Raw genomic sequence first — 144,179 nt, forward strand, 5'->3', positions numbered from 1 at the left:
CACAATTATCAATTTATGTCACTGAAAGATTGGATCAGAAGATGTCTCTCTCTCTCTCTCTCTCTCTCTCTCTCTCTCTCTCTCTCTCTCTCTCTCTCTCACACACACACACACACACACACACACACACACACACACATACACACACACACACACGCAGGGAGTAAAACATCCCATAACCAAGTCAAGCCTTTAAAAATTGAGAAATGTATGGCATATTAGTAATGTCACCTTTTTGAAAAACCTTTATATAGACCTGACTTTTTCCGTCTTCTTTGAGTTTTCTAATACTCATTGAGTGTTGTTTCATAACATAATGTCGTCTCGAGCAATATCTGAAAGACCATGCTTTTAAAGAGATGTTAGTTAGGCTTAATGCACTCATAATTGCAGATAATATAGGCTATCCTACATTTCGTCTCTGTCTGTAGCAGTCTAATAGAGTAGACTAACCAGTTTTAGGCTACATTATTTGAAAAAAAAGGCCATTTAATCAATCAACGATTTATTGACTTGTTCTCACAAAGATTCATCACAAACCGAACTTGATTGTTTGCTGGGAAAAACTCGACAAACGCTCAAGACTTGAAGTTTTCATATTTGAAAATGTTTCATAGCATTACGAGTTACTGTATATTAAAATATTCTCAGTTGGAATTGAAGGGGCAATCAGCAGTTGCTGCATCCATTTTTGGACTTATAAATTAATTAAATGTGCCCATTGATTCTTGGAGAATATAATTTATAAATGCATCATGAGTTTAGTTCATTTGTCCTACCCCATCAGACGCCAAATATACGCTTGTTGTCTTCAATGTTTGTAAACAAAGTAAGTGTAAACAAACACTATGGAGAGCTTGAAGTTCCTAAATGTCCACACCACTAAGGAATTATCATGTTCCACACACACCAACACAGTCATGAAGAAGGCACAACAACGCCACTTCCTTCTCAGGAGGCTGAAAATATTTGGCATGGTCCCTCAGATCGTCAAAAAGCTCTACAGCTGCATCATTGGGAGCATCTTGACTGGTATGGCAACTGATTGGCTTCCAACCGCAAGGCGCTACAGAGGGTAGTGCGTATGACCCAGTACATCACTGGGCCGACCTCTCTGCCATCCAGGACCTCTATACCAGACAGTGTCAGAGGAATGCCCTGAATATTTTCAAAGACTCCAACCACCCAAGTCATAGACTCTTCTCTCTGTTACCGCACAGCAAGTGGTACCAATGCACCAAGTCTGGAACCAAAAGGCTTCTGAACAGCTTCTACCCACAAGCTATAATGGGAATGTGATTTAAGAAATTAAAGCTGAAATAAATCATTCTCTATTATTCTGACATTTCACATTCTTAAAATGAAGTGGTGATCCTAACTGACCTAAGACAGGGCATTTTTACTAGGATTCAATGTCAGGAATTGTGAAAAACTGAGTTTTAATGTATTTGGCCCCACCTGGGGCGGCAGGTAGCCTAGTGGTTAGAGCATTGGGCCAGTAACCGAAAGGTTGCCAGGTCAAATCCCCGAGCTGACAAGGTAAAAATATGTTGTTCTGCCTGTGAACAAGGCAGTTAACCCACTGTTCCCCGGTAGGCCGTCATTGTAAATAAGAATTTGTTCTTAACTGACTTGCCTTGTGAAATAAAGGTTAAAAAAACAATGTAAACTTTCAACTTCAACTGTATGTATCTATAGGTAGGTATTATGTGACTAGGCAACAGGATAAATCATGAACAGTAGCAGCAACACCCAGTATGTGATGAGTTACAAATGTTCTATAGGATTGAGGTCAGGGCTTTGTGATGGCCACTCCAATATCTTGACTTTGTTGTACTTAAGCCATAACTTTGGAAGTATGCTTGAGGTTATTGTCCATTTGGAAGACCCATTTGCGACCAAGCTTTAACTTCCTGACTGATGTCTTGAGATGTTGCTTCAATATATCCACATAATTTTCCTCCCTCATGATACCATCTATTTTGTGAAGTGCACCAGTCCCTCCTGCAGCAAAGCACCCCCACAACATGATGCTGCCACCCCAGTGCATCACGGGTGGGATGGTGTTCTTTGGCTTACAAGCATTTTTCCTCCAAACATAACGATGGTCATTATGGCCAAACAGTTGTATTTTTGTTTCATCAGACCAGAGGACATTTCTCCAAAAAGTACAATCTTTGTCCCAATGTGCAGTTGCAAACCGTAGTCTGGCTTTTTTATGGCGGTTTTGGAGCAGTGTTTTCTTCCTTGCTGAGCGGCCTTCCAGGTTATGTCGATATAGGACTCGTTTTACTTGTATCTTCACAAGATCCTTTGCTGTTGTTCTGGGAACGATTTGCACTTTTCGCACCAAAGTATGTTCATCTCTAGGAGACAGAACGCTTCTCCTTCCTGAGCGGTATGACGGCTGCTTGATCCAATGGTGTTTATACTTGCGTACTATTGTTTGTACAGGTGAACGTGGTACCTTCAGGCGTTTGGAAATTGTTCCCAAGGATGAACCAGACTTGTGGAGGTCTACAATTTTTTTCTGAAGTCTTGGCTGATTTATTTTGATTTTCCCATGATGTCAAGCAAAGAGGCACTGAGTTTGAAGGTAGGCCTTGAAATACATCAACAGGTACACCTCCAATTGACTCAAATTATGTCAATTAAGCTATCAGAAGCTTCTAAAGCCATGATGGAATTTTCTGGAATTTTCTAAGCTTTTTAAGGCACAGTGTCACGCCCTGACCTTAGAGAGCCGTTTTATTTCTCTATTTGGTTAAGTCAGGGTGTAATTTAGGGTGGGAATTCTATGTTGTCTATTTCTTTTGTTTTTGGCCAGTGTGGTCCCCAATCAGAGGCAGCTGTCTATCGTTGTCTCTGATTGGGAATCATACTTAGGCAGCCCTTTCTCCCACTTTCTGTTGTGGGATCTTGTTTTTGTTAGTTGCTGGTTTAGCTCTACAATACTTTACGTGTCGTTTATCTTGTTTATTTGGTGTTCATTTAATACATTAAAAATGCACACCGACCACGCTGCACCTTGGTCTCATTCCGACGACAGCCGTAACATACAGTCAACTTAGGGTATGAAACCTCTGACCCACTGGAGTTGTGATACAGTGAATTATAAGTGAAATATTCTTTCTGTAAACAATTGTTGGAAAAATGACTTGTGTCATGCACAAAGTAGATTTCCTAACCGACTTGCCAAAACTATAGTTTGTCAACAAGACATTTGTGGAGGGGTTGAACAACGAGTTTTAATGACTCCAACCTAAGTGTATGTAAACTTCCAACTTCAACTGTATCTCCTTCAATTACCTCGTACCCCTGCACATTGGCTCGCTACTGGTAACCCGTGTATATGAAGTTATCATTGCCTATTGTGTATTTATTCCTTGTGTTATTATTTTTCTATAATGTTTTTTTCTCTCTCTGAATTGTTTGGAAGGGCCCATAAGTAAGCATTTCACTGTTAGTCTACATCTGTTTTGCGAAGCAAGTTACAAATAACATTTTATTTCATTTGAGCCTCAAAACATGGTTTAAATGATGATGTTGATATCACGGATGGTCAGTCCTTGCATCCATAGCTCTGTCTATGAAAGTGAGTGGTTCCATTTTTACAGCCCCATCCCTCAGCTGTTTACTGAAACAGGGGCAGAGAGTGCCCTTTGTTGTTGTTTCTACTGCTGATTGCTGCTTTAAGAATGAAGAGTTATAAAATATAATCTCAGTTGATAAAGTGAAGGCAAGATATAGGGCCTAAATGATTTCACACTAGTAGGCATGTTCTCTACTCTCCAACGGGGAGAGGATAGAAGCTGAAAAACCAAACAATCTTTACCTCCGGCTCCATTTTAGAACTAACTTCAAGAAGCCGAGAGACAGAAACAGGTGAAAGATGTCTTTTTGTGGCCATGGTTGCACTACACACTGTCCCATCCTTACTTCTACAGTCCATCCTTACTTATACAGTTCATCCTTATTTATACAGTTCATCCTTATTTATACAGTTCATCCTTACTTCTACAGTCCATCCTTATTTATACAGTCCATCCTTATTTATACAGTTCATCCTTATTTATACAGTTCATCCTTACTTCTACAGTTCATCCTTACTTATACAGTCCATCCTTATTTATACAGTTCATCCTTATTTATACAGTCCATCCTTACTTCTACAGTCCATCCTTATTTATACAGTTCATCCTTATTTATACAGTCCATCCTTACTTATACAGTTCATCCTTATTTATACAGTTCATCCTTATTTATACAGTTCATCCTTACTTCTACAGTTCATCCTTACTTCTACAGTCCATCCTTACTTCTACAGTCCATCATTACTTCTACAGTCCATCCTTATTTATACAGTTCATCCTTATTTATACAGTCCATCCTTACTTCTACAGTCCATCCTTATTTATACAGTTCATCCTTACTTCTACAGTTCATCCTTATTTATACAGTTCATCCTTATTTATACAGTTCATCCTTACTTCTACAGTTCATCCTTACTTATACAGTTCATCCTTATTTATACAGTCCATCCTTACTTCTACAGTCCATCCTTATTTATACAGTTCATCCTTATTTATACAGTTCATCCTTACTTCTACAGTTCATCCTTACTTCTACAGTCCATCCTTACTTCTACAGTCCATCCTTACTTCTACAGTCCATCATTACTTCTACAGTCCATCCTTATTTATACAGTTCATCCTTATTTATACAGTCCATCCTTACTTCTACAGTCCATCCTTATTTATACAGTTCATCCTTACTTCTACAGTTCATCCTTATTTATACAGTTCCTCCTTATTTATACAGTTCATCCTTACTTCTACAGTTCATCCTTACTTATACAGTTCATCCTTATTTATACAGTCCATCCTTACTTCTACAGTCCATCCTTATTTATACAGTTCATCCTTATTTATACAGTCCATCCTTACTTATACAGTTCATCCTTATTTATACAGTTCATCCTTATTTATACAGTTCATCCTTACTTCTACAGTTCATCCTTACTTCTACAGTCCATCATTACTTCTACAGTCCATCCTTATTTATACAGTTCATCCTTATTTATACAGTCCATCCTTACTTCTACAGTCCATCCTTATTTATACAGTTCATCCTTACTTCTACAGTCCATCCTTATTTATACAGTCCATCCTTACTTCTACAGTCCATCCTTATTTATACAGTCCATCCTTACTTCTACAGTCCATCCTTATTTATACAGTCCATCCTTATTTATACAGTCCATCCTTATTTATACAGTTCATCCTTATTTATACAGTCCATCCTTATTTATACAGTCCATCCTTATTTATACAGTCCATCCTTATTTATACAGTTCATCCTTATTTATACAGTCCATCCTTACTTCTACAGTCCATCCTTATTTATACAGTTCATCCTTACTTCTACAGTCCATCCTTATTTATACAGTCCATCCTTACTTCTACAGTCCATCCTTATTTATACAGTCCATCCTTACTTCTACAGTCCATCCTTATTTATACAGTCCATCCTTATTTATACAGTCCATCCTTATTTATACAGTTCATCCTTATTTATACAGTCCATCCTTATTTATACAGTCCATCCTTATTTATACAGTCCATCCTTACTTCTACAGTCCATCCTTATTTATACAGTCCATCCTTATTTATACAGTCCATCCTTATTTATACAGTTCATCCTTATTTATACAGTCCATCCTTATTTATACAGTCCATCCTTACTTCTACAGTCCATCCTTACTTCTACAGTCCATCCTTATTTATACAGTCCATCCTTATTTATACAGTCCATCCTTACTTCTACAGTTCATCCTTATTTATACAGTTCATCCTTACTTCTACAGTCCATCCTTATTTATACAGTCCATCCTTATTTATACAGTTCATCCTTATTTATACAGTTCATCCTTACTTCTACAGTCCATCCTTATTTATACAGTCCATCCTTATTTATACAGTTCATCCTTATTTACAGTCCATCCTTACTTCTACAGTCCATCCTTATTTATACAGTCCATCCTTATTTATACAGTTCATCCTTATTTATACAGTTCATCCTTACTTCTACAGTCCATCCTTATTTATACAGTCCATCCTTATTTATACAGTTCATCCTTATTTATACAGTTCATCCTTATTTACAGTCCATCCTTACTTCTACAGTCCATCCTTATTTATACAGTCCATCCTTATTTATACAGTTCATCCTTATTTATACAGTTCATCCTTATTTATACAGTTCATCCTTACTTCTACAGTTCATCCTTACTTCTACAGTCCATCCTTACTTCTACAGTCCATCATTACTTCTACAGTCCATCCTTATTTATACAGTTCATCCTTATTTATACAGTTCATCCTTATTTATACAGTCCATCCTTACTTCTACAGTCCATCCTTATTTATACAGTTCATCCTTACTTCTACAGTCCATCCTTATTTATACAGTCCATCCTTACTTCTACAGTCCATCCTTATTTATACAGTCCATCCTTACTTCTACAGTCCATCCTTATTTATACAGTCCATCCTTATTTATACAGTTCATCCTTATTTATACAGTCCATCCTTATTTATACAGTCCATCCTTACTTCTACAGTCCATCCTTATTTATACAATCCATCCTTATTTATACAGTTCATCCTTATTTATACAGTCCATCCTTATTTATACAGTTCATCCTTACTTCTACAGTCCATCCTTATTTATACAGTTCATCCTTATTTATACAGTTCATCCTTATTTATACAGTTCATCCTTACTTCTACAGTCCATCCTTATTTATACAGTTCATCCTTACTTCTACAGTCCATCCTTATTTATACAGTTCATCCTTATTTATACAGTTCATCCTTATTTATACAGTCCATCCTTACTTCTACAGTCCATCCTTATTTATACAGTCCATCCTTATTTATACAGTTCATCCTTACTTCTACAGTCCATCCTTATTTATACAGTTCATCCTTATTTATACAGTTCATCCTTATTTATACAGTTCATCCTTACTTCTACAGTTCATCCTTACTTCTACAGTCCATCCTTATTTATACAGTCCATCCTTATTTATACAGTTCATCCTTACTTCTACAGTTCATCCTTACTTCTACAGTCCATCCTTACTTCTACAGTCCATCCTTATTTATACAGTTCATCCTTACTTCTACAGTCCATCCTTACTTCTACAGTCCATCCTTATTTATACAGTTCATCCTTACTTCTACAGTCCATCCTTATTTATACAGTTCATCCTTATTTATACAGTCCATCCTTATTTATACAGTTCATCCTTATTTATACAGTTCATCCTTATTTATACAGTTCATCCTTATTTATACAGTTCATCCTTACTTCTACAGTCCATCCTTACTTCTACAGTCCATTCTTATTTATACAGTCCATCCTTACTTCTACAGTCCATCCTTACTTCTACAGTCCATCCTTACTTCTACAGTCCATCCTTATTTATACAGTCCATCCTTATTTATACAGTTCATCCTTACTTCTACAGTTCATCCTTATTTATACAGTCCATCCTTATTTATACAGTTCATGTCACGGCTGTTGTAGGAAGTTGACCAAGGTGCAGCGTGGTGAGTGTATATTTTATTTTATTATAAAAAAATGACGCCAACAAAACAACCGTGAAGCTACAGGCTATGTGCCATAAACAAAAGTCGACCTCCCACAAAGACAGGTGGGAAAAGGGCTACCTAAGTATGGTTCTCAATCAGAGACAACGATAGACAGCTGTCCCTGATTGAGAACCCTAAAACATAGAAATACAAATAATAGAACATAGAATACCCACCCCAAATCACACCCTAACCAAACCAAATAGAGACATAAAAAGGATCTCTAAGGTCAGGGCGTGACAGTTCATCCTTACTTCTACAGTCCTTCCTTACTTTTACAGTTCATCCTTACTTCTACAGGCCATCCTTACTTCTACAGGCCATCCTTACTTCTACAGTTCCTCTTTCAACTCCCTCAGGTCTGATAGTAGTAGTTCCCAGAGCTCCAGCACTCAGCAGCCTTGTCCCACACACCTACAGCCAGGCCAGAGGGAGTGTGTGTGTCTGTCTGTGTGTAGGTGCATGTATGTGCATGCCTGTATGTGTGTGTCTGTGTGTGTGCGTGGCAGCAAGGGGTAAGGTCAACCAATTTCTCTGTAAACAATCACATCACACAGGGTTAGTCACATTCCTACCCCCCCCTTTCTCCCTCTCTCCACCCCCACCCCCTTTAGTCAGGTGGTCTCAGGTCCTGTTGTGTGGAAAAGAGACGGCTGTCCACAGACTACATAAAGAATGATTGTAGGTTGTCCTGGTTGGATCCCGTTGAGACGCCGAAAGGCACAGAGAATCAAGGAAGGTTGTTTCACTTTGTTGCTACTTTATTTTTTAGTTTGATTGCAGGACTTACAGTAGCTTTCTAGCACCAGATTGCAGGTTGCAATACACACTCTGTTAGCACACTCTACTGTCTAGTAACCCACACTACACACAAAGGCAACATGACTGTTGTTCACCATCACTACCATCACCAGTAGGCTAACTAGGTACTTGGCAATGTCTGCAGCAGTAAAACAACATCACTACTGTAAATGCCAGAGGGAGCGCCACTCTCCGACGGTGTCTTAGGGCGATTGAGATTTCTATTTCACACCACACACACTTGTAAGGGTTCCACGAGACAAATACAAGCACCCCCTATTTGACCTTTTTGTGTGCGTGTTCCCCAGACAGGGCTGGTCTCTTCTAGGGTCGCCGTCTTGATGGGGAGTGGTGCTTGGCCTTCATTCCCATCTAGTGTTTTCCCTCTGTTCTGACAGACACACAGCAACAGAGAAACCCTGAGCTAAATTCTCTGAGGAGCTGCTAACCTGTCATGTCACACACTCCAGAACTCTTCTTAACACGTGCCTATACACAGACGGCAGTGTTCCTAACACACAGACGGCAGTGTTCCTAACACACAGACGGCAGTGTTCCTAACACACAGACGGCAGTGTTCCTAACACACAGACGGCAGTGTTCCTAACACACAGACGGCAGTGTTCATCTGCAGAAACGTGCCCATTATTCTATCCGCCGGCATTTGACCAATGAAGTCGCAGGTTCAGATTTTGAGTGCACAGGGGACAGAGAGGGTGTGGGGTTAGGGTGAGAGGGGCAGAGGGGGCACAGAGGTGTCCATGTGGGAACATTAACATTTGGGGGACCAGCATCACCCACAAGCATCACCCCGGTGTTAATAAACACAGGCCTCACTCCGGTGTTAATAAACACAGGTGACCTTCTTTACGCACTGGTTGCCATTCACACACACGTGAGGGAGAGAGAGCGCGCGAGAGAAAGTGTGGCTTAGAACTGCATCAGAACAGGGTTATCTCAAGTTGAACTACTTTTCACCTCCTCACCTAGACATCATCACCTCCTCACCTAGACATCATCACCTCTCCACTCCTCCTCACCTAAACATTCTCACCTCCTGACCTAGACATCACCTCCTCTCCACATCACCACCACCACTCCTCCTCACCTAGACATCACCTGCTCTAGAAATCCCCTCCTCACCTAGACATCATCACCTCCGCACCTAGAAATCAACTCCTCACCTAGGCATCATCACCTCCTCTCCTAGACGTCATTATAACCTCCTCACCCTAACTTATTTTCAACCTTCCTCTTCCTCCTCCTTCCTTAGTCAGTCCTGTTTGAGTGCTGCCTTTCCAGTTGGATACCTTATCACCTCAGGGATGTCAGTCTTTAAAGGCTGAAAACTCACGTCAACACAGCTGACATTTGTGATGCTCGGAGAACCTTTACTGTGGCCTTTACTGTGGCTCACACCTTTCACCATGGTACAGAGCTCAGGAGGCCTGGCCCCAGGTGGGGTGGCCTGTGTTAGTGTTGGGTCACAGGTTTCAGCGCTGGATGTGTTAAACACTTCACTTAACACAGCCTCTGGCTGGGCCGGCCAGGGTGGCGGTTCTGATGTCACTTCATCTCACCTCCAGGAGAGAGAGGAGAGAGGAATAAGAGAGAGAAGAGGAGATACAATAGGAGAGAGACAAAGAGTAGGTCGGTCTGTCTGTCTGTTTGTCTCTTTCTGAGACTGTCTGTTCAGTTCTTTGTGTTGCTTGTATCTAGCACTACAGTGACACTACCAGATCACAGGATGACAAACAGTTACTACTACAGCAGGACTATGTGGGTCATACACTCACTTCACATCAAAGTACGGACCAATATGAGATGGGTTTCAAATCAGATACCTTTACAACAGAACTAAAAAGCTTCCCTTGTTATTTAATGTGCTTGCTTACAAGTAAAAAAACAACACCATTTCATCAGGAAGGTGAGTGGACACCAGGTACCCAGGTAAAATACATATGCAAAACAGGAATGAATCAGAAAACACTAACCAGAAGAGAAAAATACATTAATCGCACATTAGCATTTAACCATTCTCTTTTCTGGAATGACAGTACTTAATGTTGAAAATATGCTTACCTTTAAAAACAAACATTAGGTGTATGTTTGTACTTGGTGTAAAGTAGAAAATAGACAAATACATCATCTTGTTTCTAAAATGTTTGGCCAGCCAGTCAACCATGATGAGAATACACACACACACACGTTTGTGATGAATAACAGGAGTCTATACATAGAATCATAAACATGACATGTTTGGTTTTGAAGAGAAGGAGAAAAGCACACCTGGAACAGGTTGGTGAGGTGCAGGCAGGCAAAACATAAGACATAACACAATACCATCGGCGATTCCACGCCAGCTGAAAATAGTTTTGATATCTCAGGTTGTTCTGGCATTTCTCACATATTAATATCATTGGAAAGAAGGATGTTTGAAATGGGTTTTACATTTGTATCACAAACTATTTTTGAGAAAATCATGATGAAAGTGGGCATTTTTGGCCCTTTTAAGACTTATACAGTGCCTTGCAAAAGTAACACCCCTTGGTGTTTTTCCTATTTTGTTGCATTACAACCTGTAATTTAAATATATTTTTATTTTGATTTCCTTTAATGGACATACACAAAATAGTCAAAATTGGTGAAAAAAAAAATACTTGTAAAAAAAAGTGGAAAGTGGTGCGTGTGTATGTATTCACACCCTTTGCTATGAAGCCCCTAAATAAGATATGGTGCATCCAATTACCTTCAGAAGTCACATAATTAGTTCAATAAAGTCCACCTGTGTGTAATCTAAGTGTCACATGATCTCATTATATATAGAGCTGTTCTGAAAGGCCCCAGAGTCTGCAACACCACTAAGCAAGCAGCACCACCAAGCAAGCAGCACCAAGACAAAGGAGCTCTCCAAACAGGTCAGGGACAAAGTTGTGGAGGAGTAAAGATCAGGGTTGAGTTGTAAAAAAATATCTGAAACTTTGATCATCCCACAGAGCACCATTAAACTCATAATTTAAAAAAAGACTATGGCACCAAAACAAACCTGCCAAGAGAGGGCCGCCCACCAAAACTCACAGACCAGGCAAGGAGGGCATTAATCAGAGAGGCAACAAAGAGACCAAAGATAACCCTGAAGGAGCTGCAAAGCTCCACAGCGGAGATTGGGGTATCTGTCCATAAGGACCACTTTAAGCCGTACACTCCACAGAGCTGGTCTTTACGGAAGAGTGACCAGAAAAAAGCCATTGCTTAAAGAAAAAAATAAGAAAACATGATTGGTGTTCACCAAAAGGCATGTGGGAGACTCCCCAAACATATGGAAGAAGATACACTGGTCAGATGAGACTAAAATTTAGCATTTTGGCCATCAAGGAAAATGCTATGTCTGGCGCAAACCCAACACCTCTCATCACCCCGAGAACACCACCACACCATTTTTTTTTTTTTTTTTAAATCGGCAGGGACTGGGAAACTGGTCAGAATTGAGGGAATGATGGATGGCGCTAAATACAGGGAAATTCTTGAGGGAAGCCTGTTTCAGTCTACCAGAGATTTGAGACTGGGTCGGAGGTTAACCTTCCAGCAGGACAATGACCCTAAGTATACTGCTAAAGCAACACTCGAGTGGTTTAAGGGGAAACATTTAAAGGTCTTGGAATGGCCTAGTCAAAGCCCAGACCTCAATCCAATTGACAATCTGTGGTATGACTTAAAGATTGCTGTACACCAGCGGAACCCATCCAACTTGAGGGAGCTGGAGCAGTTTTGCCTTGAATAATGGGCAAACATCCCAGTGGCTAGATGTGCCAAGCTTATAGAGACATACCCAAAGACACTTGCAACTGTAATTGCTGCAAAAGGTGGCTCTACAAAGTATTGATTTGGGAGGGGGGTGAACAGATACGCTCAAGTTCTGTTTTTTTGTCTTATTTCTTGTTTGTTTCCCCAAAATATTTTGCATTTTCAAAGAGGAAGGCATGTTGTGTAAATCAAATGATCCCCCCCCCCCCCCCCCAAAAAAAACTATTTTAATTCCAGGTTGTAAGACAACAAAAGGAAAAATGTGAAGGGGGGGTGAATACTTTCACAAGTCACATGCCTCCTGTAAGACCCTATGATCTGTGAACCATTCATGATTCAGATAACATCTGGGTGTCATCACACTCTGTATAGTGTTCTCTAAAATATGGAGTATGTCTAGATTCTGAAATAAAAAGTTTACATTCATTTATTTAACATAAAATATGAATATCCCATAACGACTCTTAGATTTTGTTCATTTTAAACACATTGTGTGGAACAATATACTTTACATCAGGGGTTCCCAACCTGTTTCCCCCAGGGCCCCCCTTTTCATATTTGAGAAATGCCCCCCCCACTCCGGGAAAAATGTGTTGTTTCGAAGTTAATTTCCTTCAATTCTTCTAGTTTAGCAGGACTCATGACATATTTTACGTAGGCTATTTAATGATAATAATAATACATTAAAAGGAATATAAAGTCTAGACCTGATTTATCCTAAATGTTATTCCACTACCAAATGTTTTATGATAATTTATATAAACCCTCAAAAGTAATTATACACTGAGTATACAAAACATTAAGAACACCTGCTCTTTCCATGACATACTGACCAGGTGAATCCAGGTGAAAGCTATGATCCCTTATTGATGTTTTTCATGCACAACAGTTTCCTGTGTGTATCAAGAATGGTCCACCAAGGACCATCCAGCCTACTTGACACAACTGTGGGAAGTATTGGAGTCTACATGGGCCAGCATTCCTGTGGAACGCTCTCGACAACATGTAGAGTCCATGCCCTGACGAATTAAGGCTGTATCAATAATCAATATTAGGAAGGTGTTCCTAATGTTTGGTATACTCAGAGTCAAACATTGTATTGGATTACCTCCCATGCGAAGTCCAATTTCTTTGACTCCTCGACTTTAGAATGTCTCAGCTCATGTGCATCAGAATCGTATTGTCCTCTGGCATTTTACCGCTTGTCTCTAGCCTAAAGCATTGCGGATATATGAGTTGTTTTAGATTGGTTTAAACAATTGTGAATTGTAAAGAAGAAAAAAACAATAAGAATGAGCCCTTTAATCAAGTAAGGTCCCGTACACCCCCACAAAATGTTGGTGCGCCCCCTAGTTTGGAAACAGCTGCTCTGCAAGTAAATCAAAATTCCATTGTGGGCTCTTTGATAACATTTTATGGGAAAATCGATTCAAACGGAACTTCCTCTGCTGGCGACTTGCTGAATATGCATCCTACAGTAGGGCTGTGATTGATTAATGATCTATAATGTCAATTTCTATGTATAAAATGGGTCATATGGTGAAAAGTACTAGAGAGAGCCCAATCTGGAAATTTTTACTTGTTTGAAGAGCGTCATAAACTATATGTAAAAAAAGAAAGAAAGCTAAATCAAAGGGTAGTTTTTGAGATATGAATGTGAAAATGAGTATTTCAGAATCTAGACATACTCCATATGTTAGAGGACACTATAAGGAGTATAATGGCACCCAGATGTTGTCTGTATCATGTATGGTTCACAGATCATAGGGCAGTATTGTGATAATCTGTCGATGGCAAAACACAAAGTAGACCAAACTCTTCGGTCCTTTAAAAACCTGCTGTATGTAAAATAATGTGCTTCAGCTTGGAAAATGAATAAATGTGACTCTGGATGACAACCTGATGTTTGTTTCCAACATTATTGCTGTTTTCCTAAAGAAGTTAAATCTGCTTCGTGCTTTGTTTCCTCGCGATACTGGTATCATCCCAGTCATAATGTATAGGTCTAAAAATGGCCACATTTATCAAAAGAATTGTTTGTGATACAAATGTAAAAAGCATGTCAAACATCGTTCCTCCTAATGAAGTTACAATGTGAGAATTGCTAGAACAATCTGAGACACCCAAAATATTTCCACTCCCTCTGGAGTAGTAAATCCTTTGCATTCGAGCAAGAGAACGAGGCTAGCGGAAAAGTGTGCAGAAATACCATAAAATGCGCTGCTGATGTACCGATTTAATGCAATTGGATTTAGTCTAACAAGGGAACAACATTGTCTAGAGAAAAGCAGAGCCACAGACACGAACATCGTCACTATTCTATGACCAGGTGATGGATTGAATGGGACTCTTGGGTTGCGTCCCAATTGGCAGTGGCACCACATTCATTATATAGTGTACTACCTTTGACTAGGGCCCATAAGGCTCTGGTAAAAAAAGTACTGCATGATATAGTGAATTAGGGTGCCAATTGGGACATACTTTAGATTTGGTTAATACAGGTAAAAGACCAGCTGACTAATACTATTAGAGGGTATTTGGTAGACAGACCAGGCTCCAACACAATACAAACCTTCCTTCATCTCAGTACATGGGAGAACTACATTCAGGTTTTAAGAAGAAATCGTACAACACATAACTTAACCCTTCGCAGTCTACCAGACACTCCAACACTGATAACCCCTCCCAGTCTCTCCGAATAACCCTTTATACCAGAAGCCCACAGCCACTACTAACACACCCCTCACTGAGAGAACACATCCAGGAACCGCAATTTGCATCACTACCCTCCCCCACCAATAGGGGGCCACAGGCCTCCAGAGAGAGAGTTGGATGGGGGGCTACTTTAGCAAACAGCCCACAGCAGCCGCAGCCAAAGCAGCAGGCCTATGGAACTCTCAAAGGAGAGTGGCTGGGGGAGGGAAGGTTTAGTCTTTCAAAGGGAAAGGCACTCAATCAAGTGTCATTGTTGCTCTAGATGTTGGTGGTTCCACATATTGTTGGATCCAGAGTTCTGTTGGTCTAGTCGTGGTTGGTTCTAGACGTCGGTGGTGCGGATGCCATCATGGTCCAGGCTGAAAGGGAAGCTGCGGTCTGTGGTGGGCTGAGGCTGAGAGCGGTGTCTCCTCCGGCTGCTGGAGGGGCCTGGGGCTATGGGGCCTGGGCAGACTGGGACCCCCACACCACTGGCTGGAGCTGAGACCCCCTGTGGGGTGGGAGTGGGGAGGGAGGATAAAGATGAGGAGGTGGAAAGAGAGAGAGAGGAGAGGCTGGGCAGCAGAGAGCTAAAGGGACCGTCCTTATCTAGTATGCCCAGTGCGGGAGCCTCTCTTTGGGGTACGGGGGTCCAGGGCTGCCACCCCGGGGCCACGGAACATGACTTCACTAAAGGGGGTCTCTTGTCATCTCCCTGACGACCACGGACAACAGAGGGTTGGTGGGAGGAGTTACCATGGCAATACAGAGAGGAGGAGGCACGTGTGAATGCAGAGCTCTGAGAGGGAAAGAAAAAAAGAGACACCATTTTGTGATTCCCCCACTGAATCAGAATTCCTCATCTCCCTGTTGTGCAATGACACTTGTATGGGCGCGCCATCAGGACCACTAATAGTACTGGTCAGAACTGTAAGTGGAATTTAAATCCACCTTTACCTTGCCCGGGCCTCTGAAGTCCTGTATCTTCCCCTCAATGTCTCTGATCCAGCCCTGCATGTCCTCTGGAGTGTCTGTCTGCAACAAAACCAGCACACGCTGACACATTATGCTTATACAACAAAGTAAGCACACACACAGTTACCTCTCTCTGATCTAAGGCCCCTGCCCCTAGTCAGCTGTTCTCCCATGGGGGGACAAGAGATGTTGTTTTATGGTTAGTGTTTGTACAAGCCTTCCGTACAAGGCCACACATGAGCAACAGAGCATCAAACACAGAGGGAAGACCATCTGACGCACACACACACACACCTTTATTTGAGAAATGTCAGGACTTGTTTGACCATTAAAAATCATATTTCCTTTAACCCCAGGCAGGTAGCCTAGCAGTTAGAGCGTTGGACCAGTAACCAAAAGGTTGCTGGTTCAAATACCAGAGTTGACCAGGTGAAAAATCTGTCAATGTGCCCTTGAGCAAAGCACCTAACCCTAATTTGCTCCAGGAGTGCAGTACTACTATGGCTGACCCTGTAAAACAACACTTTTTCTTTTTTTAAACTCTAACCCTAAACCTTAAAGTTCTTGTTTTCCTACTTTGTATGGACATTTGGGTGAATTGTTAGGACATTGGGGTCCTGATAAGGTAGGAAAACAAGTACACACTTACCTGGATGTAGAAAACCCTAGAGCTGGTGATAATCTCAAACAGGTTATCCCTCATCAGCAGGTCCCTGACAGAGAGATGACTAGGTAAGACAGCGAGCTTGTGTGTGCGTGTATTAGATTAGATAGATGAAATAGATATGTGTGACTCTCACCCAGATTTGACCAGACATTCATGGACCTTCTGAATGTCTCTCAGAAGAACCGCTCTTAGCGGCTCCTTATGCTGAAATACATATCAAATGCAGGTTACACACACACACCATCGTGCATCAGAGAAACACCAAACTTTACTCTGTTCCACTGACAGAAACACATCTGTCACACAGGACACTGAAACATACACCACACCAAAGCAGAAACAAAGACTTAAACATGGAGGACACATGTTTTTCCGACAATGTATTGTCTTGGTTTGAATTTACTCCCCAAAGCCATTTGAGGACATCTGTAATTACAACCCACTGTGGTTTAAACAGCAACAGTTACCACCCAGAGTCACTCACAGAGGAGAGAGGAGAGACAGGATATGACCTCACCGTCTCACACTTGTAGTAACTGACAGAATTGTTGTCCAGCATGAAGAAACGCCTTTTCCAGCTTTTCCTCTGAAACATACAACTGATTAGTTCAAAAGTGTATGTGTAGGAATGTGGTGGTCAGGACATTTCGTCAGCCGGTGATTGTCAAGCAAATAACTGGTTGGTCTCTCTGTAATTGACCGTTAATTAACATAAACACATTTAGCATCTCCTGGCTTCCACACAAAGCCTACAAGCCATTTTAAAAAGTCTAATAAAACCATGTAATATAGCCTACACCTTCGCAATAAATCCATTATTTTAGACAGGTCTAAAGAAGCATGATATGGAGAAAATGTATTCTATTACAGAAGAAAATAATAGCATACTCTGAGTGGTCCTTATGTGGCTATGCCAAATGGCTGTGTGCTACACTAGTTCATTTAGCAGACAAGATTTGTTTATAATTCTGTGGCATTATTTTAGTATGAAGAATACAATTGAACAAAGCTGAATAAAATATAAATATTTTCTCCAAACGATTTGAGGGAGTGTTGCACATGCGGCTATTCTAGGTTGAGCGGTCCTATATGTTTCATGTAGAGTTATTCATCTAACTTTAATGTTCTACAAATGTTGGGCTATATGTTCTGAATACATTGTAAGGCTGCATGATGAGACTAAAGATGATTTGAAAAAAGCTTGAAAGTCATGAGCTCTTTCTTTTTTGGCAGATTGTACACACTCCAACAGTCTCTCATTTACAATTTGAAAAGTATTTGATAATGCCTCGAACTTCGCGCCGGCTTCCCCTTTGTGTCCGTAATGCACTTTAAAAAAAATCCATGCCTTTTGCAACCCGGAGTGCTGCGTTGTGCCCTTCTCCCTGAGTGTGCTGACCAATCCGAAGCCTCTCTGTCATGTGATCGGGTCTTTCTCACAAGTAAAGACAGACACATCAGGGACGCAACTGTGTGTGTCCTTATCCAATCCCGAGGTGAATATTGAAGATATTGGATGGACTGTCCACATGTACTTTTCGTCAGCCAACAAGATGAGTAGGCCTAATGAACAGCAAAAGCACTAGTCTATGTCAATCTACTATCCCCCATAGTACAAAAGTCCACCTATTCTGTTTGAGAAATAAATATTCCAAACATAGTCTGGAACAGTTGTGGGATGCGATAGATCCCAAATGAATACCACTAGCATCAAAAATACTTATTTTATGCAATGTGGCTGACACAATATCAGAACATTTAGCTTGAAATGTTGATAAACTATTAGGCTATTTCTTCACATTAGAAGCGCAGCAATGCGCACATGGTAGTAGGCTATTAAGCACAAATGTTCCATTAGCGGAAAACACCATTACCAAAAGTGACCGCAAATGCAATTATGCATATAATGCTTTTATTATAAAGGTGCATTTTTATGTTGAAAATTAACTTTCCCAAACTTGAAACTCACATGCTGCTAATATACAGTGGGGAGAACAAGTATTTGATAACCTGCTAAATCAGCAGTGTTTCCTACTTACAAAGCATGTAGAGGTCTGTAATTTTTATCATAAGTACACTTCAACTGTGAGAGACGGAATCTAAAACAAAAATCCAGAAAATCACATTGGATGATTTTTAAGTAATTAATTTGCATTTTATTGCATGACATAAGTATTTGACACATTAGAAAAGCAGAACTTAATATTTGGTACAGAAACCTTTCTTTGCAATTACAGAGATCATACGTTTCCTGTCGTTCTTGACGAGGTTTGCATAAACTGCAGCAGGGATTTTGGCCTACTCCTCCATACAGACCTTCTCCAGATCCTTCAGGTTTCGGGGCTGTCGCTGGGCAATATGGACTTTCAGCTCCCTTCAAAGTTTTTCTATTGGGTTCAGGTCTGGAGACTGGCGAGGCCACTCCAGGACCTTGAGATGCTTCTTACGGAGCCACTCCTTAGTTGCCTGGCTGTGTGTTTCAGGTCGTTGTCATGCTGGAAGACCCAGCCACGACCCATCTTCAATGCTCTTACTGAGGGAAGGAGGTTGTTGGCCAAGATCTCGCGATACATGGCCCCATCCATCCTCCCCTCAATACGGTGCAGTCGTCCTGTCCCCTTTGCAGAAAAGCATCCCCAAAGAATGATGTTATATCATTATATGTTACATCCATAATTTGCAAATAAATCATTAAAAATCCTACAATGTGATTTTCTGGATTTTTTTTCTAATTTTGTCTGTCATAGTTGAAGTGTACCTATGATGAAAATTACAGGCCTCTCATCTTTTTAAGTGGGAGAACTTGCACAATTGGTGGCTGACTAAATACTTTTTTGCCCCACTGTATATACAACGCAGGACACGCTAGATAAACTAGTAATATCATCAACCATGTGTAGTTAACTAGTGATTATGATTGATTGATTGTTTTTTATAAGATACATTTAATGCTAGCTAGCAACTTACCTTGGCTTACTGCATTCGCGTAACAGGCAGGCTCCTCGTGAGGCAGGTGGTTAGAGCGTTGGAATAGTTAACTGTAAGGTTGCAAGATTGAATCCCGAGCTAAAAATCTGTCATTCTGCCCCTGAACAAGGCAGTTAACCCACCGTTCCTAGGCAGTCATTGAAAATAAGAATGTGTTCTTAACTGACTTGCCTAGTTAAATAAAGATTAAATAATGGTGTAAATTTAAAAAAAAAAAAATTAAAATCGGCCAAATCGGTGTACAAAAATACCAATTTCCGATTATTATGAAAACTTGAAATCGGCCCTAATTAATCGGCCATTCCGATTAATCAGTTGACCTCTAGCTCCAACATCTAGTGGAAAGTCTTCCCAGAAGAGTGGAGTCTATTTTCGCAGCAAAGGGGGGACCAACTCCATATTAATGCCCATAATTTTGGAATGAGAGGATTGTCGAGCAGGTAGGCCTACACAGAGCAAGTTGTGGTTACAGCCCTATGCCACCCGTTTATGTTAATCTATTAAAATACACACAGTGTATTTATGCAAATGCGGCACAAAATATTTTTACAAATACCTGATACCATTATAAAATGTATATGAGTGAATAAAAGTGTAATTTGACGTTAAATTGAATACCAGAATTCCCACCAAAATTGCTTAATAACTTCATTATTTGTCCATGGCAGTAAAATGTTTTGTGCTATAATTCGGTCAATATCTGATGGATTATAAAAATTCCAAAAGGTTTGGAGTATCTTCCTCCATTGTCCAACTGTTGCATTTATTTAAACCTTTTAACAATTTTGATGACCATTGCTAGTGTGTGTTTGTACTCACCATGTTACCCTGTTTGACACAGTAGCCACACCTCAGCACGCCTGGTCTACTGCCTACAGCGTTGACCTTCCTGTCCCCTACCTCCATCTCCTCCCCCTCATTCTGCAACACACACACAATCATCATTATTATCACCATCACTGTACATCATCATCATCCTCCCCCTCCATTGTCATCACCACCATCATCACAATCACCAACACGGTCACCATGGCAGTGTTGCGTTTGGACTAGAACATAGTACCTGGTACATGGGGGTGTGCACCACCACTCCTCCGATGATCTCAGTCTTATAGGCCTGCCTCTTACCCCCTGCCTCACCGGTTACCATAGAAACCTCTGTCCTTGGCTGGAGAGGTCTAGCTTTCGGGACCTACAGAAAACAACAGTTTGAGCATCAAGTCAAACCCATAGCTAGCATTTAGCATTTAGCCAACAATACATTATCATTAACTTTCACTTATTGATAAACCATGAAACTATAATATAACATATTTCTGGAGTGATAAACAAGACATTTGATATAAACATGGCACACATGTAGGCCTACAGGGTTTCTTCAGGGGGAGCCAAAGAGGAAGTGGAATAGAGAGAGCATCTGTGTTTCCTGTGTGAGGGCAGGTGACAATACAGAAGAAACAGAGCAGCACCACACTCTAGCCTCACAGAGCCAAACACAGTGTTGACTATTGGGTCACAGGTCCCAATAATTTCTCCTTTCTCCCGAAGTGTGCACTTGTTCACCTCCTTTCATGGATTGAAAACAAAATGACTGTTATATGGAAACTCCCTCTAGGCCATGCCTATACCAATCCAATGCTTAAACATTTGTGTGAAGTGGTGAGGAGAAAAAGAGAGAGAGAAAAGAGATTATTGGGATGTAATCACTAACTGCTGTTCTCAGCCTTCTGTAGTGGTGTGGAGGGGAGGAGTTACAGGCCTTATGACCTCCATGACTCAGCATTAAACTCTCTGACCCCCCCCCCCCCAAGAAAAATGTGTGGTCGAGAAGATTGCATGTGTGTGTGCTCTATAGTGCAGCTCCACAGCCCAAACATCAGCAGTTAACATCAGTCTGTTAAAACAGTGTGTGTGGAAAGCCCCCCACAGGCTGGATAGAAGTTAGCACACACAATGTTCTTACCTAAATGTAAATATAACCCTGTACATTGGCTCAGTACTCCCTGTATATAGCCTTATTATTTTATTGTGTTACTTTTTTTACTTTAGTTTATTTAGCAAATATTTTCTTATTATGCATTGTTGGTTAAGGGCTTGTAAAGTAAGAATTTCACGCTAAGGTCTGTTGTGTTCGACGCATGTGACAAATAACATTTGATTTGATATGAATCTGCTATGTGAAACCTCAAAACCACTCCCACTGTCCTGTTTCACCATTTCCTCATATTTTAGATGTGTGTGTGTGTGTGTGTGTGTGTGTACACCCTGGCCAAACAGTTGAATGTGAGACCACAGACTTCTTCCTCTTGAGTGCTATATACAGGTAACTACCAAAATAAAGGAAACACCAATATACAGTGTCTTAATAGGGCTTTGGGCAACCAAAAGCCAGAACAGATTGAATGTGTCACGTGTGTCACCTTAGTTCCTTTGTTATGTCTCTGTTTAAGTTTGGTCAGGGCGTGAGTTGGGGTGGGCATTCTATGTTGTGTTTTCTGTTGTGTGTCTGCACCAGCCAGAACTGTTTCGGTCATTCGCTTTGTTATTTTTGTGATTTCAGGGTTCATTAAATAAATATGGACACATACCACACTGCACCTTGGTCCTCTACTTTCAACAGCCGTTACAGAATGCAGAGATTTTACAAGTGTCTGGAACTCTACAGGAGGGATGCGACACCATTCTTTCACGAAAATATTCTATAATTTGGTGATTGTTTTGATGGTGGTGGAAAACACGGTCTCAGGCGCCGTTCCATAATCTCTCATAAGTGTTCTATTGGGTTGAGATCTGGTGACTGAGATGGCCATGGCATATGGTTTACATTATTTTCATGCTCATCAAACCATTAAGTGACCAATCATGCCTTGTGGATGGGGACAATGTCATCCCATGGGGGCATAGCTTGCCTATTATTTTTATGCATGACCCTAAGCATGATGGGATGTTAATTGCTTAATTAAGTCAGGAACCACAACTGTGTGAAAGCACCTGCTTTCAAAATAGTTTGTATCCCTCATTTACTCAAGTGCTTCCATTATGTTTGCAGTTACATGTATCTATGGCTCTGTGTAACATCACTTCTTGTCAGTGTGACTCAGGTGATTGTAGTTTCAGCTGCACCTAGCCTACAGGTTTACTGAAATCAAACATGAACATATTACGTGTAGTGTTCGAGTCAAGTTATAAATGCAATATCAAAAAGGTAGAGTCAGACACAGTTACACTAATATATAATTAGTGTAACTGTGCACATCAAAAAAATAAATATTAAATCACTATTTCTTCTAAAATAAGTTGAAACTGAAATAACTTTTGGGGTTCATATATTTTTTTGTTTGATATACAACTGTACAGGACCCCCAAAAATAATAATGGCCTAGACTAAACCATTACGAATTCAGAAGAATTCAAAATAATTTGGTTGGAGGCAGGTGATTCTCATTTACAGTGTAATTTCTCACACCTGTGGGAAGTTGCGGGTCAAATCAAATCAAATTTTATTGGTCGCAGACACATATTTAGCAGATGTTATTGCGGGTGTAGCGAAATACTTGGGTTCCTACAGTAGCTCCAACAGTGCAGTAATATATAATACACAGCAACAGTTGCAGGTGCGCACAAGGTAAAAATAACAATTCAGCCAGTTTTGAGAAGAGAAAATGGAACATTCCCGCTCCATACCACTTCACTGTAAAGTGCATGGATGCCAATATATTACAGTACAACTGTATGCACGAAGTAAACAGCAATGTTGGGCCCATTGCCACAATAACCAAAAGTAGTGAAACGCAAACCTAAACTTCTCCGGTCTTTCTGATTCGCAGCAATCAGGTTGTAGCTATGGAAGCGCATCCGTGCAGACGCCCTGTGATACTCTGAGTGCTAAAGGTGACACCATTGGTTCTAAAGTGGTTTGGCAAAATGTGTTACGTGTCTTTTCTGGGGCCTTTCACATCTCAAAATAGGATGCTGCCCCTTTAAGACAAACGTTCCAAAAGAGACATTGACTGGCAACAGTAGACGAGCCTAGACCAATGCTAAGTGTCTTTTTGTATCTTTCTTTATACAGACTATCAACAGTAGCCAGCATATTGCTAATATGTTCACTAGTGAAAGTTTACTTTTGTAAATCACTTTCCCTAAAACTAAATAACTCAGTGAGTAGATTGATGGGCGCTTATTTTTGCTCAGGCCAGCTCGCATCTGCAATGTGAACGTAGCCATCAACTTCTGTACTGCTCAAGAAGTGGTGACTCGCGGGAGTGTAGTGGTGCTTGAATGAACGGCCTATGATATTGCTCAAATAAAAACAGCACAACTTTTCTGTGTGTAGTCTTCAATGGTTTGTCAATGGTAGACGGCAACCGAGCAGGTAGATGCTGAACTGGAACGCAAAAATTTGAGAAGTTACTGGCCCGGTTGGTGCTGCTGCTTTGAAAGTGGTGCGCGATTGAAAAGTACTGGGGCAGATGCTGTCTCGCCACATGTTTTCCAGCGGCTCTGGGGAGTGCATTGTCTTGCATCACGCTCATCTGCAACATATGCAGTGCTGTTTGTAGCAACTTAATATCGCTAAGTCTCAGTTTGATGGAACGTTATACGTGTATTGATTAGATGGCTGAAAGTAAAAGTTGATTTGAAGCTACATGAGTTGGGGTACTCACAGTGATCTTGGTGGCTTTGTTGAGAGCAATGACCCAGTCTCTGAGGTCTGCAGCATCGTTGGCTTGGAGGAAATACCGCCGAGATACTGCATTGATCACTGCAGACATAGTGATATACAGTACCACACCTACTCAGTCAAGGGTTTCTCTTTATTTTTACTATTTTCTACATTGTAGAATAATAGTAAAGACATCAAAACTATGAAAACACACACACACACACACACATTAACCAAAAAGTGTTAAACAAATCAACATATATTTGAGATAATTCAATGTAGCCACCCTTTGCCTTGATGACAGCTTTGCACACTTGGCATTCTCTCAACCAACTTAATCTGGAATGCTTTTTCAACAGCCTTGAAGGAGTTCTCACATATGATGAGCACTTGTTGGCTGATTTTCCTCCACTCTGCATTCCAGGTGAAGCTGCAGTCCAACTCAGGTTGGGTGATTGTGGAGGCCAGGTCATCTGAGACAGCACTCCATCACTCTCTTTCTTGGTCAAATAGCCCTTACACAGCCTGGAGGAGTGTTGGATCATTGTCCTGTTGAAAAACAAATGAGGGTTCCACTAACTAGATGGGATGGCGTATTGCTGCAAAATGCTATACCCATGCTGGTTAAGTGTGACTTGAATTCAAAATAAATCACTGACAGTGTCACCAGCAAAGTACCCCCACACCTCCTCCTCCATGCTTCACGGTGGGAACCACACAGGCAGAGATAATCCATTCACATACGCTGCATCTCACAAAGACACGGCGGTTGGAACCACCATCTAAAATTTGGACTCAGTCATCTTTCTAGGCCCAAGCAAGTCTCTTCTGCTTATTGGCGTCCTTTAGTAGTTCTTGCAACAATTCAACCATGAAGACCTGACTCACACAGTCTCCTCTGAACAGTTGATGTTACTTGAACTCTGTGACATAGCGAATTTCTTTATTTTGATAGCTTATTCGCCATTAGTCAGCACCTCCACACAAACTTTTATTCTGGGTGTGCGCCAGCTCATGTTTTTTGTGAAGCATTTAAACTCAGCAAAAAAAGAAACATCCTCTCACTGTCAACTGTGTTTATTTTCAGCAAACTTAACATGTGTAAATATTTGTATGAACATAACAAGATTCAACAACTGAGACATAAACTGAACAAGTTCCACAGACATGTGACTAACAGAAATTGATTCATGTATCAAAAGTAATAGTCAGTATCTGGTGTGGCAACCAGCTGCATTAAGTACTGCAGTGCATCTCCTCCTCATGGACTGCACCAGATTTGCCAGTTCTTCCTGTTAGATGTTACCCCACTCTTCCACCAAGGCACCTGAAAGTTCCCAGACATTTCTGGGGGGAATGGCCCTAGCCCTCACCCTCCGATCCAACAGGTCCCAGAAGTGCTCAATGGGATTGAGATGTTTTTTTTTGTTCAACTTTATTTAACCAGGTAAGCTAGTTGAGAACAAGATCTCATTTACAACTGCGACCTGGCCAAGATAAAGCAAAGCAGTGCGACACAAACAACACAGAGTTACACATGGAATTAACAAGTCAATAACACAATAGGAAAAAAAGTTTAAATACAGTGTGTGCAAATGGAGTGAGGAGGTAGGCAATAAATAGGCCATAGTAGCAAAGTAATTACAATTTAGCAGAATAACACTGGAGTGATAAACAAGCAGATGATGATGTGAAAGTAGAGATACTGGTGTGCAAAAGAGCAGAAAAGTAAATAAAAACAATATGGGGATGAGGTAGGTAGATTGGGTGGGCTATTTACAGATGGACTATGTACAGCTGCTGCGATCGGTTAGCTGCTCAGATAGCTGACGTTTAAAGTTAGTGAGGGAAATATAAGTCTCCAGCTTCAGCGATTTTTGCAAATCGTTCCAGTTACTGGCAGCAGAGAACCGGGAGGAAAGGCGGCAAAAGGAGGTGTTGGCTTTGGGGATGACCAGTGAGATATACCTGCTGGAGCGCGTGCTACGGGTGGGTGTTGTTATCATGACCAGTGAGCTGAGATAAGGCGGAGCTTTACCTAGCATAGACGTATAGATGACCTAGAGCAGTGCGTCTGGCGACGAATATGTAGCGAAGGACAACCGACTAAGGCATACAGGTTGCAGTGGTGGGTGGTATAAGGGGCTTTGGTAACAAAACAGATGGCACTGTAATAGACTGCATCCAGTTTGCTGAGTAGAGTATTGGAAGCTATTTTGTAGAGGATATTGCCGAAGTCGAGGATCGGTAGGATAGTCAGTTTTAATAGGGTAAGTTTGGCGGCGTGAGTGAAGGAGGCTTTGTTGCGAAATAGAAAGCTGATTATAGATTTGATTTTGGATTGGAGATGTTTAATATGAGTCTGGAAGAAGAGTTTACAGTCTAGCCAGACACCTAGGTATTTGTAGTTGTCCACATATTCTAGGTCAGAACAGTCCAGGGTAGTGATGCTAGTCGGGCGGGCGGGTGTGGGCAGCGAACAGTTGAAAAGCATGCATTTGGTTTTACTAGCGTTTAAGAGCAGTTGGAGACCACGGAAGGAGTGTTGTATGGCATTGAAGCTCGTTTGGAGGTTAGTTACCACAGTGTCCAAAGAAGGGCCAGATGACACCATTCTGTATACGTCTGCGTAGAGGTGGATCAGGGAATCACCCGCAGCAAGAGCGACATCATTGATATGTACAATGTACAGAGAAAAGAGTCGGCCCGAGAATTGAACCCTGTGGCACGCCCATTAGAGACTGCCAGAGGTCCGACAACAGGCCCTCCGATTTGACACACTGAAATCTGTCTGCAAAGTAGTTGGTGAACCAGGCGATGCAGTCATTTGAGAAACCAAAGCTATTGAGTCTGCCGATAAGAATACAGTGATTGACAGAGTCGATGAAGACGGCTGCAGAGTACTGTTTTTTATCGATGGCGGTTATGATATCGTTTAGTACCTTGAGCGTGGCTGAGGAAACCGGATTGCACAGCGGAGAAGGTACGGTGGGATTCGAAATCGTCAGTGATCTGTTTATTAACTTGGCTTTCGAAGACTTTAGAGAGGTTCGGCAGGATGGATATAGGTCTATAACAGTTTGGGTCTAGAGTGTCACCCTCTTTGAAGAGGGGGATGACCGCAGATTGTCTAGCCCAGCTGATTTGTACGGGTCCAGGTTTGGCAGCTATCTGGATTTGGGTGAAGGAGAAGCTGGGGAAGCTCGGGCAAGTAGCTGCGGGGTGGGGTGGGGGGAGCGGGGTGCGGAGCTGTTGGCCGGGGTAGCCAGGAGGAAAGCATGGCCAGCCATAGAGAAATGCTTATAGAAATGTTCGATTATCATGGATTTATCGGTGGTGACCGTGTTACCTAGCCTCAGAGCAGTGGGCAGCTGGGAGGAGGTGCTCTTGTTCTCCATGGACTTTACAGTGTCCCAAAACATATTGGAGTTAGAGCGACAGGATGCAAATGTGTTTGAAAAAGCTAGCCTTTGCTTTCCTGGCTGACTGCGTGTATTGGTTCCTGACTTCCCTGAACAGTTGCATATCGCGGGGACTATCCGATGCTATTGCAGTCCGCCACAGGATGTTTTTGTGCTGGTCAAGGGCAGTCAGGTTTGGCGTGAACCAAGGGCTATATCTGTTCTTTTAATTTTACCTTTATTTAACCAGGCAAGTCAGTTAAGAACATAAGAACAAATTCTTATTTTCAATGACGGCCTAGGAACAGTGGGTTAACTGCCTGTTCAGGGGCAGAACGACAGATTTGTACCTCGTCAGCTCTGGGATTTGAATAACCTTCTGGTTACTAGTCCAATGCTCTAACCACTAGGCTACCCTGCCGCCCCTAGTTCTACATTTTTTGAAAGGGGCATGCTTATTTAAGATTGTGAGGAAATTACTTTTAAAGAACGACCAGGCATCCTTGACTGACGGGATGAGGTCAATATCCTTACAGGATGCCCGGGCCAGGTCGATTAGAAAGGCCTGCTCGCAGAAGTGTTTTAGGGAGCGTTTGACAGTGATGAGGGGAGGGGTGGTCGTTTGACCGCGGACCCATAGTGGATGCAGGCAATGAGGCAGTGATAGCGGAGATCCTGATTGAAAACAACAGAGGTGTATTTGGAGGGCAAGTTGGTCAGGATAATATCTATGAGGGTGCCCATGTTTACAGATTTAGGGTTGTACCTGATGGGTTCCTTGATTATTTGTGTGAGATTGAGGGCATCTAGCTTAGATTGTAGGACGGCCAGGGTATTAAGCATATCCCAGTTTAGGTCACCTAACAGAACGAACTCTGAAGATAGATGCAATCAATTCACATATGTTGTCCAGGGCACTGATGGGAGCTGAGGGGGGTCTATAACAGGCGGCAACAAATTCTTTCTGGAGAGATTCATTTTTTAAATTAGAAGTTAGAACGGTTTGGGCATAAACCTGGAAAGTAAGCCTGCAAAGTTCTGTCAATCGCTGCAGTAGATTGCAACTCCTCCCCCTTTGGCAGTTCTATCTTTACGGAAAATGTTGTAGTTGGGTATGGTAGCCTAAGCCAGGATTCAGACACGGCAAGGACATCAGGGTTGGCGGAGTGTGCTAAAGCAGTGAGTAAAACAAACTTAGGGAGGAGGCTTCTGATGTTGACATGCATGAAACCAAAGCTTTTTCGATTAAAGAAGTTAACAAATGAGAGAGCCTGGGGACACGCAGGGCCTGGGTTAACCTCCACATCACCCTGGGAACAGAGGAGGAGTAGGACGATGGTACGGCTAAAGGCTATCAAAACTGGTTGTCTAGTGCGTTGGGGACAGAGAATAAAAGGAGCAGATTTCTGGGAGTGGTAGAATAGATTCAGGGCATAATGTGCAGACAGGGGTATGGTGGGGTGCGGGTACAGTGGTGGTAAGCCCAGGCACTGAGTGATGATAAGAGAGGTTGCATCTCTGGACGTGCTGGTTATACTGGGTGAGGTCACCGCATGTGTGAGGGGTGAGACAAAGGAGGAATCTGAGGCATGTAGAATGGGACTAGGGGCTCCATGGTAAACTAAAACAACAGTATACAAGACATATTGACATTTGAGAGAGACATAAAGCGAGGCATAAAGCAATCACAGTGTCACGCCCTGACCTTAGAGAGCCTGGTTTATTCTCTATTTGGTTAGGTCAGGGTGTGACTTGGGTGGTCAAATCTATGTGTACTATTTCTTTGTTGGCCGGGTCTGGTTCCCAATCAGAGGCAGCTGTCTATTGTTGTCTCTGATTGGGAATCTTACTTAGGCAGCCTGTTTTCCACCCTAGTTTGTGGGATCTTGTCTTTGTATAGATACTGTTTAGCGCTACAAAGCTTTACGTTCGTATCGTGTTTTGTTGTAATTTGAATATGAAGTAAAATATACGCCTACCACGCTGCACCTTGGTCTCCTTTGAACAATGGACGTAACACAGGTGTTGATTGGGAGAGCTAGCTAAGACAACAACGGTTAAGACAACAGCTAATCAAGTAAGACAACAACAGGTAAAATGGCGATGAATGGGCAGAGGGTCGGTTAACTACACATAGGGCCTGAGTTCAGGGCTAAGGCCGACATTTTAAAAAAATAAACAAAATGGAGTACCGTGATAAATGAACAGTCCAGCAGACATCAGCTATGTAGCCAAGTGATCATATGGTCCAATGAACAGCAATAGATGTAGCAGGGAAGCCGCAGTGTAATCGTTACCACACTAGCACGCGGGAGACACGGCTTTTAAAGTTAGCAGGCCGGGGTAGGTAGAAGCGTCTGCTCCGACGTCGGCAACAGCCTGTTGAGGACACAGCGGATGGTATTAAGATCCGGGCTCCTCGCTGGCCATGGCAGAATACTGACATTCCTGTCTTGCAGGAAATCACACACGGAACGAGCAGAATGGCTGGTGGCATTGTCATGCTGGAGGGTCATGTCAGGATGAGCCTGCAGGAAGGGTACCACATGAGGGAAGAGGATGTTTCCCTGTAACGCACAGCGTTGAGATTGCCTGACAACAAGCAATGACAACAAGCTCAGTCCAATGATGCTGTGACACACCGCCCCAGACCCTCCACCTCCAAAGCGATCCCGTTCCAGAGTACAGGCCTCTGTGTAATGCTCATTTCTTTGACGATAAATGCAAATCCGACCATCACCCCTGGTGAGACAAAACCGCGACTCCTCAGTGAAGAGTACTTTTTGCCAGTCCCGTCTGGTCCAGCGACGGTGGGTTTGTGCCCATAGGCGACGTTGTTGTCGGTGATGTCTGGTGAGGACCTGCCTTACAACAGGCCTACAAGCCCTTAGTCCAGGCTCTCTCAGCCTATTGCGGACAGTCTGAGCACTGATGGAGGGATTGTGCAATCCTGGTGTAACTCGGGCAGTTGTTGTTGCCATCCTGTACCTGTCCCGCAGGTGTGATGTTCGGATGTACCGATCCTGTACAGGTGTTGTTACACGTGGTCTGCCACTGCGAGGACGATCAGCTGTCCGTCCTGTCTCCCTGTAGTGCTGTCTTAGGCGTCTCACACTACAGACATTGCAATTTATTTCCCTGGCCACATCTGCAGTCCTCATGCCGCCTTGCAGCATGCCTAAGACACGTTCACGCAGATGAGCAGGGACCCTGGGCATCTTTTTTTGTGTGTTTTTCAGAGTCAGTAGAAAGGCCTCTTTAGTGTCTTAAGTTTTCACAACTGTGACCTTATTTGTCTACCGTCTATAAGCTGTTAGTGTCTTAATGACCATTCCACTGGTGCAGGTTCATTAATTGTTTATGGTCCATTGAACAAGCATGGGAAACAGTGTTTAACCCCTTTAGAATGAAGATCTGTGAAGTTATTTGGATTTTTATGAATTCTTTAAAGACAGGGTCCTGAAAAAGGGACATTTCTTTTTTCCCCAGAGTTTATTTGGGCTGCAATTTCTGAGGCTGGTAATTCTAATGAACGTATCCTCTGCAGTAGAAGTGACTCTGGGTCTTCCTTTCCTGTGGCGGTCCTCATGAGAGCCAGTTTCATCATCGCGCTTGATGGTTTTTGCGACTGCACTTGAAGAAACTTTCAGATTGACTGACCATGTCTTAAAGTAATGATGGACTGTTGTTTCTCTTTGCTTATTTGAGCTGTTCTTGTCCTAATATGGACTTGGTCTTTTACCAAATAGGGCTATCTTCTGTATACCAACCCTACCTTGTCACAACACAACTGATTGGCTCAAACGCATGAAGAAGGAAAGAAATGACAAATTAACTTAAGGCACACCTGTTAATTGAAATGCATTGCAGGTGACTACCTCATGAAGCTGGTTGAGAGAATGTCAAGAGTGTGCAAAGCTGTCATCAAGGCAAAGGGTGGCTACTTTGAAGAACCTCAAATATAAAATATATTTTGAATTTGTTTAACAATTTGTTTTAGTTTTTAGTTACTACATGATTCTATATGTGTTATTTCATAGTTTTGATGTCTTCAATATTATTCTACAATGTAGAAAATAGTAAAAACCCTTGAATGAGTAGGTGTGTCCAAACTCTTGACTGGTACTGTACGTAGAAATATATAATATTATATAGCAATGCAGAACATAAATACAGCGGCTATAATAGCATTGATCACAGCAAAGAGGACAGAACAGGTATGATAAAAATAGGAACACATTTTACTGTACGTGTTTCACCAGGGCCATGAGAACACCCTACACACACTAACACACACGTTGACTCACCAAAGCAGAACTCAGTCTTGGGCTTCTGTTTCCCCGTGGCCTCGCTCACCTAACCCCCAAACAGAGGAGGAGAAGGCAAGAGAGAGAAGATGAGAGCCTGGAATTAGTCAAAAACATTGCCCTTAATAAGTCAAGTCGCTCTGGATAAGAGCGTCTGCTAAATGACTTAAATGTAAATGTAAATGTTTTAGGGTGTTGTTACCTTGGAGATATATGTCAGCTGCAGACTCCCGACTGCGTTCGCTCCACTGGGCAGGTTCTACAGGCAGTGATACAACACACCAATGTAATAGACACAGTAACACAACACTCAATATAACAAACACTTCTGCAGGCAGAGATCGTTAAAGACACAGAGAAGCCTTCTACACCTAGTCTCACTTCCTCTATAGGAGGTGTGTTTCTACTCTGCTAGTGGCGGAACACAACCACTATCTGACCACACTCTGCCTCAGACACATCAGAGATCATGTGTGTTTGTACAGGCAGTATGATGTGCGTGTTTGTGTGTACCTGGGGGTTGTCCATGTACCACAGCAGTGTGTTGCCCTGTGTGTCCAGTATAAAATAGCGTCTCTGGAAGCGGTTGCTGCCCTCTTTCTCCTCGATGTCTAGAAAGCCACAGACACGGTTCTGTCTGTCCACGTACGGCATACTGCTGCCTGCTACCACATCACTGAGAGATGGGGGGGGGGGCATGTCACACACACACTCAGCAGTTTTTCATGTGACGTTATTGAGGCCGCCTAGCTAAGCCTAAGGCCCGAGGCTGTGCTGCTAACCAGAGGATTCACCACAGCTGGAAATTATAGACTACTGAACAGATCTGCATACAGGCACATTTCATCTGGCCAGATAGAGCGAGAGAACGGCGGGGGTGTGGGGGTGGGGGGCAGAGAGAGAGAGTGACAAGGGAATGAACATCAGAGGACAACCTAACCTAACTGTCAGAGAGACTGACATGCTGAGGACATAACATCCTCATGACATCATCTGTGCAGTTATTCCACCTACCTGGTCACATGAGCATACAAAGACAACTTCCCCTCTGGAACAGGCAATATGAACAACATTTTGTTTTAGGAAATAAAGAAAGAAAAACAGACACATGCAGACACACAGCCAATGCTTGGTATAAAACAAATCATATATTTTTGGCATTAAGCATAGCAGCAGTAACCAGTGGTGGAAAAAGTTCTCAATTGTTATACTTGAATAAAAGTAAAGATACCTTAATAGAAAATGACTCAAGTAAAAGTCCCCCAAAAGTATCTGGTTTTAAATGTACTTAAGTACAGTGGTGGAAAAAGTACCCAATTGTCATACTTGAGTAAAAGTAAAAAGTTAATCCTGTACATCAAACCACTTACATTAAGTAAACCTGACTGCATGATTTTCAGACAGCCAGGGCACACTCCAACACAATTGACAAAAGCAGTATTTGTGTTTAGTATGTCCGCCAGATCAGAGACAGTAGGGATGACAATGCATTATATTGATAAGTGTGTGTGAATTGGACCATATTGCTGTCCTGTCTGAGCATTTGAAGTGTAAGTGTAGTACTTCTGGGTGTCAAGGTAAATGTATGGGAGTAAAATGTACATATTTTCTTTAGGAATGTAGTGGAGAAAAAGTAAAAGTTATCCAAATTATAAACAGTAAAGCACAGATACCCCACTTTACACCACCAGCAGTAACCAAGTCTGAAATTAGGCTACATGTTGGCATAGATGGAAAACTTAAAGTAGTTATCCATCTTTACAATACATGGTGATTTGTGTGTGATTCCATGCTGATTGTTCTATATAGGCCTGATTCCTGTAAGTATTTCGTTTTGTTTAAATGCACAGTTATTCTCCAAACCAATGAGGATATAGATACTTATACTATATTGATACTATCTATCTATCTATCTATCTATCTATCTATCTATCTATCTATAGGATCAGATACAGACGGAACCCATCCTGTATCATATATACATTATTTCGTCAGGTGCTCAGTGGGCTTTGTTCCATAGATAAACTGTCTGTCAGTTATTTCACTAGTTGTCGACCCGTATGGATAACTTCGTCAGCCAATAAAGCATGATTTAGCATCAGGTTGAGATGACATGAAAGTTTCATGATTCAATTATCTGCCGACCACAACCTCCCCATCCCAACAAGACGCGCGCGCGCACACATACACACGCAGACATAAATTCCGCGAAAACTTACCAGTTTTAACTGGTCAGTGTGCGCCAGTGCGTCTGAAGTGGAAGAGTAAAACGCGTCTCACCAGGGTAAAATGGAAGTTTAAATCCGCTGTTACTCTGAGTTTACATGACATAGTCTGACATCTGAAATGTATGTGTGCAGCACCCGAACACCGCTGTGGCTTCTTTCCGGGTAGAGCTCGCAATTATAATATATTTTCGATCTAGAACCAACCCCGGAAATGATCTAGTCTCTTGCTCGTTGTTACTGGACAAAAACGTCATCTATATACCTCTCTGGCATTAAAGTACTGCGTTGACTTGAACTCTTGACTGGCTCTGATCTCTCGGTTGTTGCTTCGTGTTTGAATTGTCCTCATGACTGTCATTGTGCTCTGCGCTACAATGTAACTTTCTGCAGCAGCTGTCAATTTAGCCAGCAGATCCGACCCGCTTGCTTACAGCTGCACTAGGGTCGGACAGGCTTCCTGTGTAGATTGACACATTGGAGCAGGTGAGAGATATGGCTCAGAAAACATACCTCAATCGAGGCATGAGAAATGAGTTTGTACTCAATTGTCCCATTATCCCAACTGTTTGAACCACTGCTATTAAACCTTGGATAATCTTCTTGGTGTAACAGTTGGGATAAAGGGACAATTTTGAGTAACTGTTTGGATAATGGGAAAATTCTCATCCCTGGATTGAGGTACATTTCTGAGCCATGACCCTACTGCAGCTGTATAGCAGTGGTTAGGATCTGCTGGGAACCTTCAACTACTGTAGGGTACAGCAGGGGTGTATTCAATAGTCAGAATCTGTTGCTAAGCATTTTTCTGTTGCAAAACGTTTTGCAACAGAAACCCTTTACTCCAAATGTAAAATGTTATTCAACAAAAACAATAGTTTCTTTTGGACAAATTCAGGTAAGTCCCTTCCTGTTTTGTTCCTAGAGTAAACAATCAATGGTTTCCATTGCAAAACGTTTTGCAGCAGACAAAAACGTTTTGCAGTGGAATTGGACTAATGAATACACTCCTGGCTAGCCTGGAGGCCGAATGTAACTCACAGGAGAAAGCATCAGAGCAAGCAAAACAGCACCCCTCTGTCTCTCTACGTGTAGGCCATCTATCTGATACTGGCTGCTCCAAACGAGTATGACATTGTTGCTGGCTGTAGCATTGAATGAAAGGGAAGCCAGAGAGCATTTGGTATTTTTTAAAAAAATGTACCAATCAACGTTGAGCCAAACTGAGTGAGCTCCACTGTGAATGGTCCTAGCTTAGGTAAAAAAAGAAGTGTCCTGGGAAGCCAGCTTGGATTTGGTGTCTCTCCTATCAAATTGCTTTGAGAGCATACGTCATTAACAGAAACAACTTGAATTGTTGCATCTTGTTGTGTTGTCCGCTGGTGGCTAGCTAGCTAAAATGGGCCCTTTCCTAAATTAGCCATGGATGGAGATAGGGATTTGGACTTCTGGTTTTACTTAATTCTCCGTACTGGCCAATGATTATAACTGTGATTCTGATCCAACCATTAATTCATACATTGTTGTGCCCCTGGCCTGAGAGGGTCGAAGTTCAATATGTACAGTAGCTGGATGTAGAAGGCTGTTAACTAGCTAATGTTGCCCATGAGTGAAAGGTAGGCTAGCGAGCACGCATTTTATAGCGAGCAAGCATTTTAGCCAGGTAGTCTAGGAGAACAAACAATAAGAGTGTACTGTATGACAGAGTGATAGACCGTTTCGTCAACATGAAAGAGAGCAGGATGGCATTGGTGTTTCTCTACAAGTAGGTTGAGTCAACATGTTTTTCTACTTCCACGGACAAGCGTGTAAACGGATTAGAACCATGGATAGCCACATATTTAGCTTCCATTGATTGGACTAAATTGTTTTTGGTATCTTTTAGTTGTCACTGTATTAGACTAAGCAGAGGTGATTTGATGAATTAAAAATGGTGCTGGTATAGTGGAGGCAGCTCCTGTTTTCTTTGTAACTTGTGGTAACTCTCCGTGGTTCTAAATCAATAGTTGTTTAGTGGTCCGAAAATGTCAGAAACATTAACTTGCTTAATCATGCTGTAGGTCATGCCTGTTACATGCAATATGTGTCGTGGACTTCACTGGGCAGAGGTTGCTATCCGGTATTGTGATGAAACAAAGGTGTGGGTGAATTTATTCTGCCACTGTCTTATTTTCCCGGCCTTTATTAGCCTAAACATCACAGTCGTGGTTAAATGATCTATGCTACAGAGCGGAAAAGTTGGGCATCTTGATTGTTGACCAATAGTGCCCCACAGTGTCATAATACCCATAACCTAGCAGTCAAACAGGGAAATAGTTCCAATTGTTTTTCAAACATATATATATATATATATTTTTTTTTATTCCCTTATGGAATTTTAGAAACACTTAAAATAAAAGCTGTGTTTCTTGTAGGCATACCTTAGCGTGATGTTTTGATAAACGTGTAAATCTATCCTAGACAAGGTGACTTTTATCAATATATTCAGCTCTATTTACTCTCAGATCTGAAAATACTAATTAGCATCAAAGTAGACATCATACAAGACTACAAATCCCTGCAAACTCTTGCACGTCATCTCTAGCTGACACCTTTGCTAAAAGGTATTGTGTCAATTTAGAACTTGCACAAAACAGTTCACAGAATTGTCAATTTACAGAAATGAAGCCATTTTATTCATTACTACATTAGATAGTTAATCCAGATATTCTTAACTTTCCCTCGATTCGGCAGACTCGTCCAGATCATGGCATTTGTAGTTCTTTATGTTAGCCCCATTAGCAGCTAATTAGCGTTTCATTTTGGGGGGGATACAGGCAAATATATTGATAAAAGTCACCTTGTCCTAGAGAGATGTATATGGTTCTCTAAACGTCACGCAGGGTAAACCTACATGATACACAGCCCTTATCTGAAGTGTTTCTAAAATCCCTTATGGGAAAAATGAATGGTGGAAAACTATTAGAACCATTTCCTTGTTTGACCGCTAGGTTTTATGGGTATTATGACTCTTACTGTGGTACTGTCAATGATCAGCATTGAAAAGGGGATACCTAGTCAGTTGTCCAACTGAATGTATTCAACTGAAATGTGTCTTCCGCATTTAACCCAACCCCTCTGATCATTGGCACAACGGCTGGTTCAAATATCCAAATTAGTGACCAGAAAGAACTTGTTTGGAGGAAATGAGTAGGCCTATGTTTATCATCCATATAAAATACAGTTTAGCAATCTACTAGTGACTTATTATTGCCTGAACAATAGGCTACCTGGTGATTTCATTGATCATTTTGCAGATAGCCAGTAGCCAACCAAACAAGTCCTATGTGTCTAAATCAGCAGCTTTTCCATCGCACTGCGTTCTATATTACGAGATGAAGATAACATATTTTGGTGAATTTATTATGATTTGTTAGGAAGAACAGGGCTAACCCTCAAGTGTTGGTGCAGTGCAGACCAACCTGGTCTCAGAGCATTTCATATTATTCTGTAAATACATCGGAGACCTCCATTTTAGTATGGTATGTATTAATTTCTGGATGTCATCCCCCATTTCGTATGATATATTACAATTTGTATTATATGTTACGAATTTGAAAAACGTATCATATGTTACAAATTGTAGCTAGGTGGCTAACGTTAGCGGGGTTAGAGTTAAGTTTAGGAGTTAGGAGTTAGGTTAAAGGGTTAGGGGAAGGGTTAGCTAACAAGTAGTTTACACCACCATCAGTAACCAAGCAGTAACCAAGCAGTAACCAACAAGTAGTTGCAAAGTATTTAAAAAGTAGTTGAAAAGTTGCAAAAGTTGTCAGTGATCAAATTCGAACTTGCAACCTTTGGGTTTATACGCCCACCCAACCAACCACCCTACTTTCGTTTTTTCCTTAAGTAACAAGCTGTCCTATGTAAGCATACCAAATGTAACATACAGTGGGGCAAAAAAGTATTTAGTCAGCCACCAATTGTGCAAGTTCTCCCACTTAAAAAGATGAGAGGCCTGTAATTTTCATCATAGGTAGACTTCAACTATGAGAGACAAAATTAGAAAAAAAAATCCAGAAAATCACATTGGAGGATTTTTAATGAATTTATTTGCAAATTATGGTGGAAAATAAGTATTTGGTCAATAACAAAAGTTTATCTCAATACTTTGTTATATACCCTTTGTTGGCAATGACAGAGGTCAAATGTTTTCTGTAAGTCTTCACAAGGTTTTCACACACTGTTGCTGGTATTTTGGTCCATTCCTCCATGCAGATCTCCTCTAGAGCAGTGATGTTTTGGGGCTGTTGCTGGGCAACACAAACTTTCAACTCCCTCCAAAGATTTTCTATGGGGTTGAGATCTGGAGACTGGCTAGGCCACTCCAGGACCTTGAAATGCTTCTTACGAAGCCACTCCTTCGTTGCCCGGGCGGTGTGTTTGGGATCATTGTCATGCTGAAAGACCCAACCACGTTTCATCTTCAATGCCCTTGCTGATGGAAGGAGGTTTTCACTCAAAATCTCACGATACATGGCCCCATTCATTCTTTCCTTTACACGGATCAGTCGTCCTGGTCCCTTTGCAGAAAAAACAGCCCCAAAGCATGATGTTTCCACCCCCATGCTTCATAGTAGGCATGGTGTTCTTTGGATGCAACTCAGCATTCTTTGTCCTCCACACACGACAAGTTGAGTTTTTACCAAAAAGTTATATTTTCGTTTCATCTGACCATATGCCATTCTCCCAATCTTCTTCTGGATCACCAAATGCTCTCTAGCAAACTTCAGACGAGCCTGGACATGTACTGGCTTAAGCAGGAGGACACGTCTGGCACTGCAGGATTTGAGTCCCTGGCGGCGTAGTGTGTTACTGATGGTAGGCTTTGTTACTTTGGTCCCAGCACTCTGCAGGTTATTCACTAGGTCCCCCTGTGTGGTTCTGGGATTTTTGCTCACCGTTCTTGTGATCATTTTGACCCCACGGGGTGAGATCTTGCGTGGAGCCCCAAATCGAGGGAGATTATCAGTGGTCTTGTATGTCTTCCATTTCCTAATAATTGCTCCCACAGTTGATTTCTTCAAACCAAGCTGCTTACCTATTGCAGATTCAGTCTTCCCAGCCTGGTGCAGGTCTCAAATGTTGTTTCTGGTGTACTTTGACAGCTCTTTGGTCTTGGCCATAGTGGAGTTTGAAGTGTGACTGTTTGAGGTTGTGGACAGGTGTCTTTTATACTGATAACAAGTTCAAACAGGTGCCATTAATACAGGTAATGAGTGGAAGACAGAGGAGCCTCTTAAAGAAGAAGTTACAGGTCTGTGAGAGCCAGAAATCTTGCTTGTTTGTAGGTGACCAAATACTTATTTTCCACCATAATTTGCAAATAAATTCATTAAAAATCCTACAATGTGCATTTTCTGGATTTTTTTCCTCATTTCCTCATTCCTCATTTCCTAATTTTTCCTCATTCCTCATTTCCTCATGTCTGTCATTGTTGAAGTGTACCTATGATAAATTACAGGCCTCTCATCTTTTTAAGTGGGAGAACTTGCACAATTGGTGGCTGACTAAATACTTTTCCCCCCACTGTATCATATTAATTTGAATGTCCTGAATATACATTAACAATGTTACGTCTAGTCTTGGAGACCAAGCTGCGCAGACAGAACATGCTTTCCATCTACCAATCCTGCAACCTCTGCTACAAGCAGACCATATGATTTTGCCTGCTCTGGACTCTAGAGAATTGACATGATATATCCCTAGTTGATATTGGCTGCTAACATGAATGACTTTCAGTTCCAAATGCAGGTCTAAAATGCAATTTATTTCTGTGTTTTGAAAATGTATCAGCGTTTATGGGTATAATGACAGGCAACATTTATGCTCCAGAGTGACGGATCGGTCTAAGGCACTGCATCTCCGTGCTAGAGGTATCACTACAGATCCTGGTTTGATTCCAGGCTGTATCACAACAGGCCATGATTGGGAGTCCCATAGGGTGGTGCACAATTGGCCCAGCATCATCCAGGTTAGTTTGACCTGGGTATGCCGTCCATTGTAAACAAGATTGTGTTCTTAACTGACTTTCCTAGTTAAATAAAATGTAAATAAATACACATCAGATGTGCGCGTGGGGGTCACACGTTTTGTACCACTTCTTTTTGGGTGTTGTGGGTCAAAAAGTGTGAACCACTGGGATACATGATAGAGGCAACACATGGAGAGGGGTTGGATATAGTAATGGTTGGCCAGTATTTCTTAATCTTCTATTTTTAATGGAATTGTATTGGTAGTTCTTAATACGTTCAAAATAGTTTTGTAAAATAGGAAAATTTACTCATCAGATTGTGCTGCTTTCCCTTGTACTAATTGCTCAATCCGTGACCATGGTTGCGGAAAAAACATTTTTTGTTTTGTGTAAGTACATACCCCCCAAAAGGTTGGTGTATGGCCTTGAGCCAGACTAACAGCAGACACTGTCTCAAACATTAATTGGTCTACCACTCACTAGGCTTCATGTATATCGGAAACAGTCTAATTGATTGTGGACCTATGCTTTATTTATTGTAGGTTATAGGGCCTACCTAGGCTATTAAATATGCTAGTTCCCTGCATTTATGATACATTCTCATAAACAGAGCAAGATATTCTAACCATTTATCTCTTCCCTTCTTTCCTTGTTGTCTTCTATCATTCTTTCCTCCCTCTCTCAGCTGGCAGCATCGCTATGGGAACTGGGTCAAAGTCACATCATATGATTCAGGATTTCACCCCCCACCCCCTCTGTCTGTGTGTCTCTCTCTCTCTCCCCCTGTGTCTCATTCTGTGTTTGTCCCCCCCCCTCAGATGGCGACTAGGCTGACAGGAAATAGAAGTTAAATTTGCTATGGTGCACAGAGCTACTGTGATTAGCCTGTATGGGGTAGATATTCTGTCTGAATTGAATAATCAGGAGACGCGATCTGTATCCTTGTCTAGACCAGTTGTTTTCTCTGCCTCATATCCAACTGTCCTTACCTGAGCCTGCCATACATAGAGTTATTATATAGTCTGAGACAGAGACAGAAAGGAAGCCAGTGTTCAGTAGAAACAACATGGACCTGTGTGCTCTCTCTATGGAGAAGACTGGAGGTCGGAGGAGGAAGTAAGTGGGGTCTGTTAACCACAAGCGAGCAAAATGCTACCTGAATGACCTCACGTCCTGTGGGCTGTAACTAGGTCAGAGGTCACAAACAGCGGAGAGAGTCTAAATCTATGGACTCAACATTTCCAGTGATGCCACCCACTGACAGTCTCATGCTGCACAGGGGTGGATTGGCTGGACCATTATTTAGTTGGATGGGCTGGTTGAAATTGACATACAGAAATAAAACAATTAAAAAAAGAAAAAGGTGACATGGGCCTATTAAGATTTTTCTCTGTTATACTAATCTATAATGAGCCTTTGGCTGTTCAGTGGGCAAAGACTGGCCCCCCTACCAAGACAGACCAGCCTGGTTTTCTAATACCGGAGGTCACGCAAATTCAAAGTCAAACACGGCATCAGCAAAGAAACCTGCTCCTATTTTATGGGTGGCTTAGACCATGATTTGGTCAAACAGTGAAGAGCATTATTCTCATGATTCCTGTAACGAAAGTGTCTGCCCTGTGCCCTCGCTGAGGCCTCTGCTACTGTGATGAGCGAGCCACTTTCCTCTCGCACATGTGCTCAAGAAAAAAATGCATTTAAAAATAAAATTGTGGGAAAAACACCTCTTTCGAAGATTAGTCCTGACTGTAAGCAACAATTTGTTTATCTTCATTAGACCACTTTGTTCCAATATTTCTGCAATTCAGTGATATTTATTCCCATAGTAATTCGTTATGGATCCATAAGTAAATAAACATTGGTATTTTGAAAGAGTTTTTATCATTCTTTTATTAACGAAAGCATAAAGATGTTATCATTATTTACATTGCACGTTCAAACTAAAACAGACTGGCACGAAGAACAGTAGGAATGTTTCCCTAGTCAGCGCCATTATTAGTGCAATGCCCCTTAAAGTGTTGCTCTGTGCTACCCAGTGTGGGGGGGTGCGGGTCCCCCCCCCCCCCTTTCCCATGGGCTAGGTCTGTCTTCTGTGCACGGCTCTGTAGGCCCATCCAGTGCCCACTGCCCTCATGCCTTGAGCCTTGTGCGCTTTCAGTGGATACAGCTGGAGAACTGCAAGCCAATCCCATTGTGCGCCACTCGGGAGCCATGACCAATATATATTGTCCTGCTAATGATAGGGTTGATAATATATCTGTGAGAATATCCAAGGGGCTTTTATATAATTCTAAATTAATAATATTTGCTTTGTTTAAAAAAATAACAATATTTTGGGGATTTTGTTTTTTCAAATAACATACAATGAGAGAGGGAAAAGGCCATTGAAGAGGGGGTGAGACATTATTACTAATTTGTAAATAAAGCCAGTTTGTTATTTTGAATGATTTCTTTCTGTTTTTAGAGGGGGAGAAACCAAAAACCTACAGTCATCTCATGGGTCTCCCAGTTGAGGCCAGTACAGGTATTGAACCAGCATCTGTAGCAACACAGCTTGCACTGCTACTCAGTGTCTTAGACCGTTGTGCCACTTAGGTGCTGTACAACGTGACCAGTCGGGAGTGGGCTACACTACAGTAAGAGCAAAATAATCCGGACAAAATAAAATAATAACCTTAGTGTAACAACAGTTTTAGTAAGTAATACTGAAGTCGTGCACAATTATCAGTTTCTATGTAGGTTTGTCGCCCGTTCATTGTCAGTTAGAGACACAGTAGGACCCAAAAGCATAATCAGTGCTCTAACTCCCCCTTGCGCTGGTCTGGAGCAATGAAGTGGTGACGCAGGGTACCGTACTAAACCACAAATTACCTCTAAATCCCGCAGCATAATCGTAAAACTTTTAGTGGAGTAAACACTGTACCGATGTAGATAATGTGTTGAAAAAAATACCAGCATATTCTGGAGTAATATATAGCAACTATAGCCTAATTGTCAACCCAAAATTCATGTCAATCACTGGATTAGGTTGCACATCCAAAATATCTTGACTCATTCATTCCTGCTCAGATGTGATAAATGAAACAACTTCGCAGCATGTTGGCGGCACGCACCGTGATGTGGGGCGGAATTCTTGTCCCACACACACACACACACACACAACAAAACCAACTGCAGAGCGATAGAAGGAAAAAGTAAGGGTGCAATAGCATGTTTATTTCTAAATAAGTATTCAAGCATAACAATATGAAGAAACATGTTGTCTGTGTTTTAGTTTCTGTTTCATTCGTGATGTTTGAAAGCTGAAGAGTGCCGTAACAGACAGTAGGGGGTAACTATGGGAACAAGCCCAACACTAGGCCTACTGTGGGCTCAGCACTAACCAATAGTATCATACATGCACACTGCTACTGGCATGTTTAGATCTGCCCCAGCTATAAACCAGTGGAGGCTGCTGAAGGGAGGACAGCTCATAATAATGGCTGGAACAGAGACATGGAAAGTGTGTTTGATGTATTTGATACTATTTCACTCATTCTGAGCCAGCCATTAACCACGATCCTTTCTTCCCTAATTAAGGTGCCACCAACCATATCGTGTAAATTATTTAGAAATTAAAGCACTTTTTGTACATGGAACAAATTCACTTATACTGTATGTATATTAAAGTAGTGAACGCAATGATTACATCAAGCTTGTGAATCTACAAACTTGTTGGATGCATGCTTTGGTTGTGTTTCAGATTATTTTGTGCCCAATATAAATACATTGTAAATAATGTATTGTCACGATTCATTCAAGACTATCTGTAATCATGGTAGCATACACATGAATGTAGAAGTGTTTAGAAACGTATTCTATAATAATTTACAATAAAATTGACTCCAAAATGACACAATACATTATTTACCATTAATTTTTATTGGGCAAAAAATGATCTGAAACAATCAAAACAAACAACAAATGCATCCAACAAGTTTGTAGAGTCTCAAGCTTGATGTAATTTAAAAACAAATGTGAACCTTTATTTAACTAGGCAAGTCAGTTAAGAACAAAGTCTTATTTACAATGATGGCCTAGGAACAGTGGGTTAACTGCCTTGTTCAGGGGAACAGTGGGTTAACTGCCTTGTTCAGGGGAACAGTGGGTTAACTGCCTTGTTCAGGGGAACAGTGGGTTAACTGCCTTGTTCAGGGGCAGAATGACAGATTATTACCTTGTCAACTCAGGGATTCAATCTAGCAACCTTTCGGTTACTGGCCCAACGGTCTAACCACTAGGCTACCTGCCGCCCGCCATGTCATCTTTGTGTGCTAGAAATATGAGACCAAATACTAAAATTTTGACTACTTTTAATACACATAAGAGAATTTGGGGGGAATATGTACAAAAAGTGCTTTAATTTCTGAACGGTTCACCTGACAAATCCAAAGTGCTGGAGTATAGAGCCAAAACAACAAAAAATGTGTCACTGTCCCAATACTTTTGGAGCTCACTGTACATGCATAGTTGTATACCCAGCCTGGATGCATTCACGCAGAGTCTACTGACACTACAGGAGCTCCAGTCTATCGCTGAATAAATCAAACAACTCATTTTATTTTTATATATATATATATTTTTTACATATGACTGGTTACAGACACACAACTGCATCATAGAGTCATATGGTATGATACATCAGTTCCATCTGTTTTTAAACTTGGTTGAATGTGCTTTTATGATCCCCCCCACCACAGGCAACACACACACATTCTCTACTAAACCCAGTAACCCCATATGATTCACCAAACCATGGCTCACCAGCATTCTGCTGACACAGCTGACTGAGGGGATGAATCGATAAATGGTTTTGAATAGTGGAGGGTTGTGTGTGTATATATATGTGTGTGTGTGTGTGTATATATACATATACAGTGGGGGGAAAAAGTATTTCGTCAGCCACCAATTGTGCAAGTTCTCCCACTTAAAAAGATGAGAGGCCTGTAATTTTCATCATAGGTACACTTCAACTATGACAGACAAAATGAGAAAAAAAAGTCCTGAAAATCACATTGTAGGATATTAAATGAATTTATTTGCAAATTATGGTGGAAAATAAGTATTTGGTCAATAACAAAAGTTTATCTCAATACTTTGTTATATACCCTTTGTTGGCAATGACAGAGGTCAAACGTTTTCTGTAAGTCTTCACGAGGTTTTCACACACTTGCTGGTATTTTGGCCCATTCCTCCTTGCAGATCTCCTCTAGAGCGGTGATGTTTTGGGGCTGTTGCTGGGCAACACAAACTTTCAACTCCCTCCAAAAATGTTCTATGGTGTTGAGATCTGGAGACTGGCTAGGCCACTCCAGGACCTTGAAATGCTTCTTACGAAGCCACTCCTTCGTTGCCCGGGCGGTGTGTTTGGGATCATTGTCATGCTGAAAGACCCAGCCACGTTTAATCTTCAATGCCCTTGCTGATGGAAGGAGGTTCTCACTCAAAATCTCACGATTACATGGCCCCATTCATTCTTTCCTTTATCAGTCGTCCTGGTCCCTTTGCAGAAAAACAGCCCCAAAGCACCCCCATGCTTCACAGTAGGTATGGTGTTCTTTGGATGCAACTCAGTATTCTTTGTCCTCCAAACACGACGAGTTGAGTTTTTACCAAAAAGTTATATTTTGGTTTCATCTGACCATATGACATTCTCCCAATCTTCTTCTGGATCATCCAAATGCTCTCTAGCAAACTTCAGATGGGCCTGGACATGTACTGGCTTAAGCAGGGGGACACGTCTGGCACTGCAGGATTTGAGTCCCTGGCGGCGTAGTGTGTTACTGATGGTAGGCTTTGTTACTTTGGTCCCAGCTCTCTGCAGGTCATTCACTAGGTCCCCCCGTGTGGTTCTGGGATTTTTGCTCACCGTTCTTGTGATCATTTTGACCCCACGGGGTGAGATCTTGCGTGGAGCCCCAGATCGAGGGAGATTATCAGTGGTCTTGTATGTCTTCCATTTCCTAATAATTGCTCCCACAGTTGATTACTTCAAACCAAGCTGCTTACCTATTGCAGATTCAGTCTTCCCAGCCTGGTGCAGGTCTACAATTTTGTTTCTGGTGTCCTTCAACAGCTCTTTGGTCTTGGCCATAGTGGAGTTTGGAGTGTGACTGTTTGAGGTTGGGGACAGGTGTCTTTTATACTGATAACAAGTTCAAGTGCCATTAATACAGGTAACGAGTGGAGGACAGAGGAGCCTCTTAAAGAAGAAGTTACAGGTCTGTGAGAGCCAGAAATCTTGCTTGTTTGTAGGTGACCAAATACTTATTTTCCACCATAATTTGCAAATAAATTCATAAAAAATCCTACAATGTGATTTTCTGGATTTTTTTTCTTCTCATTTTGTCTGTCATAGTTGAAGTGTACCTATGATGAAAATGACAGGCCTCTCTCATCTTTTTAAGTGGGAGAACTTGCACAATTGGTGGCTGACTAAATACTTTTTTGCCCCATTGTGTGTATATATATATATATATATATATATATATATATATATATATATATATATATATATATATCAAATCAGGAGTTTAGAGCCTGCTGAGGGCCATGCGGAGCATCAGAGCCCCAAGTAGTAGAGCAGGGCTGGCTCCCAGACCACTAGCTGTGTTATTGTGCTCCCCGTGGCGGTGGCCCTTATGGGGCCCGTTGCAGTCGTCCGAGAAACAACACTCCATCTTGGCTTCAGAGTTGCCATTGTGGGCCTGATCACAGAACGCCTTGTAGGAGCATGACTTCATCACCGTGTCTGAAACAGGAGGAAGGGAGAGAGGAGTAAGGAGAAAGGGAGTGGGGAGGGACAGGAAAGGTGTGAGGAAGGAGAGTCAGTATTGGCTTATTCCAGCTCTGTTGAACCATGGTTTCATACTCTCCTCCTCGTCCTTCAGTCTGCCTCTTCTTGGCCCTAGCCCCTGCCCCGCTCCCACTCTTCCCTCTTCTTGGCCCTAGCCCCTGCCTCACTCCCTCCCACTCTTCCCTCTTCTTGGCCCTAGCCCCTGCCCCGCTCCCACTTTTCCCTCTTCTTGGCCCTAGCCCCTGCCCCGCTCCCACTTTTCCCTCTTCTTGGCCCTAGCCCCTGCCCCGCTCCCACTTTTCCCTCTTCTTGGCCCTAGCCCCTGCCCCACTCCCACCCTTCCCTCTTCTTGGCCCTAGCCCCTGCCCCGCTCCCACTTTTCCCTCTTCTTGGCCCTAGCCCCTGCCCCACTCCCACCCTTCCTCTTCTTGGCCCTAGCCCCTGCCCCGCTCCCACTTTTCCCTCTTCTTGGCCCTAGCCCTGCCCCACTCCCACCCTTCCTCTTCTTGGCCCTAGCCCCTGCTCCGCTCCCACTTTTCCCTCTTCTTGGCCCTAGCCCCTGCCCCGCTCCCACTCTTCCCTCTTCTTGGCCCTAGCCCCTGCCCCGCTCCCACTCTTCCCTCTTCTTGGCCCTAGCCCCTGCCCCGCTCCCACTCTTCCCTCTTCTTGGCCCTAGCCCCTGCCCCGCTCCCACTTTTCCCTCTTCTTGGCCCTAGCCCCTGCTCCGCCTCCCACTTTTCCTCTTCTTGGCCCTAGCCCCTGCCCCGCCTCCCACTCTTCCTCTTCTTGGCCCTAGCCCCTGCCTCACTCCCTCCCACTCTTCCCCCTCTTCTTGGGCCTAGCCCCTGCCCCGCTCCCACTCTTCCCTCTTCTTGGCCCTAGCCCCTGCCCCGCTCCCACTTTTCCCTCTTCTTGGCCCTAACCCCTGCCCCTGCCCCTTCTCCCACTCTTCCCTCTTCTTGGCCCTAACCCCTGCCCCTTCTCCCACTCTTCCCTCTTCTTGGCCCTAGCCCTGCCCCGCCTCCCACTTTTCCCTCTTCTTAGCCCTAGCCCCTGCCCCGCTTCCACTCTTCCTCTTCTTGGCCCTAGCCCCTGCCCCGCTCCCACTCTTCCTCTTCTTGGCCCTAGCCCCTGCCCCGCTCCCACTTTTCCCCCTCTTCTTAGCCCTAGCCCCTGCCCCACTCCCACCCTTCCCTCTTCTTGGCCCTAGCCCCTGCCCCGCTCCCACTCCTCCCTCTTCTTAGCCCTAGCCCCTGCCCCGCTCCCACTCCTCCCTCTTCTTAGCCCTAGCCCCTGCCCCGCTCCCACTCTTCCCTCTTCTTGGCCCTAGCCCCTGCCTCACTCCCTCCCACTCTTCCCCCTTCTCTTCCACAGACACAGCGGGTTGTGGTTGATAAAAGCTGCTGGGAACTTATCCAGAAACCTCAGAGATGAGAGACACACACACACACACACACACACACACACACACACACACACACACACACACTGATTACAGGGGAAAGGAGAGAGACTGCTGACAAAAGAGAGAGAGAAAGACATACGTATGTAGTCATCAAATTTGTGTGGCCATTAATTTAGTGTGTGATGTATTATAGTAGCATAAAGACATATGTATTTAGAATTAAAAGTCAGTTTTGTACAAGATGTGTTCATGTCAGTTCCACAGTAGCTAGAACACTGATAATATACACCCTATACAGCCTCAATGGGGGGAATGCTTTCGTCTAATTACATATAACTTATACCTATCCAATCATTTAGTGGTAATGGTGGTGTTGTCCCAGAACTAGCCTGACATCTAGAGTCTGAAAAGAATGCTGCAAGCTTTGGTCATGAAAGTTATTTTTGTGCAGGGGGTGAGAGTTTGTGTGTGTGCTTACTCTGTCCTGTAATGGTGGAGCAGGCGTCGGCGAATTGAGGGCAGGTGGTGGAGCCTTGTTTGATACAATCACCCTCATTGGACGCTACGCATGAGTGACACTTCAGTGCATGACCTTTAGACATGAAACAGGAGAGAACATCTGAGATGAGACTAAGCAGCATTTACAACTAGCACTCACAGACAGACTAGCACTCACAGACAGACTAGCACTCACAGACAGACTAGCTCTCACAGACAGACTAGCACTCACTCTGAAAGAAGTTGTATCCAGGCTACCGCTCAACATAATCCTACCTCTCTGTCTCACCACGCACACGTTGTCTCTGAGGAACTAGGAGCCCATAATAACAAACTGATATCTGATGATGTACAAATAACTCTAAGGCTGTGTCTGTGACAACTCAGACTGACCCTGGCCATGTTTCCTGTCCTGTCAACCCTTGGGCTTTTATGAACAAATAAGACCACGCTGAAACAGCAAAACACACAGACAACCAGACAGACAGGTGAACACAGCCCTTCACTAGCACTTCAAGGCACACCTTCCTAATATTGAGTCACACCTCCCCTTTTGCCCTCTGAACAGCCTCAATTCATTGGGGCATGGACTGTAGAAGGTGTCGAAAGCGTTCCACACAACCCCTACCAATATGATGACTAAAATTGAAATATGACCATCTGGTACAGTTATGAATAGTGTTGACCTATGGTTAAGGGTTAGCATCGACTTCTCTCTGGGTCAGTTCCGTGATCCAAATAAGCTCTTATCATTCCTTTGCCTCCCATCAGATAAACAAGACATCATTTCTAACCTGAACCCAGCTTTATCACTACCCAGTAGACTAGATTCAGACCCATCGTTTAACCCCTTATAAACTCTTAGAAACCCCTGAAACCCCTAGAAGGTCCCCCTCTAGTTGAGTAAATAACTCTGCCAGCTAAATGTAGAGAGACTGCCAGCTACATGTACAGAGACTTACTGTGGCAGGCCAGGCATACCAACATCAGCAGAGCCAGGACAGTCTTCATAGTGCTGGATGGACGGTGTGTGTGTCAGTATACGTTTGGGAGTCCAGTGCAGTAGTGGGAGCAGAGAACAGGTAAATACACAGGAGAGAAAAGAGAAGGGGTGTCTTGGGGCATTAACATCTTAGCCCTAATCCCTATCAACCCTGCACACCCAGCGCCCTCTATTCATGTGTGGACTTACCCAGAGTAGTTTTGACAGGGTCAGGTAAACTCTCAGTGCCGGTGTTTGTACTGTACTCACTCACTCAAATAAACACACACACACACACACACACACACACACACACACACACACACACACACACACACACACACCTTGGTGGGCAGCACACACATCCTGTGTTGGCTAAGTGATCAGTGAAATAGTAGAACCACACTGGGTTGTCACAAACCGTTCTCACCAACTACAAGGAAATTCAGCTTCAAAAATATGTCACTCGCATGCAGTTGCCCTCTAACTCAAGGTCAGAGCCTCGTAACATCCATTTAGCAATGTGTGTGTTTCTGTGAGTGTGTTAGAGGTCATTAGTGCTGTGTCAGCTGAACACTGTTCCCTGTTCAGCTGCTAGCCCAGGGCAAGGTTACAGTTCACTCTGGCAGAGAGAAGATGGCAGAAACTGAACATTCAGTAAAGTCAGAGATTGTGAGTGTGCTATGTAGCTGTGATGTCAGACCCAACCTGTGATGTCAGACCCAACCTGTGTAGCTGTTATGTCAGATCCAACCTGTGTAGCTGTGATGTCAGACCCAACCTGTGTAGCTGTTATGTCAGATCCAACCTGTGTAGCTGTGATGTCAGACCCAACCTGTGTAGCTGTGATGTCAGACCCACCCTTTGATGTCAGACCCAACCTGTGTAGCTGTGATGTCAGACCCAACCTGTGTAGCTGTGATGTCAGACCCAACCTGTGTAGCTGTGATGTCAGACCCACCCTTTGATGTCAGACCCAACCTGTGTAGCTGTGATGTCAGACCCAACCTGTGTAGCTGTGATGTCAGACCCAACCTGTGTAGCTGTGATGTCAGACCCAACCTGTGTAGCTGTGATATCAGACCCAACCTGTGTAGCTATGATGTCAGATCCAACCTGTGTAGCTGTGATATCAGACCCAACCTGTGTAGCTGTGATGTCAGACCCAACCTGTGTAGCTGTGATGTCAGACCCAACCTGTGTAGCTGTGATATCAGACCCAACCTGTGTAGCTGTGATGTCAGACCCACCCTTTGATGTCAGACCCAACCTGTGTAGCTGTGATGTCAGACCCAACCTGTGTAGCTGTGATGTCAGACCCAACCTGTGTAGCTGTGATGTCAGACCCACCCTTTGATGTCAGACCCAACCTGTGTAGCTGTGATGTCAGACCCAACCTGTGTAGCTGTGATGTCAGACCCAACCTGTGTAGCTGTGATGTCAGATCCAACCTGTGTAGCTGTGATATCAGACCCAACCTGTGTAGCTGTGATGTCAGATCCAACCTGTGTAGCTGTGATATCAGACCCAACCTGTGTAGCTGTGATGTCAGATCCAACCTGTGTAGCTGTGATGTCAGACCCAACCTGTGTAGCTGTGATGTCAGACCCAACCTGTGTAGCTGTGATGTCAGACCCACCCTTTGATGTCAGACCCAACCTGTGTAGCTGTGATGTCAGACCCAACCTGTGTAGCTGTGATGTCAGACCCAACCTGTGTAGCTGTGATGTCAGACCCAACCTGTGTAGCTGTGATATCAGACCCAACCTGTGTAGCTGTGATATCAGACCCAACCTGTGTAGCTGTGATATCAGACCCAACCTGTGTAGCTGTGATATCAGACCCAACCTGTGTAGCTGTGATATCAGACCCAACCTGTGTAGCTGTGATGTCAGATCCAACCTGTGTAGCTGTGATGTCAGATCCAACCTGTGTAGCTGTGATATCAGACCCAACCTGTGTAGCTGTTAAATCAGACCCAACCTGTGTAGCTGTGAACAGAGAAAGCCATGAGAACACAGAAGCCATGAGAACACACTCCCTTATTACTAGTCATGTTTACTCAGCACACACACTGCACATATTAGTCAACATAGTCTGTACAGTAAAAGTCAGTACAGCTGAATGCTTCTTATTCACTTTACAAATATTAATGACAATGCAAAAAGGGATCATTGGTGATGTACAAACCGTTAAAAACAATATTATCTAAAGAAACTTTCAATGAAGCTACAACTTCAGTATGGCACAAAGATGTGTATTATAGACACTGGCACATGTATGTATGTCTACGTGGTGTTTCACTGCATGCATGCGTGTTATATTGTTTAACTACGTCATCCACAGTGCAGTGTGGCGGAGGGGGAACTAGTACTGTGAGCTGGTGTGAAACTCTCCACTGTGGAAGAGTATTTAACAGAACCAGGTTAGCTGAGAACAGTGAAGCAGTGAACAGTGAATATGAGAAACACACTGGAACTTTCTATGCCACTAACTAGGTGCTGCAGTGAAACACAGTGATTCCATCCCAAATGGCACCCTATTCCCTATATAGTGCTCTACCTTTGAGCAGGGCTCATGGGAGCTCACATAATCCCTGAACAATTCTCCCTACATCCATGCCGTAACGTTTCATACCCAAATACTACAGGTATCCACGGCCACAGGAGATTTTAAACAATTTTGGATTTTGAAAAACCAAATCAAACACTCTCCCAGTTTACGGTATTTGTTTGTGCATATACAAATATATAGTCTTTGTATTAACTTCACCATATCCAGATTTCCACTTACTGAGTGTACTACACTCTGCTCCACCCCTCTGGCCTGAGAAAGAGACTAACCAGGTACAGCTGAGGACAGTGGGAAACCCTCCCCTGTGCAGTTGTGCTGAAGTCGTACAGAATACACAGTCACTGTACAGCTCCTCTTCCTCTGCTAACACAACACCTCATATACAGACAGGAGAAAAGCTTTATTTTTCCCAGGACAACCCCCCACCCCACCCCTATCTATAGTAGTGCATCCTAACCCTGAACCTACTCCCACATCCCCCCTCCCTATAATAGTGCAGTTATACAAAGGGGTCAAGCATAGCTCACCCCTGACCCCTGACTGTCCTGGAGCCTAGAGAATGTCTACCTGGTCCTGCCCTAGTCTCCTAGTGTTCAGAATAAATACCATTTGTACAGTACCATATGTACAGTACCATATGTACAGTACATTTCAGCCAGGGTGTTTTGTAAGTGTGGGGTTTATGTGTATAATATATTAATAAATGCTTAACAAAATGTTATCCTAAGTTAAATAAGCACAAACCTATGCAATGCCAAGACAGCACATTATATTGTGTTTATGTTACAGTCCAGAAAGACAAACGGGTGTGGGGTCTTGCGTGGTAAATAATGACCAAGCCAAAAAGGTGAGTCCACATGTACATAACACAGGCTCAAATTACACCCTATTCTCCAAATACTGCACTAATGTTGACTAAGAGAAATGGGTTATGGTATGACATTTGACCAGTACAGCAGCACTAGGTGCAGGCGCCCTGTGGGGAAATAGAGCTAGCTGCTCATTGGCTGGAGGCATGCACAGGAATACACTATATGTTGTAGGCAGGGTTGGCTTGGAGGGTCAAGATTGGTCGATTCGGAAGTATGGAATCTCTCTCAGTCTGTTCTGCCCATCTTTGCGATGAGCTCATCACAGATCTTGGTGAGCTCCTCGATCTCCTCGGTCTGTGAATAGACAGAAGACCCTTGTCAGGGAGACTGGTGACTCAGGACTTAGGCCTGGAGTTTTTCCTGTTTAGGTCACCTAGTCAGCAAAAAGTGTTGGTCATTACCTTTTGTTGCAGGGTTAGCATTAGCATGTAGCGTTAGGGTTGTGTGTGTAGAGACAGGGGACTCTCGTGCCCAAAAGGCAGTTTTAGTAAAAGTGAAATTAAAAGTCACAAAAGTAAATGTAATTGCTAAAATATACTTAAGTATCAAAAGTATAAATAATTTCAAATTCCTTATATCAAGCAAACCAGATGGCATAAATTATGTCTAACTGCATTCCTAAAGAAAATTGTGTACTTTTTGTACTCGTTACGTTTTGAATGGACAAGAAAATTGCCTAATTCACACACTTATCAAGAGAACATACCTGGTCATACCCTACTGCCTCTGATCTGGCAGACTCACTAAATACATGCTTCGTTTGTAAATTATGTCTAAGTGTTGTGTTTAGTGAGTCTGCCAGATCAGAGGCAGTAGGGTATGACCAGGTATGTTCTCTTGATAAGTGTGTGAATTAGGCAATTTTCTTGTCCATTCAAAACGTAACGAGTACAAAAAGTACACAATTTTCTTTAGGAATGCAGTGAAGTAAAAGTTGTAAAAAATATGAATAGTAAAGTACAGATACCCAAAAAAACTACTTAAGTAGTACTTTCAAGTATTTTTACTTCAGTACTTTACACCACTGGGGTTAAGGAAGGATCACATAATTCCATCCAGTTCATCAGAAGGGACCAGCCAATGAATTATACTCGTGAGCAAACATTCCATTACTGCATGTGGCAGTAAATCACCAACATTAGCTTTATACCTGTTCAAACACACTTCAGGTGGCAGTATGCTCCCTTTCTGTTTGTTTACCAACTCATAGAAGTAGAAGAAGAACATTGACTACTTCGAAATGGAGATGGCCTCAATGGAGCTGCCCATGCTCTAACATACGCCATAATGGTACAGATACAGTGTTGCATCCTCTAACTATCTCTATGGTTGTGTGCTACCTTCTGCTCTAGTCCTAGCAGTGGGCGTTAGCATGTAGCTAGGTAATGTTAGCCCTTACCTTTTGCTGCAGAGCTTTCTCCAGAGACTCTACCCTCATCTGCTCCTTCCTCAGGCTGGCGGTCAGAGCAACACTCTCAGAGCTGGCCTTGCTGCGTACCTGGGCTATGTCCTCATTAGCCCTGAAGGGAATAGTAGGGGTTCGTAGTTACTGATAGACTCCTCTGTGTGTGTGTCTGTGTGTCTGTGTGTCTGTGTGTGTGTGTGTGTGTGTGTGTGTGTGTGTGTGTGTGTGTGTCTAATCATACTTGTCTAGTTTCTCCTCGGCATGGAGTTTGAGCGTCTGGTATCTCTGCTCCTCCTGCTTGACTCTGGCCAGATACTCCTGAGCACACTTCTTCAACACCTCCTCATTCTACATGCACATAATAGTAGAACCACAATGTTACACATAACTAATATATGAGCTCAAAGACTAATCGTAGTAAGGTCAGACTATTCTTGATCCCTGAACTCTGACCCCTAACCTTCTTAAAGCCGTCCAGGGTGCTCTTCATGTTCTCGTAGCGGCGGAACATACCGGACAGCGAGCGCTCTACTGAGTTCAGGTCTGTTAGGGCCGACTCCTTCTCCATGCTTACAGCCTGCAAAGACTTCTGGGAGCTCATGGTGTTGCGCTGTTCGTCCTCTGACAGAGAGAGAGGTCACACAGACAGGTAATTTTATGATTCTGTGCATCAAGGCCACCACTACATTTATGTAGAGGAATTTTTGAAGAGGTTTGGTTGACCTAAGCCACTCACCAATCATCTGGGCGATGGTCTTCTCATACTCTGCCACTATCTTTCTGTGAGAGAGGAATGATTACTTATGAATCTTGATTAGCTAAAAATCAGTCTGTTCACTGCTCAGCACACATCACGTCATTACTAACCTCACAGTATAGTTGAGGTGAATGGTAACAGAATGGTACATGTGAATTGGCCTACAGTACCTCATCTCCATGACTTCCTGTCTGCTGTCCTCATACTTCCTCCTCCAGTCATTGGCCTCCATCTCCTTAGTGATGATCTGGCACAGGAGACAGTTATTACTATGTTACCCTGTGTGTGTGTGTGTGTGTGTGTGTGTGTGTGTGTGTGTGTGTGTGTGTGTGTGTGTGTGTGTGTGTGTGTGTGTGTGTGTGTGTGTGTGTGTGTACACGTGCATGCATGTGTGGTCTGTTGTTTAACTTACCTCCCCTCTGATGAGAGTGAGAACAGTCGTCTTCTCTGCCTCGCTGATGCAAATCGAGTCTAGAACCTCACTTCCTGTCTTCTTCTCCGTGTCACTTCCTCCCAGCTTGGCGTTCTTCAGCTGGCAGGTGTCCTCATACTGCAGAAACATAGGTGTCAACAACATAGCTCGGGCAGTAGGAGGCGCTCTCATCAATTTAGAGTTGAAGTCGGAAGTTTACATACACTTAGGTTGGAGTCATTAAAATTAGTTTTTCAACCATACCACAAATTTGGTATGGGGACAAAGATCGTACTATATGGAGAAATGTCCTCTGGTCTGATGAAACAAAAATTGAATTATTTGGCCATAATGACCATTGTTATGTCTGGTGGAAAAAGGGGGAGGCTTGCAAGCCGAAGAACACCATCCCAACCGTGAAGCACGGGGGTGGCAGCATCATGTTGTTGGGGTGCTTTGCTGCAGGAGGGACTGGTGCACTTCACAAAATAGATGGCATCATGAGGGATTGAAAATTATGTGGATATATTCAAGCAACATCTCAAGATATCAGTCAGGAAGTTAAAGCTTGGTCGCAAATAGGTCTTCCAATTGGACAATGACCCCAAGCATACTTCCAAAGTTGTGGCAAAATGGCATAAGGACAACAAAGTCAAGGTATTGGAGTGGCCATCACAAAGCCCTGACCTCAATCTTATAGAAAATGTGTGGGCAGAACTGAAAAAGCTTGTGGAAGGCTACCCAAAAGTTTGACCCAAGTTAAACAATTTAAAGGCAATGCTACCAAATACTAATTGAGTGTATGTAAACTTCTGACCCACTGGGAATGTGATGAAAGAATTAAAAGCTGAAACAAATGATTCTCTCTACTATTATTCTGACATTTCACATTCTTAAAATAAAGTGGTGATCCTAACTGACCTAAGACAATGATTTTTTTAATAGGATTAAATGTAAGGAATTGTGAAAAACTGAGTTTAGATGTATTTGGCTAAGGTGTATGTAATCTTCCGACTTCTGTATATGCAGATGATACAGTCTTATACTCAGCTGGCCCCTCCCTGGATTTTGTGTTAAATGCTCTACAACAAATCTTTCTTAGTGTCCAACAAGCTTTCTCTTTCCTTAACCTTGTTCTGAACACCTTCAAAAACAAAAGTAATGTGGTTTGGTAAGAAGAATGCCCCTGTCCCCACAGGTGTGATTACTACCTCCGAGGGTTTAGAGCTTGAGGTAGTCACCTCATACAAGTACTTGGGAGTATGGCCAGACAGTACACTGTCCTTCTCTCAGCACATATCAATGCTGCAGGCTAAAGTTAAATCTAGACTTGGTTTTCTCTATTGTAATCGCTCCTCTTTCACCCCAGCTGCCAAACTAACCCTGATTCAGATGACAATCCTACCCATGCTAGATTACGGAGACATAATCTATAGATCAGCAGGTAAGGGTGCTCTCAAGAGGCTAGATGTTCTTTACCATTCGGCCATCAATTTTCCACCAATGCTCCTTATAGGACACATCACTGCACTCTATACTCCTCTGTAAACTGGTCATCTCTGTATACCTGTCGCAAGACTCACTGGTTGATGCTTATTTATAAAAATCCTCTTAGGCCTCACTCCCCCCCATCTGAGATATATACTGAAACCTTCATCCTCCACATACAACACCCATTCTGCCAGTCACATTCTGTTGAATGTCCCCAAAGCACACACATCCCTGGGTCGCTTGTCTTTTCAGTTCGCTGCAGCTCGCGACTGGAACGAGCTGCAACAAACACTCAAACTGGACAGTTTTATCTCTTCATTCATAGATTCAATCATGGACACTCTTACTGACAGTTGTGGCTGCTTTGTGTGATGCATTGTTGTCTCTACCTTATTCCCCTTTGTGCTGTTGTCGGTGCTCAATAACGTTTGTACCATGTTTTGTGCTGCTACCATGTTGTGTTGCTACCATGCTGTGTTGTTGTCTTAGGTCTCTCTTTATGTAGTGTTGTGTTGTCTCGTCGTGATGTGTGTTTTGTCCTATATTTATATATTTTTAATTTTTAATCCCAGCCCTGTCCCCACAGAAGGCCTTTTGCCTTTTGGTAGGCCGTCATTGTAAATAAGAATATGTTAGATTAACGTGACCCTAATCCTGATTTAGTCACAATGTCAGTGTGGTGTGTGGCAGGTTCAAACTGTTTATAGGTCCTTTCCATCTGCGTGTTTCACTCAATAATAAAGTGATTATAGTACAATGCAATATAGTGTTTATTGGAGGGTTGTGGTGATATTCTCATCTCCTTCAGAGCCGCACAAAGACATCTCTGTATTGGCCCTGCCTTCATCAGCCTGATGCACAGGAGCTCTGAGGCTGTTTACACAGGCAGCCCAATTTTGATCGTTTTTCCACTAATTGGTCCTTTGACCAATCACATCAGATATTTTTCAGAGCTCATCTGATTAGTCAATTAGTGAAGAAAAAAACTGAATTGGGCTGCCTGTCTAAACACAGCTTGACAGGGAGATGGTAGTTTGAATTTGAGGTCTTGTTCCTCAGTGGCAGAGTTAAGAGTGGTTACTTCATCTCTTTCTCTCGCCCTACCCCTCAACCCTCACCCTCCTGTTGTCCTTCCCTGGATTATAACTCAGTCATATACTAATCCTATGGGTCTGGTAATCTCAATCCCTCTATCACCTGATGAGCTGGAGATGATGACAGGCTGAGGAGCTCGTGGTCAGTTCATGTACAGTGTGGGAGTGAAGCTACCATGGTACTGTACTGTACTATAGTGGGCAACAGAGCACTGTTAGGCACCGGGTGGGTAGACCAATGAAGCCAGTCACCATCACCATCCCAGCAACCAGGTACAATAGCACTAGCTCCTCAACATCACTGTCAACACAGCTCTAATCCACTACATCTACTATAAACATGATGATAATAATGATGGGCCAAGATCAGCTAGATGGGATGGTGATTAAGTAATTAACTAACCCTCCTAACTACAGTGACATAATGTGTTCTGAGGACAGCATTCTAAACTTCTGGCTCACTAATGTCTCCATCTAGTAGTCACCAGGGAGATCACATGATTTTGATGGAACCCTCACTAGATCCTTGGTCTCTGAAGTGGGCCAAGCTTTCTTGTGGGCTAAATGTTACTGTTAACAAGGCATTTTGTGGTACTCACCATAGAACAGCAGTCTGACTCCTCTGATCTGCCTGACACTCTCAGTTCTGTCCCTGGGAGAGAAAATGAAATGTCACAAAAATATCTGTGTGAAATATCCCACACTGTATTCTCATAAGGAACTATTCTATTCTGACTCCAGTCACTGGGAGCTCCATGTGCTACTGCTGCTGCCTGACCAGAAGGGGGCAGTGTATGCCTGCAGCACAGAGGGAATGATGACACAATTCTGTCTCATAATAAACCTGTGAGTTGACAGACAGAATATACTGTATACATCTCCCCAGACTAGACAGAGAAGAACTGAACAGAGCAGAGCAGATTAGAACAAACAATAAGGTAAACTCAGCTCAACAGAACCGAGCTACAGTAGAAGTGTGTTACATGCAGCCTGAGGGACTATTGATCTGGTACAGTCTGTCTACTTCCTGTCACACTGCTGGGGTTCTGCTGTTGGGCTCATAAGCACACAGACCCACCAGTCATACATAACAGCAAGCTACATGACTCATATAGCCTACACTAGTGGTTGCGCTGAGGGAGGGGAGGGAGCCCAGATCAGAGCACAGGAACTTAGGAACACTCATACAGATTCCTTGGATCCAATGAAGCTTTTGTGGATGTTGACAATGAGTTACTAATTGATAGCTGTTCCTACGGGGCTCTATGAAAGACAACCATGACCTTCCCTGTGACATTGATGAACCAACACATGAGTTCACACAGACACTGATGTTTGGGAGTGTCTGATCCCCTCAACCCCCACTCACCGTTGTGATCTCTGTCTGCTCTGACTCCTGCTGTGCTGGCTAGCTTCTCCTCATCTGTGGCGTGGCCCTCGCCGTGGTCGTTCTCCTACAGACAGACAGGGACATTTTAATCTGTTTAATGGGGCCGTCTCCCTTTGCTCCCTGGTGCTGTGCCAGAGCAGGGCTGATGTATACTGAGGGCTAAGGTAGAGTAGAGGACGGGGCTGATGTATACTGAGGGCTGAGGTAGAGTAGAGGACAGGGCTGAGGTATACTGACGGCTGAGGTAGAGTAGAGGACGGGGCTGATGTATACTGAGGGCTGAGGTAGAGTAGAGGACAGGGCTGATGTATACTGAGGGCTGAGGTAGAGTAGAGGACAGGGCTGATGTATACTGAGGGCTGAGGTAGAGTAGAGGACAGGGCTGATGTATACTGAGGGCTGAGGTAGAGTAGAGGACAGGGCTGATGTATACTGAGGGCTGAGGTAGAGTAGAGGACAGGGCTGATGTATACTGATGGCTGAGGTAGAGTAGAGGACAGGGCTGAGGTATACTGAGGGCTGAGGTAGAGTAGAGGACAGGGCTGATGTATACTGAGGGCTGAGGTAGAGTAGAGGACAGGGCTGATGTATACTGATGGCTGAGGTAGAGTAGAGGACAGGGCTGAGGTATACTGAGGGCTGAGGTAGAGTAGAGGACAGGGCTGATGTATACTGAGGGCTGAGGTAGAGTAGAGGACAGGGCTGATGTATACTGAGGGCTGAGGTAGAGTAGAGGACAGGGCTGATGTATACTGAGGGCTGAGGTAGAGTAGAGGACAGGGCTGAGGTATACTGAGGGCTGAGGTAGAGTTGAGGACAGGGCTGAGGTATACTGAGGGCTGAGGTAGAGTAGAGGACAGGGCTGATGTATACTGAGGGCTGAGGTAGAGTAGAGGACAGGGCTGAGGTATACTGAGGGCTGAGGTAGAGTAGAGGACAGGGCTGATGTATACTGATGGCTGAGGTAGAGTAGGGGACAGGGCTGATGTATACTGAGGGCTGAGGTAGAGTTGAGGACAGGGCTGAGGTATACTGAGGGCTGAGGTAGAGTAGAGGACAGGGCTGAGGTATACTGAGGGCTGAGGTAGAGTAGAGGACAGGGCTGATGTATACTGAGGGCTGAGGTAGAGTAGAGGACAGGGCTGATGTATACTGATGGAACTTGCTCAGTCTTTCAGAGAGGAATGCCCAGGTTAACCAGGGTCACGGTCAGATACACAGAGAAATTGCACCAGAGTGGAAAACACTATAACACTACATTACACACACACACACACACACACACACACACGCACACACACACACACGCATGCATATGTAATACAATGATAGCCAAGGACAGCAATATACACACATTTATTTGAAAAACATTATTTTAAACGTAAATAAAGTTTGCTGTCTTTATGAGTAAAGGAGGCAAGTGAAGCATTTCCTGTTTGAGGAGTTGGTAAAGAACATGAACCCTTACCTGTCCGCAGGTGTTCTGTAATGGAGTCTGGTTGTCCAGCTTCTTCACTTTACAGGAGTTCCTGAAGACAAGCACTGAGGTCAGAGCTACTGAGACCAATTCTAACGCTAACCCTACCCAGATCGTAGCCAACCCACCGACCGTGTGTGTGTGTGTGTGTGTGTGTGTGTGTGTGTGTGTGTGTGTGTGTGTCAGGGGAAGCAGCTAGACCTAAAGGTATAGGATTCCTGTGATATGAGACTGTGTGAGACTGAATCAATGTACTGAGCATAGAGAGAGAGAGTACAGTAGGATAAAAGCAGAGGAAATACAAGAGAAAGCAGGCTTTGAAATCAGCCCTCATTCTGTGCTCTCTCTGTTGCGTTGCTCTGTGCGTCTGCTGCTAAACTGCTCAATTGCAGCAGAAAGCAGATGACAGGCTGTTGCCTAATAGAATAAGAGCAGGGTCACCAAACCACTGCACAGAGCATGACTATGCTCATACAGAGAGTATCTGTGAAATTGCTGTTGGGTATTATGAGGTCACCTCTCTCCTTTTCTCGGTATTGAGGTCAGGTAGATGATGTAATTGACTAGCCCCGCCTGGGAGAAGCTGATGACTGCGACAACCTGAGACTGCAGTAGAGAGTGCGGACCAGGGCTGCTCTCTGTAGGATTGTGGTGTAGGAGAACATGCATGGGGGGCAGGGAGAGGAACAGGCAGGGGGAGAGGTAGCTCAACTGGGCAGGGGGAGACAAAGAGTCTGGGGAAATGGTTGAGGCCTAGTGGAGGGCCTACAGAGACATACAGTAAACAGTACTTACAGCGTCATACAGAGGAAACGGACCTGCTCAGCGGTCCTGATGCCACACAGAAAGAGACTCAGAGACAGGTCAGGACAGAGTATGGGGGAGACAGGAGAGGGGGTGGGGGGGAGAGCGGAGCGGAGCGGAGCGGAGGGGAGGGGAGGGGAGGGGAGAAGATTGGTTGAGGAAGGGAGAGATAAGATCATGTGATTTTATGCTAAGTGGTCAGGCAGGGAACTGTACTGGTAGAGCCAGGATGGTTAGTTTGGTTCCTTAAACCAGAAGGGGAGGATGTTAGGACTGAATGATAGGCAACACAAGATACTGTAAGATAAGATGTCTTATAAGAGTGTTACTCACGTGATGCCTGTGCTCTTCCTAGGTGACTGTCTGTCTGAGTCCTCTGGTCTGTCCATTTCAGAAGTCAGGCTGTTGGGGTGAGAGTTGATGTTGCCATTGGGGTCAGAGGTCATAGGAGCAAGATCCTCAAACTCAGCGGGGACGGGGGGGTTGTGGACGGGGAGCGAGGGGGGACGTAGGGCGCGGGGCTGAGGCAGAGGGGACGGGGAGAGACCATCTTCTCCAGGTCTGGAGGTAAACATCAGGTTTAGGTTCTGGTCCAAACCTGCTCTGCTCTGGGAGGGGGAGGGGCTATTGAGGTTGTTCAGGGCATCCTGGACTTCCTGGAGGGAGGCGGGATAAACATCCTGATTGGAGTTCCTGTCCAGGAAGGCACGGGGCGTCAGCTGTCCGTCATCTCTGGTGAGGGCTGCAGAGAGGAGAGGCAGAGTCAGTATCTCACGCTGGAGACAAGCAAGACAGCAACCTTTCTTCAAAAGGTTTTTCAGGGATTTAATTTTTAGATTTCTCTGTATCTTATTTCAGATAATATACTACAGAAAGTGTACATCTCTCTCTCACACTCTCTTCACCAATCCCTCTATAGCTTATCTTTTCTCTAAAGCCTATTCCCTCTCTCTCCAAGCGGTAAATCTGCAAGACGTTTGTCCTCTTCTCTCTTTTGTGTGCGTGCGTGCGTGCATCTCTATGTGTCTATGTGTGTGTTAGTCTCTCTCCCTTAATGTGCTACAGATTTCCTGCCAGCGTTCTCTCCACCAAGGACACAGTGACCCTGGGCTGTAAGAGCTTCCTGTGTAATCACTATTAGATGTGACTGTGGGGCACTCTCCCATTCTCAGAAACATCTCTGCATTTAAAGTCTTGCTGTAAAACACATTCATAAAATGTGTGGGAGTGCTCCTCAGTCCCCAGTGCGCAGGGTGGAAAACATCTCTGGAATAGGATGGGGCATTGGGTGTATGTATACCAAATGACACCCTATTCCCTACATAGTGCACTATATAGGGTGACATTTTAAACCCTACAGTGACTCAGACCACTGCAGCTCCACCGCCTCAGTTCATGGCTATTTAAAAGCATGTATGGACTGAGGTATGTTTGAATATCCTCTCACTTCCTGTTAGAACACTCACAATGGCTCCTCACTTCTAGAATGCTAAGAATGGTACCTTACAATGATCCCTGTGTCAACAAACACCTCGTCAAAAGCAAACACTGATACACACACACACGCACACACACACACACACACACACACACACACACACACACACACACACACACACACACACACACACACACACACACACACACACACACACACACACACACACACACACACACAAACACAAACGCACACACACACACACACACACACACACACACACAGTAATACAGTCATGGTTTGAGTACATGTTCAGCCCAGGACCCTGTTGTGTTTAGGACATGGGACCTGCAATGCTGCTAACATGCATTAACTTTCCAGTCTGGGCTGAGAGGGGCTCTAGCCCAGGCCCCTGTCAACCACATTTGAGGGGTTAGGCTCCAGAGAGAAGGCATCGCTGAGCAGTCCTGCCACTATGTCCTGCATGTCTCATTAACATTGGGATACATGCAGCTCTACAGACACAAGTCAGTGTCCTTAGGTTATTACGTGTGTGTGTGCGTGCGCATCAGGGTTGCAGACTCATACTGCTGTACAGTGATCTCGCTGTTACAGAGAAATCCAGCAGATTTCAGGAACACAGAACAATGAGACTACACAGCCATCCACACACGCACGCACACCAACACACACAGACACACAGACACACAGACACACACCCTTGTGATATTGCTCTCTCTTTCTCAGAGAGATAGGGTGTGTCAGATCATCTTTCAATTGTCCTTTCTCAGAGATATCAATAACATGTCACAGTTAAACTGTCCTCTGTGGATGTGTAATACAGAGTCATTATGACAATCCCAAATGTATGCTCTGTCAGAACGAAGAAACGTTCCTTAACCCTAACTCACCAGAATTATCTGGGAGTAGAACAGGACAACCTCACCCCTGCCCTTTAGAACAGGCCTCACACTGTAGCCTACACCAGCTTCTAAACATTTTAAAGAGATTCTCCGGTACTTTTGTCATCTTTTTAGCCAGAAGTTTGGCTCTTGAGACAAAAGTGGCCCACAAAAATGGCGTACTACGCCACATAAATGCAGACATGTGCACCACGCCATTGCTTTCTCTCTCTCGCTCTGCAGTGTGTGCATCTTGCTAGTAGTAATCCTGCTCATAGATTATGCATGTATGAACTACATACTGACACATCCAGCCCAACGTGGGACATTTAAAAAAGATCTACTAGTCTTTAACAGGGTACCACATTGATGAGAGGGAGAGAGAGTACTTAATATAGAATTCTATAGTAAACTGTAGTATACTGTAGAATACTATACTACACACTGTAGTATGCCTCGATCATGTGTAGTACTTACTATATAATGTTGTAGTATACTGTAGTAAATACTACAGTCTGCAAAAACACTACTGTAATTACTATAGTATATACTATTATTTTTCTTACTGCAGTACTTCTACTATAGTAAACTGTAAATAGTACAGCATATTACAGTAAAGTCCACAAAAACACTACAGTGAATACTATTGTATTCAACCATAGTATACTATTTTTTCATGTGGGCAGACATCAGACATCTAGTGTTGTTGTTACCGTGTAGATTGCTCCCTGAGGTGACGTAGTCAAGTAGACTGTGATTATTCTACCAGACTGAATTGTCTCTCAGTGAATGTTTTATTTAGGGCACTAACCCAAATATACACAAGCAGCATGTGATTGGCTGCTGTTCTATAAGAGGAGGGGTTGTTATTGTCTACAGAGACAGAGATGTAGTACATTTGGATCATAGAATGCCATCTTCTGATTGCATTGTGTCTAGATACAGAATAATGAATCCAAAACAAAATCAACTAATCTGGTCCAAGACGCCACAGAGCAGTTCATTTTAATAGGATAACATTATGTCTACAAACTCCACAATGGTCAACAACACATGATCTGTTTCATATGACCCGTGTGTGCTGTAGGTTTGGTGTGTGTGTGTGTGTGTGTGTGTGTGTGTGTGTGTGTGTGTGTGTGTGTGTGTGTGTGTGTGTGTGTGTGTGTGTGTGTGTGTGTGTGTGTGTGTGTGTGTGTTTGTTAGAGGGGCACTCTCGTTTATGTTGTTGGCACTGACCAAAAAAATAGTTGTCTTTATTGGTCTCTGTGGCATTACTGAGCAATAATAGACTAGCTTATGACCAGCGGCCATCTGTCAATTTTTTCCCTCTGAGCAGGATAAGGGTTTAACTGATACATAGGTAGTGAGCTGAGGATGGAGTCTCACCTTTGTCGGCAGAGTTATCCAGCTGGGTCAGGTCCTTCTGCAGACCTGGAGACTCCGCCACTGGTGTCTCAAAGTTCCCTTCTGAATCTGAACTAGAGAGAGACAGTGAGAGAGAGAGACAGCGAGAGAGAGAGACAGCGAGAGAGAGAGAGACAGCGAGAGAGACAGCGAGAGAGACAGCGAGAGAGAGAGAGAGAGACAGAGAGAGAGAGAGAGAGAGAGAGAGAGAGAGAGAGACAGGGAGAGAGAGAGACAGCGAGAGAGAGAGACAGCGAGATAGACAGCGAGAGAGAGAGACAGCGAGAGAGAGAGAGAGAGAGAGACAGCGAGAGAGAGAGCGAGAGAGAGACAGCGAGAGAGAGACAGCGAGAGAGAGAGACAGCAAGAGAGAGAGATAGAGAGAGAGACAGCGAGAGAGACAGCGAGAGAGAGAGAGAGAGAGAGAGAGAGAGAGAGGGAGAGAGAGAGAGATTACAGGTCAGTACACTCTGATCTATTTCCTTGGAAGTTTCAGGATGTCTGGTGGAGTGAGGTCATACCTTCTCTATGATGTCATATCCTGTCATGTTAGTGTACCACCTGCTGCTCTGTATGGCTCCTTCAACAGCCCGCCAATGGAGCTTATAAGGAGTGTCACAGTAAGATAAGTAAAGGGGGAGGAAAGGGAAAGAGGGAGGAAGGGAGATGAACCCTGCCTGGCCACCTGCTTCCACTAGCCTCCTCCTCATCCTGCCAACGTGTCCTCAATACACAAGGACAGACTGTGTCGCAGTCTCTCGCTCTCTTCCACTTTCTCTCTCTCGGTCTCTTTCACTCTCACACACACACAAACACACACACAGAGTCTTGTATAGCTAACCTTGTCGGCACACACAATTCAGTCCCCATTCAAAGTCCTATTTTCCCTAACCCCCTGACCCTAACCCTAACCTTATAACCTGTACTCTAACCCTAACCCAAAAACCTAACCCTAACACTAACCCTAGCTCCTAACCCTAAACCTAATTCGAACCCTAACACTAATTCTAACCTTACTCCTAAACCCCATAGGAACAGCATTTGACCTTGTGGGGACCAACAAAATGTCCCCAGTCCCCAGTCTGTTTACTATTCTTGTGGGGACATCTGGTCCCCACAAGAATAGTTAAACACGTCCACACACACACAGCTTGGAAATAAGTCTGGGCCTGGTGTCTGGGACCCAGAGACGGGTGTGTGTGTGTGTTTTCCCAGGCACTTAAATGCACATCAGACCGTCCACACACTAATGAAAAACAGCTCAGGGGAACAAAGACACAGGCTCCTGAAACACAGACAGTCAGCCCTCCCTCCCTCTCTCTCTATATATCACACACATCACATCTAAACCACACAGAGGTAATCCTTAAAAAACACACACACAAAGCAGGCCCAGACAATCAGTCCCAGCGATGGCCTCTACACTGCGATCTTGGACAGTTACTTGGAAACTAGAAACTGGCACAAAAAAATCCCACATCTTTAGAAAGCTCAACCTCCCTTCCCCCAACCCTCCTCCAACCTTCCCTAACCTTCCACCAACCCTCTCCTCCTGGCCCTCTCTCACAGACAGACATATTATGAAAGCAGACAGATTATTTGTTGTCCCATAAGAAAGCAAACAGAGCTACAGTACCTACAAAAACAGTTTTACCAGAAGGAAGGAGGGGCTGTCTGTATGAGTGGTCACCTGCTTTTAGACATGACAACATGATCTAATCACGGTTACGCAGAGCGGCAGCAAAGAACAAGAGACCACGTCAAAACAACATCACATCACATCTCCCTCTTTCTCTTTCTGACTCTTTCTCTCTGTCTTTTACTGCCTCTCTCCCTCTAGGTTTCTGCCTCTCCTTCCCTCTAGGTTTCTGTCTCTCTCTCCTTCCCTCTAGGTTTCTGCCTCTCCTTCCCTCTAGGTTTCTGCCTCTCCTTCCCTCTAGGTTCTGTCTCTCTCTCCTTCCCTCTAGGTTTCTGCCTCTCCTTCCCTCTAGGTTTCTGTCTCTCTCTCCTTCCCTCTAGGTTTCTGCCTCTCCTTCCCTCTAGGTTTCTGCCTCTCCTTCCCTCTAGGTTTCTGTCTCTCTCTCCTTCCCTCTAGGTTTCTGCCTCCCTCTCCTTCCCTCTAGGTTTCTGCCTCTCCTTCCCTCTAGGTTTCTCTCTCTCTCTCCTTCCCTCTAGGTTTCTGCCTCTCCTTCCCTCTAGGTTTCTGCCTTTCCTTCCCTCTAGGTTTCTGTCTCTCTCTCCTTCCCTCTAGGTTTCTGTCTCTCTCTCCTTCCCTCTAGGTTTCTGCCTCTCCTTCCCTCTAGGTTTCTGTCTCTCTCTCCTTCCCTCTAGGTTTCTGCCTCCCTCTCCTTCCCTCTAGGTTTCTGCCTCTCCTTCCCTCTAGGTTTCTGTCTCTCTCTCCTTCCCTCTAGGTTTCTGTCTCTCTCTCCTTCCCTCTAGGTTTCTGCCTCTCCTTCCCTCTAGGTTTCTGTCTCTCTCTCCTTCCCTCTAGGTTTCTGTTTCTCTCTCCTTCCCTCTAGGTTTCTGTCTCTCTCTCCTTCCCTCTAGGTTTCTGTCTCTCTCTCCTTCCCTCTAGGTTTCTGTCTCTCTCTCCTTCCCTCTAGGTTTCTGTCTCTCTCTCCTTCCCTCTAGGTTTCTGTCTCTCTCTCCTTCCCTCTAGGTTTCTGTCTCTCTCTCCTTCCCTCTAGGTTTCTGCCTCCCTCTCCTTCCCTCTAGGTTTCTGCCTCTCCTTCCCTCTAGGTTTCTGTCTCTCTCTCCTTCCCTCTAGGTTTCTGCCTCCCTCTCCTTCCCTCTAGGTTTCTGCCTCTCCTTCCCTCTAGGTTTCTGTCTCTCTCTCCTTCCCTCTAGGTTTCTGCCTCCCTCTCCTTCCCTCTAGGTTTCTGCCTCTCCTTCCCTCTAGGTTTATGTCTCTCTCTCCTTCCCTCTAGGTTTCTGCCTCCCTCTCCTTCCCTCTAGGGTTCTGTCTCTCTCTCCTTCCCTCTAGGTTTCTGCCTCTCTCTCATTCCCTCTAGGTTTCTGCCCTCTCCCTCCTCTCTTTCTCTCTCTCTCTGTCTGTATGAATAATAACAGAAAATTCCCCCAGTCATCCGGACAGGTTACTTCAGTCTGTTGATAATCTCTCTGCACGTGTACACACACAATGTCTCTCCTCTCCCTCGCACGTGTGCCAGACAGGCATCACACACACACACATACACACCTGTAGCCTACTTACTTTCCGCCTTCATCCTTGGTTCTGGGCCCTCCGTCCTCCTCCTCCCCTCCTCCCCGTACAGCTGACCAGGTCCATTTGGCCCACTGGACCGGAGACAGCAGAGACCCCCAGGACATCTTTATTGAGACACACCAGGTCCACTACCACTCCTTTATACAGTACACAACCCTTTGGGTACGGTTCCACCGCTCTGGCTCTGATGATACTCCTGGTTCTAGTTCTGGTAACCTGATGGTTCTACAGTTCCATTGTCGGTTCTGCTACTCCCACACAGCGTCCAGTTCTCGTCTTCAGCTAGTGTTCTGGATCGGACTCTTTTCTTAGTTCTGCTGCTCCTCTGTGCATCAGCATCAACACACCAGAGGAGAGGAGCGGAAAGGAAAAGCAGAGGGGGAGGAGGAGTGACTCACCACAGAGTATGTTTACCTCTCTCTCTTCTCCTTCTGTCTAGCTCTCTCTTTGAGCTGTTGTGTGTGTTCTTTCTCTTTGAGAGGATGTTGGTTTTATGGCATCTCTCGTTTCTCTCTTCTCTCTTCACTTCCTCCTCTTGCTCTAGTTTCCCAGCCTGCTCTTTTACATTGTTGATTTCCGGAACAAACTGTGACAGAGGCTGACAGTTCTGTGATGACGCTGTTGGTTTCTGACTCTCTGTCAGATTACAGATTAATGTAGCATCAGTAGCCTCTTCTCTTCTTCCTCTGCCTCTCTCGGTTTCTCTCTGCCTCTCTCTATCCTCCGCTCCAACTCTGAATGCTAGACCAGCGATCAGCTGGCTGCCAGACTGCTCCCTCCTCTTTCCTCTCCCCGCACCCTCCCTCGTCTGCTCTCACTCCCACCCAAAGAGAGTTTGCCTAGCCCTCCACCCCTTCCCCCATCTCTCTCAGGCTGTTCTATTGTGAAATGGAGAGAGGCATGTTGTGAGAGGAGGGAGAAGAGAGGGAGGGTAAAGGAAGGGGGTTAGAGAAGGAAGGGAGCAAGTTTCCTGTTTCAAAAGAGCCGTTGGATTTTTAAGAGTCAGCTGACTGTTTACACAGAGTGGTAGATCCCTAGTGTCCCAAGGAGTGGGAAAGAGAGGGAGGAAGAAGGGAGAGGAGGAGGAGGAGGAGAGAGGAAGACACCTAACACAGCTAGGACGACAGGTAGTACACATGTTTCTGTCAGACCTGACCAGACACAATATAGATAGAGAGTTAGATAGATAGAGTTGATGTCGGAAGTTTACATACACTTTAGCCAAATACATTTAAACTCAGTTTTTCACAATTCCTGACATTTAATCCTAGTAAAAATCTCTGTTTTAGGTCAGTTAGGATCACCGCTTTATTTTAAGTATGTGAAATGTCAGAATAATAGTAGAGAGAATTATTTATTTCAGCTATTATTTCTTAAATCACATTCCCAGTGGGTCAGAAGTTTACATACACTCAATTAGTATTTGGTAGCATTGCCTTTAAATTGTTTAACTTGGGTCAAACGTTTCGGGTAGCCTTCCACAAGCTTCCCACAATAAGTTAGGTGAACGTTGGCCTATTCCTCCTGACAGAGCTCCTGTAACGGACTCAGGTTTGTAAGCCTCCTTGCACGCACATGCTTTTTCAGTTCTACCGACACATTTTCTATAAGATTGAGGTCAGGGCTTTGTTATGGCCTCTTCAATACCTTGACTTTGTTGCCATTTTGCCACAACTTTGGAAGTATGCTTGGGGTCATTGTCCATTTGGAGACCCATTTGCGAACAAGCTTTAACTTCCTGAGTGATATCTTGAGATGTTGCTTCAATATATCCATATAATTTTCAATTCCTCATGCTGCCATCTATTTTGTGAAGTGCACCAGTCCCTCCCGCAGCAAAGCACCCCCACAACATGATGCTGCCACCTCCGTGCTTCACGGTTGGGATGGGGGTCTTCGGCTTGCAAGCCTCCCCCTTTTTCCTCCAAACATAACGATGGTCATTATGGCCAAACAGTTCTATTTTTGTTTCATCAGACCAGAGGACATTTCTCCAAATAGTACGATCTTTGTCCCCATGTGCAGTTGCAAACCATAGTCTGGCTTTTTTATGGCGGTTTTGGAGCAGTGGCTTCTTCCTTGCTGAGCGGCCTTTCAGGTTATGTCGATATAGGACTTGTTTTACTGTGGATATAGATACTTTTGTACCTGTTTCCTCCAGCATCTTCACAAGGTCCTTTGCTGTTGTTCTGGGATTGATTTGCACATTTCGCACCAAAGTATGTTCATCTCTAGGAGACAGAACGCGTCTCCTTCCTGAGCGGTATGACAGCTGAGTGGTCCCATGGTGTTTATACTTGCATACTATTGTTTGTACAGATAAGCGTGGTACCTTCAGGCATTTGGAAATTGCTCCCAAGGATGAACCAGACTTGTGGAGGACTACAATTTTTCTTTAGCTGATTTCTTTTGATTTTCCCATGATGTCAAGCAAAGAGGCACTGAGTGAAGGTAGGCCTTGAAATACATCCACAGGTACACCTCCAAGTGACTCAAATCATGTCAATTAGCCTATCAGAAGCTTCTAAAGCCATGACGTCATTTTCTGGAATTTTCCAAGCTGTTTAAAGGCACAGTCAACTTAGTGTATGTAAACATTTGAGCCACTGGAATTGTGATACAGTGAATTATAAGTGAAATAATCTCTCTGTAAACAATTGTTGGGAAAATGATTTTTGTCATGCACAAAGTAGATGTCCTAACCGACTTAGCAAGAAATTTGTGGTATGGTTGAAAAATGAGTTCTAATGACTCCAACCTAAGTGTATGTAAACTTCCGACTTCAACTGTAGATAGATAGATAGATAGATAGATAGATCAATCTATCTCTATAACATTAACAACATTCAGTTTGCTACTGCTGTATTTGTTCCACTGACTCTTCTATCCTCATCATTACAGTTTACTACATCTGTCACATCAAAACAAATCCAACTAAAACATTTAGTTCCTCTCATGAATAGACAACAACCATCCTTACAACCCTCCAGACCTGTTCTCTCTATAGTGGTTTGTCAACCATATGGAAACTCTCTCTTTCCCATCTCTGCAGACACACACACACAACATGAACCACACATGCACACACACATGAATATATACACCCACAAGCCTGAAGGGTGCTCATGATGTCTTACATAACTCACAAAATGCGCACACACAGACACACTCACACTGACACACAGCACTGAGTACCACATGTCGTGACAAAAATCTGACTAACAACCATCCCAATCACTGAAACACATACAGTGGGGCAAAAAAGTATTTAGTCAGCCACCAATTGTGCAAGTTCTCCCACTTAAAAAGATGAGAGAGGCCTGTAATTTTCATCATAGGTACACTTCTATGACAGACAAAATCAGAAAAAAAAATCCAGAAAATCACATTGTAGGATTTTTAATGAATTTATTTGCAAATTATGGTGGAAAATAAGTATTTGGTCACCTACAAACAAGCAAGATTTCTGGCTCTCACAGACCTGTAACTTCTTCTTTAAGAGGCTCCTCTGTCCTCCACTCGTTACCTGTATTAATGGCACCTGTTTGAACTTGTTATCAGTATAAAAGACACCTGTCCACAACCTCAAACAGTCACACTCCAAACTCCACTATGGCCAAGACCAAAGAGCTGTCAAAGGACACCAGAAAGAAAATTGTAGACCTGCACCAGGCTGGGAAGACTGAATCTGCAATAGGTAAGCAGCTTGGTTTGAAGAAATCAACTGTGGGAGCAATTATTAGGAAATGGAAGACATACAAGACCACTGATAATCTTCCTTGATCTGGGGCTCCACGCAAGATCTCACCCCGTGGGGTCAAAATGATCACAAGAACGGTGAGCAAAAATCCCAGAACCACACGGGGGGACCTAGTGAATGACCTGCAGAGAGCTGGGACCAAAGTAACAAAGCCTACCATCAGTAACACACTACGCCGCCAGGGACTCAAATCCTGCAGTGCCAGACGTGTCCCCCTGCTTAAGCCAGTACATGTCCAGGCCCGTCTGAAGTTTGCTAGAGAGCATTTGGATGAACCAGAAGAAGATTGGGAGAATGTCATATGGTCAGATGAAACCAAAATATAACTTTTTGGTAAAAACTCAACCCGTTGTGTTTGGAGGACAAAGAATGCTGAGTTGCATCCAAAGAACACCATACCTACTGTGAAGCATGGGGGTGGAAATATCATGCTTTGGGGCTGTTTTTCTGCAAAGGGACCAGGACGACTGATCCGTGTAAAGGAAAGAATTAATGGGGCCATGTATCGTGAGATTTTGAGTGAAAACCTCCTTCCATCAGCAAGGGCATTGAAGATGAAATGTGGCTGGGTCTTTCAGCATGACAATGATCCCAAACACACCGCCCGGGCAACAAAGGAGTGGCTTCGTAAGAAGCATTTCAAGGTCCTGGAGTGGCCTAGCCAGTCTCCAGATCTCAACCCCATAGAAAATCTTTGGAGCGAGTTGAAAGTCCGTGTTGCCCAGCAACAGCCACAAAACATCACTGCTCTAGAGGAGATCTGCATGGAGGAATGGGCCAAAATACCACAACAGTGTGTGAAAACCTTGTGAAGACTTACAGAAAACGTTTGACCTCTGTCATTGCCAACAAAGGGTATATAACAAAGTATTGAGATAAACTTTTGTTATTGACCAAATACTTATTTTCCACCATAATTTGCAAATAAATTCATTAAAAATCCTACAATGTGATTTTCTGGATTTTTTTTTCTTCTCATTTTGTCTGTCATAATTGAAGTGTACCTATGATGCAAATTACAGGCCTCTCTCATCTTTTTAAGTGGGAGAACTTGCACAATTGGTGGCTGACTAAATATTTTTTTGCCCCACTGTACACACAAACATACGCACACGCACAAACTAGTCCAAGCCAAATGAGATGTGTTGTATGAGAAACATCAACCATGACTAATCTAATAACCATTTTCTACTGTGGAAGAGCAGAGCGAGGGATGGATAGAGGAAACAGTTGACAGCTTCTCTTTTATCTCCAATTTCATGTCTTTACTCTGCTCTCTTCTGCTCAGACGTGATCAGCAAGATGGAGAACCCACAAAGACACACAGAGGGTACCCTCTCTCCCTCTGACACCTTCTCCGTCTCAACCTCTCTCAGACCAAACCCCACTGTAGACCTTTGAGAAAGAGAGAGGAAGGGCAGAAGAGAGCGCGAGGGTGGGTACCGCGTATTCTGTATATTTTGGTAGGACTTTTTGTCATGTGTATCAGGAATGCCTGGCATAGCTTTCCCTCCCCTCTCTATTGTCTGCTGTCTGTGGCAGGCAGGACAGACCTGTTGGGGGAGCTATTCAACCGTTTTTATCACAGCCTTCACATCCCTTATCACCATGTCAACACCCTCTCTCTACATCTGTATAGACCAGGGTCCACTCACACTAGCCTGGTCAAGCAGACACAAGTTTTGTTTCAGAATGTGAGCTATTGCGAGCTCAGGCTGGTTTCACAAGGCTACACCCAGTCTACATGTGGGATAAACAGTCCACTTTAAACACAAGCACACGTACGCATGCACACACAAACACAGTTAGGTCTGACAGAGCAGAGGTTGACAGTGCCTTGACTCACAGGCAGGAAAATGTGCAGAGGAAAGGAAAGAGAAGGAGATGAAGAGAAGACAGAGTGAAAGAAAGAATAGTCAGGTCTTACGTAACTCCTTTCCTTGCATCCAGAAATAGACCAGCACACATGGAACCCTGGCGGAGCCACAGACATATAGCCATACTCTAGTCTAGAACCCATGCAGTCTGGAACACACTGAGACTTCACACTGACACTTCTAGAACAACACCAAAGGTCTAACTCCATGAAGCTTCACAGAGCTTAAACCAAACAGAGGTTTTTTCTATAGAGTAAAGAAGGATATTAGAATTCTAACAGACATACAGCCATTCACATTTATGACTATAGATGACTCTATAAACACAGAGGGTAACATTCCCTGAGTAAACACAGAGGGTAACATTCCCTGAGTAAACACAGAGGGTAACATTCCCTTAGTAAACACAGAGGGCAACATTCCCTGAGTAAACACAGAGGGTAACATTCCCTGAGTAAACACAGACGGTAACATTCCCTGAGTAAACACAGAGGGTAACATTCCCTGAGTAAACACAGAGGGTGACATTCCCTGAGTAAACACAGACGGTAACATTCCCTGAGTAAACACAGAGGGTAACATTCCCTGAGTAAACACAGAGGGTAACATTCCCTGAGTAAACACAGAGGGTAACATTCCCTGAGTAAACACAGACGGTAACATTCCCTGAGTAAACACAGACGGTAACATTCCCTGAGTAAACACAGAGGGTAACATTCCCTGAGTAAACACAGAGGGTAACATTCCCTGAGTAAACACAGACGGTAACATTCCCTGAGTAAACACAGAGGGTAACATTCCCTTTGTCTGGAAGTCTGACCACATCCTAACCCTATCCCCCAGACAACTAGCAGACTAGTGTGTGTGTGTTGTGTACGTGCGAACAGCCTAGTCTATCATCCCTTTTCGTTTAATTAAGATGTGACTGAAAGTGACAGGTGTGTGTGTGTGTGGTTAGGAGCTAAATATAACTAGTATGATAAACATTCATTGTAGCCACATGAGGAATGATATACCGTATGAGATAATTGAGCAGGCTAGGACACACAGATGGGGATTACCAAAAGTGTTTTAATCCCTTCCATGACTCTGAATGATGATCTGAACAGTAAGTTTGTCTTTCCTATAATAGCAGGCCTGCCTGGTGAAGCCGTGGCACTGAGACAAAAACAGGTTCAACAACCCCATCTGGTGGTCAATAGAAGTCAACATAGCTCTCCTTCTGGGCAAGTAGGTCTACATACTATAATGTAGTGGTGAACCACAGCATTGGTGATACAGTCCCTCCAGTCTAAGGCCATACATACCTAAACACTGAGCACCTTACAGCACCCTAACAGTTTTATTCATGGTTTGATCACAAAACACAACACTCAAACTGTCCATGTGAACTTATGGTGGATACACATGAATGTTGTTTGTCTTGTGCAAGAGGAGAGCTCCATCTAATGGTGATCAGTGGTCTCTGACCAGGTCCAGTCTCTAACTGTCAGTCTGGAGGAGAGGCTCTGTTTTAGTCAGACAGAAACACACAGGAATGAGAGAGAAAATCACTGTTTAGAGTGCTAAGTACACCCACCCTCTGTCCCTCTCTGTCTCTCTCTCTCTCTCAGTCTCTCTATGTCTCTCTCAGTCCCCCTCAGGCAGTACTAACCATGTTTGAAATTTGAATACTGTTGTACAACTCTGTTCTGAATGCAGTAATGCTTTAACCTAGTTTCTCCCATGCTTGTGTATGTGCGTGTACTTGTGTGTAGAGCATCATCATGACGGGTGTTTAAATATAAATGACTATTGTCGGCATGGTTACAAGTAACCAGGCCAGCTGACATTACATCATCATCCTGGGGATGTAGTCTGAAGTGCATTGCATCATCTTGTATTCCAACAACAGCCCTTGTAATTGTGCTAGATGGTGAGAGAAAGAGAGTGAGGGGGGAGGGAGGGAGGGAGGGAGGGAGAAGAGCGAAAGAGGGAGAGAGAGAGAGAGAGAGAGAGAGAGGGAGGGACAGAGAGGGATAGAGAGAAAAAAGAGGGAGGGACAGAGAGAGGGAGAGAGAGACATGAGTAGGAAAGACAAGTGCAGATAGTGCTACAATCAGTCCTTTGATGGTGAATTTGGGAGGCATCCCCGAGATAGTTTGCAGATAACTAACATCTGCACATTTAATTTAGGCCCCAGAAAACACACACTGACACACAAATGATAGATGAAAGGGTCAGTACAACCTCTACTACACAGAGGTCTAGACATATTATCTTGAAAGATTAAGGACACCTGCTCTTTCCATGACTTAGACTGACCAGGTGAAAACTATGATCCCTTATTGATGTCACTTTTTAAATCCACTTCAGATCAGTGTAGATGACAGGGAAGAGACAGGTTAAAGAAAGATTTTTAAGTCTTAAGACAATTGAGATATGGATTGTGTATGTGTGACATTCAGAGGCTGAATGGGAAGGACAAACAATTTACAGTACATTCGGAAAGTATTCAGACCCCTTCACTCTTCCACATTTTGTTACGTTACAGCCTTATTGATTAAAAATATTTTGTGTGTGTGTGTGTGTGTGTGTGTGTTGAGGTGTCAGTGTAAGTGTGTGTGAGTGTGTGGTTAGAGTCCAGTGTGTGTGATTAGTTGTTGCAAAAGAACTAGTGCAAAAAAGGGTCAATGCAGGTAGTTTGGGTAGCCATTTAATTAGCTATTTAGCAGTCTTGCTGTTCAAGATCCTGTTGGTTCTAGACTTGGTGCATTGGTACACTTGCCATGCAGAGAGCATAGTCTGTGGCTTGGGTGGCTGGAGTCTTTGACAATTTATGGGGCCTTCCTCTGACACCGCCTGGTATAGAGGTCATGGATGGCCTGGGAACTCAGCCCCAGTGATATACTGGGCCATACGTACTACCCTATAGCGCTTTGCGGTCGGATGCCAAGCAGTTGCATACCAAGCGGTGATGCAGCCAATCAAGATGCTCTCAATGGTGCAGCTGTATAACTTTTGAGGATCTGATGGCCCATGGAGGAGGAGTTGTGGGGGGCGGTGAGGGGAGGGGGATGAAGAAATTAGGAGTCAGATTTCTGTTCCACTTAAAAATGATGAAGAGGCATTGTGTGTTTGGACCATGATTGATCCTTAGTGATGTTAACTTGAAGCTCTCAACCCGCTCCACTACAGCCCCCTCGTGTGAATTGGAGTGTCCTCGGCCCTCCCTTTTCTGTAGTCCATGATCAGCTCCTTTGTCTTGTTTACGTTGACGGAGAAGCTGTTGTCCTGGCACCACACTGCCAGGTCTCTGATCTCCTCCTTGTAGGCTGTCTCATCGTCGTCGGTGATCAGGCCTACCATAGGCATGTCGTCTGCAAACTTAATGATGGTGTTGGAATCGTGTGTGGCCACGTAGTCATGGGTGAACATGAAGTACAGGAGGAAACTAAGCATGCACCCCTGAGGGGCCCGCATGTTGAGGGTCAGCGTGGTGGATGTGTTGTTGCCTACCCTCACCACCTGGGGGAAGCCCGTTAGGAAGTCCAGGATCCAGTTGCAGAGGGAGGTGTTCAGTCCCAGGGACCTTAGCTTAGTGATGAGCTTTGAGGGCACTATGATGTTGAACGCTGAGCTGTAGTCAATGAACAGCATTCTTACATTGGTGTTCCTTTTGGGAAAGGCAGTGTGGAGTGCAATAGAGAGTACATCTGTGGATCTGTTGGGCCGTATGCGAAATGGATTGGGTCCAGGGTGTCTGGGATGATGGTGTTGATGTGAGCCATGACAAGACTTTCAATGAATTTCATGGTTACAGATGTGAGTGCTACATGGCGAAAGTAATTTAGACAGTTTGCCTTGCCGTTCTTGGGCATAGGGACTATGGTGGTCTGCTTGAAACATGTAGGTACAGTATTACAGACTGGATCAGGGAGAGGTTGAAAATGTCAGTGAAGACACCTGCCAACTGGTAAACGCATACTCTGCGTACGCGTCCTGGTAATCCGTCTGGCCCTGTGGCCTTGGGAATGTTAACCTGGTTAAAAGGTCTTACTCACATCAGCGTGATCACACAGTTATCTGGAACAGCTGGTTCTCTCACGCATGGTTCAGTGTTGCTTGCCTCGAAGTGAGCCTAGAAGGCATTTAGCTTGTGTCACTGGCCAGCTCGTGGCTGGGTTTCCCTTTGTAATCCGTGAATTTGCAAGCCCTGCCACATCCGACGAGCTCAGAGCCGGTGTTGTAGCATCAGATCTTAGTCCTGTATTCACGCTTTGCCTGTTTGATGGTTCGTCGGAGGGCTTAGCGGGAGTACTTATAAATGTCTGGGTTAGGGTCCCACTCCTTGAAAGTGTCAGCTCTAGCCTTTAGCTCAGTGTGGATGTTGCCTGTAATCCATGGCTTCTGGTTGGGATATGTACGTAGGTCACTGTGGAGACTTAAAAGTGCATCGACGATGTAATGAAGCCGGTGACTGATGTGGTAAACTCCTCAATGCCATCAGATGAAACCCGGAACATATTCCAGTCTGTGCTAGCATAACAGTAGTTTAGCATCCGCTTCATCGGACCACTTCCTAATTGAGCGCCTCACTGGTACTTCCTGTTTGAGTTTTTGCCGCAATCAGCCGCAATCAGGAGGATAAAGTTATGGTCAGATTTGCTTATCTTTTTGCCTATGTGTGTGTGTGTGCATGTGTGTGTGCGTGTGCGTGGCTATGAGGGATACGATTGTGGCTCTTATTTGCTGATCTATTTCAAGCAAATCATCATTTTTAAGTGGAACAGAAATCTGACTCCTAATTTCTTCATCCCCCTCCCCTCACCGCCCCTCCTCCATCTCTTTCATTCCTATTGTGAGTTGAGAGTGACCTGCATTTGGAGGGTTTCTCAGGGGGAGTGGGATATACAAAAAAATGATCTTCTATTTCACACCACACACTTGTACAGGTTACACACTTATACATGTGTGAAACAGGACAAATATAAGCACCCCCTATCAGATCTTTAGAGCCTATTCAGAATGTAGAACGTTGATCTATCTTTGGCCTGAAGCTCTCCCTCTTCCTCTCCACCTCTTCTCCTCTTCCTCTGTTCCTCTCCACCTCTCTGTCAGTACTAAATCACCAACATTACAACTCGCTGTCTATAGACAGACATTGTGCGTGTGTGTTCGTGTGCATGCAGTGGTGTAAAGTACTGAAGTAAAAATTATTGAAGTACTACTTAAGTACTGTTTGGAGGTATCTGTATCTTACTTTTTATATTTTTTAAACTTTTACTTTACATTCCTAAAGAAAGTATGTACTTTTTACTCCTATACATTTTCCCTGACACCCAAAAGTACTACCGGTAGTTCCATTTTGAATGCTCAGGCAGGACATCAATATGGTCCAATTCACAAACCTAACAATATAAAGCTTTGCCATCCCTACTGTCTCTGATCTGGCGGACTAACTAAAACCAAATACTGTGTTTGTAAATTATGTCTGTGTGCCCGTTTGTTCGTAAATGTAAAAACAAGAACATTATGTCACCTGGTTTGCTTCATATAAGGAATTTGATGTATAGCTTTTAAACATTTTTTTTACTCAAGTTTGACAATTGAGTACTTTCCCCATTACTGTACTTAAGTACATTTAAAACCAGATACTTTTAGACTTTACTCAAGTAGAATTCTACTGGGTGACTTTTCATTTTTCATTTCCATTAAGGTTTTATCTTTACTTTTACTCAAGTCTGACAATTTAGTACTTTTTCCACCACTGTGTGTACACCATTGTTGGGGGAATTATGTACCCTGTGTGTCCCTGTATTGCTACACACAATATTCTGGTGTCTGTCTGTCCCTCTGTCCCTCCTCTCTGTCAGTCTGTCCTTTCACAAGACAGAAGCCATTCGTCAGTAAAAGGCACATTACAGTCCGCTTAGAGTTTACCAAAGGGCACCTAAAGGACTCCCAGACCATGAGAAACAAGATTCTCTGGTCTGATGAAACCAAGATTGAGCTCTTTGGCCTGAATGCCAAGTGTCACGTCTGGAGGAAACCTGGCACCATCCCTAAGGTGAAGCATTGTGTTGGCAGCATCATGCTGTGGGGATGTTTTCAGCAGCAGGGACTGGGAGACTAGTCAGGATCAAGGGAAAGATCAACGGTGCAAAATACAGAGAGATCCTTGATGGCAAAGGTTCACCTTCCAACAGGACAACGAATCTAAGCACACATCCAAGACAACGGAGGAGTGGCTTCGGGACAAGTCTCTGAATGTCCTTGAGTGGCCCAGCCAGAGTCCGGACTTGAACCCCATCGAACATCTCTGGAGAGACCTGAAAATAGCTGTGCAGATACGCTCCCCATCCAACCTGACAGAGCTTGAGAGGATCTGCAGAGAAGAATGGGAGAAACTCCCCAAATACAGGTTTGCCAAGCTTGTAGCGTCATACCCAAGAAGACTTGAGGCTGTAATCGCTGCTAAAGGTGCTTCAGCAAAGTACTGAGTACAGGGTCTGAATACTTATGTCAATGGGATATTTCAGTCTTTTAGTTTTTAGTAGATTTGCAAAAATGTTGTCATTATGGGGTATTGTGTGTAGATTGAGGGGGGAAAAACAATGACATCCATTTTAGAATAAGGCTGTAATGTAACAAAATGTAGAAAAAGTGAAGGGGTCTGAATACTTTCCGAATGCAGTGTAAAATCAGCCAAACAAAGGCGTCTCTGTCTGTAGGCTTTCCTCTGATTTCATGAGGGCTCCAGCTAACAGAAGAAGTCTCAGATCCAAGTCACGGAGCCACTCAGGGCTTCAGGCTGTAAAATACCTTACAGTTGCACTACTCTGAGTAATTCAGTGTCAATCAGAATTACCTCCACTGTAAACAACTGCTGTGGAACATAACAACACCACTAATACATCCAGTGGTACTAATGAGTCACCGTGACAACAGGATGGTTAGAGCAAAGCAGCATCGTGGTTTGACTGGGTAGTGCGTGTGTGTGGGGTACTAAAGGGAAAGTGATGAAGTGTAAGAGGATTAGCAGATCATTAACATGGTACTGATCCACTGGGTCCTACTTGGAGAAAGAGAGGACTGGCTGATATGTTACCATGGATTTTTGAGCGAGTGAGTGAGGGAAATAACAACCAGATCTTTTATCACATAAGACCATAATTAAGGGACTCAACCACACCTTAACACTTGACTGAGGAGGACATCAATACCAGAGATAATGCAGAAAAGGCTATATTGACAGAAAATATTGTTCTCCTGTTGACTGATTACTGAATTTACATCCCACTATTGGGTTTCTTATGTACACATCTAGAACATTGTTTCTATCTTTCCCCCTAACATGTATTTGTAATTGAACTGCCTTTCATTAAACACTGTGTAGTATCATATAATTCAATTTTAGCTTGAACAATAAACGTTTTTGCTTGTTGCTTCTCTGCAAGACATCTTACTTCACAAGGGTTCAAGTACAAAACTGTGAATCCAGCAGCTGTTAGTGGTCAGGTGTGCCTCTGTCAGAAGTGTGTCTGTCAGTAAACCTGACCACATCTCTCTCATTACATCATTATTCATTACATTAGATTAGCCTCTACTAATGATCCTAATGACCTGTTCTCTCCTTCCCCTGTTCTAAAATTAAATCATTTACATTTACATGCTCACAGGACAGGAAAAATATCAATCTGGATAGAGTGCTCTAAAAGAGACATGCCAGTCGCTTGGAATAAGTCATAACACACACACACACACACACACACACACACACACACACACACACACACACACACACACACACACACACACACACACACACACACACACACACTGTAACAGTGATAGGGGGGTGTAGTCTACTCACATGCTGCTCTTCTTCCTGGGGGAGCCAAAGGAGTTCTTCCTGTGCTGACTGAGGGAGCCCCCCATGGCAACGCTGGGTGTGTGTTGTGTGTGTTGTATCTTGTTCAAAGCGACCGGCTAGTCTTTTTTAGAGCGCTTTCTCCATATTCCCACTCTTCCAAAATAGTAGAATCCCGGTGATGAAGGCACAGCCTCTATAGACTCTTCTCATTTAACACACTGCATCTCTCTTTCTCTCTCTCATCTAGGCTGAATGGTCTAGCAGCCCAGGAGCCCTGATCACATGTCAACTACTACACCAGTCCCTGCCCCTCTCCCTTTCCTCTCCCTCCTTTTAACCCCTCCTCTCCCTCTCCTCTCCCTCCTTCTAACCCTTCCTCTCCCTCTCTCCCTCTCCTTCTAACCCCTCCTCTCCCTCTCCTCTCCCTCTCCTCTCCCTCCTTCTTACCCCTCCTCTCCCTCTCCTCTCCCTCCTTCTAACCCCTCCTCTCCCTCTTTCCCTCTCCTCTCCCTCCTTCTAACCCCTCCTCTCCCTCTTTCCCTCTCCTCTCCCTCCTTCTAACCCCTCCTCTCCCTCTCTCCCTCTCCTCTCCCTCCTTCTAACCCCTCCTCTCCCTCTTTCCATCTCCTCTCCCTCCTGCACAGAGCAAATTACAGTCACTTGTAAGGAATTACAGAGATTCTCTAGAGAAAGACAGTGAATAGGGGAGAGAAAGAGAGAGAGAGAGAGAGAGAGAGAGAGAGAGAGAAAGTGGGAAGGAGGGGGTAGTGTTAAAGGCCACTAAGCTCTGGGAATGAGGGCGGGGGAGGATAGCTTGGCAGAGGGGAAGGGGGATGGGGAGGTGTGGCTAGCCTGGTATGGGTGAGGGTACTGTCCGGAGGGAGTCTCGGCCCTATTGTTAGTCGCTGAACAACAGACAGAGATGGGAGGAGGGAGAGGGGGGTGGTGAGATGAGAGAGAGAGCAGAATTAGGACGATACCCGCTAATGATCAAAATCTAGAAAATAGCCATTAAATTCGCAACCACCTAGATGGAAGCGATTCCCAAACCTTCCATAACATAACCATCCCCTACAGAGAGATGAATCTAGAGAAAAGTACCCTCAGCAAGCTGGTCCTGAGGCTCCGTTCACAAATACAAACAGAGCCCCAGGACAGCAACACAAATAGACCCAACCAATTCATGAGAAAACAAAAGATAATTACTTGACACATTGGAAAGAAATAACCAAAAAACAGAGCAAACTGGAATGCTATTTGGCCCTTAAAACAGTGTACATAGTGGCAGAATACCTGACCACTGTGACTGACCCAAAACTAAGGAAAGCTTTGACTATGTACAGATTCAATGAATATTGCCTTGTTATTGAGAAAGGCCGCCGTTAGCAGACCTGGCTCTCAAGAGAAGACAGGTTATGTGCACACTGTCCACAAACTGAGCTTTACTTCCTAACCTACTGCCAAATGTATGACCATATAAGAGACACACATTTCCCTCAGATTACACAGACTCACAAAGAATTAGAAAATCAAATCACATTTTGATAAACTCCCATATCGGTTAGGTGAAATACAACAGTGTGTCATCACAGCAGCAATATTTGCGACGTGTTGCCACAAAAAAAGGGCAACCAGTGAATAACAAACACCATTGTAAATAGTAAATACAACCCATATTTATTTTGGTTCAAGTCCAAGAGATCTTGGTTCAAGTCCAGGCTCTGTCGCAGCTGGCCGCGACCGGGAGACCCATGGGGCGATGCACAGTCCGGGTTAGGGGAGGGTTTGGCTGGCAGGGGTGTTCTTGTCCCATCGCGCACTAGCGACTCCTGTGGCGGGCCAGGCGCAATGCTCGCACGGATTTTCCTCTGACTCATTGTTGCGGCTAGCTTCCGGGTTGTGTCAAAAAGCAGTGTGACGCTTTGTTGGGTTGTGTTTCGGAGGATGCACGGCTCTTGACCTTCACCTCTCCTGAGTCCGTACAGGAGTTGCAGCGATGGGACAAGACTGTAACTACCAATTGGATACCTCGAAATTGGGGAGAAATGGGGTAATAAAAAATATATATATATTTAAATTTAACACAGGCTGCAGTGAGCTCTACGATAGTGACGAGCCCGGAACAAAACATGAAGTTGAAGAAGACAAAAGAACTCTAACAATCCAATGCTGTACTGTATCTAAGAAGGTGAATTTAAGTAGGATCAGTAGGATCATCCTAGGATCATTCTCTTCAAATCATCATCGCCTACAACTCCTGTACGGACTCAGAAGAGGTGAAGGTCACCGCTCTGGGATCATCGACAGATTAGCTGTCCACTCTTCCAGAACGAGTGCAAGTAAACAGACAACTAAGAAACACATTGTGACCTCTTGTGGACAATCAGAGACTTACACCTGAGAACGAAGGAGAACGAAGGAGAACGCCGTCCGAAGGAGAAGGCCCAATCAACCCTCCTCACAAAGCGGAACCCACCCTTTCCACGAATGCCTGGGCCCAACAGAGATACCCGACGAAGACCTTCAACATGTACAGTGGGGCAAAAAAGTATTTAGTCAGCCACCAATTGTGCAAGTTCTCCCACTTAAAAAGATGAGAGAGGCCTGTAATTTTCATCATAGGTACACTTCTACTATGACAGACAAAATGAGAGAAAAAATCCAGAAAATCACATTGTAGGATTTTTTATGAATTTATTTGCAAATTGTGGTGGAAAATAAGTATCTGTATTCATAGTCATGTAAAAGTCAGAGATTAGGGCCTAATGAATTTAAGTCAATTTACTGATTTCCTTAAATGAACTGTAAAATCTTTGAAATTGTTGCATGTTGTGTTTATATTTTTGTTCAGTGCAGATGGTTGAGTACTGAGCCCCTAATGTCTCTGTTGTTTAGGAAACACACCCATCCTCCTTTCCTTTATGTGAAGCCTAACCCCCAACTGGAGAGATGAGGAACTGCATCTCTACTCATAAACCCGGCAGCCCTTAACACTGCTTCATGTCAACTGTTGTGTTGTTGAATGAAATAAGTTGTCCTAGTTCTCATTTAACTCTCTTTAATAATAACTAACAGTCAGACAGGTTTCACAGTTCACCGCCATTCTTATAACATGTAGTTAATCTCTGTGAACCCCGGCTCCCACACACAAAGACCAGCAGTAGCATGTGAATATCGTTGCAGTGGATGAGATGCTGATAAACTAACTCTGAACTTTCCTCTGAACGTTCCTCTAGACATTGGGCAGCAGTGGGTACATGTTTGCCTCCTGGTAAGGCTCAGATACACATTCCTCTGGTCTCTCTGGCAGGTATTCCCTCAGCTGGGGTGGAGCATGCAGAGCACCCCTGATCTGGCGTGAGAAACTACAATAACCCTAACCAAAGGGTCAGGTGCAAGAAGGACTATAAACCACTGACACATGCTTCCTTATCAAAACATGATTCATGTCATGAAGTCTAATATTTTTCTAAACACATATACAGTCGTGGCCAAAAGTTTTGAGAATGACACAAATATTAATTTTCACAAAGTCTGCTGCCTCAGTTTGTATGATGGCAAATTGTATATACTCCAGAATGTTATGAAGAGTGATCAGATGAATTGCAATTAATTGCAAAGTCCCTCTTTGCCATGCAAATGAACTGAATCCCCCCAAAACATTTCCACTGCATTTCAGCCCTGCCACAAAAAAGACCAGCTGACATCATGTCAGTGATTCTCTCGTTAACACAGGTGTGAGTGTTGACGAGGACAAGGCTGGAGATCAGTCTGTCATGCTGATTGAGTTCGAATAACAGACTGGAAGCTTCAAAAGGAGGGTGGTGCTTGGAATCATTGTTCTTCCTCTGTCAACCATGGTTACCTGCAAGGAAATACGTGCCATCATCATTGCTTTGCACAAAAATGGCTTCACAGGCAAGGATATTGCTGCCAGTAAGATTGCACCCAAATCAACCATTTATCGGATCATCAAGAACTTCAAGGAGAACGGTTGTTGTGAAGAAGGCTTCAGGGCGCTCAAGAAAGTCCAGCAAGCGCCAGCACCATCTCCTAAAGTTGATTCAGCTGCGGGATCGGGACACCACCAGTACAGAGCTTGCTCAGGAATGGCAGCAGGCAGGTGTGAGTGCATCTCAGTGAGGCAAAGACTTTTGGAGGATGGCCTGGTGTCAAGAAGGGCAGCAAAGAAGCCACTTCTCTCCAGGAAAAACATCAGGGACAGACTGATATTCTGCAAAAGGTACAGGGATTGGACTGATGAGGCCTGGGGTAAAGTAATTTTCTCTGATGAATCCCCTTTCCGATTGTTTGGGGCATCCACAAAAAACCTTATCCAGAGAAGACAAGGTGTGCACTACCATCAGTCCTGTGTCATGCCAACAGTAAAGCATCCTGAGACCATTCATGTGTGGGGTTGCTTCTCAGCCATGAATAAAGAATGGTACCAACACATCCTCCAAGAGCAACTTCTCCCAACCATCCAGGAACAGTTTGGTGATGAACAATGCCTTTTCCAGCATGATGGAGCACCTTGCCATAAGGCAAAAGAGATAACTAAGTGGCTCGGGGAACAAAACATTAATATTTTGGGTCCATGGCCAGGAAGCTCCCCAGACCTTAATCCCATTGAGAACTTGTGGTCAATCCTCAAGAGGTGGGTGGACAAACAAAAACCCACAAATTCTGACAAACTCCAAGCATTGATTATGCAAGAACGGGCTGCCATCAGTCAGGATGTGGCCCAGACGTTAATTGACAGCATGCCAGGGCGGATTGCTGAGGTCTTGAAAAAGAAAGGTCAACACTGCAAATATTGACTCTTTGCATCAACTTCATGTAATTGTCAATAAATGCCTTTGACACTTATGAAATGATTGTAATTATACTTCACTATTCCATAGTAACATCTGACAAAAATATCTAAAGACACTGAAGCAGCAGACTTTGTGAAATTTAATATTTGTGTCATTCTCAAAACTTTTGGCCACGACTGTATTGTCACACCTTGGTCTTAGTATTTTGTGTTTTCTTTATTTATTTGGTCAGGCCAGGGTGTGACATGGGTTTATTTTGTGGTGTATTTTTGTATTGGGGTTTTAGTAGGTATTGGGATTGTGGCTGAGTAGGGTTGTCTAGGAAAGTCTATGGTTGCCTGAGGCGGTTCTTAATCAGAGGCAGGTGATTATCGTTGTCTCTGATTGGGAACCATATTTAGGCAGCCATATTCTTTGAGTGTTTCGTGGGTGATTGTTCCTGTCTCTGTGTAGTGTTCACCAGATAGGCTCAGTCACTTGGTTTTTTCTTTTCAATTGTTTTGGAAGAGAAGAGAACGAGCGCCATTCTCCTTGCGGAGATGGTGCTAAATACATCAACACGGTCGGTCCCTGGGATTGGGCTGGCCAACACGATTCGGTTTGCTTGGAAGGAAAAGGAGTTTGAGCCTTTAGGACGGGAATCCTTTGGAAGGATAATATTGATGGGGATTCTAAAGCTGACGGTGAAGGAAGTGTTTTGTTTCCAAGGCAACTCGTTGGAGGGAGCATACGACGTTGCACTATATACAGAGGAAAAACACGATGATATCCTGAGAAGGGCAAGAGCAGTGGGAGGTGAGAGGCCGATGTGCCACTACGAAATAACAAGCCTGGCGAAGAATAACTTTAGGGTTGTAACTGTAAACATTTACAACCCTTACGTTAAGGACGAAGAGGTGAGGGCTTTTCTGGGGAGATACATGGATAACGTCTCCTCAGCAAGGCACCTCAAAGACTCCCTTGGGTTTTGGAATGGGAGGAGAGGCTTCCAGGCCCTCCTCAGAGAGGACCCAAGGGGACATGGTGGCTACCTCCATCCTCCTGCTATGTTCTCCTAGGGGCTGACAGGGGACGTTGTATTATGCACGTCAGCCCCCATTTTGCAGACGCTGTATGGCCTATGGTCACATATTCGCCTCATGCAGTGCAAGAAAATGCAGATTTTGTGCATCTGAGGATCACGAGGCGAGGGATTGTGACAAGCCTAAGACGTGCCATGGGTGTGGCTCGTCAGCACACCTGTGGAGGGGGTGCCCGGCCCGTCAGAGGTCATATGCGTCTGCTGCTGGGGGAGCAGGAGCGGGGGATGGGGGAAGAAGAGGAGGGAAGGAAGCACGCCTCATGACCAGAGATCAGGTCCAGAGGGGAAGGCCACAAGGAAGGAGGAGGAGCCAGAAGCGGCGGATGGAAGAGAGAAGGAAACGGAAGGCACGGGAGTAGGAGAACCAGAAAAAGCGGCGGAAGAAGGCAACCGAGTGGAGGAGCATGAGAGAGAAGAAAGCGAGGGAGGAGTGGTGGAGAAGGAGACGGTGGAAGAGAAAGTGGACTGGGGGAAAGTGCCATGGTGGAAGAGATGAGGGGTATGGTGGAGGAGCTGGCAGGGGGAGGGTGGTATCTCTTCACTGCCGCCATCACCAAAGAAGAGTATGAAGAGGAGGGGGCGATTGGCCGACAGTGAGGGGGAAGGGATGGCCAAGAGAGTGATGGGGGCGGGAGAAACCTCTGGGTTGCTGCTGGTTTCCCCAGGCCCTCAACTTCTGTTGGGTGGGGACACACATAACAAGACTCAGGACTGGGTACAAGAGGAGGTGGGGAGTTTTTTGTTTGGGGACTCAGCCTCCCCAATTTTTTTTTTCCAAACCAGCTGCAACACTGGGGAGGGGAGGATTGTGGGGGTAGACCCAGGGTGCAGGGCACTCCGGAGCCAAACACTATTCCTGCATCCTGGGAGGGTGTGATGGAGGAAGAGGGGGATGTCGGGATTACGGATGGTGTTCTCACCGGTAGATATGGAGCAGGGAGCATCGGGTGAGTCTCCTGTTTTATGTTTTTTTCTGTCTGGGTTTAGAATTTGAGTGTATTACATGTATTTATTTTTCATGGAGTCTAATTTTACTTTTGTTAGTTTAAATGTAAGGGGTTTAAGGGATTTTGTTAAGAGGAGGGCGGTTTTAGTTATTTGGAGGGTGTGGGGTTTGATTTTTGTTTTTACAGGAGGTTCACCTGAGGGATGGAGGGGATGTTATTAGGTTTAAGAGGGAGTGGGACAAGGGGGAGTCGGTTTGGGGTGTTGGGGGGTGCACTCATCGGGGTAGGGATTTTGTGTGGGCACAGGGAGGTAAAAGTGGAGGATTCTTTCGTGGTAATGCAGGGGAGGGTTATAGGGGTGGATGTCACGATAAGGGATTGTAAATTTAGATTAGTGGTGGTGTATGGGCCACAGGTGGTGGCAGACAGAAGGGAGATGGTGGACTGTCTGACGCCCCTGTGTGTCACAAATAGGAAATTAGTGATAGGGGGATTTTAATACAGATTTAGGAAGAGGGGGATAGCAGTGCGGGCGCCATTGCCAGGCTAATGGCTTGCCATGGTCTGGTAGATGGTGGTCTGCACACTACTCCGAAAATGGACGGTCCTACATGGCGTAACTCCAGGGGGTTGAGCGGAGGCTCGACTATATTTTTGTACCCAGGTCTTTGGGTAAGTTGTCTGGGCGGCTGTTGCCTGTTTTCTTTTCGGATCACGACGGGGTGCTCCTGCAGGTGGGGTCGCCAGTCTGCCTCTTTGGTAGAGGGTACTGGAAGCTAGATCGGGATGTGCTGGAGGAGCAGGCTTTTGTTGACAGGTTTTATGGTTTCTTTTGGAGGCTTGAGGGCCTCCGGTCCATGTGCGAGGGGGTGTTAGAGTGGTGGGAATTAGTTAAGGTGAGGATTAGGGCTTTTATAATAGGGTATTGCAAGAGGAAAAAAAGGGAGGAGAGGAGGGAGGTGGATCGTATCCAGAGGTTAATTGAACTCGAATACGAGGCAGGCAACCTCGGCGGGTCGTTTGACTGGGAGAGATCCGCAACCCTAAAGGCGCAGCTCAGGGAGTTGCAGGAGCGGAAGGCTCGAGCTTTCCTTGAGCGAGCGCATAGTGGCTTTCTAGAACATAATGAGACTTGTTCTGCTATGTTCTTTAAGTTGGTTAGGGCAAGACAGAGTAGGAAGGTAATGCATGGTGTTAGGGAAGAAAATGGTAGTATAGTTAGAGAACCAGAGGATATGGTCAGGGTGACAACTGATCATTTCCAAGGTTTATTTAAGGAAAGGGAAATAGATGTAGAGCAGGGAAATGTGTTTTTAGAACACTTGTCCAGGCGGTTGCCGGAGGACATTAGAGAAGTGATGGCGGCCCAGATCTCACTAGAAGAGGTTGAGAGCGCTCTTAGGAGGATGGGAAAAGGGAAGGTGCCTGGGATAGATGGGCTGCCGGCTGAGTTTTATCTCAAGTTTTGGGGTATACTTGGACCAGTGGTCCTCGAAGTCTTGAAGGCCATCCTTGAGACGGGGGTCCCGGGGGGGATCAATGGCTGTTGGTGTGCTGTCACTTTTATATAAGAAGGGGGAAGTAACAGACCTTGGCAACTGGCGGCCGTTGACCATGCTGTGTGTAGATTACAAGCTACTTGCAAAGGTTTTAGCAGACCGGTTGCGCACAGCCCTTCCCTACGTCGTTCATGAGGATCAGACGTGCGGGGTAGAGGGCCGCTCTATTCGATGGAACCAGTTAATCAGGGACTCCATCGCTTGGGTTGAAGATAGAGGTCTGCCTTTAATGGTAGCAGCGCTAGATCAGGCGAAAGCCTTCGATCGCGTGAATAGATCCTTTTTATTCAGAGTGTTAGGTCGATTAGGATTTGGGGAGAAGTTTATAGGATGGATTCGTACATTATATGTCGGAGCGGGGTGCCGAGTTAGTGTAAATAGTCACTTGGGTGATGTTTTTGACCTCTCGTCTGGGGTCAGGCAGGGTGCCCACTCTCGGCTCTCCTCTTCGTTCTGTACATGGAGCCTCTGGGGGCTGCCATTAGGGCAGACACAGGGGTGGAAGGTTTGCTGATCCCTGGAAGTGGTGGGCTGCGTGTTAAGATGACGCAGTACGCCGACGACACTTCCTTGCTGTTGTGCAAGGACTCGTGCCTGACAAGGTCCCTTGCCATCTTTGGGGATTTCACCCGAGCGTCGGGAGCAGTTCTGAACCATGCAAAGTCTTCAGTCAAGTTTTTCGGAAGATGGCGCGGTAGAACGGATGTGCCTGGGGGGTTATCTCTCTGTGAGGGGGCCCTGAGGATTCTCGGGGTCCATTTTGAGACCTCCGGCTCAGCGACGCTAAACTGGAACATGCGTATCGCAGTGGTACAGAGGAAGCTAGCAATGTGGAAAGCTAGGTATTTGTCTTTTATGGGCAAAGTCCTGGTCCTAAAGGTGGATGTGTTGCCGTCTCTTTTGTATTTGGCATACATCTACCCATTGCCGGCTTGTCTGAGGAGGCCTCTAGTGAGGCTTGTGTTTCAGTTTATGTGGAGTGGCAGGTGCGAGTGGGTCGCCAGGGCACGCATGATCTGTCCCATCGGGGGAGGGAGGTAGGGGTACCACATTTCCCCCTCAAGCTGGACTCAATTTTTGTTTCCTTCTTGTTAACGGAGCTTGCTCAGCCAGTGATACACCCGTCCGGTTACCTCCTGCGGGTGTTTTTCTCGTATCAGGCGAGAAGCATAATGGTGTGGTCTAACACGGGTCCTCGGGCGGAACAGCTGCCGTGGCACTTTGGTCATGCGGCCAAGTGGCTGCGTGCGCACCCTGAGGTTGAAGTTGCCCGAGTAGGTTTAGATCACAGGCACCTGTACGAGGAGGTCAGAAAGGCAGGGAGTCCGGCGCCTGTAGTGGGCATCTCGGAAGTGGTCTGGGAGGGAGTGCAGGCGCGGGGTCTGGATAACAGGCTCAAGGACCTGAATTGGTTGAGCCTTCATAAGTGTTTGCCGGTACGTTCCATCTTGTACCGGTATAATTTGGTGCAATCCCCCACCTGTCTAAGATCCTCTTGTGGCAGGGAGGAGACTGTGCGCCATGTCTTTTGGGACTGTGCCTTTGCCGGAGTAGTATGGGCTAGGGCACGGGTGTTGTTAGGTTTGGTAAAGGGGATTTTGTATTGACGTGGGCCAGGTTAGAGAGGGGTGTAGGGAGAGCGAGAGGGACGGATAGGGACAGGTTTCTGCTCTGGCTTCTCATGAGTCTCTTTAAACGGGGGCTGTGGGAAGCAAGGCAGAACATGGTGAAGACAGGGAAAGATTGGGGGTGGAAGGGATAGTGAGGAGGGTGGAAGGAGATTTGAGGGGAGGATGAAGAGGGAGGAGAGGAAGTGGGGGCAGCATGCTGCTCGGGAGAGGTGGAAGGGGGGTTTAGGGCTGGGTGTCATTTAGATTTGTAAGAGGATAGATTAGGGACGGGGAGATGTATTTTGTAGGGTAACGGGGAGGGAAGATGCTCCCCTGAGGTTTTGTTTGTGGTTTATGTTTTAGTTTAATTAGTTTATTTAAAATACCATTATTTGTGTATGTATGTAAATTATGAGTTGTAAAGAATGAATGGTATTGAAGATAATAAATTATTTTTATAAAAAAAAAAAAAAAGATAGGCTCAGTCACTTGGTTTTTCTTTTTTCCTTGTTTTGGAAGAGAAGAGAAGAGAAGAGAAGAGAAGAGAAGAGAAGAGAAGAGAAGAGAAGAGAAGAGAAGAGAAGAGAAGAGAAGAGAAGAGAAGAGAAGAGAAGAGAAGAGAAGAGAAGAGAAGAGAACGAGCGCCATTCTCCTTGCGGATATGGTGCTAAATACATCAACACGGTCGGTCCCTGGGATTGGGCTGGCCAACATGATTTGGTTTGCTTGGAAGGAAAAGGAGTTGGAGCCTTTAGAACGGGAAACTTTTGGAAGAATAATATTGATGGGGATTCTAAAGCTGACGGTGAAGGACGTGTTTTGTTTCCAAGGCAACTCGTTGGAGGGAGCATACGACATGGCACTATATACAGAGGAGAAACACGATGATATCCTGAGAAGGGCAAGAGCAGTGGGAGGTGAGAGGCCGATGAGCCACTATGAAATAACAAGCCTGGCGAAGAATAACTTTAGGGTTGTAACTGTCAACATTTACAACCCATACGTTAAGGACGAAGAGGTGAGGGCCTTTTTGGGGAGATACATGGATAACGTCTCCTCAGCAAGGCACCTCAAAGACTCCCTTGGGTTTTGGAATGGGAGGAGAGGCTTCCAGGCCCTCCTCAGAGAGGACCCAAAGGGACATGGTGGCTACCTCCATCCTCCTGCTATGTTCTCCCTAGGGGCTGACAGGGGGACGTTGTATTATGCACGTCAGCCCCCATTTTGCAGGCGCTGTATGGCCTACGGACACATATTCGCCTCGTGCAGCACAAAAAAATGCAGATTTTGTGGATCTGAGGAACACGAGGCGAGGGATTGTGACAAGCCTAAGACGTGCCACGGGTGTGGCTCGTCAGCACACCTGTGGCGGGGGTGCCCGGCTCGTCAGAGGTCATATGCGTCTGCGGCTGGGGGGGAGCAGGAGCGGGGGATGGGGGAAGAAGAGGAGCGGAAGGAAGCACACCTCATGACCAGAGTGCAGGTCCAGAGGGGAAGGCCGCAAGGAAGGAGGAGGAGCAAGAAGCGGAGGATGGAAGAGAGAAGGAAACTGAAGGCACGGGAGTAGGAGAACCAGGAAAAGTGGCGGAAGAAGGCAACCGAGTGGAGGAGCATGAGAGAGAAGAAAGCGAGGGAGGAGTGTTGGAGAAGGAGACTGTGGAAGAGCAAGTGGACTGGGGGGAAAGTGCCCTGGTGGAAGAGATGAGGGGTATGGTGGAGGAACTGGCGGGGGGGTGGTATCTCTCCATCACCAAAGAAGAGAATGAAGAGGAGGGTGCGATTGGCCGACAGTGAGAGGGAAGGGATGGCCAAGAGAGTGATGGGGGTGGGAGAAAAATCTGGGCTGCTGCTGGTTTCCCCAGGCCCTCAACTTCTGTTGGGTGGGGACACACCTAACAAGACTCAGGACTGGGTACAGGAGGAGGTGGGGAGTTTTTTGTTTGGGGACTCAGCCTCCCCGATTTTTTTCCAATCCAGCTGCAGCACTGGGGAGGGGGAGGATTGTGGGGGTAAACCCAGGGTGCAGGGCACCCCGGAGCCAAACACTAATCCTGCATCCTGGGTTTGTGAGATGGAGGAAGAGGGGGGAATGTCGGGAGTACGGATGGTGTTCTCACCGGTAGATATGGAGCAGGGGAGCATCGGGTGAGTCTCCTGTTTTTGTTTTTTTCTGTCTGGGTTAGAATTTGAGTGTATAACATGTTTTATTTTATTCTTTCATGGGGTCTAATTTTACTTTTGTTAGTTTAAATGTAAGGGGTTTAAGGGATTGTGTTAAGAGGAGGGCGGTTTTTAGTTATTTGGAGGGTGTGGGGTTTGATTTTTGTTTTTTACAGGAGGTTCACCTGAGGGATGGAGGGGATGTTAATAGGTTTAAGAGGGAGTGGGACAAGGGGGAGTCGGTTTGGGGTATTGGGGGTGCACTCATCGGGGTAGGGATTTTGTGTGGGCACAGGGAGGTAAAAGTGGAGGATTCTTTTGTGGTAATGCAGGGGAGGGTTATAGGGGTGGATGTCACGATAAGGGATTGTAAATTTAGATTAGTGGTGGTGTATGGGCCACAGGTGGTGGCAGACAGGAGGGAGATGGTGGACTGTCTGACGCCCCTGTGTGTCACAAATAGGAAATTAGTGATAGGGGAGATTTTAATACAGATTTAGGAATGGGGGGGATAGCAGTGCAGGCGCCATTGCCGGGCTAATGGCTTGCCATGGTCTGGTAGATGGTGGTCTGCACACTACTCCGAAAATGGACGGTCCTACATGGCGCAACTCCAGGGGGGTTGAGCGGAGGCTCGACTATATTTTTGTACCCAGGTCTTTGGGTAAGTTGTCTGGGCGGCTGTTGCCTGTTTTCTTTTCGGATCACGACGGGGTGCTCCTGCAGGTGGGGTCGCCAGTCTGCCTCTTTGGTAGGGGGTACTGGAAGTTAGATTGGGATGTGCTGGAGGAGCAGGCTTTGTTGACGGGTTTAATGGTTTCTTTTGGAGGCTTGAAGGCCTCCGGTCCATGTGCGAGGGGGTGTTAGAGTGGTGGGAATTAGTTAAGGTGAGGATTAGGGCTTTTATAATAGGGTATTGCAAGAGGAAAAAAAGGGAGGAGAGGAGGGAGGTGGATCGTATCCAAAGGTTAATTGAACTCTAATACGAGGCAGGCAACCTCGGCGGGTCGTTTGACTGGGAGAGATCCGCAACCCTAAAGGCGCAGCTCAGGGAGTTGCAGGAGCGGAAGGCTCGAGCTTTCCTGGAGCGTGCGCATATTGGCTTTCTAGAACATAATGAGACTTGTTCTGCTATGTTCTTTAAGTCGGTTAGGGCCAGACAGAGTAGGAAGGTAATGCATGGCGTTAGGGAAGAAAATGGTAGTATAGTTAGAGAACCAGAGGATATGGTCAGGGTGACAACTGATCATTTCCAATGTTTATTTAAGGAAAGGGAAATAGATGTAGAGCAGGGAAATATGTTTTTAGAACACTTGTCCAGGCGGTTGCCGGAGGACATTAGAGAAGTGATGGAGGCCCAGATTTCACTAGAAGAGGTTGAGAGCGCTCTTAGGAGGATGGGAAAAGGGAAGGTGCCTGGGATGGATGGGCTGCCGGCTGAGTTTTATCTCAAGTTTTGGGGTATACTTGGACCAGTGGTCCTCGAAGTCTTGAAGGCCATCCTTGAGACGGGGGTCCCGGGGGGATCAATGGCTGTTGGTGTGCTGTCACTTTTATATGAGAAGGGGGAAGTAACAGACCTTGGCAACTGGCGGCCGTTGACCATGCTGTGTGTAGATTACAAGCTACTTGCAAAGGTTTTAGCAGACCGGTTGCGCACAGCCCTTCCCTACGTCGTCCATGAGGATCAGACGTGCGGGGTAGAGGGCCGCTCTATTAGATGGAACCTACAGTTAATCAGGGACTCCATCGCTTGGGTTGAAGATAGAGGACTGCCTTTAATGGTAGCAGCGCTAGATCAGGCGAAAGCCTTTGATCGCGTGAATAGATCATTTTTATTCAGAGTGTTAGGTCGATTAGGATTTGGGGAGAAGTTCATAGGATGGATTCGTACATTATATGTCGGAGCGGGGTGCCGAGTTAGTGTAAATAGTCACTTGGGTGACATTTTTTGACCTCTCGTCTGGGGTCAGGCAGGGGTGCCCACTCTCGGCTCTCCTCTTCGTTCTGTACATGGAGCCTCTGGGGGCTGCCATTAGGGCAGACACAGGGGTGGAAGGATTGTTGATCCCTGGAAGTGGTGGGCTGCGTGTTAAGATGACGCAGTACGCCGACGACACTTCCTTGCTGCTGTGCAAGGACCCGAGCGTCGGGAGCAGTTCTGAACCATGCAAAGTCTTCCGTCAAGTTTTTCGTCCCACACCGCATCATCTATTGTCATAGATTACTCCAGAGTCCTGGAAATAATAACTTTCATACATACACGCAATCAACCACGTCCGTACAAAACTAACACAGTCACACAGGTGAATGTAGCCCATAACACAGTGATCATAACATTTTTCCATCTTTCAAACACACTGTCAACCCAATTTAGTCAGATCCACCCCTGAGTTTATTTCCAACTTGTGAACTAGGGTGTGTAAACCAGACAAGGCCTTGGTCAGTGATCCATCCTAACTGTATATCCTGGAGTCAAACTACCTATACACCCCACCCTCTTCAGCCAGCAAACATCCAAGACTATTCTATTCTGCCAAGTCATTCATTACATCTCTAAAATAATTGGTGAAGCGCTGTGGATTTTTAATAGATATAATTGATCCAATCCACATTCTCATTGAGAGTGGACCACCAAAAAATACTTGACTCTAATCCTGCCAGGATCTAATTTATAGCTTTGATCTCATCTGCCACCCTTGGATCCACAATGTTATTAATACAAACCCTATCATCAAAAGACTCAGTCGGAGTACTTCTTTTCTCCCGTTTAGTCAACACCATGTCATGGTGTTGAATGAGCGTAAAAGGCATTCTCAAAATGTTTCAGTACACATACCTCTGTTCAATTAGCCAGTAATACTCCGCCATCCTGTCATTCTCCCACACATTCAACAGATGTGAGCCCTGAGCCTCCTTATCTTACTGAAATCCCCAGATCTCAACCAGTCTGCCAAATCACTCATCACCCCATCAGTAGTAATATTCTCTGTCTCCTTGCAGGTACTGACTTCCCCTACATATTTCCCATAAGCACTATACCGGGCCAGACAGTAATAATCTCCTCTTGTCACTGTAAAAGGAGGAAGCCTAGATTTCAGAGGAACATGTGGATATAAATAGTGCAAATCCACACAACTGTTGTTATCTGGCTTTCCTGCTTGTATTCTGCTGCCTATAGAGCAACCAGCTGCTCTAACTTTTTCTACCTGGAATGCACTAGGTTATCAACTGAAACCCTTACTTTCACTACACTCCATCTCCTTCCATGCTGGGTATGTAGATTTATGTAGCCTCCTCACATGATGTGAGCTATAACTTGTTTCCATGAACTACAGAGACTTGCATATATGTCTTCCATAATAGCTACTCTTAGTCCTGTATTGCCAAGGAGTCAGACACCACTTGGTTTACATAGAACTCCACTGAGACATCCCTCCCTATCCTACTATAAGGCCCCACCCTCTTCCAGAAAACACATCATTAGCAAGAGTCAGACACATTTTCACTTCTATGAACAAGAACAGTGAGGAAAGGACAGGTATTTTTCATTCGAGAGATGGCCCCCAGAATTCTGTTAATTCCAGTTCTCCTCTCGAACTCTGTTAATGTTCGACAGTGTTACAGTGTCTTACCCTCCCGCAGTGTGATATGAATCCGGGTAGTTGTTTCTGCTAGCTGTCACCAGGAGTCCTTGGTACGGTCCCCCCAACAGGCCTCAGGGACTGGATTGAGTGACTTCACCTGTAATTCACCTGTAGTGCATAAAATCTTGGACATACAGGTTTGGTTAACAAACAGTTTCTCATTTGTTCTGTTTATTAGCTAAAAAAAAATGTATTAGTTAATTATCCCGTAGGTCACATCCTATTCTAGAACACAATTTACCCATCCCCCCTTTGTTACCTGGCTCTGCCCAGGTAACAACCTTGCCTTATTCTTAAACAATGACTTAGGTAAGATTTAGTGAATTATCCTTATGTCTGACATCATCATGTAGGAGCCCCTTTTAATTTTCCACATGTCCAATTCTCCCTTGGGCGTCCATTCATGTCAATCCTGTACCAATTCCCTGTCAAGTTTCTTATCTACTTTTATGAACTATCTGCGCTACTTATATATTTTCTTAAATATATATTTTTACCAATTTAAACCTTTTCTCTCATATCTCTCAAATACCACTAAGCTTCTAACTGTTTGACTTTATCTAAAATCATTGATTTTTAGAAAAAACATGTCTATGAGCGGCTTTTCTCTAAAGTCCTTACATTTCCTTAATCAATCTCTTAATCCTAACAATAATCCTAAATCATCACAGATGTCCTATATTCCTGTTAAATGTAATACTATTTAAAAACGTATAATAATCAAACAAAGTCTAATAAATGCTAACCATATTAAAAATCCTTCCTACACTAACAAGCCCTCTCCTTCGGGGACCCTCAGTATTCTATCTGACAATAACATGGATTTAATATGTGTTGCAAAGTGTGGAATACCTTATCTACAGTAATTTATCACCCCCAAAAAACTGCAACTTATTTTTCTGTAATTCCCTGCCCTATTGGCTTAATCTATTTTATCTTCCCCTATTTATTCTCAATGATAAATATGCCTTTTTCTCTGTTACAATACCAAATCATTAATAGCCCATTCAAAAACTTCACAGCTAATGTTGTAAAACAGAATCCTGAACCACTTTCTCATTTGCGGTTCAAACAATAATTCTAACCCCTCAACCAAAACTCCATTATAATGAATTACCTTAAAACTAGTAACTCAATATGACCACATTCATTATACAAATGACTCTGAACTAGCATTCAGTATGCCAATTCCGATTCAGAAACTCAAAAGTGAACTATAAACTAAACCTAATGCTGATTCCCCTTTAACTAAAATCATTAATCATAGGTTTTAAACAACGTCAATGTATGTGTTTACTTAAATGAACATGTTACCCTTAGATACAATTAACCCGATAACATTATTGTATTACTTTTTCCCCTCTGCCGCAAATTTCGTACATTTCTCAGTGTAAGAAATTCGTAATTTAATCCCCGATATTTAATAAATATGCATTCGCATTCTCCCATGGCTCCTTTAATTGACTTATTTTAGATAACTTCCATCCGTCCCGGAATGAAGAATCCTACTTAAGCACGCATGTCTACGTATCAGGGGAAAAGTTTGAATAACCAAATTCAACCTAGCTTACTTCCCGAAACATATGCAGTTATGTTTTTCTATAGAGGTTGCTTTTCAAACTTTAAATACCCTAACATGGTTCCACACAATTGAAAGTGCTCAAATTCACTGGTGTTACATAAACAATCAAACCTGGAATCACAACCATGGAATCCATTACCACGATGTTTTACGAATCATACATCCAGTCTCTCTCTCCCTAACATGGTTCAATCCAAACAAACGCCACAAACCTTGATGCCTACCTAGGTATCAGCTGATAGTTTTTAGCATCTTTCCTGACTATCCCGGCAACTCTCAAATTACTGTTAAAAATGTATTTTGTAATAAAAAATGTCAACTTCTGCAAAGTTACTCGAAACACTAATACACACACTAACAGACCAACAATTTTCTCCGTTATCCCCAGTCCCTGGCGACAAAAGTGCCTCGCTAGTGACGTCATCATCAAGCGCTCAACCTCAGCCCAATTCGTAGCGACTTTAAATGAATTGTAAATAATTGTTCGATTAACCGAACCTAATTTATCACATCTGTTTAAATCCTGAATGATAATTTACCACCCCAACCAATATCTCTAAATTCGCTAATTTTATAAAAACATTTCGATGGGCATAAATCGTAATTGTCTCTTTGTTATCATTTAGAATCCATTTTGCTCTAAGTAACTGTCTCATCTTTGACTTAGTATTTTAATTACAACTCTATTCCCAATATGTTATTCACTTGTCTAATTAAAAACTCATACTAGCATTATGTGAGTGTACACCTTTAAAATACCTTGTCTCTGGGAACAGGGAAATCCCCTTAATCCAAACTTTTACTACTACAACGACAGCCAATAATTCTGATAATCCCTTCACATCGTTTGTTTTAAATCTCTTGATGTTTCATGTAGCTTATTCAGTCTATCTTCAAATTGTCGTCCCACAATATTTTTTACTTTTCAGACTATCTTTACGATACTTCTCCTTTTTAAAATAAATGTATTTGGATAGTTCTGGCCGCTTTTGAAAAGTAACTCTAAGCTATAATGCACGCATTTTCCCTCTAATTGCCACAACCCCTTTTCTCTGTTTAAATTTGAGGAACGATGTTGTTCAACGTGAAACGTCATCACACATCTGCCTGCCTCTGTAAAATATATATTCCCTATTCAGATTGCGTTCAGTTTTAAATTCTAATCATCAAAGTAAAACCAACCCAACTTCTCAACTTACCATACTCTAACATTTAAACGTACCATGTTTTGTGTTAAACTTATCATATGTCAGTCGATTCATAAATATCTATAACGTCCGGATAGCCCGAAATTGTATCGTATCTCTCCGTTATTCCCTACATTTAACTTTAGGTGACTTTCTCTTCTATGATATATTTATTTAAATACGACTCCCATCTTAATACATTATTCCACCAGATCATTTTGGGCAAAATAGCGTATTACATCGAAATTGTCTCGCCATTATTTTTAATTATTTTTTCAATTCTATCTAAAACACATAATAAACGTTCATTTCATATCTTTTACAAACACTGGCGACTGTATTTTTCAGGCAAAACATGCAAATTGGTCAATTACAATCTAAAATCAATTTTAGTTCACCGCCTCGGCCGGGATTACAATTAAACCATCTTGTATTTTTCTTTTGACTCACCTTATCCATTTTTCTCAACATTATTATTATAATTGTCCGTAGTCCCAAAACTTCGACACCGGGAATTCCCAGAAAATCGTCTAATTTAAAACTCTTCCTTGCTATATCCGTAATATCAGCTTCCATCCAGGTTCTTTGTCTGAGTCAGATTTTGGACACCTCCCTTCCATTCTCTTTGTTCTCGTATTACGGTAATCTCCCGCTAGTTTCCGACACTTCTTTTGAGGAATTTCTAAACAATCCTTCCTTTTCTGTCTGACTATTTGTGTGTCTCTTATGGAAATCTTATCAATAGCTTTGACTTTTGAATCAGATATTAGGTCTTACCTTACAACTATAAGCCCAGGGTTTGTAAAGCCCTAGTTAATATCTTATTTTCCGGTTGTGTCAGAGGGCTTTTAAAGAACGCTAATAATCGTTATCTCACGCCACTAATTGTTAGACTTCCCTCTCGCATGGAACTATCCTGTCTATAGATATGGCTTTTATCTCATTTCTTTAGATTTAAGTTCCCTTTCCTCCTTATTTGGATATTTCCCGTAGTATTAGTTGAATCGGAACGATGATCAATACTGCCACTATTCAAATGACCAATCCAGTTATCTTGCGCATCCTTCCTGTCTCCCCACGCCCAGTATTTGGACAAGATCACCGTCCTATCCCCCAGCACCTATTTAATATCCCGTCTTAATCTCGGGCGGGTGTGCCTCTCATGATTAAGTTTAGTTTATTTACGGTAGTGCACATTACCACAGGTTATTTTCGAACCTGCTTCAGTGTATATCGGTTATACAAAACCCAGTGTATGATGGTCATACAAACCCAGTGTATATCGGTTATACAAAACCCAGTGTATGATGGTCATACAAACCCTGTGGGAATAGCAAAGCTCCCATTATTGATGAATTCTGAAAATTTCAGAACATCAATTAAAGAGCTCAAATCCCCCCAGAATCGAGAAATAAGGGCAACTTTACCTGCTGCCGGCTGGGAAAACATTGTTCGTTTGAATCTGTCACCTTCCCTGTACTCCGTGATAATACGCAGGCCTGGATTTTAACCTCAATTCAGAGATCAGGTCTTTAGTAAAACGAGTCAAAAACGAGTCCGTGCACGATTTTCAGCGTACTACCTCCAGATAACAGGGAGGGGTATTTAGATCCGGGATCGAAGGACCAATTGTTAATGGAATTTTAAATTCCTGTATGTTTTGTAGCCAAAACCACATTCGCACTCTTTCTATTTCATTAATGATTTGTAAGTTCATTAATTATGCATGAAGTAGATCGAGACCAGTCTTAAAAGCCAGGTAACAGCGTTTAATTCAAGAGAGTACTAACCAAAAAATACAAAGAACCTTACATTTAAAGAGAGGACATGAAATGACATCATCAGTTTCTCACACTCTCTCCGATCCACACAATAGCACAGTGTTTTCAGGTCTGGAGATGTCTTCTACTCCCCTCATAAACCAGACATTCCAATCTGTCTAAAAGATATCTTCTCCTCCACTAACGGAATATCAAGGACCATTCTTATCTGTCAGAAAAGATATATCATCCCTCTCCCTTAAACCCGCCGCAAGGTACAGACAATTAATTTGTTTTACTTACATTTTCAGTAACAGCTTAACCTGTTGCTTCTACTCGGGACGCTTGCGTCCCAACTAGAGCTCTGGAAATGCAAATGCGCTACGCTAAATGCTAATAGTATTAGTTAAAACTCAAAAGTTCATTAAAATACACATGCAGGGTATCGAATTAAAGCTACACTCGTTGTGAATCCAGGCAACAAGTCAGATTTTTAAAATGCTTTTCGGCGAAAGCATGAGAAGCTATTATCTGATAGCATGCAACACCCCAAAAGACCCACAGGGGACGTAAACAAAATAATTAGCATTTCGGCGTTACACAAACCGCACAATAAAATAGAAAACATTCATTACCTTTCACCATCTTCTTTGTTGGCACTCCTAGATGTCCCATAAACACTATTTGGGTCTTTATTTCGATTAAATCGGTCCATATAAAGCCTAGATATCGTTATATGTAGACTGTGTGATAAACGAAAAAAACATCGTTTCAAAACGTAACGTCATTTTTTAAAATTCAAAAAGTCGACGATAAACTTTCACAAAACACTTCGAAATACGTTTGTAATGCAACTTTAGGTATTAGTAAACGTTAATAAGCGATAAAATTCATCAGGAGGCGATGTAAAGATCATTAGCTGTCCGTCTGAAAAAATGTCCGGCTAAACTCAACGAAAATATCCGGTCCTAGACCGGAGGAGATACGGTGTCCTGTATGTGTTTGACCAAGAAAAAACTCGAAGGGAAATGACAAGACTCTAGACACCGTGTGGAAGCTGTAGGTACTGCAACCTCAGTCAATTAATTGTGGTTCACGTTTATCAATGGGTTCAAGTAGCGCATGGATATATTTTCCCATTTTCAGTGATCAGTTTTTCCTGTGCTTTTCGATGTAAATGCCGTTCTGGTAAAGCCACAGCAGTGATTTAACCAGTTTTTTAAACGTCTGAGTGTTTTCTATCCACACAGACTAAGCAAATGCATATACTATATTCCTGGCATGAGTAGCAGGGCGCTGAAATGTTGCGCGATTTTTAACAGAATGTTCAAAAAAGTAGAGGGTCGACTTAAGAGGTTAACCAAGAGCCCATACAGTGCCTTGCGAAAATATTCGGCCCCCTTGAACTTTGCGACCTTTTGCCACTTTTTAGGCTTCAAACATAAAGATATAAAACTGTATTTTTTTGTGAAAAATCAACAACAAGTGGGACACAATCATGAAGTGGAACGACATTTATTGGATATTTCAAACTTTTTTAACAAATCAAAAACTGAAAAATTGGGCGTGCAAAATTATTCAGCCCCTTTACTTTCAGTGCAGCAAACTCTCTCCAAAAGTTCAGTGAGGATCTCTGAATGATCCAATGTTGACCTAAATGACTAATGATGATAAATACAATCCACCTGTGTGTAATCAAGTCTCCGTATAAATGCACCTGCACTGTGATAGTCTCAGAGGTACGTTAAAAGCGCAGAGAGCATCATGAAGAACAAGGAACACACCAGGCAGGTCCGAGATACTGTTGTGAAGAAGTTTAAAGCCGGATTTGGATACAAAAATATTTCCCAAGCTTTAAACATCCCAAGGAGCACTGTGCAAGCGATAATATTGAAATGGAAGGAGTATCAGACCACTGCAAATCTACCAAGACCTGGCCGTCCCTCTAAACTTTCAGCTCATACAAGGAGAAGACTGATCAAAGATGCATTCAAGAGGCCCATGATCACTCTGGATGAACTGCAGAGATCTACAGCTGAGGTGGGAGACTCTGTCCATAGGACAACAATCAGTCATATATTGCACAAATCTGGCCTTTATGGAAGAGTGGCAAGAAGAAAGCCACCTGGGAGACACACCAAACATGTGGAAGAAGGTTCTCTGGTCAGATGAAACCAAAATTGAACTTTTTGGCAACAATGCAAAACGTTATGTTTGGCGTAAAAGCAACACAGCTCATCACCCTGAACACACCATCCCCACTGTCAAACATGGTGGTGGCATCATCATGGTTTGGGCCTGCTTTTCTTCAGCAGGGACAGGGAAGATGGTTCAAATTGATGGGAAGATTGATGGAGCCAAATACAGGACCATTCTGGAAGAAAACCTGATGGAGTCTGCAAAAGACCTGAGACTGGGACGGAGATTTGTCTTCCAACAAGACAATGATTCAAAACATAAAGCAAAATCTACAATGGAATGGTTCAAAAATAAACATATCCAGGTGTTAGAATGGCCAAGTCAAAGTCCAGACCTGAATCCAATCGAGAATCTGTGGAAAGAACTGAAAACTGCTGTTCACAAATGCTCTCCATCCAACCTCACTGAGCTCGAGCTGTTTTGCGAGGAGGAATGGGAAAAAAATTCTGTCTCTCGATGTGCAAAACTGATAGAGACATACCCCAAGCGACTTACAGCTGTAATCGCAGCAAGAGGTGGCGCTACAAAGTATTAACTTAAGGGGGCTGAATAATTTTGCACGCCCAATTTTTCAGTTTTTGATTTGTTAAAAAAGTTTGAAATATCCAATAAATGTCGTTCCACTTCATGATTGTGTCCCACTTGTTGTTGATTCTTCACAAAAAATACAGTTTTATATCTTTATGTTTGAAGCCTGAAATGTGGCAAAAGGTCGCAAAGTTCAAGGGGGCCGAGTACATTTCATACCATAACATAATAGTATTATAATAAATGGTTCTAATTGAAATGTATACATTATTAATCATTTCAACTATAATTTCCTCCAACAGAAGGACCCTGGGATCAGCCTGGAGAATATCGCCGCCCCAAAGAAGAACTGGAGGCGGCGAGAGCTGAGAGGCGCTGGTATGATAAGCAACAGCGGCAGCAGGAGCAACAATATCGGGACTACACTACTTGGGAGGAAATAGACAGGTGGGCGGTCGACCCAGAGAGAGTGCCGGAGCTCGCCTGGGATTCGCTGGAGCAGTGCGAAGCAGGTTATCGGAGAATGGAGTTGGCGAAGCAGGCATGGCGGCGCGGACGGAAGACCGAGAGTCAGCCCCAAAAATGTATTGGGGGGTGGCTCAGGGAGAGTGTGGCAGAGTCAGGGTTCAGACCTGAGCCAACTCCCCCTGTTTATCGTGAGGAGCCAAGGAGGAGACCAGAACCAGAGCCAGTGTTGGAGGGGAGTGAAGCAGAGACTGTGAAGGAGTTAATGGGGAAAGTGGAGGAGAGAGGTATGAGGGAGTTGCTAGTTTGGTGCTTTAAATACGATATTCGCCCGACGGAGCGTGTCAGGGATTTAATGGCACCTGGGTCAGCGCTCCATACTCGTCCTGAGGTGCATGTTAGTCGGCTGGTGAAAATTGTGCCAGCCTCATGCACTAGGCCTCCTGTGTACCTAACCTAGCTTTGCACGTCCTGTGCCAGTCATGCTCTCAGGCTCTCCAGTACGCCTTCACGGTTCGGTCCATCCTGTGCCACCTTCACACACCAGTCCTCCGGTGGCAGCTCCCCGCACCAGGCTTCCTGTGCGTGTCCTCGGTCCAGTACCACCAGTGCCAGCACCACGCACCAGGCCTTCAGTGCGCCTCGCCTGTTTAGCGCAGCCAGAGCCTTCCTCCTCTACAGCGCTGCCGGAGCCTCCCGCCTGTTTAGCACAGCCAGAGCCTTCCTCCTCTACAGCGCTGCCGGAGCCTCCCGCCTGTTCAGCACTGCCCGAGCCTTCCTCCTCTACAGCGCTGCCGGAGTCTCCTGCCTGTTCAGCGCAGCCAGAGTTGCCAGTCTGCATGGAGCAGCCAGAGTTGCCAGTCTGCATGGAGCAGCCAGAGTTGCCAGTCTGCATGGAGCAGCCAGAGTTGCCAGTCTGCATGGAGCAGCCAGAGTTGCCAGTCTGCATGGAGCAGCCAGAGTTGCCAGTCTGCATGGAGCAGCCAGAGTTGCCAGTCTGCATGGAGCAGCCAGAGTTGCCAGTCTGCATGGAGCAGCCAGAGTTGCCAGTCTGCATGGAGCAGCCAGCCTGCATAGAGCAGCCAGAGCTGCCAGTCTGCATGGAGCTGCCAGAGCTGCCAGTCTGCATGGAGCAGCCAGAGCTGCCAGTCTACATGGAGCAGCCAGAGCTGCCAGTCTGCATGGAGCAGCCAGAGCTGCCAGTCTGCATGGAGGAGCCAGCGTTGCCAGTCTGCATGGAGCAGCCAGAGTTTCCAGTCTGCATGGAGCAGCCAGAGCTGCCAGTCTGCATGGATCAGCCAGGGCTGTCAGTCTGCATGGAGCAGCCAGAGCAGCTAGATCCACCAGTCAGCCATGATCTTCCAGATCCGCCAGTCAGCCATGATCTTCCAGATCCGCCAGTCAGCCAGGATCCACCAGTCGGCCAGGATCCGCCAGTCAGCCATGATCAGTCAGCCATGACCAACTACCTGCCTGAGCTTCCTCTCAGTACTGGGCTTCCTCTCAGTACTGGGCTTCCCCTCAGTCCCGAGCTTCCCCTCAGTCCCGAGCTTCCCCTCAGTCCCGAGCTTCTACCTCAGTCCCGAGCTTCTACCTCAGTCCCGAGCATCTACCTCAGTCCCGAGCATCTACCTCAGTCCCGAGCTTCTACCTCAGTCCCGAGCTTCTATCTCAGTCCCGAGCTGCCCCTCAGTCCAGTGGGGTCCTTGGTGAGGGTTATTAGGTCAAGGTCGGCGGCGAGGGTCGCCAATCATAGTCCCCCTGTAACGCGTCCTAAGACTTGGTTGGAGTGGGGTCCACGTCCCGAGCCGGAGCCGCCACCGTGGACAGACGCCCACCCGGACCCTCCCCTATGGGTTTAGGTGTGCGGCCAGGAGTCTGCACCTTGGGGGGGGGGGTTCTGTCACGCCTTGGTCTTAGTATTTTGTGTTTTCTTTCTTTATTTGGTCAGGCCAGGGTGTGACATGGGTTTATTTTGTGGTGTGTTTTTGTATTGGGGTTTTAGTAGGTATTGTGATTGTGGCTGAGTAGGGTTGTCTAGGAAAGTCTATGGTTGCCTGAGGCGGTTCTTAATCAGAGGCAGGTGATTATCGTTGTCTCTGATTGGGAACCATATTTAGGCAGCCATATTCTTTGAGTGTTTCGTGGGTGATTGTTCCTGTCTCTGTGTTTGTAGTCACCAGATGTGTTTGTAGTCACATTCCGTTTGTTGTTTTTGTATTGTTTGTGTTTTTTTCTTTATTATAGATGTATCGAACTAACCACGCTGCATTTTGGTCCGACTCTCCTTCAACGGAAGAAAACCGTAACATGTATATGGTTCTTAGTCTCTGTAAGATTAAATTGTAAACCAGTTTATATGAATAAGTCAATCCGATAGCCTGTCAAACAATGAAATAAAAAACACTTGTGACAAAAAGACTCTTAAAGTTTTATTATGACATAAACAATATGTAAGCACGCTGCATAGCCTATGTATGGTACTGTGGTTGAAAAAATAAATAAATTGGTAACTACAGGTTTAATGCATTACGATGCTATATGACCTCCTTATAAAACATCTTATCTCATAATAATCCTGACTAAAGTACAACCATTGAGTCAGTAAAACTATTATAATAAGACATAAGGGCTCATACATGCTTATATCAAGTATTAAAGTATACTTGTCAGCTTACATTAAATGTCATTAATATTATATTTTGGGGGCGGTTTGAATATACAATGTCACTAAGTGCAAAACTTGAGGTTAACAGAACAAAATACATCATTCAGGAGTGAAGCAGAGAGGATGAGTGCTCACAAAGCAGGGTTTAGGGGTCAGAGGGATATCTCACACAGCACATTTTAAGCAGGGAGTCAAGCTGCCTAATCAGAACCTCAAAGCCTCTTCTGTGGTTGTAGAATGATTAGAAAACTAAGATCTATTGTTCAGCTAGGTCCTGTCCAGGGCGTTTACATGTGGCTTGCTGTCGCAGTAAGCCACACCTAACACCCTGGACCAAAGCTATTGTTCTCCCCTCTGCTGACAGAGCTAGCTGGAGTGAGGAGGTCCATGGTCTGATTGGACCACAGTGATGATTCATGCCATGTTAAAGGTCTGCAGGTTTGTTGCTGGTTGACTGACAGTGAAACCAGTGTCAGTGATACAGTAGGGACAGAAATGATTGGCACCCTTGATAAAGATTACAATTACAATTCAAATACTGAGCTATATTGTATAATCAAAAAAAGGGAAATGATATATAATAATTAGGTGGGTGCTTATATGTGTCATATTTCACACATGTACAAATGTAATAATAATATATATGTTTTTATCTAAAAAAGATATGGGTCAAAAGCATTGACACCTGTTTTCAACACCTTACCCTGCGAGTATTAAGGCATTGAGACTTTTTCTAAAATGTTTTATCTGATTGGAGGCTACATGGGGAGGGATCTTAGGCCATTCCTCCATACATAATCTTTCCAGATCCTGCATATCATTCATCTTCTCTTATGGACTGCTCCCTTCAATTCAAACCACAGGTTATCAATGAGATTTAAATCTGGAGACTGAGATGGCCATTGCAAAATGTTGATTTTGTGGTCAATTAACCATTTTGTTAATCTCATAAAGCCTTTTAGAAAAAGGCTCAGTGCCATTATCCTCGCAAGGTGAGGTATTGAAAACAGGGGTATCCCAAGCATCGTCTGGAGTGGTGTAAAGCTCACCGCCATTGGACTCAGTGGAAACGTTCTCTGGAGTGATGAATCACACTTCGCCATCTGGCAGTCCAACTGGTGAATCTAGGTTTGGCGGATGACAGGAGAACACTACCTGCCCCAATGCATAGTGCCAACTGTAACGTTTGGTAGAGGAGGAATAATGGTCTGGGGCTGTTTTTCCATAGTTCAGGCTAGTACCAGTGAAAGGAAATCTTAACGCTACAGCATAAAATGACACTAGACGATTCTGTGCTTCCAACTTGGTGGCAACAGTTTGGGGAAGGCCCTTTCCTGTTTCAGCATGACAATGTCCCCGTGCACAAAGCAACGTCCATGCAGAATGGTTTGTTGAGATCGGTGTGGAAGAACTTGACTGGCCTGCACAGAGCCCTGACCTCAAACCCCATCGAACACATTTGGGATGAATTGGAACGCCGCCTGCTAGCCAGGCCTAATCGCCCAACATCAGTGCTCGACCTCACTAATGCCCGTGGCTGAATGGAAGCAAGTCCCCGCAGAAATGTTCCAACATCTCGTGGAAAGCCTTCCCAGAAAAGTGGAGGCTGTTATAACAGCAAAGGGGGGAACCAACTCAACTCCATATTAACGCACATGATTTGGAAATGAGATGTTCGACGAGCAAAATTGGCCCTAACCACAGTTTAAAGAGGTTGGTTGGCACACACCAAAGGGGGGGGGGGTGATTTACACACACACACTCATAGAAAGAAAACAACCCTGTGCCTTTTCTCCCCTCATACATACCTTCCTCTAAGATAAGTACTTGGAGGAAAAATGTCTTGTCAGTTCCATTAAAGATATATCATGTTATTTTCTACAATAATTTTTATACTTAGCTTTTACATGATACAAATAAATCAAAAAATTTAATTATCTATAGTCAGTCAGTTCATCTAGAGAGGAGTGAGATTATCAGAACATCACATTGCACTGGAATTATGGGTGGAGTACTTTTTATGGTAACACTTTACTTAAGAGCGACATGCAGCCTTCATATGCATGACGTAAAGAGTTGTAATGCCCTTTATAAAATGCTTTTCTAAGCCTTAAGCAGCACCTAAGTAAAGTGCTACCTTTTTGGTAGTCAAGTACGTACTGATACGTACTGGTATACAACCTTCTGGAGACATGCACCAAACACACAGGAGAGGAATCATCATCCTGCATGATCTGTCATTGTAAATGTATTATAGGACATGTCAAGTCTAAGGCCAAGTAAAAAGAAATGACCTGAAAATAACGTATATAAAAGTTATGATCCAGACATGATCAAACAGGATCTGATTCTTTAGAAACACACATGTTAAATGCAGTCTGCCCCAGCGGCTCAAACCCAGATCCTTCAGTGTGGTTTTAGGAAAATGGAAAACCAGTCTTCACTATGGTTCTCCCATAGAGTTGGGTAGAGGGCTCACTTGGATAGTATTCAATGTTGCTGCCCATGTGGTCACAGGACGAGAAATTTCAGAGATAGAAATGCACTAGAGAGCTCATCTCCAATGGGTTCTCCAGTCCTCTTCATGTCAGCTGGGACAGGTTTGGTTCTTCACGGAGCACTTCTCTGTCACACCCTTGACACACACACACCCAGAGGCAGACGCCATCTGTCCGAGGAGGTGACTTAACGGTTTTGTGAGGCTCAGACACAAGGAATTCTGGGAGAGAGCAGTGGCTGCATGTCCTTTTTCATGTTGCTTTCATTACATTTTAGTAACTTATAAATAACGCTCTGTGTATGTATAAAGACTTTATAGCCCTCTCTGTGTGTTTATAAAGACTTTATAGCCCTCTCTGTGTGTTTATAAAGACTTTATAGCCCTCTCTGTGTGTTTATAAAGACTTTATAGCCCTCTCTGTGTGTTTATAAAGACTTTATAGCCCTCTCTGTGTGTTTATAAAGACTTTATAGCCCTCTCTGTGTGTTTATAAAGACTTTATAGCCCTCTCTGTGTGTTTATAAAGACTTTATAGCCCTCTCTGTGTGTTTATAAAGACTTTATAGCCCTCTCTGTGTGTTTATAAAGACTTTATAGCCCTCTCTGTGTGTTTATAAAGACTTTATAGCCCTCTCTGTGTATGTATAAAGACTTTATAGCCCTCTCTGTGTGTTTATAAAGCCTTTAAAACTCTGTGGTTATTCAATATTTATATCTCTGTGTTTTTACTGACTTACTTGCCTTACTCCTTTCAGCTCCTAATAAAGCAAAGGGCCTCATTGGTGCATCTCCACGGAATTCATGTGTTGTTATGAAGCCTCTATACCGGTCTCTGTGTTTATAAAGCCTTTGTTATTGCTGTGGCTGCTCAAAGGCCACACCCAGTTTGTCGTAGATCTCCTTTAGCAGCAGCAGAGCAGTGTCCTCAGACTCCCTACACACACAGGAGAGACAAAAGAGTGACTTACTTGTGTGTATGTACTGACATGAATAGTGCATTTGGAAAGTATTCAGACCCCTTCCCCTTTTACACATTTTGTTACGTTACAGCCTTATTCTACAATTGATTAAATGAATAAAACATCTCATCAATCTACACACAATACCCAATAATGACAATTATAATATTTTCAAATGAATTAAAAAATATTTTATTTACATTAGTATTCAGACCGTTTGCTATGAGACTCGAAATTGAGCTCAGGTGCATCCTGTTTCGATTGATCATCCTTGAGATGTTTCTACATCTTGATTGGAAGACACCTGTGGTCAATTCAATTGTTTGGACATGATTTGGAAAGGTACACTTGTCTATATAAAGGTCCCACTGTTGACAGTGAATGTCAGAGCAAAAACCAAGCCATGAGGTCAAAGGAATTGTCCGTAGAGCTCCGAGACAGGATTGGGTTGAGGCCCAGATCTGGGGAAGGGTACCAAACTATTTCTGCAGCATTGAAGGTCCCCAAGAACACAGTGGCCTCCATTATTCCTTCTAGAGCTGGCTGCCAGGCCAAACTGAGCAATCGGGGGAGAAGGGCCTTGGTCAGGAAGGTGATAACCATCTCTGCAGCACTCCACCAATCAGACCTTTATGGTAGTGGCCAGACGGAAGCCACTCGTCAGTAAAAAAAAGGCACATGACAGCCCGCTTGGAGTTTGCCAAAATGCATCTAAAGACTCTCAGACAATGAGAAACAAGATTCTCTGGTGAAACCAAGACTGAACTCTTTGGCCTGAATGCCAAGCATCACGTCTGTAGGAAACCTGGCACCATCCCTACGGTGAAGCATGGTGGTGGCAGCATCATGCTGTTGGGATATTTTTCAGCGGCAGGGACTGGGACACTAGTCAGGATCGAAGGAAAGATGAACGGTGCAAAGTACAGAGAGATCCTTGATGAAAACCTGCTCCAGAGTGCTCAGGACCTCAGACTGGATCGAAGGTTCACCTTCCAGCAGGACAATGACCCTAAGCACACGCCCAATACAATGCAGGAGTGGCCCAGTCAGAGCCCAGACTTGAACCCGATCTAACATCTCTGGAGAGACCTGAAAACAGCTGTGCAGCGACACTCCCCACCCAACCTGACAGAGCTTGAGAGGATCTGCAGAGAAGAATCGGAGAAACTCCCCAAATACAGGTGTGCCAAGCTTGTAGCGTCACACCCAAAGAAGCCAAAGGTGCTTCAACATAGTACTGAGTAAAGGGTCAGAATATTTATGTATTTTTAATAAATTAGCAAAAATTTCAATAAACTTTTTTTGCTTTGTCATTATGAGGTATTGTGCGTAGATTGATAAGGGACAAAATATATATACATTTTAGAATAAGGCTGTTACGTAACAAAATGTGGAACCAAATCAGTCAGGTTTCAAGACTAGTCATTCAACTGAGACTGCTCTTCTCTGTATCACGGAGGCGCTCCGCACTGCTAAAGCTAACTCTCTCTCCTCTGCTCTCATCCTTCTAGACCTATTGGCTGCCTTCGATACTGTGAACCATCAGATCCTCCTCTCCACCCTCTCCGAGTTGGGCATCTCCGGCGCGGCCCACGCTTGGATTGCGTCCTACCTGACAGGTCGCTCCTACCAGGTGGCGTGGCGAGAATCTGTCTCCTCACCACGCGCTCTCACCACTGGTGTCCCCCAGGGCTCTGTTCTAGGCCCTCTCCTATTCTCGCTATACACCAAGTCACTTGGCTCTGTCATAACCTCACATGGTCTCTCCTATCATTGCTATGCAGACGACACACAATTAATCTTCTCCTTTCCCCCTTCTGATGACCAGGTGGCGAATCGCATCTCTGCATGTCTGGCAGACATATCAGTGTGGATGACGGATCACCACCTCAAGCTGAACCTCGGCAAGACGGAGCTGCTCTTCCTCCCGGGGAAGGACTGCCCGTTCCATGATCTCGCCATCACGGTTGACAACTCCATTGTGTCCTCCTCCCAGAGCGCTAAGAACCTTGGCGTGATCCTGGACAACACCCTGTCGTTCTCAACTAACATCAAGGCGGTGGCCCGTTCCTGTAGGTTCATGCTCTACAACATCCGCAGAGTACGACCCTGCCTCACACAGGAAGCGGCGCAGGTCCTAATCCAGGCACTTGTCATCTCCCGTCTGGATTACTGCAACTCGCTGTTGGCTGGGCTCCCTGCCTGTGCCATTAAACCCCTACAACTCATCCAGAACGCCGCAGCCCGTCTGGTGTTCAACCTTCCCAAGTTCTCTCACGTCACCCCGCTCCTCCGCTCTCTCCACTGGCTTCCAGTTGAAGCTCGCATCCGCTACAAGACCATGGTGCTTGCCTACGGAGCTGTGAGGGGAACGGCACCTCAGTACCTCCAGGCTCTGATCAGGCCCTACACCCAAACAAGGGCACTGCGTTCATCCACCTCTGGCCTGCTCGCCTCCCTACCACTGAGGAAGTACAGTTCCCGCGCAGCCCAGTCAAAACTGTTCGCTGCTCTGGCCCCCCAATGGTGGAACAAACTCCCTCACGACGCCAGGACAGCGGAGTCAATCACCACCTTCCGGAGACACCTGAAACCCCACCTCTTTCAGGAATACCTAGGATAGGATAAAGTAATCCTTCTCACCCCCCCCCTTAAAAGATTTAGATGCACTATTGTAAAGTGGCTGTTCCACTGGATGTCTTAAGGTTAACGCACCAATTTGTAAGTCGCTCTGGATAAGAGCGTCTGCTAAATGACTTAAATGTAAATGTAATGTCAAGGGGTCATTGGCGTCAGCTAATGGGGATCCTAATAAATCCCAAAAATCTAAAGGTATTAGCATTACACACACACAAGGACACGCACACACACACACACACACACACACACACACACACACACAGGTACTGACCAGTAGCAGAGGTGGGACTGGATGGCAAACAGATATTCGTTGAAACTCTCAATGGGCGCCTCCTGCAGTACATAGTCTATCCTCCGCCCTCCATTCAGCATCCCCACTTTCACCTGACGCCCCTTGTCCTCCGCCGACCCTGGAGACTCCACCTCTTCATGCACACCTGCAGGGTCAGAGATGGACCAATCACACAGAGGCAGACGGACTCCTATATCCAGTCCAGAAACAACTCCTAGCCCTTACTTGCCATTTGCAGATATGAAAGGACTGGAAAATAAAATCCTAAATGATGCCGGCTCCACCTAGACTTCTAATTAATAGGATTAGTGAAGTTTCTGCCATTTTGCACATACAAATCTGCAGATGATGAAGCTTCCTGGGAATGACAAGTGTTTATGGGCCAGGTAAGTGACTCCTGTTTGAAGGAAAGATATCGAAGGGGAGGGGAGATTGCTAGAAATTGTGGAGAGAAAGTTAGCGAGTGGAGTGAGAGTTCAGTGGGCGAGGGAGTTAGAGAGTTGAGTGTGCATAGGGAGTGAATGAGTAGAGTTTGTGAGAGGAGTTAGTGAGTGGGGTTAAAGAAAAATAAAGCTGAGCTTCAGGAAGCAGCAGCCACAAGTCAGGCAGTCTATCAAGGCACTGGGAGAGGCCATGTGCATGGGGGAGGGGCCAGGTGCATGGGGGAGGGGCCAGGTGCATGGGGGAGGGGACAGGTGCATGGGGGAAGGGGCTCAGAGATAACAGGGCAACAGGTGAGATATGCTAAGAAGAGAGTGTTTAAAAGGCTTGATATGCTGAGAGAAGAGGGAGGATAATAACACACTACTGAAGAGCGTGAGCTGTGAGACACTGCATCAACAGAACACATCCAAGGTAAGATGGATACTTTCCTGAAGACAGTTAATGCTATTGATTTAACCACACTATGTCTAGTTTCATTATCTAGTTTTAAAATTAGTCCCTAGATATCACTGAAATATTATTGTAACTAGTCTGTCAGAAAATACTGCTTTAGCTAGTAGTAGACTTAAAATAAATGCTTTGAGGCCCATATCAGGCTTCAATTTCCAGGTAGCTAAGGGACTCTATGCCTAGAGGACAATTTCAACTCTAAATATTAGGCTATTTCATCCAAGTTCAAGACAAAATATGAGGCCAAATATCAGGCCATTGTTGCTACAAAAAGTTATATTACCATATCTGTGAGTGCACACAGGCGGCTATGTCTCTCTCTCTGACAGAGGGGGGCGCTGTAAGGAGTATTCTCTGTGTACAGAGTTCTGGGCTGCAGCTGACAGTCAGACCACCCATACAGTAGATCATTCTGGCCTCCATATCTCCTGGCTTCTTACCTTGGAAGTAATGTAAGTGAAGGGCTTTGGGCCACTCCAGAATTTTAGTCCACAAATCAGCCTTACTCTTTTCCCTCACAGCAGCGCAGGCTGCTGCAGGGGCTAGGGTCAGGGGTTAGGGGTCAGGGTAAAGGAAAGAACACCAGAACAGCAGAGAGGAGAGGAAAGGGAACATGCAGGAGGAGACAAGGTTAGACATGTCAGCAAAAACACTCTCACACGCTTCAAACATGCTGAGGACTGGAAGTTAACAGTTATGTTAAAAGCCTTAAAACTTGGGGTATTAGCCTACGCAGAGCAGTAATGCACTGACTCTGTGTGTGTGCATATGTGTTACTCTCTGTCTCCTGCAGAGATCTCTCTGCTGTAGTTTCTCCATCCTCCACAGGGGGCAGTGCAGCGACAGGCATTCGGACCAGAGACTGCCAGGCAGTACGAAACGAGCCGAGAACGTTATTCTTCAGATCAGTACTCATCCGCGTCAGACTCTCTTTCAACTCTAGAGAACACACACGTGCACACACACTCCAAATGTTATTATATTTCATGTCATAAGGCTTTTCAACACCACAACACATTACAGACACAAAGATGAATTCTTTAACAGACGTATTGATAGAAAAATAGGTTGATATCCGTACCCAGGTGCATCCTCTTGCGGCCCTTGTGATGTGGGATCAGCATGGGCTCTAGGTCTGACTCAGACACAATCATGGGCTCGATCCGATAGGCCACAGGGTCAAACTTTAGAGGGAGAGAGAACAAGCCATGTCCCAATAAATCGGATGTGTGCACGTGTGTGGGTGTTATATTATACAAATCTCAGGCAGGCAGGAATGGTGTGTATGTGTGTGCTTACAGGGTGGTATATGTTATAGAAGTTCTTGCAGGTGGGAAAGGTGTAGTTTGGGTCGATGCGTTTGAGTCCACGGACGGTCAGGAACATTCCGATGGGAGAACCGAACGCAAAGAAGGTCTGAGGATGGAATGCCAGCTGGGGGTAGTTAATGGACACCTGGAGAGAAGACAGGGAGGGAGGGAAAGTGAGCGAGAGAGAGAGTTGGGGGGGTTTATAAATCACGTGTATATTCAGCCCAGAGAAAACCAAGACAATAGGCTTGAACAGCCCAATAGAAATCGATCCCATGCAAAATGTCAACATTAAGTGATAATACATGGGTCAATACAGTGAAAAATAACGACCCAATAACATTCACACACACATACATACATACATTCAACATGGGTGCAAAATGTTCATGCATCACAACAAGCCAGCAAACATTGATGGCAACACAAGGTCTGGGTACCCTCACAGCAGCTAGCAGGAAACCATGGAGATGAGGACTCACACAGGCATGAACAGTGGAGGTGTTCATGTACATACAGTATGTATCCTGGTAACAGTGAGCGTCCTATATGGAAGGAAGGGTGGAGGTGGAATGAGAGATTGGTCTGACTCATATGAGGACAGTATAATAGATCTTTGAGAGGGCCTGACAGACTAGATGACTGGTCACATTGGTGTTGAGGTTAGGGGCGGGGCTGGAGTTCTTTCTAAGGATACATTCTAATGCTTTCTATGAGGATAGGAGCATAAGAGGAAATGAAAGAGGAAAGAGAAGAGAACTAGTGTTGGGAAGCACAACCAACAGCATGTCCTGTATAGAGAGACAGTGTGACAGACCTGTCCCTTGGCTATGCCCCCGTTGGTCTGTCCAGGCAGGCAGAGGGAGACAAGCAGGAGGGCTAGTTAGACGTCACAGTCACTTTTACTACTACAACTACTACTACTGCTGCTACGACTGCTGCTACAACTACTACCGCTGCTGCTACTATTACTACTACTACTGCTGATGCTACTACTACCGCTGCTGCCACTGCTACTATTACTGCTGCTGCTGCTGCTACTACTACAACTGCTGCTACTACTACCGCTGCTGCTACTACTACTACTGCTGCTACTACTACCGCTGCTGCTACTGCTACAGCTGCTGCTACAACCACTACAACTACAGCTGCTGCTACAACTACTACAACTACAGCTGCTGCTACAACTACTACAACTACAGCTGCTTCTACAACTACTACAAATACTACTGCTGATACCAAAACTACTATTACAACTACTACTGCTGATACCACTACAACTACTACTACTGCTACAACTACTACTGCTGATACCACTACAACTACTACTGCTGCTACAACGACTACTACAACTACCACTGCTGCAACTACTGCTGCTACAACAACTACTGATGCTGCTGCTACAACTACTACAACAACTACTGCTGCTGCAACTACTGCTGCTACTGCTGCTACAGCTACTACAACTATTGCTGCTGCTACAACTACTACTGCTACAACTACTACTGCTTCTGCTACTACTGCTACAACTACTACTGCTTCTGCTACTACTGCTTCTGCTACAACTACTACTGCTGCTGCTACAACTACTACTGCTGCTACAACTACTGCAACTACTACTACAACTACTGCTGCTACAACTACTGCTGCAACTACTGCTGCTACAACTACTGCAACTACTGCTGCTGCAACAACTACTGCTGCAACTACTGCTGCTGCAACTACTGCTGCTACAACTACTACTACTGCAACTACTGCTGCTACAGCTACTAGAACTACTACTGCTGCTACTACAACTACTACTCCTACAACTACTACTGCTGCTACATCTACTACAACTACTACTGCTGATACCACAACTACTACTACAGCTACTGCTGCTACAGCTACTATAACTACTGCTGCTGCTACAACTACTACTGCTACAACTGCTTCTGCAACAACTACTACTAATGCTACAACTACTACAACTACTACTGCTGCTGCTACAACTACTGCTGCTACAACTACTACTACAACTACTGCTGCTGCAACTACTACTACTGCTGCTACAACTACTGCTGCAACTACTGCTGCTGCTACAACTACTGCTGCAACTACTGCTGCTGCTACAACTACTGCTGCAACTACTGCTGCTGCTACAACTACTGCTGCAACTACTGCTGCTGCTACAACTACTACTACTGCTGCTACAACTACTGCTGCTGCTACAACTACTGCTGCAACTACTGCTGCTGCTGCAACTACTACTACTGCTGCTACAACTACTGCTGCAACTACTGCTGCTGCTACAACTACTGCTGCAACTACTGCTGCTGCTACAACTACTGCTGCAACTACTGCTGCTGCTACAACTACTGCTGCAACTACTGCTGCTGCTACAACTACTGCTGCTGCTACAACTACTGCTGCTGCTACAACTACTACTGCTGCTGCAACTGCTGCTGCAACTACTGCTGCAACTACTGCTGCTACAACTACTACTACTGCAACTACTGCTGCTACAACTACTACAACTGCTGCTACAACTACTACTGCTGCTGCAACTACTGCTGCAACTACTGCTAATGCAACTACTGCTGCTAGAACTACAACTACTGCTTCAACTACTGCTGCTACAACTACAACTACTGATGTAACTACTGCTGCTGCAACTACTGCTGCTACAACTACTACTACTGCAACTACTGCTGCTACAACTACTACAACTGCTGCTACAACTACTACAACTACTAGTGCTGATACCACAACTACAACTACTACTGCTGATACCAATACAACTACTACTACAACTACTACTGCTGATACCACTAGAACTACTACTACAACTACTACTGCTGATACCACTACAACTACTACTGCTGCTACAACTACTACTACTGCAACTACAACTACTGCTGCTGCAACTACTGCTGCTACAGCTACTGCTGCTACAGCTACTACAACTACTACTGCTGCTGCTACTACTACTACTACTGCTACAACTACTGATGCTGCTGCTACAACTACTGTTGCTACAGCTACTACAACTACTACTGCTACAACTACTACAACAACTACTGAAACTACTGCTGCTACAGCTACTGCTGCTACAGCTACTACAACTACTGCTGCTGCTACAACTACTACTGCTACAACTACTACTGCTTCTGCTACTACTGCTACAACTACTACTGCTTCTGCTACAACTACTACTGCTGCTGCTACAACTACTACTGCTGCTACAACTACTGCAACTACTACTGCTACAACTACTGCTGCAACTACTGCTGCTGCAACTACTGCTGCTGCAACAACTGCTGCTGCAACTACTGCTGCTGCAACTACTGCTGCTACAACTACTACTACTGCTACTGCTGCTGCAACTACTGCTGCTGCTACAACTACTACTGCTACAACTACTACTGCTGCTACAACTACTACAACTACTACTGCTGATACCACAACTACTACTACAACTACTACTGCTGATACCACTAGAACTACTACTACAACTACTACTGCTGATACCACTACAACTACTACTACTGCTGCGACAGCTACTACAACTACTACTGCTGCTACAACTACTACAACTACTACTGCTGCTGCAACTACTGCTGCTACAGCTACTGCTGCTACAGCTACTACAACTACTGCTGCTGCTACAACTACTACTGCTACAACTACTACTGCTTCTGCTACTACTGCTACAACTACTACTGCTTCTGCTACAACTACTACTGCTACAACTACTACTGCTGCTACAACTACTGCAACTACTGCTAAAACTACTGCAACTACTACTACAACTACTGCTGCTACAACTACTGCTGCAACTACTGCTGCTACAACTACTGCTGCAACAACTACTGCTGCAACTACTACTGCTGCAACAACTACTGCTGCAACTACTACTGCTGCAACTACTGCTGCTGCAACTACTGCTGCTGCAACAACTGCTGCTACAACTACTGCTGCAACTACTGCTGCTGCAACAACTACTAATGCAACTACTGCTGCTGCAACTACTGCTGCTACAACTACTACTACTGCTGCTGCAACTACTGCTGCTGCTACAACTACTACTGCTACAACTACTACTGCTGCTACAACTACTACAACTACTACTGCTGATACCACAACTACTACTACAACTACTACTGCTGATACCACTAGAACTACTACTACAACTACTACTGCTGATACCACTACAACTACTACTACTGCTGCGACAGCTACTACAACTACTACTGCTGCTACAACTACTACTGCTGCTTCAACTACTGCTGCTACAGCTACTACAGCTACTACAACTACTGCTGCTGCTACAACGACTACTGCTACAACTACTACTGCTGCTGCTACAACTACTGCTGCTGAAACTACTACTACTGCTGCTACAACTACTACTGCTGCTTCAACTACTGCTGCTACAGCTACTGCTGCTACAGCTACTACAACTACTGCTGCTGCTACAACTACTACTGCTACAACTACTACTGCTTCTGCAACAACTACTACTACTGCTGCTACAACTACTACAACTACTACTGCTGCCGCTACAACTACTACTGCTGCTACAACTACTGCTGCTACAGCTACTACAACTACTACTGCTGCTACAACTACTGCTGCTACTGCTACAGCTGCTACTACTGCTGCTACTACTACTACTGCTACTACAGTCTACTGCTGCTGCTACTACTACTGCTACTATTACAACTACTGCGACGACTACTACTACGACAACAACTACTACTAAAGCGACTACTACTACGTCGATTACTACTACTACTACGGCGACTACTGCTGCTACGACTACTACGACTACTACTGCTGCTACTGCTGCTACGACTACTACTAGTGGTGTTACGACTATTACTAGTACTACTGCGACGACTGCTGCTGATCCGACGATGACTACTGCTGCAACGACGACTGCTGCTGCGATGACGACTGCTGCTGCGATGACGACTACTACTATGACTACAACTAATGCTGCTTCTACTACTGCGACGACGACACTACTACTACTACTACTACTACAGCTCACACCAATCAGTCAGGGCAGCAGAGGTGATGATACCTTGAGAGCAGTGTTTCAAGAGTAGAAAGTTAGTTGTCACTGAGTTAGTTGTCTCCGAGTTACCACTGATTTAGTTACCACTGAGCATGTTACTGCCAAATTATGACAGTTAGTTATCAATTAAGTCACCACAGAGTTAGTCACCACAGAGTTAGTTACCACAAAGTACCACTTGCACGCAACCCCAGGTAGGGGGTATGTGTCTTTGTGTGTGTGTGTTACCTGTCCAATGCCCACGTCGAAGTATTCGTAGTCAACGGCGCTGGTTATGGACTGGGCTCTGAGAAACTGCTGTCGGCGTGCTGACGCCTCTGAAGACTGGTTGCCAAAGCTAACCGTGGGAGAGGGGGAATCTTCGGAGGGGTCTGGAAGGGCCTGCAGCCCGGGGGCCAAAAGCACCGTTCCCTGCCGACCCTCCTACACACGCACACAAATATGTGACAGAAAGAACAATAAATGAGAATGTTAAATATCTGAATTTTGCAGCTGAGACTCCACTGCATGAAAGCGCGCGCACACACACATACAGTACTTTGTGACCTTATGAACCCTTACCTGTAGGAAGTGTCTCTTCCGTATGAAGCTGAGGATCTTCTTCCTCGGTCCCAGAGGGATTCCGAGCTCTGTCAGGTCAGTTTCGTCACACATAGCCTGAGGGAAGACTGGGAGATTAGCGCACGCAGACAGACAGGCAGGCAGGCACGCACTCACACAGTCTCACCAGTGAGTCAAGGTCTAGGTCCACGCTCTGTAGTGTAGCCAGGTGCTCCTGGAGGCCCATTCTGCATAGAGCCTGCTCCAACGCATCACAGGTCAGAGGGCAGGGGTCACGGTTACGACCCTACAGGCCAGACGAGGGGTGTTATCATGTTATAGAACATAAATATAATGGGATAGTCATTACATTCATACACTGTGATGTCTATAGCATTAACAAAGTGGCATCTAGACCTTACTTGCACTTTACAGCAGGATGTATATCACTAAGAGGCCTACAGTTCCCCCTAATATTGAGAAGACATGAGCTATGTAGTACATTTACCGCAACAGAACCGCACTGCTGTGAGATTATGTCACGAGAATTTTCAATCCCAATGATTATAACTAACAATTATTTAAGCTTTGACCAATCCCCAAGGTTTGTAAGACTCTGGGTTTTATAATAATTAGGCTAAGACTCAGCTTCAGCAAAAGGTCCGTAAAGTTTATTCAGAGAACGTTCTAAAGTCCAAAATGCAAAGACATGTCATTTAATAACTCCCATCCACCAACTACTAACATGCACACACACACAGACACACACAGTAGGTGGGCTGTATCTTTCCCCACAGTCCTACTTACATGCACACACAGACACACAAACAGTAGGTGGGCTGTATCTTTCCCAACATTCCACATTCCTCGTTTATCACTACCAAGCTGGCAGTTCCATGCCGTTCCCTCCCTCCCTAGATTAGAGGGACCTTGGAAGGAGCCTCTTTCCTGTTGTCCTTTGTTCTTTCAACTCTCACACCACTACATGGCAACACAATGGTCCAGTCACACATATTATGGAATTATGACTACTAACACATTTCATACAATTCTATGATTTCAGGGTGGAATCCTTTAGTCATTACTTTAAACATATAAATTCCCTTATCAGATTATAAAAGATCTCTGGTACCTGGAGTTTAGCTTGAGGTGTGTGTCAGGTATGTAATAATACTGAGTCTCTGTCATGGCAAAGACCTGGTTACCTCATCTCTGTCTGCCTCTCCTGATCCTGTCTTCTGATTGGTCAGCAGATCAAACAGGATCAGCGAGCCTGTAGGGGCATCCGAGGTCATTCAATAAAAGGTCACAGGTCAAGATAGGCCAATCCTGTATAAGATGTACGATTCCTACAGGTGGTGTTTCTAGACACTTGCATCATTTGAATGAATTCTAATTAGAATGGTTGTCAAATCATATTTTGAGGAGGACAGTTGACAAACTGTATCATACAAATGAAACCCTTGCCAACAACGTGTGTGGGTGTGTGTGTTTGGTCGCACCAATTTTTTTAATACAAAAATGTATTTTAAATTAGTAGGCCCTTGTGATCTTACAGCAAAGAAAAGAGACTTCAAATAAAGTGCAAAATGTATTTTCTGCAGATTTCTTAGTGCCATGTTTTATTTTCTGCTAAATCCTTTGGAGGGCAGAATTTGAAGAAAAAAAGACGATACTAGACGCCAAAATGATATCACTGCAACAAAAAAAGAAAGCGGGGAGAAAGACTGATTTCCCAAAATTCTGGGGGGGGTTTCGCTCCCAAAATAACTATGTTTTATAGAAAAACAACTAAATTGGAGGTTCTAAGTCCACAACAATGCTTAAAAGCACATCAAGGGACAATTTGAGGTCTGTGAAAAAGCTGAGGAATGTATATATTTTTTGTGTAGACAACATTACCTTCAGATATGCACCAGCCAGACAGTTGGCTAGCGGTGTTTCTGCAGCACACATGCGATGGGAGTTTTCAAAACAAATGGCCACTTAATTGATAAAAATAATCATGATTCTGCCAAGTAGGCATAGGCTACTTTGTAGTTACCCTTTAATTGCCTTTCTATCAACCCGAAAAAAAGTTTAGGCTATCATTAGCGTCGCCATTACGGCTACACAAAGTGGTAGACATTTACAGTATATAGGCCCTACAGGCACCACACGCAGCGGTGCTCGACATTCAGGTAAATCTGCCAGTGGCACACCAGGCCAGTGCCAACTGAAAGTTACTGGCCCAAATGAAAAAATCTATACTGGCCAGGGTCAGTATGATGCGTGCATCATTTTAATAGCAGGGGATTTTATCTTTCATTTGCGTGGTGAGCAAGTAGCCTATACAGGGTTCATAAATACATTGGCAGGTCAAATTCAATTACTTTTTCAAGCACTTAATTATCATTTTCAAGGGCCTACATTTGATATTGAACTGTTTTAACTGTTTTCACACATTTTATTACGTTACAGCTTTATTGTCAAATTGATTGAATGCATTTTTCTTATTGAATGCATTTTTCTTTTTCTTAAACCTTATTCATACTCTTTGCTATGAGTTTCGAAATTTAGCTCAGGTCCATCCTGTTTCCATTGATCTTCCTTGAGATGTTTCTACAACTTGATTGGAGTCCACCTGTGGTAAATTCAATTGATTGGACATGATTTGGAAAGGCACACACCTGTCTATGTAAGGTCCTACAGTTGACAGTGCATATCAGAGCAAAAACCAAGCAATGAGGTTGAAGGAATTGTTCGTAGAGCTCCGAGACAGAATTGTCAAGGCACAGATCTGGAGAAGGGTACCAAAACATTTCTGCAGTATTGAAGGTCCCCAAAAATACATTGGCCCCATCATTCTTAAATGGAAGAAGTTTGGAACCACCAAGACTCTTCCTAGAGTTGGCCGCTTGGCCAAACTGAGCAAATCGAGGGGGGAGATGGGCCTTGATCATCCAGACAGAGCTCCAGAGTTCCTCTTTGGATATGGGAGAACCTTCCAAAAGGACAACCATCTCTGCAGCACTCCACCAACTCCTCTGTAAAATGCACGACAGCCTGCTTGACGTTTTCAAAGAGGCACCTAAAGGACTCTAACCATGAGAAACAAGGTTCTTATGTCTGATGAAACAAAGATTCTGAATGAACCTGAATGCCAAGCGTCACATTTGGAGGAAACCTGGCCCCATCCCTACGCTGAAGCATGGTGGTGGCAGCATCATGCTGTGGGATATTTTTCAGCAGCAGGGACTGGGACACTAGTCAGGGAAAGATTGAGAGAAAGATGAACAGAGCAAAGTACAGAGAGATCCTTGATGAAAACCTGCTCCAGAGCTCTCAGGACAGACTGGGGCGAAGGCTCACCTTCCAACAGGACAATGACCCTAAGTACACAGCCAAGACAATGCAGGAGTGGCTTTGGGATAAGTCTCTGAATGTCCTTGAGTGGCCCAGCCAGAGCCCAGACTTGAACCCAATCTAACATCTCTGGAGAGAAGTGAAAATAGCTGTGCAGTGACGCTCCCGATCCAACCTGACAGAGCTTGAAAGTCATTATGGGGTATTGTGTGTAAATTGATGAGGGGAAAATTCAATGTAATACATTTTAGAATAAGGCTCTAATGTAACAAAATTTGGAAAAAGTGAAGGGGTCTGAATACTTTCCGAAGGCACTGTACTTAGTTTTTACAGATGATTTTACATTCTAAAACGTCAGAATAATGTGGGCATTGCCTGACTAAATAGACATGCTCCCGACACAAACACAACTAATGGAGTCTGTCCATGTGGTATCTAGTCAGTCTTGCTATTTGAGATGTTGAAGAGATATTGAGGGGTTACTGTATCATGTTTTAAAACGTAAAAGAGACGAAGAACCGGGTTCTGTTTGTAATGGAACACTTTGTATGGACAACTATGTTGAAGGCAACATTCGATGTCATCTTGCTCATAATAACCGCACATGGTTTTACGGCAACACACTAGCACAACACCCTTCAATAGAAACGTCGGGAAACAAACGAAAGCAGCTAACGTTACATCTCTCATAAAAACTGACCAGAAATGAAATCATGGAATAATTATATTGGAGCAGTAGAACTTTTAAATCGGCGACTAACTTCAATGACTTTTCAAGGACCAAAGAGCCTAGACTAGAGAAATGTCTGATTTTCAAGGTAGGCAATCTCATTATGAGTGAATTGTGCATGCAAATATTCAACCAAGACTGAACCTTATAAATACCTGGCTTGCATAGCCATTTTTGCCTTAGCATTTATTGGTAGATACTGTATCATAACTTGGAAAATCTTTCGTACCCTTTCCGCTGGCGATCTTTCCTCCACACAACAACCAGCTGTTTCAGGCTGCGTGCTCTCTCTGCCCGACAGACTATCTATAGCAGGTGTGAGCAACTTAAAATGGGGTTGGGGCCACCAAAAAATCTGAACTCCTCACGAAGGGACGCAGTTAATTTCCTGCAATTCGGCACATTTTGCCATGGAGCATAGAATTTTTTTGGGCAGTTTTATAGCAGGTTTGCAGCAATTCTGCACATTTTGCCATGGGGCTGACAGAAGATTTAGCAATTGTACAACTCATTTAATGTAATTGTATTAATTTTGCCATGGGGCAGAGAGAATAATAAGCAGTTGTACAGATAATTTCCAGCAATTCTACACATTTGGCCATAGGATGTAGGTGCAAATGTTTGCAGTTTTTAATATGATAACTGATGATCAATGGGCCCCACCCCGGTCGGTAATTCGACCATGCTTACTACAAGTTTAAACAGATGGCCGCTAGACTAATTTACCAATCCAAAAACGGTTTGCTGACATGGGCTAATTTAGTGACTGCTGATGCACAACCAAATTGCACCTTCCGTATTTTATTATTCAAACTTTCAATAGTAAGCTGAGACCACGACTGAGTTCATCAATTTAAAAAAAATAACCTAATAATACTTTTTTAAAGTATAATGTTATATTGGACAATTTAGCCACTACAATATATACAGTACCAGTCAAAAGTGTGGACACACTTTTTCTTTATTTTTACTATTTTCTACATTGTAGAATAATAGTGAAGACATAAACTATGAAATAACACATATGGAATTATGTGGTAACCAGAAAAGTGTTAAACAAATCAAAATATATTTTATATTTGAGATTCTTCAAAGTAGCCACCCTTTTCCTTGATGACAGCTTTGCACACTTTTGGCATTCTCTCAACCAACTTCACCTGGAATGCTTTTCCAACAGTTTTGAAGGAGTTCTCACATATGCTGAGAACTTGTTGGCTGCTTTTCCTTCACTTTGCGGTCCAACTCAGCCCAAACCATCTCAATTGGGTTGAGATAGGGTGATTGTGGAGCCCAGGTCATCTGATGCAGCACTCCATAACTCTCCTTCATGATCAAATAGCCCTTACACAGCCTGGAGGTGAGTCGGGTCATTGTCCTGTTGAAAAACAAATGATAGTCCCACTACGCCCAAACCAGATGGGATGGCATATTGCCTCAGAATGCTGTGGTAGCCATGCTGGTTAAGTGTGCCTTGAATTCTAAATAAATCACTGACAGTGTCACCAGAAAAGCACCCCCACACCATCACACCTCCTCCTCCATGCTTCACGGTGGGAACCACACATGTGGAGATCATCCGTTCACCTACTCTGCATCTCACAAAGACATTGCGGTTGGAACAAAAAATCTCAAAATTTGACTCATCAGACCAAAGGACAGATTTCCACCGGTCTAATGTCCATTGCTCGCGTTTCTTGGCCCAAGCAAGTCTCTTCTTCTTATTGGTGTCCTTTAGTAGTGGTTTCTTTGCAGAAATTAACCATGAAGGCCTGATTCAGGCAGTCTCCTCTGAACAGTTGATGTTGAGCTGTCTGTTACTTGAACTCTGTGACGTATTTATTTGGGCTGCAATTTCTGAAGCTGGTAATTTTAATGAACTTATCCTTTGCACCCAACTCTGGGTCTTCCTTTCCTGTGGCGGTCCTCACGAGAGCCAGATTCATCATAGCGCTTGATTGTTTTTGTGACCAGCACTTGAAGAAACTTTCAAAAGTTGTTGAAATGTTCAGAAACAGGATGCACCTGAGCTCAATTTCGAGTCTCATAGCAAAGGGCCTGAATACTTATTTAATTAAGGTATCCGCTTTTATATTTTATAAATTATGGGGTATTGTGTTTAGATTGAGGAGGACATTTTTTTTGTTTAATCCATTTTTGAATAAGGCTGTAACGTAACAAAATGTGGAAAAAGGGAGGGCGTCTGAATATTTTCCGAATGCATTTTGTGTGTGTGTATATATTTATTTATTTGATAAAAATAAAAAAAATGGTATGCCTACAAAAGAGGGGCCAAGGGTCGCATGCAGCCTGTGGGCCGCCAAATGCCCATCCCTGATCTATAGGCTGTGTGTGTGCAGTGTGCATGTGATAAATACAATAGACTAGGTTAAAAATAGCAATATTACAATCATTTTTACACTGGCCCAAGCAGCCCCTCACAGGGATGATCTACTGGCCCGAGGGGGTTTCCAAAACCTCCCCTTCATATCGAGTCCTGACTGAGACACACACACACACACACACACACACACACACACACCTGTACCGTTGCTGCCTCTTCAGAAAGTTGGTTTATTTTTGGTCAATTGCACATTACTGTTTAAATAAATCATGATGATAAAGCAAATTATAATGTGACCAGGTTAAACAATTTCACTGGCACCCTTGCAAAGAAAAAATGTGTGTTGCACTCCCAAGTCAAATGGTCGCAAATGCTGTTTTGATCACACTATCGAACCCTGGTGTGTGTGCATGGCTGTGTGCGTGTGTCTCACCCAGGCTGTGTCCAACCACAGACACTGCTCCAGTGAATTCTGGGTGTCTGTGTTTGAACAGTGAGTGGAGCTTGTTAACCTCGGAGGCCACAGTGTCCACTATGGTCTGGCAGTAGGTAGGACTGTTGTAGAAGAACAGGTCGAGCAGAGTGTCATTGGTGAAATGTCTCAGACGACTGATACTGGGGAGAGTGATCCTCTGAATGTCCCTGAGAGATAGGGGAAAGAGAGAATGGGAAGAGAGGGAAGAGAGAAAGAGAAGGGGGGAGAAAGGGAGGTTGGGGAGAGAGCAGGGTGAGGCGGAAAGAGAGAAGGGGATGAGAGGGAGGGAGGGGTGAGGGGGAGAGAGAAAAGGGGAATCGAGGGGACAGAGAGAAGGGGATAAGAGGGGACAGAGGGGGTGAGAAGGGGAGGATAGGGAGAGAGATGGTTAAAGAGGGGGTTAAGAGGAGGAGAGAGAGGAGGGGTGAGGGGGAGTGAGATGAGATGAGATAAGGAGAGTGGAGAGAGGAGGTCGGTAGACAAGAGATAAAAAGATTAGTAAAAAATGCAGTACTAGATACTGATTGACTAGACTGAGGATGCTTGTGTGCGTGTGTGTGTGTGTGTGTGTGTGTGTGTGTGTGTGTATATTCTTACTCGTCTACTCCAGTGGCATCTCCGTGTAGTGCGCTGTGCCAGTTGACAGGTAGGAACTCCACTCTGCCCACCCTGCCCTCCTCCTGGCCTCTCCTGTAATGGCTCCCCAGTAGGGATAGGGACGCACTCCTGAAGTCATTCACTATACAAAGAGAGAGAGAGACCGTTAATACACACATACACACACAGAAAGGCAGTTCACACACACACACACGCACACAGAGACCATTAACACACAGAGATAGTTGACACACACACACACACAGAGACCGTTAACACACGCATACACACACAGCCACAAACACAGTCAAACAGATGCATTGATACACACACACACACACACACACAGTCAAACAGGCACACACACACACTCACCACACTGTATGATAGATCTGAAGCGGATGTCACAGGCGGGGCCGATGCCGTGAACCATGAATACCAGGTGATCTATTGTCTCTGGTTCACCTGGATAACACACACAGACAGGCCTTCAGTAGAGCAGGACGCATGTCTCTCACACACACGGAGATTAGAAACTCGCACACACACACACCTAAAAAGGTGTTTAGTAATGTAGGACAGATATACTGAAAGTAATCCATTATCCTAAATGGTTTTGAGACTGACCAGAGGTCAAACAGTAAATATATCTCTCACACACATATATATACACACACACACACACACCGTCAGGTATCTCTGTTGTGATGTTGTCGACACCCCTCTTGACAGTACGTGGGCGAGTCTGCTCCGAGGGAGAGGAGACCCACTCGTCCTGCAACGTGATTGGCTGGTACTGCATGATCAGCTGACCATGGAAGGGGGGTTAGAGGTGGAGAGAAGAAGAGAGAGAGTAAATACAGGTTGAGGAGATACTAAAAACATGACACCCCATAACTAATGCATCCAAACTTAGCATAGCATGAGTCAGTCCCATTGGTGTAGTACAGACATGAGGAGCGGTCAGCATTCTTACTTTAGGGTTGTGCAGGATGACTGTCTCTCCTGAAGGAAAATCCAGCTTCCTCTTCCACTCATCTAGAGTCACTGCTATCATATAGGCCTCCTGACAGACAGACAGACGGACGGACGGACGGACAGACGGGGGGATTACACAACTTAGTAGTGCTGTAATAATATTGTAGTTATGTACTATTGTTGTTGTAATGGTGTATTAGTGTTGTAATGTTGATTATGTTGTAGAAATGTTGTACCAATGGTGTAATAATGGGGGTACTGATGTTGACATGATGCTGTAATAACATTGTAGTGATGTTACAGCACTGCCAGGGTAACGTTAGAGTGTCGTACCTCCAGGTTGGTGCTGAACTCCTCCGGGTAGGGCATGTATCTGGTATCTTTATCTCCTTTATAGAACCAGGTGCAGCGTCGCACCTCTGACGGGCCCTGCTCCCAGTACACCGCATACCTCTGCCGCTCCCGAACACGCACGTCATACCTCTCCCCTTCTACTGCCACCACCACCTCCTCCTCTCCTACTAAACACACACAACATACACAACACATACAACATACACACACAAATATTCTCAATGAACACAGATGAAACTGATACAGAGACCGTGTGAGTATGTGAGTGTGTGTAGCCTATTCCTCTCATTTCTGCCAGCCGCAGGGACTGACCCAGTGGGCAGTAGACCAGAGAGGGCTGTTATGGTGATATCTGACAGTTGTTCAACACACACTCTCTCTACCTCTCTCTCGCTACGTCTACCTCTTTCTGCTGCTCTCCTTCTCTCCCACTCACCGGTAGACAAGGCATGTTCCAGTCTCTCAGAGTCCTCTCTGCTGAAAGGGAGCCACACATCCTTGGAGTCGACACGGCGACAGTAGAACCAATGGGGTTGCACGGGCTGGTACAGGGGCGGGGCTGGCTCCATGTCAACCAACTCGAAGGAGGAAGTGGAGGAAGGGGAGGTCTCCTCCACCACTCCTGACACCTGCAGGGGTGAAATCATCAACATGACATCATCATACTGATACCTGGGGTGTAATGGTGCTTTCAAGACAACTCAGAAACTCGGAACCTCCAAGTGAAAATGTGCATACCTTTCCGAGTTGCCTTGAATGCAGCATGAACGCGACTAGAATTCTGTATTTACACATGCACATACAGTAAGAATCAACACTGGATAAACAAATAGTATAAATAACCGTCTGTGTGTGTGTATAAATATAAATAACACTAAGCTCTGTGAAACACAGCAGCTACAGTAGCACCCACCTGATCATTTAGTGATCATTCACCTTCACTGGGAAAGTCTACTTTAAGACCCCTATAACCAGGAGGTCTCTGTAGAGATCCATAGTTTCTATTCTAGGGAGGTAGTATCGTCACAACCCCTGACGTAGTTCGACCTACCTTCCCCTCCAGCACAGTCTCTCCACAATCACACCATTCTACAGTTACATCCAGGAGCTTCAATAATTAAACAGCAGCCAAGCAGGGCTTCGGTTGTTCCTTTTTCCTGTAGCTCCCACTGATCACTGATCCTCAGGAGACGAGCAGAGACGAGACCAGGACAGAGCACAGCGTAACGGACCTCTCTCGGGCTAAACAAACCCTGCTTTATTCTCTCTACTGCAGCAAGCATCTCCTCTCTCCTTTGCCTTTCCTCTGTTCCGCTCTTCTTTCCTCTCCACTCTTCCCCTCTATTTTCCAATTTTCTCCTCTACTCACAGCTAACATGGGCCCGGGCTCGGCCCCAGTGTGTGAAAGAACAGCACAAAGGCTGGATCTCTCTGTACCTCTGGAAGGGAGATTGACATCCTCACATCACGTGCTGTGCTAGAATTCTGTACGCAAAAGGAGATTCTGCGACAGTATTTTCCACAGCCAAACCTTTAAACTCTGGGTTGCGAAATAAAATCTCTGATTTGTGCTGTTAAATCTTCCGTTGCCTGGGCAATAGATTTTACACAAAAGATTTTACACAACTTCACCATGACATTGTTCTTCTAAAACAGATTACGTAATGTGGCTTCAGGAATGAACCAGGAATGTTTATGGAAGGTTCTTCCTGTTAGCTGCCCAAACAGGAAGTCTCCTTCGCCTCGCAACTGAGTTTTTAACCAAACTAATAAATGACCTGTACCCGCTCACACTATTTGGCTTTTGCCAATCATGACAATGCTTCTGAATAGACCAACACTATAAAAGTGTCAACTGTATGACTACCTCTCCCTTCCTAACCTCTGTTGTGTGTTGGCAGTTGGCACAGGCCCTAAGGTAACTGCAGGACATATCATTCTTATTGTAACATTAGCTCTGTGGGGCAAGAGAATGTAACAGTTGACTTTGAGCAAGGGGACCAGAGCACACACACACTAGAGCAGGGGGACTAGCGGAGGGGCATAGTTGTAAGAGGCTGGGGAGGGGCCTAGCAGTGACTGACATTAGTCAAGTGTTCACTGACAAGACAAGCTGCCTTATAGGGCCTCTGCTATAGAAGTGTTATGGGAGGAGTAAATACCACCAGTACACGCTGTATTCCCATTGCCTATAGTGTGATAACATTACTGTTCACTTGTGACATTTGGGGATTTTTTGGGCCTTTCAGAATCTGTTTTACATCAGCCAGGTCTGATGTATTTGTGGTTATAGACTATCAGGGGATTTCTACTGGGTTATTGGAGAGTGACAGGGAAGCCTGTTAACAATGGACATTGCCCCCATATTGAACTAAATGTAAGTGATTAATTAAATATAATAACAGAATATTCACATACAGGTTTCGCTTTCCTTGATCATTCATTTCAAAAGTTTGTCCTGAAAATCAACTGCTTCAACAAATATTGAATATGCAGTATATAACGACATGTTTGATGTTTTATTTACAATATGTATATGTGCATAGACTACACCTAACATGGAATAGAAGAGGCATTTGAATTTCATTGAATTTAACTGAATTCAATTCTATTTCCTTAAATTCAAATTAAATTCTATTTCCTTTTAATTCAAATTGCAATTCTATATTCTGTTTACTACATCAATTAAAATGTAATTAAAATTTGATAATTAAATTGGAATTCATGAAGCATTCTCAATTCAAACCTGAATTGAGCCCAACCCTGACACACACTTTACTGATCATGCCGTCACAGAACTGTACACAGTTGCACAGTACACAGTTACACAGTACACAAACTCACCTGCTCCACAGGCGTGTTCCCATCCAGAAGTGTGTGCGCAGGTGGGATCCTGTCCAGAGGTGTATGTGCAGGTCTGTCTGACAGGTCCTGAACAGTGATGGTGGGGGCAGGCTGTGAGTGCCCCCCCTCTGTCCCCAGGCCCTCTGACATCACCCTTACCCCACAGCCCTACAGAGAGAGAGAGTTGGGCACTGAGGCACACTGAGGAACTACTGTAGCTAACTGAGGACCTGAAAGACAAATAATAACAACAAAACCATCATGTTAGCTCATCTGTGGGCACTTTGTTTTATTTGACCTTTATTTATTTAGCACTAGCTAGAGATACACAAGAAAGTAACGGAACCCATGCATGGTATCTATTTCGGATTAGATCCGCAATAGTCCAAATGGTGACGGAATAGTGCTGGTTCTTTATTATTTGCTGGTTCTTTACTATTATGGCAGCGCGTTAACGTTATAGGTTTCTCTTGTAGGACGGAAAGAGAAGAGCTGTCAGGAGTACAGGTCAAATTATTGGCTTGTACTAGAGGCTCATGACGGTGATGGCGAGATAGCTAACTAGCTAACATTAATGAATAAAGACCATCTGGCATACGCCAGTCAGCCACCAATCTGGGATAGCTTGCTTAGCCTGGCTGCATGTTTAGCTAATATCGCTTGATTAGATGTTTTTGATTATTAGCTAACTATTACCTACAAGAACACTACACTCCTAGTTAGCCAGCTATAACGGATTCTCCTCAGTTAATGTAGCGCCAGTAGTAGCTAACTAGCCAGGACGGAGAAGGCAGTCAGAAAACAACATTAACTGACCTGCTGCTGCTGGACTAGGTGGTCGGGCAGCCGGTCGGGGGACTCACATAGCTCTTCTACTGTTATTACATTACAGACGTAACAACTCCACCAAGCACGGTTGCCAAATCAATAAAACTATGTAGAAACAGTTGAAACAATCAAAAGCTAGCTAGCTATCAAACTACCTAATGTGTGCGGTCATCTCTCGGTTGTGTAGTTGTAGAGAGCCTGTCCTGTCACTACTGGCGATGTTAAAAAAAAAAAAATGTTTTTATTGACAACAACTCAATACAGGAAGAACATGTGGGAACGCAAGTATATATAAATAATATACAAAGGACAATTGGACTAAGGGGCACAATATCACATTACACAAGGGCCTTAAGGGACATACATACACTTATTATTCTAACAGCTTTTTTGTTAGTATAGTATTTAATTGTCTTAAAATATAGTTAAATTTATTTTTGTACGTTAAGAAAATGTGGTGTTTTGTTTGTAAATTTACATTTGTGAATATTAAATTTGTCCAAAAGAATAATTAAATTAATTACATAAAATGTTTCAGCTTATTTCTATCGTAGGTAAAGAATCCAAGCAGTACATCTCTCCATAATAGTGTAAAATCGTCATAAATGTGTTCAATTATAAATCTACTGATGTCTTGCCACAGTTTTCTTACATGAATACAATGCCAAAAAAAGATGCAACGCTGTTTCTGGGTGGTCATTACAAAAGGAACAATTTGATTTGATGTTTTCCTTACACTTCTTCATATAATGGTTGGCAGGATAATATTAATGAATAATTTTAAAGGAAACGTCCTTAATTTTGTTAACAAGTAGGTATGTGTGTGGCAACATCCAAACTTTTTTCCAACAGATATTATCAATAAATCTATTCCAATAAGGCATGGTATAGATAGATACAACATCCTGCTGAAACACGGTTCGTATCGCTTTGTTGTTGAATGGACCAAAAGAGAAACACATCTTTCCTACTGATGAGTCAACAGGGTCAATGGAAGGTAGGCTCTGAGGGTCAGGTCTCGACACGTTCCTGAATAATAAAGCAACACCTGAGCATCTAAAACAATTGCAAAATCTTTAGGTGTTTCAGGGACCTTGTAAAGTGATAAGAATACCATATAACTAAGTAAAAGACCCTCTGCATTTACCAGTTGGCTCACCGATAGGATAGTATTTCGCAACCAATATTCTAAAAACAAAGAAGTATTTTTATACAATATATCCCGAGTATTCCATGTATAATATCTGTGTGGAGAAAAATTATGCTTATAAATTAAGGACCATGACAATAAAACCTGCCAATGAAAAGCAGAAAGTTTCACTGGAACTTTGTCAATATTATAATTGCAAACCAACATGAAGTTAAGGCCACCAAAAGTAGAGAAGACATGATGAGGAATACAATTCCACATAGAAGTGGGTCTTCTTAGGAATTGTTTTATCCAATTGATCTTAAAAGTATTGTTAAAGGTAGTAAAGTCCAGAAAATCCAGCCCACCATTCTCATAAGTATTCATTACAACAGTTTTCCTAATGTAATGGGTACGATTTCTCCACAGAAAATTGAAAATGATCTGGTCTATCTCCTTGCTTATTTTACCGTCAAGATATAAAGATAGAGATACCTTCAGCCTTGGTTAGGACTCTTCCTTTTAAAGATAAGTCCCTCTGTAGCCATTGATTTAGCTTCTTCTGGGGTTTTTTAATAAGAGGGTTAAAATGTAGTAAGCCTCTAGACTTCTGATCCTTTGTAATGGTTATGCCTAGATATGTAAGTTCTTCTTTTACTGGAATACCATAATATGAAGGTGTCACACAATCTTTGACAGCCATGAGTTCACATTTATTAATTTTAAGATATAGACCAGACACTTTGGAAAAGGATTGTATCACATTGATCGATATGGGAATTTGGTTAGCGTCTTTCAGAAAAAGTGTAGTATCGTCAGCCAGCTGGCTTTTAGTAATTTCTTTACCAGCTATAGAAATACCTTGTACAGGACTATTATTTAAAGAATTTGTAATAAGTTGGGTGATAAAAACAGGTACGGAGAGATAGGACAACCTTGCCTAATTCCTATTTTTAACTCAAATCTAGGTGAGGTGCCATGTTTCAATTTGATAGAGCTGTTTGTATAGAGAGTCTTAATAGCCTTACAGAAAAAATCCCCAAAGCCAAGTCTCTCGAGGGAGTGGAAGAGGAGCTGATGCTCTACTGTGTCAAATGCTTTATAAAAATCTAAAAAATAATATGAAGCTATCCTCGGTTATTAGGTCTGAGTAGTCAAGTATGTCTAATACTAGTCTGATATTGTTGAGAATTAGTCTGTTTCTCATAAAGCCATACTGTGTTTCATCAATGATTGCATCCAGGACTTCTTTAATTATTTTTGCAAGTAGTTATAATATTTATTAAGAAGAGAAATCGGACGCCAGTTATCGATGAGCAGCACTTATTTTGTTAGGCTTAGGTATCAGTGTTATTAACCCCTGACTCGTTGTAGGAGGGAGAACATTGTTTGTAATACTCTCTATACTCTGTTAAAAAGACTTGTTCAGAAAATAATTTGTAAAATTCTGATGTAATTCCATCAACACCTGGTGATTTATTGTTCTTTAGATGTTTGATAGACACTATAATATCTTCAACTTTGATGGGTTCATCACACTGTTTAGATTCTGTATCACTGATAGAGTGAACATTATTCCGTGAGTAAAAAACATATCTGTGGATTCCTGACAGTACATAGAGCTACAGTATACCATTTTCTGTAAAAATTGCTACAGTATTTAGCGATTAATTTTTGGTCATCTGTAATAACACCATCAATGTTTAACTTATGGATAGTGTTATTTGTAGAGTGGATTTTCTCAAGAAATAGGATGAATTCTGTTCTCCCTCCTCAATAAATTTTTTCCTAGATCTAATGAAGGCTCCTTCTGCTTTTAATCTATATATATTATCCAGTTTATTATTTTGTAACTCAATCAGTTCCATCCTCTTCTCCAACCAAGAGGCTGAATGGGGACCTCTAAGAAAGGGAAGTTATCTTAAAGATCACCTTTTCCTCCTCAGCTGTTCTACTCTTAGCAAGATTACTACCATATTTTCTAAGGTATTTGGACACCTCAAATTTAAAGAGCTCCCAGTTCTTGCAATAAGATTTTTCTTCACAAGCCCTTTCCCAAAAGTGTGAAAGCAGATCTTTAACCTCAAACTTAACTTTATCACTATTTAATAACGAGCTATTTAGCTTCCAGTAGGATGCTCTACCAAGGTTAGTATCAGGGGTAAATATTTTGATATCAATGTAAATGGCCCTATGGTCTGTGAGGGGAGTAGTACAAATATTTGTAGTAACACACTCACTATCAATACATTTGGATATAAGCCAAAAATCTATTCTGGATTGTCTGGAACCTGTTTTGTTAGTCCAAGTTGTAACGGCTCTCTTCTATCTCCTCCTCCTTTGACGAAGTGGTAGAACAAGGATCGGACCAAAATGCAGTGTGATGATGATTCATGATATATTTTAATGAAGGAAAACCTATACAAACAGAAACTACAAAAATAACGAAATGAAATAATGAAAACCGAAACAGCCCTATCTGGTGCAAACACAAAGACAGGAACAATCACCCACGAAACACTCACAGAATATGGCTGCCTAAATATGGTTCCCAATCAGAGACAACGATAATCACCTGACTCTGATTGAGAACCGCCTCAGGCAGCCATAGACTACGTAGACACCCCACAAAACCCCTAAGACAAAAACACACCACAATAACCCATGTCACACCCTGGCCTGACCAAATAAAGAAAGAAAACACAAAATACTAAGACCAAGGCGTGACAGAACCCCCCTAAGGTGCGGACTCCCGGACGCACCTCAAAACCATAGGGAGGGTCCGGGTGGGCGTCTGTCCATGGTGGCGGCTCCGGCTCGGGACGTGGACCCCACTCCATAAATGTCATAGTTCCTCCCCCTCGCGTCCTGGGATAATCCACCCTCGCCGCCAACCATGGCCTAATAGTCCTCACCCAGAACCCCACTGGACTGAGGGGCAGCTCGGGACTGAGGGGCAGCTCGGGACTGAGGGGAAGCTCGGGACTGAGGGGCAGCTCAGCACTGAGGGGAAGCCCAGCACTGAGGGGAAGACCAGCACTGAGGGAAAGCCCAGCACTGAGAGGAAGCTCAGCACTGAGAGGAAGCTCAGGCAGGTAGTTGGCTCTGGCAGATCCTGGCTGGCTGGCGGATCTGGAAGAGTCTGGTTGACTGGCAGATCTGGAAGAGTCTGGTTGACTGGCAGATCTGGAAGAGTCTGGCTGACTGGCAGATCTGGAAGAGTCTGGCTGACTGGCGGATCTGGAAGAGTCTGGCTGACTGGCGGATCTAGCTGCTCTGGCTGCTCCATGCAGACTGGCATCTCTGGCTGCTCCATGCAGACTGACAGCTCTGGCTGCTCTATGCAGACTGACAGCTCCATGCAGACTGGCATCTCTGGCTGCACTATGCAGACTGGCAGCTCCATGCAGACTGGCAGCTCTGGCTGCTCTATGCAGACTGGCAGCTCTATGCAGACTGGCAGCTCTGGCTGCTCCATGCAACCTGGCAGCTCTGGCTGCTCCATGCAGACTGACAGCTCTGGCTGCTCCATGCAGACTGGCAGCTCTGGCTGCTCCATGCAGACTGGCAGCTCTGGCTGCTCCATGCAGTCTGACAGCTCAGGCTGCTCCATGCAGACTGGCAGCTCAGGCTGCGCTGAACAGGCAGGAGACTCCGGCAAGCGCTGGAGAGGAGAAAGGCTCCGACAGCGCTGAACAGGTGGGAGACTCCGGCAGCGCTGGAGAGGCGAGGCGCACTGTAGGCCTGATGCGTGGTGCTGGCACTGGTGGAACTGGATAGAGAACACGCACAGGAAGCCTGGTGCGAGGAGCTGCCACCGGAGGACTGGTGTGTAGAGGTGGCTCTGGATAGACCGGACCGTGCAGGCGCACTGGAGCTCTTGAGCACCAAGCCTGCCCAACCTTACCTGGCTCGATGCCCACTCTAGTCCGGCCAATACGAAGAGCTGGTATGAACCGCACCGGGCTATGCACCCGCACTGGAAACACTGTGCGCTCCATAGCATAACACGGTGCCTGCCCGGTTTCTCTAGCCCCCCGGTAAGCACAGGGAGTTTGCGCAGGTCTCCTACCTGGCATAGCCATACTCCCTGTGAACCCCCCCCCAATACATTTTTGGGGCTGACTCTCAGGCTTCCATCCGCGTCGCCGTGCTGCCTCCTCATACCAGCGCCTCTCCGCTTTTGCCGCCTCCAGTTCTTCCTTGGGGCGGCGATATTCTGCAGGCTGAGCCCAAGGTCCTTCACCGTCCAGTTCGTCCTCCCATGTCCAGTCCCTCTCTCGCTGCACCTTGGTGCGGCTACACTCCCCTGGTTAAGCCCAGGGTCCTCTCCCATCGAGGATTTCCTCCCAAGTCCAGAAATTCTTGTCGCGCTGTTCCTGCTGCCGCTTGTTGCCTGTTACCACGCCACTTGGTCCGGGTGTGGTGGGTGATTCTGTAACGGCTCTCTTCTATCTCCTCCTCTGACAAAGAGGTAGAACAAGGATCGGACAAAAATGCAGCGTGATGATGATTCATGATATATTTTAATGAAGGAAAACCTATACAAACAGAAACTACAAAAATAACGAAATGAAATAATGAAAACCGAAACAGCCCTATCTGGTGCAAACACAAAGACAGGAACAATCACCCACGAAACACTCACAGAATATGGCTGCCTAAATATGTGTAACGGCTTTCTACTGGTGAAGGAGAGTCGGACCAAACTCAGCGTGTAGATTTCGATCCATGTTTAATAAAACAACTTAACACGAATCAACACACAAACTCAACAAAACAATAAACGAAACGAAAACCGAAAACAGCCTATACATGTGTCTACAAACCTCTAACAAGGACATCAAGACACACAGGACAATCACCCACAATACAACCAAAGAATATGGCTGCCTAAATATGGTTCCCAATCAGAGACAACGGTAAACACCTGCCTCTGATTGAGAACCACTTCAGACAGCCATAGACTCTCCCAGAACACCCCACTAAGCTACAATCCCACTAAGCTACACACCACATACAAAAACCCATGTCACACCCTGGCCTGACCAAAACATAAAGAAAAACACAAAATACTTCGACCAGGGCGTGACAATATGGTTCCCAATCAGAGACAACGATAATCACCTGACTCTGATTGAGAACCACCTCAGGCAGCCATAGACTACGTAGACACCCCACAAAACCCCTAAGACAAAAACACACCACAATAACCCATGTCACACCCTGGCCTGACCAAATAAAGAAAGAAAACACAAAATACTAAGACCAAGGCGTGACAGAACCCCCCCCCTAAGGTGTGGACTCCCGGACGCACCTCAAAACCATAGGGAGGGTCCGGGTGGGCGTCTGTCCATGGTGGCGGCTCCGGCTCAGGATGTGGACCCCACTCCATAAATGTCATAGTTCCTCCCCCTCGCGTCCTGGGATAATCCACCCTCGCCGCCGACCATGGCCTAATAGTCCTCACCCAGAACCCCACTGGACTGAGGGGCAGCTCGGGACTGAGGGGCAGCTCGGGACTGAGGGGTAGCTCGGGACTGAGGGGTAGCTCGGGACTGAGGGGCAGCTCAGCACTGAGGGGAAGCCCAGCACTGAGGGGAAGCCCAGCACTGAGGGAAAGCCCAGCACTGAGAGGAAGCTCAGCACTGAGAGGAAGCTCAGCACTGAGAGGAAGCTCAGGCAGGTAGTTGGCTCTGGCAGATCCTGGCTGGCTGGCGGATCTGGAAGAGTCTGGTTGACTGGCAGATCTGGAAGAGTCTGGTTGACTGGCAGATCTGGAAGAGTCTGGTTGACTGGCAGATCTGGAAGAGTCTGGCTGACTGGCAGATCTGGAAGAGTCTGGCTGACTGGCGGATCTGGAAGAGTCTGGCTGACTGGCGGATCTAGCTGCTCTGGCCTGACCAAATAAAGAAAGAAAACACAAAATACTAAGACCATGGCGTGACACAAGTGAATGATCTGTTGGCCGGAAACCTCTCTCTCCGGATCAAACTTTTCCATAAAAAGTATTAAACCCAAATTCTGATTGGTTGGCCTAGCTGGGGACCATCTATCAGTTGAATTATCTATAGTAAGGTTAAAGTCCCCTCCTATCAATATTAACGAATTCGGAAATGTAGATAACCAATGATGTATATGATTCTCTATAGATTCAAGCAACTCATCATACCCTTAGAAGTTTACAGTAATGAGCGTAATGAGAAGTGACTGCTGGCGATGTCCCCGCCCCCAAACATCAACCTCGCGTCATCAGTCAAGAGGTGAGAGGTCACTTGTGTGAGAGCATGGAATTAAAATAGTTTAATGGAATTTACTCAGTCAGCATAAAACATGAATGAAAACGTAACCAAAGACAGTGCAGTAGGAAGACAAACTGCTTATCCATACGTTTTGTATTGATTTGTTGTTAATAAATGCAATTAAAATAATAATCATAATAAAATTTAAAAAATAATATGGCCTTCTAGGCAGAGTTGCAAGGAAACAGCCACATCTCAGACAGGCCAATAAAAATAAAAGATTAAGATGGGAAAAAGAACACAGACACTGGACAGAGGAACTCTGCCTAGAAGGCCAGCATCCCAGAGTCGCCTCTTCACTGTTGATGTTGAGACTGGTGTCTTGTGGGTACTATTTAATGAAGCTGCCAGTTGAGGACTTGTGAGGCGTCTGTTTCTCATACTAGACACTCTAATGTACTTGTCCTCTTGCTCAGTTGTGCACCGGGGCCTCCCACTCCTCTTTCTATTCTGGTTAGAGACAGTTTGCGCTCTTCTGTGAAGGGAGTAATACACAGCGTTGTACGAGCCTCCATTTCTCAGAACAAGAATAGACTGACGAGTTTCAAAAGAAAGCTCTTTGTTTCTGGTCATTTTGAGCCTGTAATGAAACCCACAAATACTGATGCTCCAGATACTCAACTAGTCTAAAGAAGGCCAGTTTTATTGTGTCTTTAATCAGCACAACAGTTTTCAGCTGTGCTAACATAATTGCAAAAAGGTTTTCTAATGATCAATTAGCCTTTTAATATGATAAACTTGGATTAGCTAACACAATGTGCCATTGAAACACAGGAGTGATGGTTGCTGATAATGGGCCTCTGTACCCCTATGTAGATATTCCATTAAAAATCAGCCGTTTCCAGCTACAATAGTCATTTACAACATTAACAATGTCTACATTGTTCTTCTGATCAATTTTATGTTATTTTAATGGACAAAAAAATTTGCTTTTTTTTCAAAAACATAGACATTTCTAAGTGACCCCAAACTTTTGAACGGTAGTGTACGTAGCTTAACATCCCACCAGGGTGGCAGGTAGCCTAGTGGTTAGAGCGTTGGACTAGTAACTGAAAGGTTGCAAGATCAAATCGCTGAGCTGACAAGGTAAAAATCTGTCGTTCTGCTCCTGAACAAGACAGTTAACCCACTGTTCTTAGGCTGTCCTTGAAAATAAGCATTTGTTCTTAACTGACTTGCCTAGTTAAATAAA

The 144,179-nt window shown here is 44.1% G+C and overlaps 4 protein-coding genes and 1 pseudogene across 11 annotated transcripts; 2 read left to right on the forward strand and 3 right to left on the reverse strand.

Moving 5' to 3' along the window:
• Positions 1 to 10,317: 10,317 nt before the first annotated feature.
• LOC115140143 (pleckstrin homology domain-containing family A member 2-like) lies at positions 10,318 to 34,559 on the reverse strand. Of its 3 annotated transcripts, none has more exons than XM_029678281.2 (12): positions 34,452 to 34,559; positions 32,475 to 32,637; positions 32,164 to 32,220; positions 31,962 to 32,010; positions 24,255 to 24,352; positions 20,651 to 20,779; positions 20,407 to 20,508; positions 17,084 to 17,185; positions 16,733 to 16,803; positions 16,582 to 16,645; positions 15,915 to 15,992; positions 10,318 to 15,756 (listed from the first exon to the last, which is right to left on the reverse strand). In XM_029678281.2, exons 1-12 carry the CDS (start codon positions 34,460 to 34,462, stop codon positions 15,301 to 15,303), a joined length of 1,380 nt encoding a protein of 459 aa, XP_029534141.1. In that variant the 5' UTR covers positions 34,463 to 34,559; the 3' UTR covers positions 10,318 to 15,300. The 3 variants fall into 3 exon arrangements, with proteins under 3 accessions (XP_029534141.1, XP_029534143.1, XP_029534144.1); XM_029678283.2 differs by having other exon boundaries at positions 17,117 to 17,185; positions 34,452 to 34,558; XM_029678284.2 differs by lacking the exon at positions 34,452 to 34,559 and adding an exon at positions 34,181 to 34,442.
• Positions 34,560 to 51,961: 17,402 nt separating this feature from the next.
• On the reverse strand, positions 51,962 to 82,854 carry LOC115140144 (transforming acidic coiled-coil-containing protein 1). 3 transcript variants are annotated; one of them, XM_029678287.2, is made up of 14 exons: positions 82,658 to 82,854; positions 65,922 to 66,013; positions 62,529 to 62,937; positions 62,187 to 62,222; positions 61,383 to 61,443; positions 59,894 to 59,978; positions 59,124 to 59,176; positions 55,940 to 56,077; positions 55,698 to 55,774; positions 55,507 to 55,550; positions 55,231 to 55,391; positions 55,012 to 55,118; positions 54,765 to 54,885; positions 51,962 to 53,659 (listed from the first exon to the last, which is right to left on the reverse strand). In XM_029678287.2, the coding sequence occupies exons 1-14, from the start codon at positions 82,720 to 82,722 to the stop codon at positions 53,591 to 53,593; spliced, it is 1,518 nt and encodes a 505-aa protein (XP_029534147.2). In that variant the 5' UTR covers positions 82,723 to 82,854; the 3' UTR covers positions 51,962 to 53,590. The 3 variants fall into 3 exon arrangements, with proteins under 3 accessions (XP_029534147.2, XP_029534145.2, XP_029534146.2); XM_029678285.2 differs by lacking the exon at positions 82,658 to 82,854 and adding an exon at positions 69,154 to 69,936; XM_029678286.2 differs by lacking the exons at positions 62,187 to 62,222; positions 82,658 to 82,854 and adding an exon at positions 69,154 to 69,935.
• Positions 82,855 to 94,100: 11,246 nt separating this feature from the next.
• Positions 94,101 to 108,612, forward strand: LOC135574736 (uncharacterized). Its single transcript, XM_065026698.1, has 2 exons — positions 94,101 to 94,816; positions 106,037 to 108,612. Exon 2 carries the CDS (start codon positions 106,682 to 106,684, stop codon positions 108,059 to 108,061), a length of 1,380 nt encoding a protein of 459 aa, XP_064882770.1. The 5' UTR covers positions 94,101 to 94,816; positions 106,037 to 106,681; the 3' UTR covers positions 108,062 to 108,612.
• A 6-nt stretch (positions 108,613 to 108,618) lies between these two features.
• Positions 108,619 to 135,759, reverse strand: LOC115140145 (phospholipase DDHD2). 4 transcript variants are annotated; one of them, XM_065026697.1, is made up of 19 exons: positions 135,545 to 135,759; positions 134,729 to 134,896; positions 132,321 to 132,513; positions 131,864 to 132,051; positions 131,529 to 131,618; positions 131,240 to 131,360; positions 130,928 to 131,017; positions 130,553 to 130,694; positions 129,914 to 130,122; positions 124,270 to 124,337; positions 123,252 to 123,371; positions 123,086 to 123,181; positions 122,753 to 122,947; positions 118,280 to 118,306; positions 117,452 to 117,607; positions 117,234 to 117,336; positions 116,906 to 117,091; positions 115,238 to 115,403; positions 108,619 to 112,301 (listed from the first exon to the last, which is right to left on the reverse strand). In XM_065026697.1, exons 2-19 carry the CDS (start codon positions 134,876 to 134,878, stop codon positions 112,220 to 112,222), a joined length of 2,382 nt encoding a protein of 793 aa, XP_064882769.1. In that variant the 5' UTR covers positions 134,879 to 134,896; positions 135,545 to 135,759; the 3' UTR covers positions 108,619 to 112,219. The 4 variants fall into 4 exon arrangements, with proteins under 4 accessions (XP_064882769.1, XP_029534154.1, XP_029534153.1 ...); XM_029678294.2 differs by having other exon boundaries at positions 116,930 to 117,091; positions 134,729 to 134,958; XM_029678293.2 differs by having other exon boundaries at positions 134,729 to 134,958.
• A 7,259-nt stretch (positions 135,760 to 143,018) lies between these two features.
• The window catches only part of LOC135574803 (protein clueless-like), a 12,484-nt pseudogene continuing 11,323 nt past the window's right edge, over positions 143,019 to 144,179 (forward strand).

This window comes from Oncorhynchus nerka, linkage group LG13, assembly GCF_034236695.1.
Source record: "Oncorhynchus nerka isolate Pitt River linkage group LG13, Oner_Uvic_2.0, whole genome shotgun sequence".
Lineage (NCBI taxonomy): Eukaryota > Metazoa > Chordata > Actinopteri > Salmoniformes > Salmonidae > Oncorhynchus > Oncorhynchus nerka.

What these genes read in the sequence shown, in the direction of transcription:
- LOC115140143 (XM_029678281.2), bottom strand. An exon ending in CAAGACTGAGTTCTGCTTTG is followed by an intron (nt 24,353 to 31,961) that starts GTGAGTCAACGT and finishes CTATGTCTGCAG; the next exon opens with TGATCAATGCAGTATCTCGG. An exon ending in TGCACACCCCCATGTACCAG is followed by an intron (nt 20,509 to 20,650) that starts GTACTATGTTCT and finishes TGTGTGTTGCAG; the next exon opens with AATGAGGGGGAGGAGATGGA.
- LOC115140144 (XM_029678285.2), bottom strand. Translation starts at nt 69,269, where the DNA reads ATGTCCTGGGGGTCTCTGCTGTCTCCGGTCCAGTGGGCCAAATGGACC. An exon ending in AGGAAGAGCACAGGCATCAC is followed by an intron (nt 62,223 to 62,528) that starts GTGAGTAACACT and finishes GTGTGGCATCAG; the next exon opens with GACCGCTGAGCAGGTCCGTT. An exon ending in TCACTCTCATCAGAGGGGAG is followed by an intron (nt 55,775 to 55,939) that starts GTAAGTTAAACA and finishes CTCCTGTGCCAG; the next exon opens with ATCATCACTAAGGAGATGGA.
- LOC135574736 (XM_065026698.1), top strand. Translation starts at nt 106,682, where the DNA reads ATGCTCTCAGGCTCTCCAGTACGCCTTCACGGTTCGGTCCATCCTGTG.
- LOC115140145 (XM_065026697.1), bottom strand. Translation starts at nt 134,878, where the DNA reads ATGTCAGAGGGCCTGGGGACAGAGGGGGGGCACTCACAGCCTGCCCCC. An exon ending in TGTGGTTGGACACAGCCTGG is followed by an intron (nt 124,338 to 129,913) that starts GTGAGACACACG and finishes ATGCCCCTACAG; the next exon opens with GCTCGCTGATCCTGTTTGAT. An exon ending in TCGACGTGGGCATTGGACAG is followed by an intron (nt 118,307 to 122,752) that starts GTAACACACACA and finishes CTGCCTGGACAG; the next exon opens with ACCAACGGGGGCATAGCCAA.